The sequence below is a fragment of the Pezoporus wallicus genome, unplaced genomic scaffold (assembly GCF_028554395.1).
Source record: "Pezoporus wallicus isolate ANWC-B61680 ecotype Strahan unplaced genomic scaffold, APGP_CSIRO_Pwel_v1 scaffold_13239, whole genome shotgun sequence".
Lineage (NCBI taxonomy): Eukaryota > Metazoa > Chordata > Aves > Psittaciformes > Psittacidae > Pezoporus > Pezoporus wallicus.
Genome location: NW_026642052.1, coordinates 314,550 through 458,728, shown reverse-complemented (window position 1 = coordinate 458,728; position 144,179 = coordinate 314,550). Strand labels below are relative to the sequence as shown.

Sequence of the window (144,179 nt, the reverse complement as noted above, 5' to 3'; positions counted from 1 at the left end):
GGGTGTCAGGGTGTTAGAAGCTCCTCGCAAAAAAACAGGCATGTGAACCAAAGATTGGCTCTGTACACGTACAGTTCTTAAACTATGCTAGATTTGCATGATCCATCCAACACCTGGATGCTGGGAAGCAGGGCAATCTGCCAGACTGACTTCACAGATAAGCGATGTGTGAGGGGGGCCTATTCACAACCCCCTTTGGTTTGACCTCCATCACTACAAGCCTCCACAGTGTTGCTGGGTGGTTTTCTCTCCTTCAGTGAAGGAGGAATAAGTATGGAAAACCAACCTTTTTGAATGGTTTGCTCCATGTAAGTGGCAGGCTGGTTTCTACATATCAACCAATTACCTCACATTTTGGATAACCATCTGCCAAGAGTATGTATTTCATAGAATCACAGAATCATTTAGGTTGGAAAAGAATTTTAAGACATTTGAGTCCAACCGTTCACCCAGCACTAAAGTATGTCCCTAAGAGTCACATCCCCGTGTCTTTTAAATACCTCCAGGGATGGTGACTCCACCACTTCCCTGGGCAGGCTGTTCCAGTGCTTGACAGCCCTTTGGGTGAAGAAATTTTTCCTAATATCCAATCTAAACCCCCCCGGCACAACTTGCGTCAAACACAAGTGGTGCTGGTATTTCCATCTGCTTCCATACCAGTTGCTACATGCACACATCTTCCCATCTTATCTTCTAAAGGATCAAATAACACCATATTACTTTCAAAACAGTGATGCACATGCTGGGAAAACGAAGTACATGTCTCACACAAGTCTGAAATCAAGTACCATAAATGGCAGACATTTATTCAAATTACTCATCATCACCCTTCTGAAGTAACAGTAATAATACACTTTTGCTACTCCCCATCACATTCAGCATGCTACACTTTGAGAAAGGCATCACTTCCCCATTCTACCACTTTGCTCCACTACATCTCACAATGTATCCAGTATAAACCTATCCAGTCTATGAAGAAGCCAAATGGGCATAGCCTGACACCCTCAGAGGGCTGGGAAGAATTGTGGACTTTATCCATTTGCACACATGGGGAAGCTTTGGTATGCAAGGATAGGAGTGGAGTGATTTGGATAGGCTGGCAGAGCCCTTTCTCACTACCTGCCCTCATGAATCCTGAAGACTCCATGTTTCCTTGTAAGACTAAGGCCATAGCAAGAGAGATACGGACTAAATAAGCATCAAGCTGACTTCTCTGGCAAGGGTCACAGCATTTGTGCACTAGTGAGGAACAGCTCACAAAATTCCAGGCAGTCCTGGCAGCACCCCAGGACAGACCAGCTCCATTCTGAAACAGCGGCATCAGGTTCACAAGCTGCACAAGCGGGGACAGCACTTCACTGCTCTGTGCGAAAGCATCTCCTTTCCAATGGGGAACCTGAAAAAGCAGAAGACTCTCACACTGCTCCCACACAGAGCAGCCAGGAAAGCCCTTTCATCGTAGTGGTTCTCATACAGTGCACTGGAAGGTCATTTTCTCAATTCCATTTGCCTCTGCTCAAGCTTACTAGATCCCTCTTCTGCAATTCCACCTGCAGGGTGCTGCAGGAATAAATACATAGGGATAACCCTGGGGATAATAGCACTTTGAACGCTATGTGCTCTGTCAGAAGAGCCCACAGAACAGCATTGATGTTGCAGGTACCATGGCTCCCTTATGGCAAAACCATCCTGTAGCTGTTATGGAGATATGCTGGTAAATTTTGAAGGTGGTGCTCTCGCAGAGACCAGTTCTATTTGGCTTATATTGCTCTGCAGACTGTTAGAAACGTTAATGAAGATGGGAAAAGGGAGGCTGGGAAATATCTGTCAAGTGTAAACTTCTGGTATAGATTAACATTAATCCATGAGTGAACCTGTGAAGGAAACAAATTTTGTTTTCTGACTATTCTAAACACCATTTTTACCATTAACAGTAGTAATAGCTGAAGTCTATTATTAACAGACACTACATCTATAAAATTGCCTGTGTATTTGTACTCTTTTCCAAAGCCTTTTCAGTGTTTTGTACCTCGAGCATTTTATGCTTCTTCTTCTCATAGTCTTGCTGTTATATGTGACTTTGAACAAACCTCTTGACATCTGCTTCAGGTTTCCTCATTCCAAAATTGAGAAAAAAAATCCCTGCCTGCTTCTATTAAATGAAAATTGCGAGAGCCATGCAAGTGCTACACACTATTGGTGTCCTCCCTAACCTCTTTTTTGGAGTAGCTTTGCCACTTCTTTTACTGAGTCTCGTCGGGATGGAGCTGATTTTCTTCACAGCAACCCATATGCTGCTGCATTTTAGTGGTGGTCTTGGCAGTCTTGGGGTAATGGTTGGACTTGATGATCTTAAAGGTCTTTTCCAACCTAGTTGATCCTGTGATTTTAAATCTGTGACCACACAGTGCTGATAACACAAGTGTTTTAGCTGTTGCTAAACCAGTGCTTGCCAAGGCCTTCTCTGCTTCTAATTCTGTCCCCCAAGGAGAGGCTGGGGTGGGCAGGAGACTGGGAGGCAACACAGCCATGACAGCTGACCCAAAGAGATATTCTATGCTACAGAAGATCATGCTCAGCAATACAGCTGCAGGTGGGTGGTGTGTCAGAAGTAGCTATTGCTCAGTGGATGGCTGGTCATCGGTCTGCTGGTGGTGAGTGATTGCCTTTGTATCACTTGTTTGGTTTATGTGCCTTTTTTACTTTTCCCTTATTAAACTGCTCCAGTCAGGGTCAACCCACCACACTCCTCTTGTAACTCTGAAAATCAGTAATGCCAAAGCACAGTCTTCTCCTCAGCTGAGAGTCAATCATTTTGCTACTCTCATTATCATGCAAGTGAAGAACTTCACTTCCTTTAAGTTTACAAGAAACCTATAATTTTGCCCGCAGGAAAGAACCATGAACCAAGAGTTGGATTCACTGTCTGGCAAATTCATAGCTTTTCTTTCATTCTGAGACACTTCCTGGAGAGCTCACAGGAAATAAGAGATGGGGAGATTATGTTTCAGTTTTCAGAGCTCCAGGGTCAGCTAATGGCCATCACCACCATTTCAGAAATCAGATTAAAAAAACCTCTACTACAAGCTGTTGTTTTATCTAGAAGTCATAGTAGTGATGGTGCAAATGTGATGGTCTACAGATATAATAGGAACAGTGATTGTGTGGAGAGACAGACCAAGTAATCTGAGGAAGCAGATGGTCTCAAAAGGTTTTTTGTTTTCTAGCTATATCAGAGGATCTAAAACCTCCACTCTTTCTCCCTCCAAGCCATAACATCATTGTAACATCATCTTTAAGCTTGTTAAAAAGGTGTAATTCCAGTAAATACAAGGTTCTGACAATATTTCAATCAACTCTCAGAGAAACAGGAGTATTTCCCAAGTCGGTTACATGAAAACCATGACTCTGGTGGAAATCCTTAAATTTCCACCAAAGTCCCGTATTCAAAAAGCCAGTATTTTTGAAACTAGTCCCTTTAAAAGTGTTCATGTACCTGCACTCACCTGAACTGGAATGTCACAACTGTTCAGAGTATGACTTACGAAGACTAGCTCCCAAAGAAGCCGGTACGTAGAGTGTTCCAGTGTTGAGATCATTTAGTATTTTGTTTATGGGAGGCCTAGCACAATTAATTTTCTTACAGCTGTCTTCTAAGCACTTCAGTCATAAGCAGGCAAGTGTAGCGATAAAGAAGTCATAATGGGTCAGACACTGATGTCATCCAGTTAACCAATTTTAAGTCAAAACTTTGAGATTTTGCCTAAAACTTAAGTGAAAACTGAGCATGAGCTGCCTTTCATGGATCAAATGTTTAATATTCTTCACCTTTTTTTCTTTAAACCATCTGCAACAATAAGCCACTATTATCATTACTGCAAGGTTCAAACAGCAAAGCAAATGAAGATGTTATAAGGCTTGCTGCAAGAAATAGCTGCAATGGCTTCTTTCAGGAGTTATCACTTTCAAGAAAGATGTTCTTTTTTCCTCACATTTCCAGATTTCATTTTCTATAATTCACACTATCTGCATGTCCACACTGGACTCATTTATTGTGCTAAGGACGAATGGATACCATATGCAGACTCCTTGGAAATACAACCTTTTCATGTTCCATGAATTCTGTTTGAGAGCAGTGTCCAAATGCTTGCCTACTTCAGCTGATGGACAACTCTTCTACAATTAAGAATATACCTACTCTTGCTTATAACAAAAATATAATCAAACAAGAGCTGAAGTTTTCAGCAGTTGGTATCTATATGGGCTTATTTATTTGCTTCACTCTACAACAGACTATACTGATGACTTGAATTTAAAACTGCTGAAAACTGCTCTTTCCTGTCCTGCCAGAATGATACATGGATTTTCTGCATTGAAGATGGAGCTCCAGAGGAACATTACCATGGCCTTCCTTGCATCTCAACTGGACAATGATCAGAATTTTGGGAAATGTTGCTATTTAGTGTGCGGTGTTCCTGCCCATGGCAGGGGGGTTGGAACTGGATGATCTTAAGGTTCTTTCCTACCCTAACTATTCTATGATTCTACATGGAAAAGGCATGGTGTGTAGGAGGGGAGTGAATGGTGTGGCAAGGACATTTCCACTTTCTTGTTCTATTTACTTAATTCCTCCCAACCCCTCTTCAGCATTCTAGTTCTGATAAATATTTCACCATCTACTACCAAGGTCATGCTAAGAAGCCTCCAGTATTTCTTTTTTTCTTGAGACATGTATAGAATTTCTACTCAACTGGGACCTCTTCTAAAGTTACTGATAGTCTTAGGAAATCACCTTTCCCAACCGTCCCTTTAAAACAAATATTTAAAGTAAACCATTTAAATCAAACATTTCTCTAATCAAACTCTAAAGGTTGTTTGCCTCTAGGTCAGAAAAGCTAAGGATCAGAAATGTGTAAATTGACTTTGCTCTAGTTAGATTGGGTGGTCTGGATTAGAGATACCAATGGAACCTGCGTTAGGAAGCTCCATTACACAACATTAATGTATAAAACAAATCCACAAACAATTAGGTTTTCACCTGCAACCTTTTGTTTCCAGTCTTGCAACTGAATGCCTGGCATTTAGTCATACTTCATAATTCCCCCTCTCCCCTCCCCTCCAACTTAGCTCTAAAACTGCCTGCCCTTTGAGGAAAGGTGAATAACACACACCTGAAAACTAACAGTACTCTGCTTTCAAAGCAGAAAATTCAATCAGTATATATAGAATATTCCCTAAAGAGTCTGTAACATGGAATCATAGAATCATAGAATAGTTAGGGCTGAAAAGGACCTTAAGATCATCCACTTCCAACCCCCCTGCTGTGGGCAGGGACACCTCACACTAAACCATGTCACCCAAGGTTCTGTTCAACTTTGGCCTTGAACACTGCCAGGGATGGAGCATTCACAGCGTCCCTGGGCAACCCATTCCAGTGCCTCACCACCCTTGCAGTAAAGAATTTCTTCCTTATATCCAATCTAAACTTCCCCTGTTTAAGTTTTAACCCGTTACCCCTTGTCCTATCACTACAGTCCCTAATGAAGAGTCCATCCCCAGCATCCCTATAGGGCCCCTTCAGATACTGGAAGGCTGCTATGAGGTCTCCACGCAGCCTTCTCTTCTCCAGGCTGAACAGCCCCAACTTTCTCAGCCTATCTTCATATGGGAATCATATGTTAAGAATGTCAAAGTTGGGGAGGGTTTCCTTCAACTCAAAAAAAAAGGTTTGTTTGGAGTGTTTCAAAGCATCATTTTTTTCTAGGAAAACATGTCCTAGGACAAATACGAGCCAGTGCATCCTGCATTCCTCAGCAGGAATAAATAGGTATGGGCAAACCCAAAGTATTTTAAAGTACAAGCTCAAAGAAGTGATTTGCTTCCCAGTAGGCATGGTAGCTGTAGTAGTTCAAGTCAGTATGAAAAATGTCCCCAGTTGCTGGTAACCTGTGTTCAACAGAGAGCTTTTCACATTCCCATAAATAAAATTACAGCTCAAAATTGGTCATGTCCTGATGGAGTTTTCTAAAGGACCAAGCACACTGCTTAAACTTCTCAGATTGAGAGACAGCATCAGCAACAGACAAAAATCCAGTTTGCCAGGACAAACCCTGTGAACTGGTATTATTGTGTCATGGATAAACAGAAACTGCAAAGAGCAAAATATCCAGAAGAAACTGAAGCAGGGCATGAAACAGCTAGACAGCTGGGAGGAAATACCCAATACAGAACTGGTAAGCTGGACACAAGGTGAATTGCAGCTAAGATCTAAAGCATTAAAGAGTAACAAGGCAGAATAGAAACCTGTTGCCTGGACACAGACCTGAAATGTGTAACATGTAAGTGTACATCCTGTATCTACCAACACCTATAAACATGCGATTTAAGCATCTTAGTCAAACGAATGCAAAACAAATGTAAAAGAAACACTTCCTAGAGAGAAGCAAGAGGACTGCTTTGGATCTGACCAATGTCATGGCTCTCCATTCAGGTTATTTCAGACTTGCTAGGATTTAGAACACAAGTTCTGAGACTCACTCTGCCCTAAATATCAAAGCATTTTTCATTTTGACAACCTCCAAAGTTCAAACTGTGCAATAATAAAACGTGGGGAAAAACTTACATTAGAAATAAATAAGCACCATTCTATTTCTCCTAACAACACTAAATATTTTTATGTGTATAAACAGAAAACTAGTCTGAAAACAGAACGCTGTGATCCGCATCAGAACCACGATGCAGAGATGGCTATATACATGTGCCATAGCAGTGAGCTCACCCAGTTTCAGGAATCCCAAATGCCCTCGAGCTAACCTCTCGAGCTTGCCATTTCAACTGTAAAATACATAGAACATGAAATTATCAGAACATCCAGTATAGTAATGTATATAAAGGATGTTTACCCTTCTCATGCAAGAAACGTAAACGTGATTGCAGCTTCTAATTACTGTTAATCCATGAGTCACAGAAGCATCAACATTCTATTTGCTCAGCATGAAAATCGGATTCTCGGGCACGTAGAGCTCAAAGGCAGGCAACGTTTGTAGCAGTGAGCTCATCAGATGATTTCACTGGGGACAATAAACTGTTACGCACTCTCATTCTCTTCCGTACTGCACAATCAGCAGCAGAGGAAATGTAACTGCTATTGATTTTTCAGCCTACAGCAGCAAGAGGAACACTTCCTACAGCTCTGCTTAGGTAAATCAGCTCAAGGCAACAGGACATTTCATAAGTGTGATTAGGTCACAACCTACCCTCCAGGACAATTAGCGGTGACTTCAGACAAGGGGAAAAACACAGCTTGAGCAGCTGAACAAGGTCTGGAGATCACAAGTTAAAAAATGCAGTTTCTTGCAAATTGAGCATATATCATTATTTGGAAAATGACAGACACCACCCCCCCAAATATATTTTATAACCTTGTCCACACAGAATTATACTTTTAAATATAGAGACTCATGTGATCTGCACTAATGTCACAGAGATGAAACTACTCCGTGCAGAGGAGTTATTCTTACCAGCTCTATAAATAATTCACGTTTTAAAATGAATTTTTAACTATATGCATGTCTACGCACACTCAATCTAACCTGACTGTACTGTTCACCTTTCTTCCTGGTTTCCTAAGATATGCTTCATCTCCTTTTTATTTCTAGGTAGTATCTAATCACTTTTGTTCATACACTGCCTGACACTTCTCACGTATTATAACAGATGGTTGTGACATGCACAGAATTACTTATTCAAAATAACTTTGTTAAGATTTCTTTAACAAAATCTAATTCAAGATTAAATTTTTCTCACATGGCTTTAATATCTTGTTACATCCTACACCGAGAAAGAGTTGAAATGAAATTCACCTTGTATTTCAAGTTGAGACCTGTAATGTATGGAAGATAAAGTCTTTTCCTTATACAAAGCAGTGCAAAGCACAGCTGTTATTCATACATTTCCTGACCAGAATTACTGTATTTAATAAGCCTTAATTTGATTGTATAACCCCCCAAAAGGACAAACATGCCACTCCACAGACTAGCTGCTTTATCAGCCAATCTGATGAACAACGCACGAGAGGCAATCCAGGAAAAGCCAGGTACACTAAGAAACACGTAAGATATGATTCATTCTTTGGCACCAGCTTCTTTTTCTGAATTCCCAGGAATTCCTTTGTGTTTCAGAAATTAAAAAAGGAAACAGTCATCTAAGGGCATTCCCAAGAACATATGGGATCCATTTCTTACTCAAGACTTACGCAGGACAAATTTCCCTTAACTCAGTGGTGTTTTCCTCAGGGGAGTGCTGGCTTTATCTGAAGGGCTCTTAATAGCAAACTTTCAGTAATCAGATGCAATGCTTGGTTTTATTATACTGATACAATACTACAAATACAGCAAATACTACAAATATCAAACAAAGTATTCTGTTTGATAGCTAACCCAATTCCCCAGTGTTTGGTCCAAGGGCATCTCTGCCGCATCTGCAGACACAGGATGTCTGAATTTCTTTGCAGTCTGCTATTTGAACTGGCAGGAAACCAGATTTCTCCATTGCCAGGGCTTCATCATACGTTTCTACAAAGTATTTTGACAGCCAGCAAAAGCAATCTTGCTCCAGATTTTTTTTTCCACTGGGCTCTGCCTGTACCACAATGATGCTGAGAATATAAAATGAAATCTATGTGGTTTTTTCACTTTTCCTGCTAATGTATATGAAAACTATAAAGTGCATGTATTTCAAAGCAGGAACTTTACTTTCTTCACAGCAAAACCAGTGTCTTGAAGGATGTTACTCTGTACAGATAAAAAGCCAAAAATTGTATTCCTTCAGCTTCCACAGAGTTTTCACTGTCCGTACTCATGAGGTATTTACATTATTTATAGGATGAAATGGCAAATACACCATAGATGTGTACCTTAGATGGTACCTTAGGCAAATGCTCTATCATTTTCTGTCGCACAGGATCTTCTATGCACATAAAATTCAGCTACATTTTTAGAAGTAGCTGAGCTAATGGACCATTTTGGATGTGTTACTCTTAATCTTTTGGGTAGCCCTTTTTTGCATAATTAAGGTGACAAAATAATGACACTGCACCTTGAAAAAGCTGAATTTAATCTCAGAATAACTCATGTGGGTAGAGACTTCAGGAGGTCTCTGGCCCAAACTCCTGCTCAAAGCACTTCCGATGTTCGATTACCCTTGTAGGGAAATGGTTTTCATTATATTCAATTGCACCCTCTCTTGTCTGAACTTACATCCGTTGCCTTCATTGAAATGTCATATATTGCATTTCACACTCACTGGTATTGTGAGTGAGGCTTACAATCCATCACCAGTGGAACTGAGCATCTCAACTTTGAAGTTCAGTATCTCCTTTCATCATATCATAGAATCATAGACTGATCTGGGTTGGAAGGAACCTTAAAGATCATCTAGTTCCAAGCCCCCTGCCCCTCGCAGGGACACCATCATGTTCCAAGTCCTGCACATTCTTCCACGTAGATTCTTCACTGTTGTGCCTTTTCACCCTGACACCTGCAAGTAGCTCAGGTGCTATTACAGGAGGCTGCTCTATCACACTGACTGAAATCTTCTCTTTTTACCCCTCTGCCACTTGCATTCAGCAATTTTCACTTGCACGGTACTTGGATAGCTGTGCTTTTTTGGTCTAGAAGCATGTGTGATTGTGCTGAACCTAGTGCCATTAGGCTGCGTGTACGTATAGAGCTCTGTGTGCTCTACATTATTATATAAACACAGACACATGATAAACGTTATTACAAATAATAATCAAATGTAACCTAGGCTTTATTTTTGTACTGGTTTAAGGTGTTTTCCTTCTAAATGGTTCTACCACTATAACGACATGGACATAACTAAACCAATCTAAAAAATACTTCAACATCAGTCCAGCTCACCATACTTCTCTCCTATAAGAAACAGTACACCAGCATGAGCTCTCCAATAGCTGTATCCTTGGTTAACAAGTTCTATCTTTATGCTGCTAATAACGAAATCATCTGTCAGATAAACGGCCAGTAGGTACCGTTTATTGCAGCTGAGTTTACTCTTAACAACTCGTATCTATAACACTGGCCGATATGAATTCCGATGACTGGCACACCTTGGACTCTCCAAGGTCCTTTCTAGTCAACCTTCTCCTCAAACACTCGCAGAAACAAGCAGCCTTGGAGAGGAGATGTGCTGCTCTGCCCGGGTTCAAAGCCTTCCCGCTGCACCGAGGCAGACCAACACACCACACGTCCTGGACGCTTCTTCACTGTTGGAGCCGGCAGAGCCAGAGCCGGGCCCTGCTGCTGCCGCTGCTCGCCCCGCGGGGCCCGGCTCAGGGTAAGGTCGGTGTCAGGGCGGCGGGCAGAGCACTCACACACCGGCCCGAGCCCCTCTGTGGGTCGCGGCCCGCGGCGGGCGGCTCGGCCCGGCCTCGGGGGTCGCCGCCGGCGGGGAAAGTCCCGTTCCGGGCCGGGAAGTTCCGGCAGCGGCTCCTGCTGGGACGCGGCGCTGCGAGCGGGGCTTTCGCAACGCGGGGGGAACCGCGTCCCGCAGCCGCTGGAGGGACCCCGCTGCGTCGGGCCCCCCTCTCCTCCTCCGCGGCCTCCTGCATTCGCCACAGCCCCCTCCTCCCCGAGCGGCTGCCGCTCCCCCTCTTTCCGCCCGGAGCCCCCTCAGCGGCCCCTCCTCAGCATCTCCCCGCGCATTCCGCTCAGCCGCCTTCCCCTCATCCCGCCCGCTCGCCCCAGCCTTCGGCCCTCTCCTGGCTCAGGCCCCCCTCGCCCTCCTCTCCCCTTTCCCCTCCCTGGGGTTCCCCGGCCTGCCTTGCCCCCGGGACTGCTCCCCCACCGCGGGGTTCCCCGTCCGCAGGGGCGGAGCGCGGTCCGGCCCGCGCCGTAGGAAAGCGGTGGGGAAGAGCAGCAGGCGGGTCCTGCGAGCCCTTAAAGGAGGGCGGCCATCCTCCTCCCCCGGCGGGAAGGCGGAAGGGCGAAGCAGCAGCGACAAGAGGCAGCCACCCCAGCGCTGCCTGGCTCCTCTCCGGGTTTATATGCACCTGGCCGGATTACTGCTCGCCTTGCAGAAGGGAGAGAAGGGGCAGCAGCAGGAGCGCGGCTCACCCTCCCCGGCCATGTGCTCGGTAAGCGACGGCAGCAGCACGGACCCCTTGGCGGCCCGCTTCAAGCAGGTGGAGGAGACGCTGGAGAAGCTGCACCGGGAGAACAAGAGCTTGAAGAATAAAGTGCCTCGGTACAACGCGCTCTGCACCTTGTACCACGAGTCCGCTCAGCAGCTGAAGCACCTCCAGCTGCAGCTGGCTGCCAAGGAGGCCACGATCCAGGACCTGCGGAGCAGCCTGGCCCGGCGGCAGCAGCAGCAGCAGCCGGCGGCGGGCGGCGAGGCGGGGCCTGCGGGCGCGGAGCCGGCGCTGTCGCTGGTGGAGAGCCTGCTGGAGCAGCTGGGCCAGGCCCGGGAGCAGCTCCAGGACAGCGAGCGGCTCTCGGCGCAGAGAGTGGAAGCCTTGAGCCAGGTAAACGGCGGAGATGCGTTTGAGCGCTCCTCTCTAGACAAAAATGAGTAATTTAGGCTTAGTGTGTCCTGCAGTGGTTGTCTTGAACGGAGGATGTGGGCCTTTCGCATGCAGACTCGCGTTCATGGAAACAGACCAGGGTGCCGACAACTTAGAATCAATCATAGAATCATGTAATACCAGCCAGAAGGGAACTCCGGGATCATCTGGTCCAACCTTTCCAGGCTAGACTAGATGTCCCAACACCCTGACCAGCCGAATCTGGAAAGTGTCCAACGTTGGGGAATCCACCACTTCCCTGGGGAGATTATTCCAACGGCTGATTGTTATTGTGAGAACTTTCCTGTGGTGTCCAGTCGGAATTTCCCCACTTGGTTTGAGTGTGCCAGGGCAGGAGAGTGAATGTTCTGCCCACTGCAATGCAGTTTGACAGACCTTGGTCTGACAAGTTTTTGCTGTGTGCCCAGAGTCAGACTGAAAAGCAGCTCAGCCATCTGTATCCAACAGTAGTGTCCGCTGCATTAAGTTCAAGAAGATAAACTATAACATCCGAACCCAAAAACTTAGAGTGGTATTATACATCTTCATGCAATTATTCTCACAAGTAGATGGAAATACAGCAAAACCCCCTAATTTCAAAGTTACATATTACTTACTGAAGATTCTCCTCTTTATCAGACGCAACAGTTTTGTTCTGTAAGATAAACAACTGATGCCACCACTTTTTCTATTACAGTGTTGTTTTCTTGTGATTTTTAAGTGCACTTAAAAATGGATTTTTGTATTGACGTTAAAGCAGCACTTTTCTACTTGGAGAAGTACTTGGCAAGTCTGGATTGTGAGGAGATAAATGAGGGAAAATTGGTATCTTTTATGACAAGATAAAGTCTCAACATTGCATTCCCTTCCATCTTCCCCAAGTGCTGGTTTTGTTACTGTCATTGAGACTTTCCCATGTTCAACCTGAAATGCTTAAAGAATTGTAAAGCATTTCTTCCTATATGAAGGTACATAATTTCCAAACTGACAAGCAATGCTTAAAATTGAAACAAGTATTTTTGTCATAAGAAATCTCCTGACCTAATGCTTATACAAAACAATTTCCATATATGACACTCACCTAAAATACATTTAAGTAAGTTCATGTGTGGAAATTTGTAGTAAGAGATGATCTTCCTGACACTTTGCAGATAGATGACAAACCTGTGGGATCTGAATATATTTTGAAGTCAGAATGTCTTTATGGCAAAGGGAAAATTTAGCATTTAGCATGATGCTAAAGAACTTGCACATCAGCAATAAGAGCAAGTGCTGTCTCTTTAAGTTAGATATTAATTTTATTCATTTTTAGAAAAAAACATTTTATGCCCAATTAGAAACACTGAAATAAATCACTGTCAGTAAAAATAACAACAGCGGCTATTTTGTGGAAGTCAGAGGCCTGCATGCTGGGAGAGTGCTCCTGATTGGTTACAGCTCCATTAGCACTCCTGAAGAACTGGAAGGGTAGAATCAAGCTTGTACCTGCCTCATGGTCTGCGATGGCATCCAGGGCATCATTGATTCTGGAGGAGCAGTGCTGCAGGTTTCTGTTTCCAGCACCTGCTGCTTTTGAGGATATCAGACCTGGGACTGGTGTACTTTGGATGCATGGAATCACCTGGGTTAACCCAGTTGGCAAGCAAACCTCTTCCTTCTCAAAACACCTGCGGATATATAACTCAATGCAGTGTGGATGATCCCACAAAGCGTCCAAATCAGTAAGAACATGCAGCAACAAGATACACAGTTGTTCCCTAAGAGCATGTTGAAGCTCCTTGGACATGTGCCTTGGACAGTCAGCTATGGCCAAAACAGAGTCACTGCTCGCACTGGGATTTCATTTACAGTTTGCTTGTCCTTAGCACTCATCCTTTCCCAGATGGGAAACTTGCTCTGTATGCTCACTCTGCTTTGTCTTCTGACAGTTCCAGGCAATGAATACACCTCGCTGGTTTTGATAAGATGACTTTCCAGCTCCCCTTTTTCCTAAAGCAAATCTCTACCATCTGGTAACTTAGAAAGCAGGACCAGTAAGCATTTCTCAGGCTCCATAGTTACTCCTTTTAAACTACTTTGTTTCTTGTAAGTTCTGTTGTTATTTTGTTGTTGCTGCTGCTTATCTTACCATAAAATCATCCTGAATTTTTGCTGCATTCTACTGACTAGGAACTGCTTGTATAGCTGTCTGAGCAGTTCCTGATTTTGATTGATCTGTCAGTTCCAAGGTCAAGTGATCATAAATGAGTTGGACTTTACTTTTTAAGTACTTTGCAGTGAGTGATATGGAGTTATGGCAATATGGAATTCAGTCTTAGACATGTTTTGGCTTTTTAGTTCACCTTACTTTTCAGTAACTTCCCTTTATGTTTAGGAAGTACAGAAGTTGAACAAGCAACTAGAGGAGAAAAATGGAGAGATACAGCAGATGATAAACCAGCCTCCATATGAAAAGGAGAGAGAAATCTTGCGACTTCAGAAGAGCTTGGCAGAGAGAGAGAAGGCTCAGGCCACCAGTGATGTTTTGTGCCGTTCACTCACTGATGAAATGCATCAACTTCAACGTAAATTAGCTTCCACAGCTGAAATGTGTCAACATCTGGCAAAATGTCTAGAAGAGAAGCAAAGAAAAGAGAAGGGGAGTTCAGATGACCAGATACCCAGTGAAAGACCTAACCAGGTATTTTTACTGCTACTGTATTTCTTTAAAGTCTTACTACCTTCCAAGGTGTTAATTACAATGTGATAGTTGTAATTGGGGAATGGTGAGAAATATCCCCTTATATAATTTCATGTAGGGTGAAAAGGCTATCATGGCAAGATGTAAATAATTCTGAGTACCAACTATTTAGGATGGAAGCAGTTGTCAGTGCCTTGCATTTTGGCCGTCTCACCACCAGAGGCTTTATTTTGAGAGGAGAATCCTGAGAGGTCCCTTCCAACCTCAGCAATTCCATGATTACAATTCTTCCCTGTATAAACAGGAGACAGCGTCTTCTTTATACCACAGCATGCTTCTGTGCATCACTAGATGGTGCTGCACTTAAGAAGGTGGTATCTCCTCATTTTTGTTTTAGCATCTAAATAACCACAAAACAGAGATATTTTAAAGTAGTATTGATATTAAGAACACTCTAGCAGATGCTCAGGTCATGATTTGGCTTTGTACACATAGTACAGACCTACAGAAAGCTGGTTAGGGAAGAAGTCAAGGTGTCTTACCTTTGTTTCTTTGCTCTGGGGTTTCCCCCCAGCCTCCCAGTACAGGGCAATGTTTCTCTCCAGGAGGGAGGTTTAGATAGGAAGGTGGCAGAAATGCTACTGAGGGGCACAAAGAAACACCTGGATTTCGGTGTACTTAATGGCTGTGTGTTTTTGCTGCATCTTCACCTTAGCTGAAGCTTTCCAATGTAGGGTAGAGGTAGATCCTGGTCTGTTGTTCCAGAAGACATAATGGTTTGGAGTCATTAGGTAATTCATAATACCATAAGGAAATAATATTAGAGGTGCTGCCTCCAGTAACAGTTTAGAGTATTGAGTAGGATGCTACAGCTAGTTCTCACAAGAAAGAGTAATTGTCTCATGTTCTTACGGCTTTGTAGCAGTAATGCCATGTTTCACATGACCACTTATCTATGCTTTTATGATAAACTCCATATGCGTGCACTTATGCATCATAAAATAACCCAGGAGCATTTCCACAGAACTTATGCACATCACTTACCTGTAAGAAATAGTTAGAGGTTGACTAGATCTAAGAAAAAAGGACTTTTTAAGAAACTCAAAGCATTTAGTATTATCATATTTTACATGTAATTGATAGACAGGAAACCTGATTGACTTCGATACGTGTAATAAGTAGCTAACCTTATACAGTGGGGACTTCCCTGTTGAAGAAGAGAAATTTCAGATGCAATTACTAGCTGATTCTAGGGAATTTTGTACAAAAGTGTTCTATATTACTCATGTACATCGGGGCTTTTTTAAGCAGATGTCACAACTGTAAAAAAAAGGTATCATTTTAGTTAATTATTTAGCAAGCAGGGTTGTTGCTTTTTTTTTCCCCTCAGTAATTTCTTCCTAGTAGTGGCCAAAATTGACAGTAACAACAAAGCAAGATGAAGGCACATCTGTGTCTTTGTCATGCGTTCCTCCACTCCAAACAAGTAGTTTCCAAGGAGTTTGTGAAAAATGTCATCATCAGACCCTCATGCACGTAAAATGTGGGGTATTTTTCTTGTAACCTTCAGTAGGCTCAGAATTTGGTAAGGCAGATATGTTTTTATGACACAGCAGAGATCTACTTTAAAAAGCAAGACCAAGGTGGCAAAAATCTGGATACCTTTTTGCTTTATTAGTAATAAAAGTTGTAGGCTATACTATTAGTATTTAGAAATATACTATAAAGAGATAGACCTAGATGTGTTTGTTTCACTGATAGCAAACACTTTAGAGGAACTTAGAAAAGATTAACAGCATAGCTAAGTAGCATTTGAGATTTTTATGTTAAAGTAACACTTCCTTTTTCTAAAAAATTACAGCTGTTAGGCAATGAAACTTCACTTCAAGCTCTTATCTGCAGCCTACAAGATGAAAACAGGATGTTAAAACAAAAAGTAGCTCACGTGAGTACTTTCATTTTGTACAAGATTAAGATTTGATAAAGTATTTTGAATTACAGTACATTTGGAATAGGTAAAGTCTGGTAATCTAATTAAATGGCAGTTTAATGCAAGTCCAGACTTCTTTTCAACATGGCAAACAGTCTTTGTTCCTTAGCTGAGAACGACTGATTACATTATTTTTTAAGATACTGGGGGTTTTGTTGTTAAAAATACACTGCAGAAGAAAAATTTCTTGTTCCTTCCATGCATCAGCATTCCACCCCAGGAGAACAGCACTACGCCAGGGCCACCTCCACCTTCTAAAGAATTTTGGTCCTGCACACATAAGCACTCTGTGAAAGCTTGTAAGTTTATGTCTTCATGTTTGTGTCTTCATGTTCTTCATGACTCTCTTGGGTAATATTTCAGGTGGAAGACTTAAATGCCAAATGGCAGAAATATGATGCGAGTAGGGATGAGTATGTGAAGCGACTCCATTTGCAGCTAAAAGAGATGAAGACACAACTGGAGCAGCAGCACAGCCTAGCTTCAGCACCGATGAATTCTGACCTGATGCGCAAGGAGATACTCCGGTTAAACAAGCTTCTGGAAGAAAAAATGAATGAATGCATAAAAACAAAGAGAGAATTAGAAGATGTGAAGAAAGCTAGTGAAGGAGATAATGAGCGCATACAAATGCTGGAGCAACAGGTCATTAAGTTTCTTTTTCCTAGAGGCAGGAATTCTTAGTTTCTCTCCAGACCACTGAAGTCTAAGGGGGGAAAATGAAATTATTTCCTTTGATGTTTGCCACTTGGCTTGCCACATTTGGCTATAGAGATACTTAACAGATTTAAAGAAAACCCACTACTTGCAGATCTGCATGCAGTTCTGCTGGCTTTAATACAAAATATGGAAGATCTGAAGAAGAAATATAAATACTTTTGAAGTATAGATATGATAGAGAAGATATTGAGATTATGGGAGTAAGTGTTTACAAACAAAGGAGTCGCAACCTCAGTGTTTTGATCTAACCTGCCAGCATTCTAATTCCTAAATATTAACACAAGAATTCTGTTTTCCAGGTCCTAGTTTATAAAGATGATTTCACATCTGAGAGATCAGACAGAGAACGAGCACAGACCAAAATACAAGAGCTTCAGGCAGAAATTGCATGCCTGCAACACCAGCTAGCAAGAAGACAGGTAAGGAAGCAACATGCTACTTTTTCAATTAAAGCACATCAACAGGATTCAGGACTAAAATATACTTTTAAGTATACTTAAAAATAATTCAGTACTTCTAAACCCATTTCATCTCAGTGCAGCTATCAAAAACTTACATTATACCAGTCAGTTTTAGTGGAGATGCTTCCCAATACACACATAATACCCCTTCCCAGTCCATTTTCCTTCTATTTTGGATCAGCATATCAAGGCTGATTTCTTGGAAGGAAGAGAAGGATGGCTATGACTCTTATAACAGTGGCATAGTGGCTCTATTCTGTGTTTCCTACAAGTCATCTTTACAACTTTATTAATGAAATTACAAAAATGGATGCATATTTTAATTACAGATCTTCTGATCAAACCATGAGCAGTGTTCAGGTAAAAGTGATAAAATAATCTATTGAAGAATATCTTTTTAGTGTATCTTTTTCAATGGCTGTTGTTTTCTCTTTCTAGGACTCAAGAGACACAAACAGTCGTTTCAGAGTTCACATAGGTAACCAAAACCATATGTATGTGCAGACGAATGTTGAACATCTACGAGGCAACAGCCCAGGCCAAACAGGCACGAGAAGGACATCTTCACAGTCTGAACAAGCTTCTCCTCCTGCGGACAGTGGAGACTCAGAACTCGAGGGCAGGGCACAGGGTGAACTTAGATGCCCTCATTGTATGAGGTTTTTCAGTGACGAACTCAGTGATGAATTCCTGAAGCATGTTGCTGAATGTTGCCAGTGACCACGCGGTGTGAGGCGTGTTAAGTCGATCACTACTCTATAGACAGCAAAACCTTGCTCTGGACATATCTCCTTCAGTCCTAAGCCAGAGTGATTCAGCTCTTAGGAAACAGGAGGATGAGCAGTATCTACCTCTGACTTGATTTCACCTTCTCTTGGACTGTATGAAAGGCTTCAAGATAAAGCAAAGTGTTTTTATGAAGAACTATTTTTGACAACTACAAGGAATGCAAGCTTAATGCAAATCCTGCTACAGATTAAACTGAAACATACAGTGGTAGTTAGCTTCAGAGCGCAGCTTGAGTTGTGTTTGAGTCTAACTCTTTACAGCACTTGGAAGGCTTGGGAAAAACAAATGACTGAACTTGAGATTTTCCTCCCCTTCCAAAAATGTAAGCTGAAGAACAGGGGAGGAGTTCTTTGGCAGAAGACAGTAAAAATCTTGTGCTGTATCTGGATTAAAAGTGAAAGTATTGTCTATTGAGGCTGAACTTTCAGACATCACATCAGAAAATCCTTGTGTTCAGCTGAAATCAGGAGAAGTGAAGAAACCATAAAAGGGCTGGTTATTGACTAAGACCAGCCTGTCTTTTTTGCACAGAAAGAGTGTAGAGGGATATTTATTTTTTCTGTGCCTTAACTACCTGTTTACACATTTGTAAATGTGTATTTGTGTAACTATTGACTGTATTCCTATTTTACCCAAGGATTATTTTTATAATAAAAGTGATTGTGCAGTTGCTTTACTACATTAGTAAAGTGGTCAAAAATCTTTCAGTGTAAGTATTTAAAGGTGAAACTGTCCCTTGAACTGCACTAAGGGCTAACTAAATGTCATGGTTTCAGATACAAGTTGTTTCGTTACCTCAGTCTCAGACTATTTTCAAATATGTTGACAAACCACTCCTCATTTATGCAAGGAAGAATGACCTTTAAGATGCACAAGAACATGTTTAACGCCCTACCCTGCCACACATCTGTGACTGTGCCAGTGCTAGCTTATATTTCTTCTTATCCTCTCTGCAATGGTGATAACTTCAATGAGTAGCAGGGGCCTGTTTTGAGAAGTATCAGAAGCTGAAGTGTACAGATATAACAAGGCCACAGGGGTTTTCAGCCTTGGCTTCAGATATTTCTCACTGTGTCAGCTCTAGAGTTAAAGATAGGATGCAGAGTAAAGAAAGTAGAGGCTGAGTGCAACCATAACCTTTCATAATTAAATAAAACTGCTTTGTGTAATGACACTCCTGCCCTGCTTCCTTCCAAGTACTACACTTCAGGAAGATTGTGGCCATTTTCCTTGATACTTCCTTTTCAGAATGCTGTTACAGCCTTAAAGGAAGATAATGGTTGATGCCAATGTTGCCTTAGGTGGGATACTACCAAAAAAGATGCCCAGGCCATTGTATGCAGGTGCAATAGTTCTTGCCAATCTAATCTTGAACTGATTGCAAACCTGTGATTGATTACTAGCTTGGTTTTCCCAACACAACATGCACAAACAAGCAGAGATGTTTTTCTTTTTTTTTAGTGACCATTTTAGACATTGCCTTTTAAGGCCTCAGAGATCAGATGCAGCCCACAGAAATCAGGCTGAGAAACAGATGATTAAACTTCCTGTGGCATAAACTAATCTGACTTTTCCTGGCTGTTCTCATTAGACAAGCCTTGTTTACAGCTTCAGTGTACATCAATACTACACTGACAGTGACTGATACAGCACAAGACAGACTTTTTTTCCCAGTAATTGACATTACAAGACAGTTAGAAATGCAGTAATACAGTAAGTTAGGTTCTGGCAGCACCTTTTTTTTATTGCACTGAGATGATCGCTACTTTAATGTACGTCAGAAGCTCAAGTCTGCTATTGTTTTCTACTTATGTTAGCCCCAGGGGGTTATAGTCGGACAGACTGACCTACAACTATTAGATGCAAGAATTAGATGTGAGAATCTGCAGTCTGCAGTACACAAATAAATTGTACCTGTCCTTGTAGATTTAAGACCCATGAATTAGTCCCAAGTCAAAGCAGAGAGAGACTGGCATGAATTATGAGAAAGGAGGGCGCTCCAGTGATGGACAGCAAGATGTACCTGCAGTGTGGACCACACTGGACCAAATACATGAAGTTCTAGATCAAGCACAGATTCCAGCTACTACCTAAAGCTGTGCAGTAAGTGATGACTGAAATTTGGATGCCTGTGGCAAAAATCTAGGACAGACCTGCTTGTTTCAGTATAAAAATGCCTTGTTTCAGAGCTATTTTACTTTACCATTTCCTACTGAGTTTTTTGGGGGCTGCTAAAAAGCCTTACTTACTTTTTTTCTTGTTTTGGCTTAACCAAGAACCCAGTTACACACACTGCGAAGAACTACGGGCGTCTTACAGGCAAATTTTTGTTTAAGATTATAGGGCATAACCTATCTTCCTATGAAAACTTGTCTATTACCCAGTGCTTTGACTTTTACACTGAAGTCACTGGTAGATCTCTTGGGTAAACACTAGAAAATCTTTACTTGCCCTCTCCTCACCACACAAAGCACACACATCAGGGCATCCCCCAAGCAAGCATAACCACCTACATTCACAATCCACAGCTTGCAGAGCAGAATGCATAAAACCTGTCAGCTCCACTGCCCCATTACTGAAGTGAGAGCAGCCACAAGTTCCCAGCATTTTTTGAACCCTTTAGATTAAGGAAAGCTCCTTCTGGCCTCCCACTGGTCTTCTTTGCCACTTGAATGGCTATCCAAGTAGTGCATGTGTTGTTTGGTTAAGTGGAAACAGCAACCCATCTTCTTTCCTAAAATAAAGCAATAAAAACATGCAAATGAGAAAGTAACTGCACAAAATGAAAGGAACTTCAATAGCATAAACTTTATGAACTTTCATTATCCATTTGTACAACGCTAGTTCACTGAAACACACATCACCTGGAGAACTGCAGCAACAAGGGCTCACACAAGAGCCTCCTGAAACCGTACAGAAAAGTGATGTGACTGTACGGCATTCAGTTCCTTATTTGCTGTATTGGCGACAAAAGGCATCCAAGATAAATGAACCCCATTATCAGGCAAAGTAAACCCCTGCTTGGGCTTCAGTAAATCTCTAGTTGCTGATGTTCTGGAGAGGCATGCCAATACTAGAAGACAGACAGAGGTACCACTGTAGGTCCAAGGAGGCTGGGAGGTAGAAGCAAGGTAACTGTCTCTTCTGGGTCTTGCAGGAATGTGCCTTTGCGTATTAACAGCTGCCAAGATGTATTTGTCCAGTTACCTTCATGATTAGTCCATCCCTTCTGAAATACCTCCCTCACTAAGTGAGCATCCTTCAGGTTTGCTCTCCAAACCAGCCCGAGTTCAGACCCTGGACAAGCTCAGAGCTCCTAAGCAGCTGTCTCACCACCAACGAGGAGTTCAGACCATCTATCCTCTAACTGCTGGTTCTCATTACTCCTGGACTTAATTAGAATGTAGGCCCTTAGCACACTATCACAGCAGCAGCTGTAGGCAAGACTGACTCGCTGCATCTCAGAAAATACAACTGGGAGAAGCCTCAGAAGTTGGTCCCTACCCCAAAAAGCCCCAGGAGAGATCAACAATAATGCTGTCTTCTGCAGCATGGGCAGCATAAGGCCAAAAAAGCTTCTCAGGTCTTCTGCAACCTTTCAGGCCATGCCTGCTTCTTCCTCCGGTGATTTAGGACATCACATCTTTCAAGAAGCAGCCTTAAATGACACTGCGAGGTTAACGGCTCACTAATAATAAAACTGACTACAAGAATAAAACTTGTTCAAGAGCAGATACCTATGCTCTATGGTATTTTTTTAAAACTTCCATTTCCTGTGGCTTTGCTGCATGTGTATATATAGAAAGCAAGGGAAATTCCAAACAAGATGCCACACAGTTGTACACACAACGACAGTGTTCTCATTCTAAAAAAGGGAACTCTTTTTCTACAAAATCTATGTGAATTCAAAGTATGCTTTACTAGTATTTCCTAGTACTGTGCTCCAGTAGCTGTCAGCTGCAGGGAGGAGGGGAGCATCAGCTAAAAACCTAAAGCATAAGAAGCACTTACAAGGCACTCAGTCAACTCAGCAGGACCTCAGCAGAGGGTCAGGGTATCAGATAAGCCCTCCTGCCTGCTCATCTGATGCCTCAATTCACTTGCTAAGGGCCGAGCACCAGCCCAGCAGCCACACTGAAGTATCCCCTGCTGCAGACTGTCCTAGCTGGGGGACAGAGCTCCTGCAAGGTCTGGTGGGGATGCAGAAGGTGCTGCAGTAACTGCTTACACAGGGGTTGCTGAAAGACACCAACCACCCCAAGCAGCACAGCACTTGTGTGTCTCCATTCCCACTGCTGCCCAGTGCAACCTTCCCCTTTCTCTTTAGTACATCCACTTTTTCCTCCTCTTTTTATATTTACTGGTAAGAAGCTGTCGGTGCAGGAACGCTTCACAGCATGTACTGAATGTATGGTGTTGATAATGGCTGATAGCCTTCCTTTCATAGCACATGGTGCTCTGCTGTGGATAACACTGAACCAGATGGTGGGTTATGAGACTGCTTATTTCTAGAAGGCACAAAAACCCCACATTTGAAGTGTGTACTTGGCTTAACTACACTTGGTTCCTCACCATCCTTCCCTGGGCCATCCCTCCAGCACTACAGCCTTCTGCATGATGGATGGGCTGAGCACCCATGAGCAGGGCAGATCTGGTTGCTGGTGCTGACATCTGTTTCCTTGGTGTCATGGACTCACCTTGCCCAAGGCTTTCATGCTCTAATTTCTCAAGGAGAATATTAGCACTCACCCAATCTCTCTGTCAAATCTGCTTCATAAAAAAAAAGCATTCGTGCTGGTTTGTTGGGTTATTTAACTGCCAATAGGCACCTTCTTGGTTATACACAAATGTCACAGGCGGTTTTTACAGGAGGGACACACACATTACCAGGCAAGCCTGGTGTCTGCCCTGTCAGTTCTTTGACCAGCCCTAGCACGCTCCCATGCCTTGCTGAGCTGCTTGGTTCTCGCTGCAGCCAGACCTCCTCCAGCCACATCCCAAACTTCCCCTGCACAGCCCCAGGTGGCATGGCCAAAAGTGACAGAGGGTTTCACAGCTTCATGTCCTGCTCCGCTGCAGTCTGGGCTTCTCTGGACCTTCTTTGCTAAGGCAGGAGCCTGCACCAAGGGAACAGTACGTTGCTGGTGCAGAGGACAAGGTGCCAAGCTGTTGTCCCCTCCAGCTGTGCCCCTGCCAGTCTCAGTGGACCTGGCCAGCTGTAGTGTGTGTGAACCAGCCACCTGCACCCACCATCTGGGCCCCATACCAGCTCATTCGAGGGGGAAAGGAGTCAAGAAAGGAGCTCAGACACCCACACAGGATCCAGCCCTCATGCTGGCCATGACCACCACATCTCAGAGAAGCTCAAGCATCCAGGGAGGCATGCAAAGGTCCACAGACACCCGAGGAACAACGTTATGAAGAGAAAGGGGGACTGGTGGGATGTAAAGCGACTCATGCTCACCACAGCTAAGTGCAGTCTAAAAGGGCATCCTTCTCCTTCCCACCATCTGAACTTGCCCTCAGTGATGAAAATCTAATCTAGTGGTTCTCAGCTCCTCTTCTGACCTCAGCATTAAGCACCTGCTCCACCTTCTGCGAGTTCTATTCTCACCTTCCCAAGGACGAAGGACGGAGCTTTCTCTTGTGCCAACCCCAGCAATAGCTAGCAGATCAGAACCAGACAACTCCAGAGGAAAAGGGATCTCCTTTTGATCTTGGCTGCTGTGGTAAGGGGCCTCTCTGCCCTCCATTAAAACCAGTCCTCATCTGAGCACTAAACTAGTGGTTGATCCCTATCAGCACAAACTCATCACCGTCACCCAAAGAATGGGCAACAACTTACTTTGTGAACTGTTCTGAGGCTTGGTTTTGTTGCACCTACACACACCGGTCACACGGCATTGCGCCCCCTCCTATGAAACATTCAAGCCTTCAACTGCTGACAATAACCCCTGGGGGGTTAGAACAGTGTGTGCTGAGAAGCGTAGCTCCTGTGCAGTGCAGACTGCACTGTTCTTGCCTTGCTCCTCAAATCAGGGTCTGCGCTCACCTTGTCCTAACCTTCATCCTGGTGGCAACTTCAACAGGCAGTGTTGAATATGAATTTGTACCTCTGTGGTTTCCAGGTGACGCCTCAGAGAAAGTTTACTGGAGCTTTAACCTTCCTTAAATGGCAGCAAAACTCAATAACAACTTCCTCTTAGCACAGCTGAAGAACTCTAATGTGCAGTGTTGCAAAACAGCATGAGGACACTCTCCCCTCTGCTGTACTCTCTTGCATGCTTTACTATGAAGTTGTTACACACACTGGGCAGTAACAAGGTTGAGAAATACTTGGGCAATAAAAGCCACTCTTGCAGCCTGGAAAGGCAGGAGAGTGCCACCTTCTACTCTCCTCTGGAGTCAGGTTGTGCCTTTGTGTTTCCAGCAGCTGTAAACCACCTGCAGTCACCAAAATGCATAGTTGGACCTCTTTTAGAATCTTGAGTAACTGAATGATTTTGAGTCAAGCCCCAAAAGGATGCCTGTGCTATATATATGAGAGATGCCTGCACTACATATATAAAAGAGAAATACTTGCAAGTATTTGTTTTGCTGCAATAGTGCAAAAACAAATAGTGAGAACAGATAATAACTTGTAAGAGATTTTCATAAAATTAATCTGTTTCCTTAACCAGAGGGCCACACAATATCCCCAGCATCTACAGAAAAGGACCCCAATATCTGTAAGTAAGAAGCTCGGCTTGTGTACTTAAGTGATTCTTCTGAACCTTTGAGCAGTTTGCCTACAAGCTGATGTTAATATTGTTATAAGGCTTAAAGTAGCTGATGTTTGAGTGGACTTCAAAAGTCAATCTCCAGTCTCCTCCATGCAGCTTTCAGCTTGAGGAAGACAGACAGCTGTGACTCACTTAAGCTTTTGTGACACCCTGCACAATACAGGGTCATCCCTGCAGTTCTTCTAGAGATGATGCTAACACAAACCAGAGCGAACTTTGTGTGAACAGTGCAACTGCTTTGACATCATTTCAATAGGACAAACCTGTGATTGCCTCTGCCTGAGTTGTCTCAGCTGTTTTATGCAAGGGCTAGAGGTTGCATTAACCCACACCTGTAGGTAGTCATCAATTTGACATGCCCAGGTCAAAGAGGCTAACTCTGAGACCTGATGCACTGCTGTAGTTTAAGGCTGTGTCCACATTTGGGGGTTATGTACTTAAATGATTACAAACAATCATGCACGTTTTAAGTGCATTAAAAAAGTGAACAACGCATCAAAAGGTATATTAACTAAAAATCCCAGCTATAGAACAATGAGCAAGTCTCCAGCACCCCCAACCCCACTTGTAGTAGCAACACAACCTGAAGCAGTCTTTCAGCTCTTCAGTGCACCAAACCAGTACAACCTGTAGCTACACAGTTGTTTATACTGGTGCAATTACTCCAACTACTGATGCAATTGCTCAGCAGTCAAGATGAGTCTGATCTACACAAGAGGCTGACAGCTGAGGCAGGTAATGAACTCAGACCCCAGTGTAAGCACTGCAGGATCCTTCACATTTGGAAGGTTTGAATCTCTTTGAAGCAAGAGCTGTAGACTACAGGTTCAGAAAATGTCAACTTGTGTTTGTGTGTCTGGCATTTGGAGTTTCCACTCCAGATCTTTGCAAGTGGGAGGTCAAATATGAAAGCGGATAATATAAACACATCAAAAGGCTATAAAAGGTTACTGATTGGGAAGCCAAGACTGACCATGAAGGAAGAGATTTTAAGGACATAAACAGTGGAACAGCATTTAGGCATCCATTAAATCAATACTGGAAATTTCTGTATGCGTGCAAGACAGGAATTAAATGTCACAGAAAGGGACACGGGCATGGAGCCAGGACCTAAAGGAAACACAAGAAGAAACATACCGGAACTTGTGAATGAAGACAGCAGGTCTAGGCATGAATTATTTAACTAAATAAAATTTATGACTCTCATAATCAATGGCAACTTTATGAAAACAACTGAATAGTTCAGCTTGGGGAGAGGAAGGTCTGAAGATCATCTAGTCCAACCTGCCCCTCCTCAAAGCAGGGTCAGCTACAGCAGGCTGCCTGGGGCTGTGGCCAGTCAGGCTTTGACCATCTCCAAGGATGAAGAGTCCACAAGCTCTCTATGCAACTTCCTCCTGGGTTCAGCAACCTCACAATAGAGAAGTTTTTGCTTATGTTTAAATGGAATTTCATGCATTTCGGCTTGTGCCCATTGCCTCTCATCCTGTCACTGGACACCACTGAGAAAAGTCTGGATCCATCTTCTGTACTGCCCTACATCAGGTATTTATACACACTGGGAAGGTCCCCATGAGCCTTCTCTTCTCCAGCCCCAGCTGTCACCTCTCCTTGTTTGACAGATGCTCCAAGGCCTGAATCATCCTTGTGGCCCTTTGCTGGACTCTCTCCTTTATATCCATGTCTCTTGTACTGGAGAGAACCAGATGTGTCCCACCAGTGCTGAGGAGAGGGGAATGATCACCTCCCTCAACCTACTGGCAATGCTCTGCCTATGGAGGAGACACCTAAAACCTCAACTGAAACACCAGACAGACAGGAACCAGTGCTGAATGTTCAGAAAAACAGCACACTGGCATGGCTTCCAAAACAAACACTTCTTGAAGTGTTTATAAGAAAGCCAACACAGTCCATTGCTGGCAGGGTTGAAGGTGAAGAGAAAGGAAAGAGATCTTCCACATTTTTGGCAGACTAGAAATTCCTCAATTCAAATGCACAGGCTTGTTTTCAAAACTCAGCTAACAGACTGGTAGAACGTGAGAGCGCCTTGAAAACCTGGAAGGACGAGTACAGGTACCTGTTTTATAAATAGGCCCACTAAATCACAGCAAGTTAAAATCCTGATGGCTGGTATCACTATGCATACATTAGACCCTCTCCTGGCTGGATACTGATCAGAGTTATCTCTTCTTCCCTGAGTTCACAGCCCATGACATGAATTGTTTTGTAGCTAGTTTTACGGTTAGCGTGGGGTACATCAGCTGTTTCCATTCTTTTGTTATGTCTGATTTCTTCATGGCTCAATTAGATGAGATTTCCAAATCGCTGTCTTTGTAACAGTGCTCCCATTTTGGGAATATGATGAATCATACCAGACCATGTGCAAAACAGTGGGCAATAACATAAAAGTCCCTCACACTTATTGTCAGTACCTGTGGTATTCCCTCCTCTGTATTACAATGCTGATGTGGCTCCATTGCTCATAAAGGTGAGGAAACAGTGGGGTTGACTAAACTAAGCAGTTGTTCTGGAAACTCTCCCATGAGCTTGTGAGTGCATTACGAACGTGACCTGCAACCTCTGCACTTTCCTAGGCTGCGTGAAGGTGGCCTGAGATGTTGACTTACATCTACTGAGGAACTTGTGCAAAACCAAGCAAACACCACTTTGGTTGCTTTGTAAGCCAGAATCTGAATTGCTGGTACTGCAGTGAGAAAAAAGCATTACTCACTACTGATGTTATTGAATTTCTGATCTTTGTGAATATACACACAATTATACCAAACTTCAGCATGTCCTTCTGAATCTCACCTGTGTGCACACCACATTTAGGACCCTGGTATTAAACTGAAAGAGGAAGACAAAGGAAGGAGTTGGACTCTAACTGAGAAAAAAGGCCTGAAATCTGTCATGACACAAGCCAGCTGTAACAGAGCGGTTAACCCAACACAAGCCATAACATAGGAGCGTGAACTTAAACATGGGATTTCTTGGGATAAACTTTTTCAAAGTGACTGTGCTGATGCTGATCATCACAAAGTTTATAACTAAAACAATCAGCTGAAGTTTTTGAATTCCCAGACCCTCAATCTCTTCTGGATGAAACTCCAGAAGCCCAGAAAGGACAAACGTCTTTAAAATAAAACCAAATTCAATCCCCCCTTGAAGGAAGAAGCAGATGATTTATAAGTGCCTACCTGACAGCAAGGAGGCGATTTATTCTAGACAAACCCACGCTGACCGCTACTCGTGGTCATACTGATTGTTTCCTTCTTTTTCAGGGTAGCAGCTCTTGCGTACAGAAAAAAAAACAGTAGATACCGTGAGAGAGTTCCAATGCCATTTTCACATGACATTTCAATAAGCAAACTATGAAAAAACATCATCTCAAGGGGTACAAAAAATCAGTCTGGGAGAATGTGCCAGCAAAAAGATTAGTCTTGGACCTAACAAGCAGGTATTTCTATTACTACCTGGGGGACAGGACAGTGAACATGTATTAAACACACATGCAGATCCCCAAATGAAAAGAAGGTGCCAGCACATTGGTGAAAGGACTCAGAGTGGTTCTGGCAAACTGGAATGGTAGTTTGGAAAACACTGGCAATTCAGCAAGGACAAATGCAAAGTTACACAGCTTGAGGACAATGAACTGCACAAATACGTGATGAGGAATCACTAACAGAACAATTCCTCAAAAAGGTTCAGCGGCTGCATTGAGTCACAGGCTGCTGCGAATAAGCCAGACCCAAAGTGCAGAGGATAAACAGGAGAGAGCTGTCAGCTGGATGTGAAGAAATCCCCCTGCTCCATGTGGTGTCAATAAAGCACAGCTGAAGAACTGCACCTTGCTTTGAAACTGTACATCAATAGAAACAGAAGAAAAAGAAATCAGACAAAATATCACAGAAGTTTAACAAAAGATTATAAAATACGACTACAGAGCAGAAGATTGAGGGGAGTTAGGCTACATCCTTGCACAAGGCAAGGAAACCACGTAGCTTGCCTTCCAGTCTTTCAGTCCAGCAAATTTCAGTTTCCCTGATCAGAAAACTCCATGCAGTATCTGCTTGGTCCCTACAAAAAGTTTACCTGCTTTTTCTGCCACAGTGCTCTGTATTTCCCTCCTACAAGGAGCCTTTGCAGCCTTCAGAGCCTGCTGCAGCCTCTCTGCCAGCTGGCAGCACTAACCTGCTCTGTGGGAGCATCTCTAGGCCCAGCAGAGGCATTCCTAGGGATGGAGCAATTCCTCCCTCCCTCCCTCCCTCAGCAGCACTTAACTTGACCCTGAGGACCACATGCACTAGCAGCCAGCTCCTGCCATCCTGCCCTTTTCATACATGATGTGCATCATGCAGCACTTGTGCAACAAATTGCAGAGAAACGATGCTGTGTACCTCCTCCCATGGCTGTTCACTACACTGCCTACAAAGAATCTCCAAAATCCATGTATGCATATAGCAGAAGAGTGTATATTTGATTAAATCATGCTCATACGTCCATCTGCACCTGTGGTAGAGCAGGAACCTTTCCTGTAGCGGGGCAATGCTCTAAGTGACAGGTTGTTCAGGGATGTCTCTTACATTCTATCTGGATGAAGTTTTTCCATAGGCAGACGCTGACAGGGGCTCAGGCAGACTGCCCTGATGGAAACCTGACCATGACTCTTCAGACCTGCAAATCAGCCACTTTTCACCTCAGTTTTCTGGTTCACAGGGGCTCTTTCTTTCTGCATCTCCCCTGGAAGAGTCAACAGTTAAGCTGTGGTTAACTTGCAATAAAAGTTTTGGTTCTGTCAAATTAGCTTTCTCCAACACCAAAACCAGCTTTTCAAAACCTCCCAAGTATCTTTAAGCCCTGCTATTTTCAATTCTCTCACCTCATCCTGTTTTTTCTAATTCTTCCAACACAGCAATTTGGAAATGCCTTGGTTTCATGTTCTGCAAAGTGTATGTCTGGGAGCTGCATCATCTGCACACTTCTTCCAAGGAATGCAAGGAGATCAAATACAGACAAAAATTCTGCATCCACATGTCATTAGTCAGGACTAGAGAAATTATAAAAGAGATTTTGTTTTTCCAGCCTCTAAAAACCTTCAGCTACACAGATCCAAGTCGTGTTTTCATGAAGCTGTATGTTTACAAGAAGCTGAATCCCCTTTGCCAGCTCTTCAGTTCCTCTTTGCACCCACCTCTTCCCTTCTCTACCCTTCCAAGCTTAACCTTTCGTTCATTTTTCTTGGCTCCTGCACACGCCTTTCCACTAACCACCACCTCCTTTGGGGTAACTGGCATACAGACACTATTGTGCAGGTAGGGTCAGACTCAGTGATTGCATCTGTCTATCAGCTTATACCTTCCTGTTCCTTGACACAGTGGTAATGGAGTCACCTTAATAGATTTCATCAGGGATGGGCTTTAATCAGCACCAGTGACTAATGCAAAACAATTGGAGACTAGGAGGGGGAGAAACAAACCAAAACAAACCCAGAAGAGTACACTCCCTGTATTACCCACATCTGTAACACAAAAAATCCCTGATCCCAGTGAACAGAGCTCCTGGATTTTTAAGTGCCTGGATCTAGCTTCTCAGGCTATTCTTTCTAGGTCTCAGCCTTACAGAAGCAGGATAGTCCTGCTCTTAGCAGAGACTTGTAAGGGTTTAAGCTCCTACAGTTGCCTTAGAACACTCCTGAGACTGGAGTGACTTAACACCCAAGTATGACTCCAAGAAGCTTCCACTGCTCAGTGCCTGCAATGGGTGGGAAGGGCACAGAGCAGGAGTCTGCTGCAGCCTCCAGCAGAGCAGTGATGGGGCTTCACCACCCATGGTGTGGGTGAAGCAGGACAGCACGCAGTGGGATGCAGGCAGGTCTACAACAGCAGAACAAGACTGCAGGCTGGCTAGAGAGCTTCCCAGTAACCCTGACTTGTCCAGTTTGGTGTGCTAAAGGAGTGTCCAGCATTGCTGCAGAAAAGGACAGCATAAAAAACCAGTGAATTTATGGAACAGATGATGATGAATGGAAGTGCTGATGAAATGCTGAGAAAGCAATCCTGTCTTCTGCACTGCAGGTGAGAACTGCAGGTCTGACTGCACCTACTGCTTCCTGACACAGATGGAAGGTGGCTGTTGGAGCAGGGCAGAGGCAGGGGGCTGCATTCAATACTGCTATAGCTACTTCTCAGCTAAGGGGAGGTCTCTCTGGCTACAGCTGAGTGCTCTGTCTTTTTTATAGAATGGTTAGGGTTGGAAAGGACCCCAAGATCATCCACTTCCCACCCCCATGCCATGGGCAGTGACACCTCACACTAAACCATGTCACCCAAGGCTCTGTCCAACCTGGCCTTGAACATCCCCAGGGATGGAGCATTCACAGCTTCTTTGGGCAACCCATTCCAGTGCCTCACCACCCTTACAGTAAAGAACTTCTTTCTTATAATCAATCTAAACTTCCCCTGTTTAAGTTTTAACCCGTTACCCCTTGTCCTGTCACTACAGTCCCTAATGAAGAGTCCCTCTCCAGCATCCCTATAGGCCCCCTTCAGACACTGGAAGGCTGCTATGAGGTCTCCACGCAGCCTTCTCTTCTCCAGCCTGAACAGCCCCAACTTCCTCAGCCTGTCTTCACACGGGAGGTGCTCCAGTCCCCTGATCATCCTCATGGCCCTTCTCTGGACTTGTTCCAGCAGTTCCATGTCCTTTTTATGTTGAGGACACCAGAACTGCACACAATACTCCAGGTGAGGTCTCACGAGAGCAGAGTAGAGGGGCAGGATCACCTCCTTCGACCTGCTGGTCATGCTCCTTTTGATGCAGCCCAGGATACGCTTGGCTTTCTGGGCTGTGAGCGCACACTGAAGCTGGCTCATGTTCATTTTCTCATCAACCAACACCCCCAAGTCCTTCTCTGCAGGGCAGCTCTGAATCTCTTCTCTGCCCAACCTGTGGCTGTGCCTGGGATTGCTCCGACCCAGGTGCAGGACCTTGCAGGACCTTTTTAAGCAGAGCTGTCTCTTCTGCTATAAAGGATAACACTTGCTAGGGCTTAGAAAAGTAAATAAAAGAGCCTGGGGATCAAAATAAAAGGCAGAGAGAAGAAAAGGGGATTTTGTCTGATAATGAGAAGAGGAATGCCAGGCAAAATCATCCAGGAAAAGTATAAAAATCAAGTGGATCAGAAGGAAACAAAACAGGATGCATATTTAATGCTGGCTTTGCATCCCAGTCCAAATACAATACAACTCCACACAAACACACAGCAGAAGGGCTGGAAGGTAACAGTCCTGGAAAAACAGAAGTTAAACACTAGACAAAGGTCTGATATCATCTTTGATGTGCCTGTAATTTCAGGATAAAGGTTTGTAGAAAGACGGTGTCCTTCACTAGACCAACTAGTACCTTGGATAAAGCAGCTAACTCTCTACCCCAGTTTGGTATGAAATAGCATTTCATCCTTTTCATAATAAATGCAGCTTGTCCCATCTCCCTGGGGCAGCAGGACCCCAGGATTGGACTTACTTGTAAAGCTGAAAAATTAGTTACATTTTTCCTCCAGTTTTTCCAGAAAGATAACAGTTGCAAAGAAAGTGTCTCTCGGGACTCATTAATAGTGTTTAAAAAGCTCATTAAAAGCTTCAACAATAGTACTGCAGTAATTTTCCCACATTACCTCTCAGGGCTTTCCTGAACAGCTACATTTCTTAAGACACATTTGGACCTTTCCAGTACACTTGATTATATAGAAGAGACTTGATGCCTAAAGCTTTTGTACGATCAATGATGTATCTATACATATCACTGACATTTAAAGTTTCTTCATGCTTCTACTCTCCCCACAAAACTAAAAGTTCTTCAAACCATGAAAACCAGTGACAAAATTCCTCAGTTTCTGCAAAACCACTGCACCTTCCATCCCTTAAGTCTGAGTTTAGGAAGACTTTTGAAATCCAATTCCTCACATGCAGTACAGATCAAACTGCTGGGATCAGCTTCCTGTTTTCTTCTGAGCTCCTGTTCTTATAATCAAAAGAAGAAAGGGATTGGATTTGTTTCTGTAATCCTGAGAATTGTTGGTATTCTGAAGCATAGTTTATGTGCTTTCCTTCAGAATCAGAAAAGGTACCAAAACAGTTTTAGGAAAGATTTTCCTTTCCATTTCTGAGAGCTGTGTCATCTGGGAGGGGAGGAGAGCAATGGAGGAAAACAAGTACGGAACTTGGAGAGGACCAATGACTACTAACAACTAAAGCCACCTTCTCTCCTCTAGCAAGCCAGCTTTTGTAAAAATCACAAATACATGTTTTAACTGATGTCTATTGGCCCATCCTTCCACAGAAGGACTGAATGAGTGCTTATAGGCAGCATATCTTTTGAGAGTCATTCAGGAAACATGGAAACATTACATCCTTTGCTATTTCAAGGTTAGTTTTAAGTTCACTGAACATGGCAGGACAGGGATGAGGTGCCAAGACAAAGTCAAAAAAGAGCTGTGAATTAGAGAGAGAAACCAAGGGCACTGTGGTAACAGAAATCTATTTCTCATCACCACTGTACAGCTTGGGTCATCTTCTAATAAATATGAGATGCAGAAAACATACAAAATATACAGAAGGTGAACCAGATAGATACAGAAAGGCTTCTCATAATGAAATATTAAATAAGCTCAAACTTCTGAAATAGGAAGAGAGATGACTTATGTCTGAGGTTTATAAAATCATGAACAAATAATGTGGTGAATGGAGGATTAGTACTTGCTGGTTTTCATAATGCAAGTATTCAGTATCAAGTGGAAAAAACCAAACCCCAAACCAAAAAGTTACTGCATAAAAAAAAAGTATCAGATTCAGGAACTCACTGTCATGGGATGTTTTGGATGGCAAAAGGATAAATGGTTTCAAAAATGATCAGATGAACTAAAGGAAGAAAGGTCTCTTAGCTTTTAAGCAAGTGTGGATGCAGCATCTGACTCAGGAAGTCCCTAAATCACTAGCTGATGAAAGCCAGTAGGGAAACCTCAGGGAAGTAAGATTAGAAAAAAAGCAAATATACAGTCATCACTATATTACTGGCCTCTGTCAGAGGCTGATCCTAGACTATCAAGGACTGCAGTTTTCATATTCTTGTACTAACATGTATAGAGAAGGAACAAAGCTCTGTACCTCTTCTTGTTTCTGCGAGATTCCTACAGAAAGTCCATCTTGGTCAGAGGGTTTGTATAATAATTTTAGTCCTGTTCATTCTAGCTGTCTCTGAATATCTGGAAAACTAACATATCATAGATAATAAATCAGGTGAGCAGATGATGCAATTAATTTTAATGACTGTAAATTACCTGCTGGTGCACATGTAACACCAGTACAGCATAAGTACTTGAAGGACATACTGAAATTACTAGGCGTCAGGTATTGTGTAATGCTCTTCAGGATCCAGATACCTCTTTATCCAACTTATTTCTTTAAAACATACCAAAAAGGGCAAGTCCAGGGAGCAATCCAACTGAAAGGACAGACATCCCTATGGTACAAAGCAAGAAGAAACAGGCCACCTTCAGCTAGTCTGTTCAGCAGAACAAACAACATTTTGCTTAGTGTTTGCCACCCAGTAAGAATACTCAGTAAGTGTTTTCTGGTAATATCAGCACAAAGCAAGGAATCAAAAACCTCTCATTTCCTATTGCTGCTTTTAAAAGGGACCTTTCTGAGAAATCCATTTTAATGGCCTTACTATAAAAGCATCATCTGATGAAGGCACTTGGAAATACACATCTTGATACCATTAACAAAAGACAGGAGAGCTCTTAAAGGTATCTGTGGCATGACATATCCCTCTTCACCAACCCAACAGATCGGTTACAGAGTCTCTGAATGGACTAGAGGAACCTAAACTTGAAATTTTTACTCTATTCCCCCACACCCTCCACCCCCAGGATTTTTTCTTTGAATGCCCACTAAATAACCTGGAGGAAGGCACACGTATTGTGGTTTCCCATCTCCGCAGCAAAGTGAAATTCCCTTTGGTTAACCACCTGCTAGCTGCGTAATATGGCATTTGCTTCAGTTACCTTTAACCAGAAGCACACAGACACCATGGCTGTGTTAGGTTGACAAAACTCCACCCCTGGAGCTTTTTACTTTTGAAAATCCAGGGATTTTGCATCTATCTGCTTGACAAAAGGTGTCACTTCCTGCAGTTCTTTGAACATGCTCCCTCTCCCCCCCCCCCCCCCAGTTTTACTCGGGTACTTTTGACCGTGACCACATAGGAGGACAGAACGTTCACTTCCTCCTCCGGCTCACTGAAATTCCCTGATTTCACCACTCACAGCACTCACTGCTGTGCCCCAGGACACGGCACAGGAAGCAGAGAAGCTCACTTCTGAGAGCCAGGACAGCACAGCTGCCTGGGAAAGTGTAACAGACACTTCACTTTAATTTATCCAACCAAGTTTTGCAAGCAGCCATGACCGGGGCAAGTGCATACACATTGCAATGCACAGATTTATCATGAAACCTGGGGTGACAGCCAGAAAAGCATTTACTGCCACAGCTACAAACTGTTCCTAGTACACTGTTTTCAAACTTCCTATGCCACAAAAGCATGCTGCAATAGAAAACACCACGTCTAGCTAAGCTTCTATTTGACATGGGGTTTTAAAACTGTGCAGGGAATGAAACAGCAGCATTAGTCCCATTAGTCACTGCAATACCATAATGCCTTTATGTTAAAGAGGGACGTATTTTATACTTGTAATAAATAGGTTAAAAGTCCTCCTAGAAGTGGAGGACTTAAAGTAACTTAAAATTAGGTGACCTATCTCAGTACTGACGTGGTGAAACTGTGAAACTACTACTAACATCAGGAACTGAAATCCTAAAATTAGGGCTGAGGAAAACTACTATTTTTTGCCTCCCCCTTCATTTAACCAACTTCATACATATCTGCATAATGCATCAGAAGAGCAGGAGTCTTGAAGTTTTGACCTTTAAAGCAACCTACCAGCCACATGAACCTCATGCAGAAACGTCACCTGCTTGTGTTACTACCCTGCTACCTACTACTGGGCAGCTCTGCTCATGTCTGCTCAGAGCAATCGGGAGCAAAATCACAGCGGCACTACTGGGAACAGCAAACAGAGTCATACACAGCTCTTTGTTCCTGGAATATAAAGTCCATCTCTAGAAGTGCTCCAGAGAGCACCTCTAAACACATCAGGCAATGTGATGTTGCAGGCCCATCATCATTCATTCATTCATTTTCATTCAGAGAGCTAACTAAGCCCTTTCTTCACCCCAGCCTCCTCTGACCATACAGGAACAGGAGAGCATTGCTCATGTTTCCTGGACAGGAACATAGAAACATCACTCAAATCCACTCCTGAGATAGGACTGCTGATGTCCAAAATAAAATCCCTGCGCATTACAGACTGTTAGAAAACCATCAGCATCCAACTAACCCCAAAGGGCTGGCATTACTCTGCATAACTAAGAGGACCAGGAAGCAATGTGGAAATTCCATCCTTAAGTCATCGACTGCGACATCCTCCGGCAGTTTTCATCACTGGCACTTAACGTCAAAAGAAGTTAAAGAAATCTTTCATCTCACAGTGTGGCCTCTTTTGTAGCTGTTACTTGCAGTGTTATGTATGCCAGTTTTTTCTGGTTCAGTGTGCAGCCAGAGAGCCAAGGGCTTTCTTCTTTTTTCAAGCAGGTTTTAAAATTCTTCTGGGTTTTCCCCGTCTCCCCATCCAGTGACTGAATTATGTACCTGTGGTCAGAGCTGCCGTGTGCCATACGTTATCTCTCAGTCATGCAGCCAGTCTGCTGTATCACATGGCCACGGGGGTTGTGTCACCCCTCCTGAACAGGTTTCTGATGCTGCTTGTCCCTGCACCATGACCAGGGGACTGCTTGTCCAAAAATGCAGAACCATGCACAGCAGAGGTATGAACTGTTGAATGGGCTTCAGGTGTTACCATGAACAGGTTCATGGTGTATGAGCCACAAACCAAGAACAAGCTTCAGATCATCTTTCAGAAATCATCTTCAGATCATCTTTCTGAGCCCCAGCAACAGAGGTGTGAAGGCTTCAGTGCTGAAGCTTTGCATGGACAAAAGATGTATCCCAGCTGTTACATTCAGTACATCAAATAACCTTTGCCCCACACGAGTCTCTTCCTTCTCCTGCCCCGGGATGTTCTTTATACTTCTAAATTGTTTCCTTTTCGCTGTCATGAGCTGCAAGTCCAAGACAGATGGACATGGCAACAACCATCAACCGTGCAAAAATTCAAGGGGATGGATGAGGGAGATAAAAATAGGAAAGGTAATGTGTTATCTCTTCTTAAATGCATCATAGCACTTAGGCTTCTTTGCCCCCTAAGTGTTAAATCAAACTGGTTTTGGTCTTTTCCTTGCAAGCAGAAGAGAGGACATGACTTTGGAGCTTTGGAAGACGCTGATTGATAACTGTGGTGGAGACCACAGAGCAAGTGTGACACATGCATGATCTGCAGCAATGGTGAAACAAGGGAGAAGGGAGGTAGCACTCACTGTGTGTAGAAAAGGTCCATCTCCAAACCTGTCCTAGACCCCAAGATGTGAGGGCTGAGAAGGGCTCTCCAAGTCAGCAAGGTCTACTCATGGACTCACCACTTACTACTGCTCCGTACTGCCCTGTGAAGGCAAAGCAAATAACCACCTTGTCTGGGATTCTGCCTGTGACAAGCACCAGAAGGGCATGGGTAGGAAAGGCAGCCGTGCCATAACCATACAGCTTCTTTCCCATCTCCTGGAACAAGAGGAAAACAAGATGTGCTTCAAGGAAGGTCTGGACAAACACAGAGAAGATACTGGAGAAGAGGAAAAAACTCAAGCCCTTACTGCAAATATTATTTATCCAGCATGCTACAAGAACTGCAGTATAGAGATAAGAAAGGTATTATTTATTAAAGGAAATAAATACTAGTTTTAAAAGGCTAAAAGAAGTGATTTGTTATGTGGTCAGCCAACAACAGAAGCAGAATTTGGCCTTCCACTGACTTGTTACAAATCTTGAGAATAAAAGAGAGGTGAATTAGTCCAGCCAATGAGCTGTGAAAGTTTGATAAATGGGAGGAAAGCCGGAAAATTAAGATCAACTTGAGAATTCTGAGAAGACCAAATTAAACAAAAGGAACAGCACAGGAAGAGAGCTTCCAATGGATGAGCTGGAGAGTCCTGCAAAACCACACCTACTTTATCTAAAATGCCTTATTGTTTATCAGAAAAAAGTGATGTTATTGTTCTGTGAGGATGTTGTAATTTCTGTGTGAATACTCCTGGATGTGAGAGAGAAGCAGGAACACCTTCAGGTGTTCATTAATTCCTGGACAAAACAGGGTCAAGATTTTCAACATAAATTCCAAGTTCCAAGTATGACTTGGTGCTAACTTCCTAAGTTACCTCTTTGGGGTTAGAACCATAGAATCATAGAATAGTTAGGGTTGGAAAGGACCTTAAGATCATCTAGTTCCAACCCCCCTGCCTCGTCCAACCTGGCCTTGAACACTGCCAGGGATGGAGCATTCACAACCTCCCTCGGCAACCCATTCCAGTGCCTCACCACCCTAACAGGAAAGAATTTCCTTCTTATATACAGCCTAAACTTCCCCTGTTTAAGTTTTAACCCGTTACCCCTTGTCCTGTCACTACAGTGTCTAATGAAGAGTCCCTCCCCAGCATCCCTATAGGCCCCCTTCAGATACTGGAAGGCTTCTATGAGGTCTCCACGCAGCCTTCTCTTCTCCAGGCTGAACAGCAGGGTTCTGTTCAAATGATTCCTTGTACCATGAAATGAAGCTAATAAGTGATTACCATCCTTTAACAGCCTAGAAAAGTGATTGCTACAGCACAGGGAACACACAGAATTTTGTTTCTCCTGATTTCATGGAGAGTCATCATTTAACAGCAGTGATACATGTCTCTCTCAAAAAGTAGGATTTAAACCTAAAGAGTTCAATCAAATATGGAACTCACCGTTACCGAGAAGGAGATTTTCAGTGATCTTTTGTTTGTGCTTAGTACATTACTAGCCAATATAACAGCATTACCTAAAGTGAGACACAGCATGTTAAAAGAATGCCTGAAGGTAGCGTTACTTTTTAGCAGGAAAAAGCCACCCAAAAATAAAGTCTTGTGGAGGACAAAGATGAACAGAGAACACAACACTCCAAAACCAGGACATCACTAATGTAAGTGAAGGAGTCCCTGATTCTGTACTAACGCTAAGTGAGCTTACATCTTTGTTAAAAAGAAGAGCCACCAGGAAAGGATCATGATGGTAGGCAACAAATGACAATTTCAAAACGGTTCCAGACAGGCCTGAATTTTCACCCACTCTATTCAGGATCCAGCATGATCTCGACATGTGACCTCTCCAGCACATACACAACTGATAAACTCCTGCTGTTCTGAAATTCACTCTGATGAGGGTGGTGTTCCTCCTCCTCACTCCAGCAAAAAACCCACTCCAAAACCCCAAGAGGTATTGGTATGCACCTAATGAGAGCTGGCCCTTTCAGGCGGAGACAGCGGAACATCCTGGGATTTCCTACCCAGTGTGTGCATTCCTACTGCAAAGCAGTAAAATTCTTAGAGCTGTGAAACTGCTACCTGTGTGATCTTCCAGACAGTTTTGGGGAGGGGGTATATATGCTAATTCTGTTGCTGTGGTTTGGCTAGTTTCCTGTCAGGCTGGGCCTCACAGGAAAAAAAGGACTCACAAGCAAGACAGATGCAAGGTTAGACTCTCCAGGAAACCACAAAATAACCCCTCTGAAGGCTGCAGAAAGTGCAATTTCTGTGCCTCTGTCATCTTTTAAGGAGATGAGAATGGAGGTGGAAGGGCTAGAAAAGAAAGCTGAGTGTGAAACCAGAGCTGAACACATGCTGAATGTAGGCATGAAGGAAAGAACAGCTGAGGAATGCCAAACCCTACTAAAGTCAACAGGAATTTTACAGCAGCTTCATGGAGCTGGGGCTCAACACACAGATGAAAATCCTTCTAGACAGGAACAAAGACAGACACCCACTGTCAGCATGGAGCCATGCCTGGGAATACCCCTGTTGAGATGAGCAAACTACACATGAATGGTGCGCTGGAATTACCAAGCTGGCTAGAGCCAAGGTTAACTCACCACAACCAGACTGTGGTTGAGGGATGCTGGTATTTTAAGCTTGTCTTCTGCATAGCAGGGAAGACAAATGAGGTGTGGAAATTGTTAGTGGGATACCATTTATGCATCATTAGCTGTACTAGCCTTCACCACAAAGGTTTGGAAACCTCATGGTCAAGAACAGGGTTAGCCTCAGGGCTGCCTGTCCCGGAGGTGCTCTGTATTTGTTTTGGTTCAAAAGCTGTAATTGAGAAACACATGGCTTGCAGAAGTAACGCAGGAGTATGGTTCACCTGCATCATTTGGTTTTGACACTTAAACCCCAGCAACATTTCTAAAAGACATCAGCTAGAAGAAGGGAAGCATTTTTATCAGATTAATGATTCTTAAATGACAATGAACTGATCTTCCTCTCCACCATGCCTCATGGCTCAAATTCATCTTCTAGCACTGAAAAACACACAGAATGCTGTATTCATTAGGCTGAATTCCAGCTTTACATTACACTTGCACTGCTGGCAAACACAGGCACCTAAGAAGCTTCAAATGCTGCTTGCTCTAAGAACCAGAACAGCAGAATCAAACACTAAATAGCGAAAGACCTTCATCTGATCAAGACAAAACAGTGCTTTGCAGGAAATCATGAGAAAGCTTTTCTCCATACTATCATACTCCATACTATAAAGGTAGCAAGGTAAAGTTTGCTTTAAAAAAAAAAAAATCTTTTTTTTTTAAAAAGATTTGAAATAAAACTAAGGGGGGAAAGGAGGAAAAGTGCCTTTTCATGACAGGAAACCCTTTCTTAGGAAGAGTGATTAGCCCATACTAACACACATTGACGCCATTAGCTTGATGCATGAGCAACTTTCTGTGCTTCACCAATGTTACAAAATTATTTACTCCATATTTAAATGGGTCTTTGGTTTGAGGACAAAAAGGATCCCATGGATGAGAATGGGATGCTCCATGCTCTAACAGTGATGTACTGTATTGCTTTCAGCAAGTCATTTAACTTGGCAGTTTACCCTCCTGTTGACCTTACAGATGTCACTCAGCATGCATGTGTATAAGAAAAGTGCAAAATAATGTTACCAGAGTGCTTTTTTGGTTTCAGGTACTTGCTTACTATCATGAACTACAGTGAAATATCATTAGGACTGCAAGTGAATACACACTTGAAGTTAAGAAATTACTCTCTCTGGCAAAACATTAGTTCAGCTCCTTTGCACACATGCTATAGCTGTATATGTGTAACTGTAGGATCACCAGGAGACTCTTGTTTCACTGGACCTAGCTGGAGACATAGGTACCAGCATTCTATATATGGAGGGAGGCATGCTGCAAAGAAATAAGAAATCTTAAGAAAAATTCTTCTTCCTTTGCTGGTACACTTTCCTTTTCTTCTCAAGAAGAGGAGCTCTGTATTTGCTTCTGTTGAGATGAATCAAGGCTGAGGCTTGGGTATATTGTGCCTGCAGCAGAGAGGCCATCTGGATTTGGGCTGCCTCTCGATTCCTCCAGCCTCCCACTGTGGCTCAGGTCTACTTTCCATGGCACAGATAATGCCCTGGCAGCTGTTTCCTTCCCCCAAAGTGGGGTCATAAGACAGGACAATGTAGAAGTCTCAGAGATGTAAAGACCTTCCTTTGTGTGGTCTCTGCAGAGACTGTGTGCCAGGAGTGGAGACATGCATCTGATGCACTGGGACTCAGCACAGGGTAGCTGGGAGGGTGAAGCTGGCTTGACAGTGAAGAGGGATGAAGCTTAACAGCAGGTGTAGAAGGGGACGTGTGCACATGAGACTGGATAGAGCCAGAGCTCTAAATGCCAAGGTCTGTCAAAGTAAGTTACTTTCGACCAAGTACTCTGTTACTGAAATACAGTAATGTACATGATGAACTGTCAGATTATGTTTTAAGGAGCCTACAAGTGGGAAGAAGCCAGAAGACTGATAAAACATGGAAAAGCATTCATCAAAAAAAAGGAAACAATTGTTTGTATGTAAAATCTCAGTGCCCATAGTGAACATGGGACAAGCAGACAGGGGCAGAGTGGTCATTACACCACAGATCAGAAAATGAAGTTACCCAAAACACTATTCTAGTAATCTTTAACAAGAGAAACAAGAGAAACACATTACTATGATTTTATGAAAACATGCATGCCCTCAGATAAGTGATAAGCTGAGGAAGTTATGGTAAGATATACTTGTACTCCTCCTTGAAAAGGATTCTGCTAATAACAGGCTGTTTCCATCTTCACATCTGCCCAGTGACAGGCTGCATGCAATGAAATGGCACTTCATCCCAGGGTTTTACAGCTGCCATCAGTGTCTGGTCTACTTTATTGCAATGTTTTCACCACAAACAAGCCCTGCAAGACACTTTCTTGGCAATAGACAGGTAAAGGATAGCTTAAAACTGAGCAATCTGGTCACAGCAGCTGTATAGTGCAGGCAACAAAGGGCAGCTACAGGTGTGACAAAGTAGACAATTACTGTGCTATCGAAGCACAGAGTTCAAAATATGTTACAGAACACGGAGGCATCTCTTGATTTTTGATCAGCCTAAGAGAAAAATCCATCTGACAGTGGACAGACTTTTCTGGGGGGGGATGGATGGACAAACTCCTCAATGACTGGCTAATTTCTCTTTTGAAGGAGTCTCTCAAACTATGTACAGCAGAACCTCCTCAAAGAGAAAGGCCAAAGAGAAGTTACTAAGATACTACAGCCATTGAGCACATCGTCATTTCCACAGCTATGGAGAAGTGCTGAGGGGAAGTGTGCATTGAGCTCCTAGCAATTGTTGTAGGACAGTTCCTCTTCAGATAGTCAGGGCACAGTTTAGGAGCTACCACAGCCTGGGTGGAATTCACCTGAAGAACCCTAGACATGAAAAAAAAAAATTACTTCTAATCATCAATAGTTGCACACATCTGAGTAGAGATGAGGATGTGAGAGGAAGGAACTGCAGTCTTCCAGCTTCTGAGAAGAGGAAGTACAGGACCAACAGTAGCTGATTCTGCTCCCTTACAGTGGAGAGAGGAAGAAGTTTTTCTCTGTCTTCCTTACTGAGGACTCATTCTCAAATCCACTGTTGGACTGCCAAAGTCCACCACACTGAAGAAAAGCAAAATCTGCTTGAAGAAAGCTGAACAGAAGTTATCACAGAGACAGAATACCTATGTGTTTGTACAAGTGGGTTAAATAGGTGACAGAATGTATTAAAGTAAATCATCTGGGATCTAGCATATTTGCAAACTGTCTTAGTGAACAATCCCTAAGAGGCAGACCAGCATCTTTCTACATGTACACAAACCCACCCTGTGTCATAGAAATTGCATATAGAAAAGAGCCAGATAAGAAATGCCTGTATGTGTGTGCTCGCTCCCTCAGACTTAGGGGTTATGAAAGGTCTTTTCCCAGGATATAGCTGTACTCCGAACAGCAGCCCTGATATTTCATGTACACATGGAGCGGCTCCTTTGCTTCACAAAAAGATTAAACACTGTGACACCAGAACCAGATGCATGAAAAAGGAAAATTAAGGAACAACTGGTAGCCAGTATCCCTAATCTTTTCTCAACTCTCCCCTTTCCCTTCTCAGCCTGTATCACACAGGGCATCTCTGAAGGGCCTGCAGACAACCAGTTGCTGCAAACCAAGAAATTGGAAGTCCATGTGTAGATGCAAACCTATGATGTCTCTAGGAGTAGAGATGTGGTGGGACAGTTTACATAATTGGGGTGCTCTGAGGGATGGATGATGGCTCTTCAGGAGAAAAAAGTAAGAGAAAACAGAGAACTTGAGTTGTGCTCCATGCAAAGAAATGACCTGAGTTTGCAGAGCTCTGCAAAGCAATAGGTGACACACTGGTCAAAAGTTAAGGGTCAGGATGAGAGAGGAGGCCAAGGAGTGTAATTGTGTGGTGGGTATCTGCTACAGGCCACCAAACCCAAGAAAAAGTGGATGAAATCAGCCATAATCACCTGGGAAAAGCCTTTTGATAGCAGGCCCTGTGTCTCCCTGGGGGTTTTCACCACCCCAGTATCTGCTGGGAGGGCAACAAGCAAGGGGACAAGCAAATCAGGAGAACAATCATGGACCACAGCTGCTGAAAAAGGTGGCAGACAAGTCAATTAGGAGAGGCACTGCTCAATCTGTTACTTGTTAATCAACTAGTTAAAGCTGTTAAATGCTCATCACTACCCTAGCAGCAGCCATTGTAGGATGGTGATACAAGGATCCTGAAAGAAGTGAGGTAAGCAGGTAGCACAATAGAGATATTGAACTTCGGAAGAGTAGATCTAGCCTTGTTCAGGGAACTGGCAGGCAGGATGCCACTGGAGGCTGAGGCAAAGTTGTGTACCGGCTGACCTCCAAGAACAACCACTCAAAGTGGAACAGCCTGTTCTAATGTGCAGGAAGTCAAGCAAGCATGGCAGGAGGCCAGCTCTGCCCAAGGGGGAACTCCAGACTGCACTCAAACACTAAAAGGAAGCGCACAGGAGGTGGAAGTGGAGACAGGCTATTTAGAAGGAATATGGAGGTGATGCCTGAGCACATAGGAGGACAGGAAAGTAAAAGCTTGGCTGGAGTAAGAACATGGAAGGGGAGCAGAAGGCAACAAGGAGTATTTCAGTAGCAAGGAAATGTTGGCCCTTGGACAAAGGCCACAATAAAAGGCCATGGTATAAACCAAGTACCTGTCTGGGAAGGTCTCCTGTCAGACCTCCCTAAAGGTATTGGTAGAGTCTGTAAGTGAAGCATGACCCAGAGTAGAGAAAGAGCGGATTAGTGGCCAATTTGGCAAATTAGGTATCACAAAACATAAGATGGCTGGACTAGATGACCTACAAAAGTTCCTTTTAACCTTAGTCATGATTATGGTTTCCCAGGGATCACTATAAATTCTTTTGCTATATAAAGAAAAATCAAGGTAGAAGTGTCAGTGTGTCATCTTAACCACAGCTGTGCCAAAGCTAGAGAGATAGAGGATGTAACAATGTATATGAGAAATGGCCATGTAAAGTTCATTAACAGTTCTTATTTGTATACATGACACCATCGGATACTGATACCAGTAGAGTTATGCTTTCAGACACCAGTTCCTCAGGTGAGAATAAGATGGGGCCAAACATAGTGCTGCCCCCTAAGCCGTATCAGAAAAGCTGTTAACATCATCACTTCCCCCTGTTACCAAGGGATTTACATTATCAATTTGGATACTGAATCCTATAATACTCTAATATTAAAAAGCCCCCAAAGTCCTTAGACCAAGCACATCCATTGCTTCAGCAGTAAACTCAATTAGGATGGAGAAGGCAGTAACTTCATGTGGAAGACACCCCATCCTACTGTTTGTGTTAGCTAACTTCTCCAAGCGTATCTGAGCTCCTTTTAAGTCCGGTCTGTAGGATGCAATTGCTGATGTATTAAGAAACTTTTCCCAGAGGTCATCAGTATCCTACTGCATTGTCAAGTGGCATTATTTTGATGTAATGGCAAAGCAACCATTAGAACAAAACAGGGAAAGAAGTCCCTACAGAGCCACTATCCAGAACTATTTGGATCACAGTTATAACCAGTTTGAAGGAGCTAGTCTGCAAATACAGACAGGTATATTAGCCCTGTGAAGGGAAAAAGACAGACAAATATTAGGAAAATGAGTAGTCCTGGTGCTGCAGGAGGAGGGAGCTGAGCTGTAACAGCCTGTACGTTCAGACACTGTAAGCTTTTAAATTTCAAGCCTTTTTCAGACCCTTCTTAGAGGCTGAAACCTTCTCAGCCGAGTATATACTCTTGTAGACGCTCTCTTTAATGAACTGAAAGTGTCAGCTTCCCACTGATGTGTCAGATGGACTTTTTCTCAAGCAGTGGAAACAGTTGTCTAGGCAGCAGTTGCGTGGGGCTGCTAAAGTACCTTTTATTATAAGACTGAAACTATGAGGAGAAGCCATTCATTCTTTACCTCTGAATCAGGAAGTCCACTCATTCAAGCAATCATCAGCTCGTGCAGCAAAACACATAACATTCACACCATCCCCACCACTCCTCCTCCAAACATTAACTCACAAAAAGTCACCCAGAGGCTTCCTCAAGCCCACCAGGAAAATCAGCTGGGGCTTTTTGAATATGTAGTTTATGGTAGTCTAAGGTCAACAGCTAATTTCAGCCAGGGAAAGCCCACTGCCATTTATTTATAATTTCCTTAATGTAACTTAACCAGAGTAAGTTAAAAAGGGAAAGGCCCGAGAGAACCATGATACAGCCAAAATGAAACAAGACTCCTCATCAACAAAGGCAGCCTGAGAGTATTACCAAACATATCACACCACATGCTAGGTTTAATATGCTAGTCACCACTAACAAACACCTTCACTGCAATTATCACACCATTAATGTCACATACTGGAACAACCTGCTGCAAGAACATGACGTTTTACCTCTAAAGGCTGATATAAACCAGGTGCTTCACATTTCATGGTTTAACATTCAACATTTCAAATACATTACATGAATGCAAATTGTCATGAAGAGCTTCTTACTGCAGTACCTAGAAACGGGAGATGTGGATCCTGTACTTATCTCACTGCCTCTATCCTTCAGTTCCCTGGGAACTGAGGTAATACCTAGCTTACTAGATGAAACATCAAATGGTCTGAAACAGTGAAGGTACTACAAAGTTCCTAGCAGCAGACAAGATACATGGAAAATAGTCCTTCCTCCTCTACCATTATCACAGGTGTGGGTGGGAACCATATAAGGAGAAAGAAGTGGGAAAAGATGGGCGGTTTCAAACAAAGGGAGAGAACATGCTTAAAGAATATAGGAAATTTGGAATGACAATGCTGCTTCAAATTCTTGATATGCATGGGTTAATCCCCATTCTTTCCCCAGAACTTGCTTAGAAGCCATGAGATTGCTTTTATCAATACAGACAGAAAGCTGAGAGACATAAAAGATGAGCCTAAAGGCTAGAAAGTAAATGAACAATAAATAAAATGCTGATTTATTACAACCAATAAATCAATGGACAGATTGCCCACAAGTTGCACTTTCTATCCTAAAAAGGTTTTCAAGGCCAAACTGGATAAAGACCCAAGTAACCCAATCTGATCTCAAAGCTGACTCTGCTTAATGCAGGAGGTTGGACTGGAGACTTTCACAAGTCCCTTCTGATGTGGATTATCCTATCCTGCATTCCCATTCTGCAGTCTTCAGGGGTTCAGCCTCTGCCTGAAGAGGCTCTCAAACTCTTTAATCTTGGCAATACAGGCATGTTCATGGGAAAACTTCAGAACTGAAATTCCCCTTGGAGGCTTTTCAGCCCCACAATATTAAAGTAAGGAAGTCAGTATCCCTCTTGCCCAACAAAAAGGAGCCATCAACTCCATGATCACCTATTACCAGGTAGTGCAGCAGCTTTTCAGTACACCAAAGAGCAGGGTGCAGCACAGGGAGGGTGCTAGCGAGCATCCAAAAGGATGCTCAGGCTGTAATGTGTATGTTAGACTTCACTACCCTGGCAGACTTTGGTGATCGCTAGAAATCACAATCACGGTGAAAAATCACAGCCCACACTTCATGTCTGCAACTGGGCAGGTGTATGAGGCAGGGTAGCAGGGAGATGGCATTTTGCAACATGCATGATCCGAACCCATCTCCCTGAAGTGTCGAACCAGACTGACTCATACAGAATTGAGTCAAGTTCAAAGTTTGAAAGGGAAGCCAAAACCCCTGCAAAATGCCCATTTCCTGATTATCTGTGGCCAGCCCTTCACTGGGTGCAGACTTTGTCCTAGTGCCACCTCGTGTCTCCCAAAAGCACTGTCAGCAGGGGCAGGATGCTGCACCTGCAGGAATCCTCTCCAGCGCATACCACCAGCCTTCCATGGTCTGTGCTAAACATTCAATTTCTTAATCAACAGTGTCATGGTTTAAATCCAGCCAGACAGCTCGTTCACTCACTCCCCCCCCCTTCTTGGCCTCCCTCTACTCCCAGAGGGACGGAGAGAATCGAAAAGAATGCAACTCCCACAGGTTGAGATAAGAACAGTTTAGTAACTAAGGTGTAACACAAATCACTACTGCTACCGCCACTAATAATAATAAAGGAAATAACAAGGGAAGAGAATACAACACCTCACCACCCGCCGACCGAAAACTCACCCCACCCCACCAGACTGAGTACCGACCAATTACCTCATCCAGCCCTGCAGTCTTAGCCTTTCCAGGTAACTCTCCATTACATCCTGGGCATGACGTGCTGTGGTATGGAATACCTCTTTGGTCAGTTTGGGTCAGGTGTCCTGTCTCTGCTTCCTCTTGGCTTCCCCTCCTCCCTGGCAGAGCATGAGGCTCACAAAGTCCTTGGTCAAACCAAAACATTTGAGTGGTAACTAAAACATCAGTGCTATCTGCACTGTTCCCAGGCTGAAAGTCAAAAACACAGCACTGCACCAGCTACTAAGAAGGAGAAAAAAATGACTGCTACTGCTGAAGCCAGGACACACGGGGAGAACTGCAATTAAGATTCCAGCCAAACTTGTAAAATGAATCTCTCATCTGTTTTTCTCATCTTTTCCTGGCTAGCAACACCCCGGGCCAACTGCCTGAAGGAACGAGATACGATTTCTAGCACTTTTTCTGATGCTGTGTTGGTTGTCCCATTTATTTTGGAAGGAACAGCATGAGACTGCATTTGCAGCTTTATGGTTACTTGAAAATACATCACTTTTTTTTCCTCATGGAGGGTGCAGCTGCTAAGTTCTCACAGAATTCACCTGTCCTTTAAGCTATGCACACATGGGGTAACAAGGACAAAGAACTGGAAACTATTACGAATTTAGATGAAATTTAAGACATTCCTGATGCTGACCCCTAAGCATGAAAAAGCATCTAGTGCTGGCAGTAGAAAACAGCAGGGGAAGACGAAAGTCAACATAAAAAGGAAGCTCACTTGGCCATGAAGCACAAGAACTTCTGTACTGGCCACACCACTCTCACTATGGCCAAATTACTTCCTCTCCTGGCAAACTTCAACAAGGGGCTGCCAAAACAGCACTTTAAAAGGGAGAAGTATTTCAGCAATTCATCCTAGAGGAGAAGCAGGACATAACCTCCGCACTCCAAAAGGACAGGATCCACACAAACTATTTTGGTGTTTCTGAACAGTGAAATTCACATACACTGTTTTGAAACCCAAGTTTCCGATGTAACCAAGCTTCTGCCTTGATTATGCAGACAAAAGGCAAACCAAATTGCACCTAAGTGAATTTGGGGTTGGACTAGATGATCTTCAAAGGTCTCTTCCAACACTGGGGATTCTGTGAACACTGTGAAGGCACTTTTAACCTTTCCAGTTAACATTTAGGTCTCATCACTGTTTAAAAAGTTACAGCTTTTGCAACCCTGGCAAATCCACTTTGGACAAAACACAGCAACTGATGCATTTTAATCTTCTGCACAGATTATGGAAGCTCTTAAGTGATCTACAAGCATTGCAGACTCCTTACAGAAATCCAGCATTCAGTATCCTGTCTCACTGGTCAAAGGGAAGATTATTTTCTCACTTGAAGACCAAGGCATTGGAAAACATTTTTTTTTTAAATCAAGTGTCAAATTTCATTGTGAATTCTCAATAAAAAGCTTTAAAAGGCAACTTTTCATTCCACTGGAATAAACCTAGCCCATCAGACCACCATGCTCAAACACACTTGGCCAAGCTCTTTGCTTGGTCTTCTTCCCTTGCTTTTGCACAGCAGCAGATGCTTTCAACTCCCTCTATGCTTCTTGGCAGGAAACAGCAGATTTAGTAGCTGAAATAGATGAACCCATTCTGAGCCGATCATTGGAAATTAGCTAACTCCCATGCAAATGAGTACATATGCTATGAGACAAGGATCTTCACTCAATGCAAAACTTGCTGCTGCTCATGAAAGCTCTCAGTTCCTTTCTGTTATTACAAGTAAGGTGAACAAAAGTCATGTGCTTTCCTGGAAATTCTTTTGAGTTGGTAGAAACCACTGCCACAGTAGACAATCACTGCTGGAGATCACATTTATACCATAGCTGAACTACATGAGGTCCTGTATCTTTACAGTTTCTTAAGCATTAAGCAAGTAAGCCAGCTGATTTACTTCCTCATAGATAGGATGGGAATACTGCACTAGGTAGCCAGTCCATGAAATACTGATCTCATCATGTAACCTACACCATTAATTAGTATTTAATACTCCCATCACCTAATTGTTGCTGCTAAACTTTTGTATGACACCTTTCAGATGAAAATTACCTCCTTATGCCTGTTCCATGTTCTGAAGACCAAGAACTCTTCAGGGGTATGAAAGAAGTATTTAATAACAACGATGTTATCTTTCAGAAGTACGAAAGTGATACTTGGTTTTAAGGTCACTTCACAGCTCCTATTCCCACAAGGAAATGTGGTCAGAAGTGATGGAAAATAGCAACCAGATTAACCTGATACCCTGACTAACACGGTGAAACAAAGACAAATGTACTAAAGCCAGGAGCAAGAGGTGAAACTGACCCATAGAAAACTGAGCATTAAGTCTGGATTGCAGTCTGGCCACAGCTGTGGGGTACACTTCCCGATTTATGAGAATTTACCAAAACAGATTACAACAGACTAGGAAATCCACAGCTCCTATCCATCCCAGCAACTGCCTGCTCCAGCACAGGACATGTTGTTACTGTGCCAGGAATGAATGAGCTAACAAAGAAACACCAGACCCCTCCCTCCCTCTTTCTCTCATCCAATGCTGTTCAGAGAACAGCTAGGAGTTTTACTTCTTTCTGACCCCACCAAACTTCCTTGCAGAACAGCCTGACTACAGGACAGGGCACTCTGTCTGGTTTTGGCCACACAGGGTAAGAACCACTACAGTGTGATGGTGGCATTTCAGGCCTTCATGAGGTAACAATTTAACTGAACAAACTAAAATCCATAGTATTAATTCCTAAGTTTTGCTGTCCAAAACCCTCATGAGCACTTTAGCACTTACACAACCCAATTGCTCCACAGGTATTTCCAGGGGACTTCAGTCACACAGCCTGTAGGAGCAAGAAGGACCGATGAGATGGTCTGGGAGGTGGTCTGAGTAAACAGATGAGCAGGAGAACATTCAGTGCAAAAATTATCATGAAGCAAAGAGCAAATGCTTCACAGTGCTGCTCCTCTTTCTTTATCCAGTAACAGTTCTTTTATAAATCCTCATGACACATGACAGACTTGAAATTCAGCCACAGACTTGAGTCTCTTATTAACTGGGTTCAGTTTCCAACTCTGTTTCCAGACTTGCACTGTAGCTGGGGCAAAAGTGCTTCATCTCTGTGCTGATGATTCTCTGTAAGGTGAAGTCATAGTTGCCTCAGCCTCATTTATTCCATTTGTACACCAGCGTGGGAAACCAGTGTCAGCTTGAAAACATCTTTACCACAGTTCACATATTCATGAATAATCCTCCTAAGGAAAGACCAATTCCCAGTGCATAAGGCAAAAGCTATTTAAGAAAGTAAATGGATTAAATCAGAAAAATCAGAACCAAAACAAAAGTAACACATTTCCAAAGAACTGTAGGACACAAAAACTTGCATTAAAGATTGTCATGGTTTAAACCCAGCCAGACAGCTCGTTCACTCACTCCCAGTGAGTGGTGCCCGGCTGGAAGCAGTCGAGGCCTGTGTGTCCGTCCGTCGTCCACCCCCGGGGGCTCTCCTCTTCCCTGTTCCTGGAGCAATGGGGAGGAGAATCAAAAGAATGCAACTCCCATGGGTTGAGACAAGAACAGTCCAACAAACAATGTACAACACAAATCACCACCGCTACTACCAACAACAACAATAAGAGAAAATAACAAGGGAACAGAATACGATACCACCCACCGAAAAACGAGTCTGACCCAGAAGACCCCGTGTCCTTCCGGGTAACCCTCAGTTATCTCCCGGGCATGACATGCTGTGGTATGGAATACCTCTTTGGTCAGTTTGGGTCAGGTGTCCTGTCTCTGCTTCCTCCTGGCTTCCCCTCCTCCCTGGCAGGGCACGAGGCTCACAAAGTCCTTGGCTAAACCAAAATATCATTGTTATCAGCTCTGTTCCCAGGCTGAAAGTCAAAACACAGCACTGCACAGCCTACCAAGGAGAAAAATGACTGCTACTGCTGAACCCAGGACAAAGATTTACAACAACCTTTTTGCACACTTTATAAATCAAGTTAAAATGCAAAAAGGAATTGCTAAGCAACTTATTTTTCTCTTCATTTACCCACAGGTACCTAATTTTGTTATCATATAAGATACAATGCATGAAGTTCTGTAGAGCACAGCACTTGCTCAGCATAGCCATGAAATCACACCTTATAAAGTTTAAGCCTATAAAAAAATGTTACTAAAACCAGAAAAAAAATAATAAAAAGGAAGTAGGATTTTCAGAAGTAGCCTCTGTGCAATGTTTAATCCTTAAACATCTAAAATAACATTACCTTTAAGACCAATACCATATTAAACCATTACATGTTAAAACAGAGCATCCGTATTTACACACGTAACTGAAGCCATTAACATGCTTGTTTTTCATATTTATGCTGCATTATCTCCTGCAAAATAACACACATAATGCATTCCATGCTGTACCCCCTCAATTAGGCTTTGTTGTTTTTTATTTCTCCCAGTCATTTCAAAACTCTATCACTTCCACAATTTCTCAACCAGCTGCGCAGTTTCTTCACTGAGCTAACTTTTGTTTGGGTGATTTTGTATTGCAGCAACACTCAAGATTGCTTAAGTTGCCAATGGCTAAACATTACATAGTGTCAACTGATTTCAAAGCCCAATCAAGAGTATAAATTATAGTCCCCTAGTTTCAATACATAAGTGGTTTTGGTTGGGGTTTTTGTTTTGTATTTTTAGTTGTTGCTTCTTTTGGGTTTGTTTTGTGTTACAAAGAAACTGGTCAATGAGCAAAATCAGCCAGCCAGCCTGGAGACTGTGATCTACAACTGTATTTGGGTTTTTAATACATGCTCCTCCCACAACATCATACCATGTCACATTGACATACTGCTGGTATGAAAAAAGGGAACTGGCAGCAGGTCATGCCAGAGCTTATCTGTCCCTACGCCACATCATTTAAAGGATTCCAACCCCAGGACAAACATACCTTTCTTTGCACAGTTATTGACTTCAACATTTTAAGATTTCTCTTCCATGTTTAGTCTACTTGCTTGCATCACAGATTATCATGTCCTAGTTCAAGGCATTGCCAAAATCTATGTCTCTGCCAAAGCCTAATTCATTCAAGTCCTTGACTCCTACGCCTAGTATGTTCAAGGCATGTAGAGATGATGCTCCTATTGCACAAATGTAGATTAGCATCCAGAAGAGGCATCTGCATAAAGAGAAAAGTAATCAGGCTTTTGCCTTACAACTCTGTTCTTACCCACCCAGTTTATCCTCAGTGACATTATGCCAACTCCTCCTAAAATCACACTTGAAGACCATAGGCAGTCCCAACTATTATTACTGTTATTTCTTTCTTTAATAAAAAAAAAAAGTCAATACACAATTTCATGGCTCTTGACTCATGATACAGAAAGAATGGGATTTTCTGCAAGGCAGCCTTCAGCAAGTTTCTCCTCCTGGTGAAATACATAAAGTATGACCAATGTAAATGACACGAAGGCTCAGAGGCAGCTGGAGAGAATGAATGACAAAATTTCACCATAAACCACAAAACAGCTTAGGCAAGTGACACGCACCACAAGTTATATTACTTAAAAGGTTCATGAATTCTTTAAATTGACTATTCAGACACACAGTCTTAGTCTAGGAATGAAAGAGACGTTATCTTTTAAAGTTTGTAAGGTAGATTGATGGCACAGAAAGGAGTAAGTAGAAGATCCTTACAGGATAAATGGTAGCAAACAGCATTTTCATTCTTTTCAAATGGAAAAGTTTATTTGTTAACTAGAAGACAAAGACTTTATCTGCAGATTGTTATAGAAAGCAAGAGTACACTCAATTAAGAAATCTAAGAGGTGACCTTGTAGGAAAGGATAAAGGCAACAGTATTGTTGCTATGTTAAGAGACTAGTGTAATAAGGCACTCTCTCTTCCCCTCCCATTCTCAAGGAAACCAATCACATCTTTCACAGTCAGCAAGAGTGCACAACTGTTTCTGCTTTCAGGCATGAGAATTCACTCACTACAGCAAACTGCTCATACCATAAATAGAACATATGTAAGTGAAGAGAATTAGGTAGTACTGTTTAGAACTTGCCTTTCCCTGTTAAGATTGTTCCCAAGAGGGCCTCTCTTATGAACCGGCTAGTTCTAATTTGCCCTCAACTTAATAGAAAACAAATCAATCAAAAAAGCCCCCATGTCCTGGTTTCAGCTGGGATAGAATTTTCTTCCTAGCAGCTGGTGGAGTGCTGTGTATTGGCTTTAGTCTGAGAACAGTGCTGATAAATACACTGATGTTTTAGTTGCTGCTGAGTAGTACCTACCCCAATGAAGGACTTTACAGTCTCCCATGCTCTGCCAGTGAGGAGGGGCACAAGCTGGGAGGAAACAGAAACAGGACACCTGACCCAAACTAGCCAAAGGGGTATTCCATATCACAGGACAGCATACCCAGTATATAACTCAGGGGAGCCATGCAGAAGGTACCGATCACTGCTCAGGTAGGGCTGGGTATCGGTCAGCAGTTGATGAGCAATTGTATTGTGTATCACTGCAGCTGGTTGTCATTACTATTTATTATTTTTAATATATTTTTATTATTTTCCTTTTTTTTACATTAATTATTAAACTCCCCATCCCACTGCTGGGGGGGGTGAGTGAGTGGTACTGTTTGATACATAGTTGCCAGCCAGGGTTACACCACAATCACCTGAAAACCTCAACTTAACTGCCCTTAGTAATACTGCAGATTCCATTTAATGGTCAAACAACAGATGGACAAAAACTTGTACAAGGTCTTGAAGACACAGTACATGAGACAAGGTATACACATTCAAATATGTGACTTCAAGTGACTCAATTCTTGCTTTTGTTCCCTTTCAGAAGGCTTAGGCTTCACTGATTATGTATTTCCAGTAAATATGGAACAACCTTCCCATGAGCTGATGCGGGTAAACAGCTTGCAGCATGAAGTCTGTTGAAGCAACACCAGGCAGCACTAGTCATCTGGTCTGATGAGTTCAGCATTCCAGCTTTTGTACTCCAGCACCCTGGATTCAAATCTTGTATCTTTGTTACAAGTAAAACAATCGTAGACAACAGCTTGCTGCTTGCATGCAATCTCCCCCAGCCAGCACAAGCTACTGTACTAACTTGATTTAACAGCCTGTTTCAAAGAAATCAGAATGGGAAAACAAGTCTAGACATCTTTCCCTCAGAAAAGTCAGACTTGCATCAGCTGATCAACTGACACACTTCATATGGAATGCATGCTACTTTATGCAATGTGACATAATTTGTGAGTACGTCAGTGTAGATTTTTATTTATTCTTCCATGTAATAGTAGGCGCTGCTGCTTCTTTAGATATTACATCTCCCCACTGCCTCCTCTCTTCATAAATGGCAAGCTGGGCTTAAGTATTATTTGTAGCACAAAATAAATTACTTTCTCAGATGTTCGTTGTCAGTTAACAAATCTGAAATTGTCAGGTGATGGTTATTACGGTATTGTCAAAGAGATGCTGGTTTTACTTTTCTGTTCAACTTCCAGAAAAACTGGTGAAGAAAATGGAGGTTAACAGTTGATATGAGATTCCTAAATGTGCATCACTGGAGGTTGTTTGTCTTTTGGGAGGTATCTAGAAAAAAAAAACAAACCATCCAGAAGATCCCTCTTGACAAACTGCATCCATGCAGATACTTGCATTGCTGTATTTCTGCAACACAGACATTCTGGAAGGAAAATTTAGGTTAAGCAAACATCCAAACTATGCACAGTCCGCTCTCCTGGTAACTCTGCCTGAAGAGCTGCTGATGACACAGTAAAACCACATATTTCTGATTAACAATACCTGCTGAAACAGCAATGTCAAAGGCTACGGACCCGTGACTAAAGTGTGAAAACATGCGTCAAGCCATCTTAAGACATTCAAACTAGTAGGTTTAAAAAAAAAAACACCACCAAACACACACTGAGAAAAACCTATCAGAGAAGACACAATCAATATATACCTTCTCCCCCTTTTTCTACAGAGATACAAATTGGACACCACCCATTTTACAATCCCATTTGTACCTATCATCTTTATAAGCAAACCAGTAAAATCCATAAGTAGTTACAGGAAAACACAGGTTTACCTGGCATGTCTTTCAACTGTTTTATGTAGATCCAGAGCGCACCACCAAGTAGTTTCTTCCATGTCTCTAAGTACTGAGCTGGGAGAGGCCCAACTATACAACTAAAAGCAGCAGCAAAGTAAACACACAGACCTGTGAAAACAGAAATGAGGCCCAAAGGTTTGGTATTGTTATTTCTTTGTACAGTGGGGAAAACAGAAGAGCAGAGACAAACATTCTCCTTTCAAGAACTTCACTTACATCAGCTGCCTGTAGTAACAGTACAAAATACAACATTTTAATGTTTGTTTAACATCTTCAGTTAATGACGAATGGGATAACACAAGACACAAGTTGCTGGCAATTAAGGAGCCATTTAAAATTTGGAAAACTGGAAATTTTTTGGAAAGTTCTTTCTGATGGAAAGGAGTAGGAAGGGAGACATCCTGAATCAAAGCTTCTGTGACTTCACTTCAGAGAACTCCCCTATCAAAGGTTTCAGTCTTCAGATTTCCCAAATGTTTAAATACAGAGAAAGAGCCAAAGACAACAAGGATAGTACACACCTAATCTTGTTCAGATGGATGTTACAACATAGCAGACTTGTTTGTTTTTAGAATAGGTTCTACAATTACAAGTCACACACCTTCATTTGTACTGTGAGATGTGTGAAATTGTATTAGTGTAAATATTTACTCTAGTAACCATTAATTTCTCCATCGTGATACAACAGGTTCCATACTAAAGGCGAACCAACCTTCCCTGAAACACAAAGAAACTTTGCAAAGCCTGAGCTGCAGTGAGCACGCTGAACACCTAGGCACTCAACAGTCACTACATGAATTAATTTTTAACACATTATCTTCTCAGGCTGTGGCGAGGTTTGCGTTACCGGCATGCTGAACCTCAGCTACACAGTTTTAAGTGCCAATAATGCCACACCACAGAAGTGTGCTGAAGACTTTTTAACTCTCACTTACATTCCCTCAGTAAGCAGCAATAGTGAATGCCAAGCAGAGATGAGACATCTCTGTGTAAGGGCTGCCTTACAGCACCCAATATCAACACTGTTCAAGATACAAACACTTCGTGCAATTATGCCCTCTTCCATTACAGAAATGCCTGAAGAAGTACCACACCCTCAGATTCAGCTGCACTGATACCAACAGGCAGATATGCCACCAGTCACCTGCAGAGCTTAGATATTAATCTTTCATACAGGTCAGGATGAGTGAGGAGGACAAGTTACACTAGTTAAAGTAGCCCACACAAAAAGCTATCATTTCCCCCCTTCCAACTCTCATGAAGAACTCAAATTTACTCAGTCATGATGTATTATTTCTAGAAGTGTACTCTACTCAAAGTTACCTCTGAATGTATATTACTTGCCTTGAACACATTTGAATGACAAATACCAGTGTAGAACATCTGTCCTTCCAACAGGACGTTATAATGCCATACCTAAACAGACTCCACATTGACTTATTTAGGCATTAAGAATCATGCTCATAATTCAGCAAATCCTTAATAAAACCATTTCATTAATGTAGTAAGAGTAACTAACTTGTTTGCCCAAGGCCACAAAAATGGTAGAACTGAAGCCAGTACTTTCAAATCTCCTGGCTCCCAGACTAGTCCATGCTTATCTTCACTTTGTTATGAATTCAGAAAAACACAACTTGCCTGTAAGTTCTCATCAGAGTGCAACAACTGCAGATCCATGGAAACTCATTCTTCATGTTTTCTGAGTAGCACATGGAATCATGTCAGTTGTACTAATAGACCACGGTGAAGCACAAGGCAAGTATCTTTGAAGGATATTAAACACACATATACATATATTCCTCAAAAGGGTTTCTGCTGTCTTAACCCAGGATAAAAAGGAGCAGTCATATTTATGTATCACTCTTTGAACGGCTTCGCTAGTAAGGAATAAAAGCATCTTTCTTCTCCATTTACTAGTGAAAACAAATACTATGAAATGAGTTTTCTAGCACCATTATAAATCTTGGTACTTTCAAAGCTTTCCTGCTCTAGAAACGCTGCACCAATATTTGCCCATGTGACATCAACTAGTTTTTCCACCCCATGCCTCAATTTGTTGAGATCACTGATGCAGAAATCACCAATGCAGTGATGACATCCACTGCCACCTTGTGTTACAGTTTAGAACTGAAGTCTGAGAGGTTGTATTTCACACAAACATCCAGCTTCAGCTGTTCTAACAGCATTTTTCCCCCCAGAGCCACTCTCCCACGAGAAGCCTCACTACTTTTATGTAACTAAAATATAACTCAGGCTGCAATAGCTGCAAGCCTCCATGATCCCAAAGTTCATTCTTCTTCACTAAGTGATGGAGGTACTTTTAACAGTACATAGTTTTGCAGACAGTTGGCTCTAAGTGGCATAGGTATTACCTTCGAGATGCTATTCCTCCAGCACAAGCAAATAAATATACAGGCTACAATACTGCACTGACAAAGAAAGCAAGGCTAAGCTATTATTCCTTCCTCAACCTCAATCTGAAGACAATTAATAGAAGGTGACCCCTTTACATCCTTGAACTGTATTTTGAGAACAGATACTGTCATTCCCTCCTCTGCAAGAGGAGGCTGAGGGCTCATTTACCTGCAATGGCTGGGTATAAGATGAGCAACTATATTCTGTACCAGCAGCACACTGGGATAGGAGCTCCAGGACCAGTAAGAGGGATATGAAGTTGTAGATACCTCAAGAGGTCTGTAAGCATCTATCTGGGCCTCATGGGGAACATGGAAGCAAACCTTCCCAAGTCCAAACCTGAGTGTAATTACACTGTGTCTTGCAAAGCAGTCCCAAGCTCAGTGGGTATATCACAGAAAAATGTGTGTTAGCAAGAAGAAAGACAAATGTGGAATGGTTCTGGGAAAGGACATTAGTGAACTTTGAAGCTGTACTGTCCTTTTGAGTATGAGCTGAGTGGAAGTACCCGGTCATTCGGCAGTAAGAAGAAAGCTTCTCTTGCCTCTTCTGAATAAACAGTGTAATATCAGAAAAAATTCTACAAGTGCAGTATCTTTACAGAAATCAAAATCCTGTATTACCAATTTTCTTCCACACTGGGTAATACCATGCAACCTGTAAAACTTTACTATATTGTTAGCTATTTACATTATAGTAGCATTGAGCCTACCTACTTCACTTCTGCACTGACATCAAATTGGAAATTTTTGTATTACCGTGTTTCTCACACATTATCTCCTGAAACAGAAGTATTACATTAATTCACAGAATTCACAAACTTAATTCCAGCATTCAGCAGGAGTTTTCTGGCTCTAACAGATAGCAGTTTTTCCCATCAGGTAAGCTGTCAAACAAGGAAAATGCTTAAGTTAAGTAGCATTCACTGACTGACTTTGACACAAGATGAAACTTAGCTCAGAATACCACTTTCTTCTTCCCTTTCCCCACCCGAGCAGAAAAAAAGCAAGACACAAGTCTTCTGCCATACTAATGTATTCCATCTTTCAAAAAGAAAGACATGATTTTAATATTACTTAACAATATGTTAAAAAAGTAGCCAGTTAGGCTTCAGTGTTAATACAATTATACACTCTATAACAGATTTGATAGTGTGAGTACTGTTCTTTTTTAAATTTTCTCATTCTGCAAGTATTCTTACACAAGCTGGCTACAAGTCAGGGAAAAAATCAAAACACAAATAGCGTAACTTGTACACTCTTAAACAGTAGATTGTGAAAGAACTGAGGAAATACTCGTCCCATAAGAGCCTCTTTTTTCATGAAGTCATGTCAGGAGAATTCTGGAGCAGGTGAAAGCACAACTGACTAGGTCCATTCCTTTGTCAGGAGTCAGAATGACAAAACATAGCTAGATGCAGAAGTGACAGGAGCCACTGCAGATGATGCAAACTAGTATTTTGGCCTCCACCCAAGCCTAAGCAATTTAAAGTCTCTGAGGCCAAGGCATTCAGAAGGAGATGGAAAAGAGCTATTGTTCCAACTCCAATGGCATACAGCTACAATCAAGTAAGTCTCACTCACAGACTACAAGCACACAAGCTAACAAATTCAGGTAGAAAGTGGCAATTTTTCAGTCCGCAAGAATTATCAGGCCAAAGGGTTCAGTGCAGATCCACACAGCACTGGGGACAAGGCAAGGCAGCACTGGCTCAAGACCAGATAAGCTCTCAGCACAGCAGGACAGATAAGTGGAGCTGTCGTTCATTGATTCCTGCAGGGCTCCCTCCCCATTTCAATGTGCAGCAAACGTGGTTTTTTTCAAGCTAAAATTGGACCAGTTGATGGAAAGTCTCTGCCTTGTCTGTCTGGCAGAATCCAAGCAGAATCTGAAAAGATAAAAGTGATAAAGTGAAATTAATATACTTAAAATCAAACCACAAGTGTCATCCCTCTTTTGAAGAGCAGCTCTCCCTCAGAATGACAAAACCTCTTAAAAAAATTATACCTAAAAAAAATAAGGAAAAAAAATCACTTGTCCATCTCTGAAAATGCATCATAAACCAGTTAAACAAAGCTGCAATGGCAAGAGTAAGTGAATGAAGAAGCAAAGAAAACTGCGTATTTAGCAGCAGAGAAGCTAGCTGTTAATTAGAAACAGATATATTTACCTAAACCTTCTAACAGTGAGAGTGAATGCTGATACTACTTAAGCAGAAGTACCACTGGCATGGGACACTGCTTCTTGTTTTCTGAATATAGTGAATTTATGTAGGAGACAAAGACCTAAGGAGGTTTGTTTATAATACAGCAGGCAAGTAGCTCACATGCCTGGGAAAAAGCACCTTCAGAACACAAACACCCTTATTTGCTTTCACTGAATTCCAATTTACGCAAGAACTTCAGAAAAAAGTTGGCACCTGCAGGCATTTCAGTGACAATTAATGCTGAAGAACTTTATCGAAGTAAGGTGTAGCTTGTTTAAGCTAAAGGCTGCATGACAGCATCAAGGCAGAGCATATCCCTCTCTGTAAGGCTATACTGCTTCTGTAGCAACTAAAAGCCAAAAAAGCGGATAGTAAAGCTACAGTGGGAGATTAGCAGAACTAGACTTATTTTGTTCTTTCTATACTAAATTTAGAAGTAGCTTGCAAGATTAATTCCGAAGTCTGGGTGTAAAGTTGTCCATCTATTACACCACTAGGAAGCAAGAAAAGATGACGAATTAACAAACTATCAGCAAAAAGTCTGAATCCAGTAGCCCTGTGCAGCTCATCAGCATGAAGAATTACTAAAACAAGCACTGTTGCCAGCCTGTTAATTATAATGTTGGAAATTATCAAGTGACAGAAAACATAACCTTTAACAGTGCCTTCACAGCACTGAGTAGTTGTTTTTCTCTCCTTGAACAGTGTTTATGAGGGCTTTTCAAAACACCTCTTCTGAACAGGTACACACAAAGAAGTTGGACAGTTACACACATTTCCTAACAGATGACAGTGAAGAGTAGATTAAACCAATTACTAATTACAAACCAGTACATTCAGAAGTGTTAAATCTTCCATTAGGAAACACATTTGACAAGTTAATCTCCAAACTTCAGCTGCACTTGTACAAATATAAGACACTGCTTCAGTCATCCTATTGAGAACAGAGAATTGATGAACTTATTAGCAAATGAAAAGATTTAATTTTCTTGTTACAGATACAGCAAACTTGAACGAAGCCAAGAACACTCCATGAAGTCCTTGGGTAATGGTTCTTTTCCAACCTAGCTGATTCTGTGACTCTATGAAACCCATGAAGGGCTGAGCACCAACACTAGCAGCCTAATATATGCCACCTTTCACTTATAAAACCTACATTTCGACTTAAAAAAAAAACCCAAAAAATCCTTTAATTGGCACCACTCAGGAAAATAAATTTTAAGAACAGAGAAAGTGCACTTTTGAAAATTTCCTCAGGTAGTACATTGTAACTCCATAAATAATCAGACATAGGCATTTTGTATAGTAATAACGAGCAGCACAGAGAAGCAGTTATATTGTCCTTTGTAAAACTCAGACACAGACTGCATCCCAGACACAGAGACAATGAAAACTATAAGAATTCAGAGAAGAACTTGAAATCCATACCGAAAGCCCTCTCTTAAAAAAACTCCATCCTTTCAACAAATGTCTTTGGTAGTTCTGTGAAATGCTATGTTGATTCCTAAATGGTTAAACTGCAGAAAACAATTTATTTGTAACATTTCAGATTTGGCTCTCATGACAAAAGGCTTATTACATTAGATTAATGGGAAATCAGCACACCCAGCCACCATTAACCACCACAAATTTGAGGAGATTTCAGTATTATGGAAGAACACAGAATTACAGAATGTGTCAAGTTGGGAAGGATCCATAATGACAGAATCCAGCTCCCCGCACCTTGCAGGACTACCAAAAACTAAACTGTAGGCGCTACATTATTTAAACATGAGCTGTCTGCTCATATTTGAGGAATTTAAAGGTGACATGATGTGTAAACCCCCAAAGCAACCAAAACACACAGAAGGAAAAAGTTTCACAAGCACAGGTTCATATTATCCTTCTACACTACCTTTACCATATTCTTCACTGCTGTAGCATATGCATCCCTTCTTTATGACTGGCATAAGCTAATATCTAAGTTGTACCATCTCTATTTCATGTGCAGTATAAAATTCCAAACTAATACCTCCTATAAACAAGGAAGAGAATATCATGAATAAACCTTTCTGAAATAGCTGCTCTGAAATGTAAAACAACATCTTACTTGTTCAACACTTCGTCTTTTCCCTTTTTTTTTTAACACTAGTCAGTATGAATAATAAAAGGGATATTCATGCAAACTTTGCTTATAGAAAATAATGGTAACTGAGAATATTCTGAGAGCCTTGATGAGAACCTGGGGGACAGACACATGGTTGATTCTGGCACTCATTCCTGTGTTTGTTCTACTCAGCTACAATCTGTTGATCTACAGCTTCAGTGACTTATATTCAGTATTCAGAATGTCAGCTGTAAGAAGATTTGTTGTGTTACAACATAGTACAACACAGGCTTTTCTGCTAGGAGTTAGTAACTTAGTTGTGGGTTGGTTTTCTGTTGTTGGGTTAGTTGGTTGGTTTGTCTGTTTTAAAGTCACAGCATGGGAAGAAGCACAACAGCTTTACGTATAGGGATTACAGCACTTTACCTTTTAAAATACTCCACTTCTCTCTCTGTTTCATCCATTTCCACACTGTCTAGATCAATGTCTTTGGGTAGAAACACATCATCTACAAAGGAAAAAGGACGATACTATGTTAGGTTCTATGGGGAGGGGGAAAGGAGAGAAGAAGGAACTTGAAGAAACTGCATTAAAGATGTTTCTGGAGAACAGTCTCAACTTTGTAAACTATTGATTATTCATGTTTAGGCTGAATTAATACAAGCTTATAATTAAAAAGACGCTTCTTAAAATATACTAATACCCCTGCCCAGCCTTTAAGGAGTTACACTGAGAAAAAGTAAGAGATGAATCAACAGTAAATTCACTGACTGAACGGGTTGCAAAAGATGCCATAAACCTGGAATACACATGAGAATGGTCAAATTAAACAAAGGGCTTGAAGAATCAGATAGATAATGAATAGTGTTCAACTGGCTGAAATTTGTTGGCCTTAATAATAAAGGCAGTTTTAGAAACATTTTTAAAATGGTATTTATATAACAAAAATAGTTCCAAGAATTTGGGGATTGTAGAGCTGCTGCTGTACTCCTTCTGGGACATGATCATTGGGCTGTGTCTGCAAGTGTCTAGGTCAGGCTACTTACAACTAGGAATTTTGCTAAGCATTTTTTAACATATTTTAATATGGCCTGAATCTAGGCCCCAGCTACAGAAACAAAGTTTCTTAAAAACCTGTTGATATACTGTACAGCATTGTACTAAAAAAAAAAGCTTCAGAAAGCATAAATTTTTGTAGAAAGCAATTTGAACATTTTCTTCTTGCAGTATCTCTTATTACATACATACTCCAATTTAACTTCTGAAGCAGCTTCACAACATATTCTAAAAAGGGTGAGACTAACTGAAAACACCTAGTACACATCAGGACTCTCTAGAACCCTCGAGATTATGAGAGCAAGCAACTCATTTCTAAAGGCATTCCTGGTAGTTTAAAAGTTGCACATCTTTGCTATGCAACTTACTTCTGAAGAAGCAGAAAGTCTTATAAACACAGGGCTTCCCTGTATAGTTTTCTTCAGCCTCTTCATAACAAGCAGTTGAAATAATCCACCAGAATATATTTCTTTAGGAAACGGATCACACCAAAAGTAATAATGCTCACTGCCTTAACACTTCATTTTAAAACTCAATTTACTCCCTCCCCCTGTTACCCTCTTTCCATGAGTTTTTTTTTCAATTACCCTACTTCTAATTATAACCTTTTTTCTTAGTTCATTTTTTGTGTCTTCACTAACATGGGTCATGGGCGCTGTGTCTTTAAGAAATTTCAACTAAATTATAATTGTTTATCTCAGTACCTTTCTTGTAAGTCAGAACTACCCATAGTGTGATTCAGTTCTGATTCTTCAAAGAGCAACACAGTTACATCTTCATAAATTCAGAAACCTGTCCCTATGTTTTTTTCACATTTAAGTATTAGTTTTCAGAAACTGCAACTATACTTGATTTAAGCAGCAGAAAACAATGGTGAGGGGCAGAGAGGAGGAAAAGATGCAGGGAGCTACCTGCATTCTCCTGCAGTAAACACCACCTACTATCCCGACCCCTCCCCTTCAATACTTTTTCCTTCCAATGTCTCCAATCTTCCTTTTCTGCACGTAATTATAGAGTTTTCTCTTGCTTCAATGACTGGAGTACATTCTTCTCAGTAAATTAATAAAACAAAACCCAAACAACACCCCAGCATAGTATGCACAAGAATAAGATATCAGAGAAAATGGTTCAGTTGCTGTATCGCTGACTGACATGGAACTGAAATACTGCACGTCAAAAGAGTTAGAAATAAAGACTGGAGGGCTGACTCAACCCGACCATGAAACCACTAAGCTGGGCTCTACATCTAGCACTTGCAACAACCAGGAATCTGGTATACATTTTTGTAACAAAACTTAAGAAAGGCAAGTAATCTGAAATACTGGCAGAGACTGCCAACGGATTAAGTTCTTGCACCTTGATGTGCTTACCAGACAGAACAGCAGTGAGAACTGCAATGTTATTAAGTCCTCCTGGTAAATGGACATTTACTTTATCCACCACTATCATTCAGCTACCAGGTGATCCCAGAGGAATGACCAGGTGCTCTGAGCACGCAGATGTCCATACTGCAAAACTGCCATCCCAACTGGCAGTACCAGTAGGGACCAAACATGTGCAAGAATGAACTGGTGCCCAACAATGGCAGCTTGATTATCATGCTGACAAAGCCAACCAGCCAGCACTTGCAAGTGTTTCTCAGTTCTGGTATTTAGCTCTTAGATGTTTTCAGGAAAACAAAAAAAAATGCATTGGGAAGAAAATTCTGCAAGTGCAATTTGCCTGAGTCAAGTCAGTCTTCCATGGTTTATTTTTTCTATCAGATAAATAAAAAAATCTGTTTACTAGCAAAAACTAATATTCATATGGAGAAAACACTCAATATAATTAACTAATTGACATCCCACTGTAAGTTTTCACTTTGGCAAAAATTAAGTTTTTGTACTTACTCACCTGTTAATACAATTAATATAGGAAAAGAATTATTTTAACTGAAAGAATACCTATTTATACATGAATGACTATTCTTTGGCTGCAGGATCCCCTTATTTTCCCTGCTCAAAGAGCAAGATCAACTTTGGACTACACTGTTACTGCTGCATGAGAAACAACCTTGCTTTTGAAGTAGTTGAAAACGGGTATCAGCATAGTATTGCATTATTTTAAGTACTTATTTTAAGCAAGACAGGCTTTACAGAACAGACTTTCTTCACTGCCAAGGCCCCCATACACACCCAGCAGTATATGCTAGTTTATTCATTCTTTAAAGCATCCTACACCTCTTTAATAAAACTATATGCATCTCCTAATGGCTATAATTACAATGACTTGAATTTTCCTGACACCAGTTTTTCTGTTTCTCTAGTTTATATTGGCAGGGATGACTGAAGACAAACATTTCAAGCTTCTGGACTTAAATGGTAACAACAAAAAACAATCCAAGTTCTTTGACTTTCTTATACACTTACCAATTGAATTGTTGACTTTGTCCCCTTTTTTCTTCTTGCTTTTCTTGTTCTTGCCTTTTGGCTGAGGAGAATCGGCAAGTATTAGCTTATTATTTTGCTGCTGCTCACTTGGTGAAGGGGATTCACTTGTTACAGTTGCTTTCTCTTCCTTTACATGGTTCAACTGTTTTTTGTTGTTATTGTTTAATTTCTTCTCCTCTTTTTTAGGTTCTGCAAGTGTTGGGAGCTCTGCTGCTTTTGCTTTGGATTCTATTTGGTTTCTGGTTTTAGTCTGGATCTCAGCTGCTTTGGGGGATTCAACAGGCTTTTTCACTTGTTCAGTACACGGCTTGTTTATCTGCTTGAGTTTCTGTTTGCTGTTTCCTTCTTTATGTTGATGCATAATATCAAGCAGAAAAGAGAGGGGCTCATGCTGCTTTACGTTCCCTTCTTTCTGATAAAGCAGCTTTGAGTCTCTAGTGTTTACAGGATTGGATAGTTCACAGCCTGTCTCTGAAACTGGCCTCTGTTCTGTATGATTCACATGTCTTGACAGTGAACTGGAGGAGTTTTCTATCTTTTCTGATTGCTCAAGTGTACCATTCTGAATGTCTTCAGGTGTGTTTGGGACAGATTCCTTCACTGTCTGGCAGTTTCGAGTAAGCATGTCCACCTTCTGACAGTCTTTACCTGTTCGTTCTTTTTTCTTTTTCTTTACAGCCCGCAACTGTTGAAGTTCTTGAAGCCGCTGTAATTCTTGTTTCAGCCTCTCTTCTTCCTCTTCCTCACGCCGCCTCTGTTCTTCAAGCAACTGATGGTGCTCCCTCTCCCTGGCTTCAGCTTCAAGTCGAGCTTTTTCTTCAAGCTACAGAATAACAGTAAGTTTAGTGGAAGTGAGAAGTATTTTGGAAATTAAAATTTGAGGGACTATTACGACTTATCTTGATGAATCTCAGGACATTAACATATGAACATACTTAATCCACAAGTCTGTACAGCAAGCAAATAACTATTTATACAAAGGCTGGCCTTTAAAGTACATTAAAATCCTTTCTATATTTTCTACATTTCTGTAATATATTTTATTATATTCTACGTTTCTGTTCTTAATCCCAGATGTTGATCTTCTCTTTGCTACAGCTAAGCCTGACTTCATATCAAAGTTTTCTACAACCTCAAAAACCTGCTGAAAACTCATCACTCAACTTTGTTCTCAACAACGGTGTGTATTACTAAAGAAACTCAGCATTGCATCATGTTGCATGGATTACCTGCTCTCTTGGTATGGTATCAGAGTTGCTCTGTTTCAGTGTTCATGACCATTACAAAAAGCAATCATTAAAACATTTTACAGTAAAATACTAAACACATTAAAGTTACATTAAAAGTTGTAAAGTTGTAAAAAGTAACAGGGTTAAGTTTTCTGTTGTCAGCCCTGTTGTTCATTAGCCACATGAAACAGACACAACAGATTTTTTTTCCAGTCATTACTGTGAATGCCTAAAACTTTGCTGTGCAGCACTCATCCTATATCATGAGCAAAATGAAAAAGTCATACACTGAGAATGATCACATCCATTTATTTCCTTCCACATTTAGAAGTGCCTGTATGGGATTACTTTTTGACAGTTACAGAAGTAGGCAAAAAACCCTGTGATAATCTTCCACTCCTTATGCCTGTACTGCATTGCAAGAGCAAAGTGAATTTTATTTATAAATAACTCACTAAGGCCCTCGGTGCTAAACAGTACTACACCATGAAAATAAGAATATAACTTGTGAACATCGGAAGTTCCAAAGCTGTGGAAGCATTTAAATACAGAATTAGGCTAGGAAACAAATGCACAAACAAGAAACATTAATGGTGCAGTAACACAAAATGTGTACCAGAATTCAAAACCATTCAGCAACCAATGTCACTGCGCCTTGAACTTTATGCGAAAGGCTGATACTTGAACTGCAGTAAGAAAAAGTAATTTCCTGCTTGTTCAACTTAAATAAATCAACAAATATTCCCTCTATTAACTCAGCAAATAACTGTTTTCAAAAAATAATTTCACTATTACACATGTGAGGATTTTTTTTTGAAAAATCTGTCTGCCCATTTCCATTTGAAAGCAACTTGTACTTTTTCCTTCCCTGCTCACACTCTGCAGCTTGCCCCTTCATTCAGGCTTGGTATACATTCGTGTCAACATGTGGCACAGCAATTAACTTCTTTCAGTCAGGACAGCAAGGTGCCCAATGCAATCACTCTAAAACCAACAAATCTTGACTTTTCCTCTCTCATATAAGCACTGACCTTATGTTGCCTGGCTTCCTACAGGGATACTTTATCAGTCAGGTGAAGTTCCCAAAGACTGGAAAAAGGGAAATATAACCCCCATTTTCAAGAAGGGGAAAATGGAAGACCTGGGAAACTACAGTCCAGTCAGTCTCATTTCTGTGCCTGGCAGGATCATGGAGCAGATTCTCCTGGAAACCGTGCTAGGACACATGAAAAACAACGATACGGTTGGTGACAGCCAACACAGCTTCACTAAGGGCAAATCACACCTGACCAATTTGGTGGCCTTCTATGATGGGGCCACAGAAATGATGGACAGGGGCAGAGCAGGTGATGTAGTCTACCTGGACTTCTGCAAAGCATTCAGCTCTGTCCTGTACAGCATCCTTGTTGCTAAACTGGAGAGACATGAATTTGATGGATGGGCCAACCGGTGAATAAAGAACTGGCTGGATGGCCACATGCAGAGAGTTGCGGTCAACAGCTCAATGTCCACCTGGAGACAGGTAAGGAGTGGTGTCCCTTAGGGGCCACCTCGGTCGGCAACATGGACAGTAGGATTGAGTGCGCCCTCAGCAAGTTTGCCGATGACACCAAGCTGCGTGGCTCAGTTGGTACGCTGGAGGGAAGGAATGCCATCCAGAGGGACCTTGACATGCATTACAGGTGGGTCTATGCTAACCTCATGAAGTTCAACAAAGCAAAGTGTAATGTTCTACACCTGGGTCAGGGCAATCCCAGGCACAGCTAGAGGCTGGGGAAAGAAGAGATTCAGAGCAGCCCTGCAGAGAAAGACTTGGGGGTGTTGGCTGATGAAAAACTGTACATGAGCAGGCTTCAGTGTGCACTCACAGCCCAGAAAGCCAACCGTATCCTGGGCTGCATCAAAAGAAGTGTGACCAGCAGGTCGAAGGAGGTGATCCTGCCCCTCTACTCTGCTCTCCTGAGACTTGAGAGTACTGTATACAGTTCTGGTGTCCTCAACATAAAAAGGACATGGAACTGCTGGAACAAGACCAGAGGAGGACACAAGGATGATCAGGAGCACTGAAGCACTTCCAGTACGAAGACAGGCTGAGAAAGTTGGGGCTGTTCAGCCTGGAGAAGAGAAGGCTGCGTGGAGGCCTCAGAGCAACCTTTCATTACCTGAAGAGAGCTTATAAGGATGCTGGGGAGGGACTCTTCATTAGGGACTGTAGTGATAAGACAAGGGGTAATGGGTTAAAACTTAAACAGGGAAGTTTAGATTAGATACAAGGAAGAAGTTCTTTATTGTGAGGGTAGTGAGGCACTGAAACAGGCTGCCCAAAACAGGGGTGAATGTTCCATCCCTGGCAGTATTCAAGACAAGGTTGGCCATGGCATGGGGTTGGAACTAGTTAATCTTAGGGTCCTTTCCAACCCTAACCATTCTATGATTCCATGATTCTGTAACTATTTTCCCAGTACAGAAACACTAGTTTTTTAACTCCCCCCACTTTTAAATGTTAACTCTACAAAACGATCAAATTCTTAACATTTCTAACACTTAGAAATAGCTTTCTAAACTGCATTCATGTTGGATGCACAAAATTCCAACATAAAGCTGACTTGCAACAAAAAACATGACAATTGCACTGTGAGGAATCCTGCCAGTCTACTACAAAACTTCTTAGGTAGCATCAGAAGAGCAAGGCTAGCTGTGTAGATAGAAACAAAACCACACAGAAAAAAAACATTCCACTAATATGAAGTCAGTGTACACTGGTATACTTACAGATACATATATATAAGAAGTATATATATATTATACACACACACACACACATATATATATATATATTTAAAACAGTGCACAGTTTCAAAAACATGAGGTCTAGGATGAACATACTTTCAGGTCTTACCTTTCTTTGCTTATGTCTGGCTCGCTTGGCTGCCCGAGAACTGCTTACTGGTTTGGTTTCAGAGCTGTTTATAAACTGTAGCAAGTCTTCCACCTTTCGATGGTCAACAACACTTTCCCTTTCAGAGATCTGATCTGGTTTCTTCGGCTGTTCCTCTTTCCTTTTCGTTAGGCGTAAACGAAGCTTTTCTCGCATCTCTGCATAATTTCTACTGGTTGGTGCAGCTGGAGGCTGAAGGACACGAGACAAAAAAATTAGTGACAAAATATAGAATTTCACTGATCTAATTAATTTTTAGTTTTTTTTATAGACCTTTAAATAGCTTGGAAGCTCCAAACCTCAATATCAAACTCCTTATTGTTTGCTTGTGTACCTAGAAGTGCATTTAGCAGGCAACAGACCTGTCAGATTTGGTGCTAGCTTGTGAACTGTATTTTCTAACCAAAAGAACTGATCTTGCAGACAAATGCACAAATAGAAAGACAAAAATAACTTTAAAAGGTGATGAGTATACCACATTAAAAATCTGAAAGGAGTAGACATGCGCTGCTGTTCCCATTTTCTATGAAGTCTGTTTCAGAGTTTGGGCTACATGGCCCTCTGAGCTGTAACTGCGTAGGCTTGACTACCCTGCTCTGAAACGTGCCAGCACACACTCCAGCAGTCACACATCAATAACTTGTTAACACTGCTGCAAGTTGAATCCTTGCATCATGTTTCATATCTGTTTTCCTGTCCACTGCTCCTGCCTCTCAACTCCCCATTCCTCCTTGCCTCCTGCACCAGATCTGGTGCCCATCTGTTTGGAGCTACATTACAACTCATTAAACCAGCACAACAAAGCCTATTAAAAATCCTGTAGCGTTCTGTCACTTCAGCAGAATGAGTAACAACATGCAGATGACTATCAAAGATCAATAACAGACATGGTGGGAACATACAATAAGAAACAGGATGCGCTCCTTGATGCTTTCAGCCAAAGGACAAGGACTCTGGAGTCACTTCAAGCCCTAGGCTTAAACTGTATCTGATCAAATGCATGGCAAATAAACTGAGCTTTTACTTCAAATATGAAAAAAGTGCCAGAGACTCAAATCCTACTGGTTAACTCATTATTAAAACAGACTATATGTAGATTTATAAATGAAGCCAGCAGGAAAATGAAATTTTAAGTTAAGAAAAAGTTTCATGGGGCAACTTAATTTTAGCATTTCATTTGTGCAAATGAAAAGATATGATTACAAGAATTCACTAGACATACTACTGGTATGAAGCTAACTTAAGGATGTTTCAAATGAGGTGTTAAGTATTAAAATACAGAACATAAGGGAAAATATGTTACATAACCTGAATGCTTTAGAACATTGTGATTTTTTAAAAACACTCTTTAAATAAAAGTCAGTGCCTATCAAAATGCACCACTAAAGAGAATTGTTTGTAATACTGAAAACAGGGAAAAATGCAGTCTGGGTTTTCCTTTGATAAAAGTATAATTTAAATTTACATCACCTAAGGTCTAGGTAAGAGGACTTTCTCTTTCCCTTTCGTTTTTGTTTTCTTTTTTCTAAATCAAGTTAGTGAATTAGTGAACACTTTGAGAATTGCTATTTTTACAGATGGGAAAATGACTCATATATTGCACAAACACTAAAAAAAGTATCCTATATTAAGTGTACTTTTACCCAAACTCATTGTATTATTTATAATTACACTACTACATATGAATGCCTGAATGGTTCAATGCTCCTGTTTGCAGTTTCAGTCAAACATGGTATCTATTATTGAAGTCAGCTGCTTCCTAAATATTTGTCATTTTTATTGCTCTTGAACTGATTTCATCTGGAAAATTTGCTTCAATTCTACATTTCAAAGAGGAAAATTACATTCTAACCATGCTTCTTTTACAACTTCTCTTGAGTCAGCCCCAATGCCACCTCCTTAGTTGCAGTCTGAGAAATCACACACATTCAATGAAAAGTTAGTGACAAAAAAAACCCAAATAAATTAAAATCCAGCAACTTACTCCTCCATGGCCGAAGAACTCACAGTAACAGCAGTCACAGTATTTTCCTTCCTTCTGATTTGTGGATGTTGAGGTACTGGAGCTATGCTCTGAACAGCTGTCTTCATCTTGGCTCTCCTCTCCATCATACTGTTGATGATCATAGGTGTTACTGTTCTCACAGCGATGGCCCTCACAATCAGGATCACTATGTTAAATTAAGAAAAAGATTATAAAAACTCTAGACTATAATAAATAAGGTATCTGAAAAACAACCAACCAAAAAAAACCCACAAACAACCCATATAAGGTTGTATGTACATCTACCAGGAACAATGAGTCTCAAACTGCGCTATCCTGCCACCAGTAGTGCATCAAATCCTAAAACCTTCATCCAGTAGATTGCAAATGGAGATGCTAAAAACAAAGCAGCAAGGAAAGATGATACATGGGGAAGTGCTTTGTAATAACTCATTTAGTGACTCACTGAATGTGCAGCCTTGAGAATAAGTTTTGGAACTGTTCTTCCTGCCTTTAAAAAGGTAAAATAGTTTCAGAAGTAGTGATTCTAGCTTTTTTAAATGGAATGGTTTTGAAACTGCTGCCTATCTCATCACTTGTGGACTGAAGAGAGCTATGCAGTTACAAAGCACTCAACTCATTTCTGAAATCCTCTGGGTTTAGGTAGATTTTCAAGCTCTTCAATAAAAAGTTTAAGGTCAGCTAAACCCAAAATATTCCCATTACCCTGTTTGCACCTTTATTTTCAAGGGGAAATGCTAGCGTATCTCGTCAATAAGCAAATACGTAGAACATTCTTCCAGACTACAACTAGTGTGCAAATGGTGGGTCTGATAGCTAAGAAGTCTTAAGTGTAGTCAGGAAAGTGTGCTGCAGGCTTCAAGACCATGTATGACCTTTTTATAGTCCCAGCTAGATTTTTCTACATAGACTCCTCCAATTTTCATAGCTTTTTATTCCAGCTTGTCATGTAATACCAAAATGACAGAAAATAGACGCATTATACAACAGGTTTGTGTCTCAGCAGCAGCAATCACTACTGGCAATGACAGTAAGAAAGAGTAGAGCTTGACTTAATTATCCCATGTAACATTTCTGAAAGCGAGCAAACATTTGTTTTTAAGCCTCTGAACTGGGTAAATAGATTCTGCAATGGAAATTATATTTGTAAAGTCTCGCACCAAATAACATACAAAGCATCTAAACTTGGTCTCATTTGCTGAGCGCACAGACAGCTCTTCTTTTACACTACAACCAGTGGCAAAGGAGAAGAGGTATCTGCATTTAAATTCCCCTTCTATCATAAAAAAAGAACAAGAAACTCACCTGCAGACACTTGGTGGGGCACTTACAGAGCTGTCTGTGGTTGAAGTAGGAGGTGCAACTGTAGTAGGACAAAGACCTGAATGAGGATCCACAAATCCAGGGGCTGTTGCAGCAGTTTTGGGGAAAGAAGGAGCAGCAAGATTTGGAAGATGTGGTGTAGAGGCTGGAGACAGTGCAGCAGGAGACAGGGAAGGAAGGGATGCTAAACTGGTAGGACTATTTCGGGGTGCAACTGGTGCAGAATGTCTATGGTCCTCTTTATTAATATTGTGAAACACTTCACCTAAATTGGGGAAAAAAATGCTTACAATTAAAAATACTTAAAAGTCTCCATTAATTGTCCAAACAATCATGCAGATTGCTGGATGTTCTCAGCTACTCTAAAAATCAGCAGTATTTCAACACTTTTCTATTGCCAGTTCCATATGCTGACATCAAGGTCTTTTGCAAAGTTCTTTGATCCAGGAGTACAGAGACTAACTCAAGAGTGAGAACAGCAATTAACAAAAATCATTAAGAGACATGATATTACTAAAACAAACATATATAAATCTTCATAGTTAGCTAGATGTACTTGAGTCAGTTACTAAGCTGTACGTGAAATCCTTACCTATGGATGAAGGTCTCTTGGATGATACTTTGAACTGGTTGCTGCTTGACTGCACTGTAGTTGCTGTGCAGGAGACAGAAGAAGTGGCAGAAGAGGTTGCCATGACAACTTTATTAGCTTCCATAAAGGCATCCTGGAAATTGTACAGACATTTCTTCTTTGCAGCATTTTTCTTCTCTTTGCTGTCAGTAACTGCTGTAGCTTCATTGCTAGATGTAGTAGGAAGTGCTTCGGGTCTTATTTCCGAGAGTGCTGGTGCTAAAATATCACTCCCTTCAATTGAAACACATGTAGTAATTAGGAATCACAGAATTACAGAATTGGCATTTAGAATTAAACATTCAATAATTTAGATGCAGACCAGAAAGGATCTATTGCTAATGCTGACCTGGCAAGATTAGTGAACTGATAGTCCTTACTCCCTCCCTACCCCAAGTAAGACAGCTGTAACAAAAAGTGCTATGAAGTCTCAGCAGAAGTCACAAACCTTAAAGTTAAAAACATAACAACACTACTAAATGTGTGTTAACAAAGATGCTACAGGACCTTTATGCATTTATAATTTTAAAATTGGACACCATTTTAAATGTAAGTATATAAACTTCAATATCTGAAGTCCAAGTTAGCAATTACTATTACAAGCAGGAATGACATATCCTTCTACCAATGTAATGACATAACTCTTATCCTCCCTTATTTGAAATTCCAGCTAACTACAGTAACATCTTTGTGACAGACCTTCCACACAACCTTGCCACTAACCATCTGTTGGAACAGCTCCCCATAACCACACATTTGTAAATGGCTGATCTATCCTACCAAGCAAGTTTTCTGGATGTTTTTAATGACATTCATTTTAAAATATCACTGTGGTAGCTTGACACAAGTTAGCAGCAGATCAGTCTGAGAAAAGCCAACACACAAACCCAAACTTCCTTTTTTATACAAGTCAAAATAAAAAAGGCATTTCAGTATTTCATATGATGGGAATGGAAAAATATATATGTATAGGGTTGTGTGTGTGTGTGTGTGTGTATATATATATATATATATATGTTATTTTTGCTCTATTCGCATTCAGTTTAACCATTAGTATTTCCAATAGCTTCCCGGTTTAAGTTAATCTTTTGCTTGATTTATGCCTCTGTCTTTTTGAATGACAATGCGGTTATGCCTGCTATGATGAGTAGGAGGATGTAGTACTGTGTTACCAGTGCTCTTGTGACCCTGTAGAAAAAAAGCAGGTCTTTGTGGCAGAAGACCAAGTTATTTAAGTTTCCCCTTAATTCCCGTTTCTCTGCAATCCTAAGCTTCTGAAAAGAAAAATACCTCTACAATGACCATAGGTGAAAGAGAACGTGCTATTCTTTTGCTTTTAGCATCCTCGCCCCAATATGTAAGAATTGATTTTTCAATTTTCTGTTCCCATTGGAAGAGAAATTACAGCGTATCTCTGCCAGAATCCTGTCTTATAAACCCATGAGGATGAAACCTACCATTCCTGGAAAAAAGTGCCTCATTCCATTTCAAAGCATAAGGCTTTTAACCAGTCAGTGCAAAGTAGCAACAAAACCTCACCAGGAATTGTATCAGGCAAAAATGTAGCAGGATTCCAGTTCTTGTCATTCATCATCTCTGATCCCCAAAGACTTATAAATTTAGAGCTATTCCAATCTGGAGTGCTCCCAAAACAGCTTGGATAAATATGATCTTGGAGAGATGCGTTGAATACTTGATGCTTGTTTGTATGATTCTGAACTGGAGCTGGCGGTAATGCCTACAAAAATAAAGAGTATTTTCCTCATTCATATTCTGTTTGCTTACACAGTCACCCCAACGGCAATATTCAGATCAGTGTTTCAATTCAGTGTGTAATAAACAGTACTTCCCAGAATGATAAAATACTGGTTTGTTGATTTTTAATGCAGGTAATACATAACACACATTGTATGTACATGTATATATTCGATAATCACAAACACTGCTTTTTGATTCAGTTAACTGATGAATAAAAAAAAAGCGATCTTCAAAAAAACTTGGGTTAATATGTATTGGTAGGCCCTCATTTTTAATTAAAACCAGTACCTGTATGAACATAGAACTTGTTAGGTATAATTACCTTTCAAAGCCCAAGCTGCCAAAACCAATCCTCTGTGACATGATAATCATTACCACATAAGACAATTGTGATAAAGGGATTACAGACACTTCAGGATTGAAAACAAGGGCAGCAGAAAAAGAAATAAAACACTTATTATTTGAAAACATAATTTTAAGGGGTTTTTTTTAAATTTTTTTCTTCCCCAGTTATTAACTTAAAACTTAACAGCCAAGGAATACACCTTTTTATTTTTAGAAGCAATTGAGGAAAAAAAGGGAATACTCTTGTTTTACAGGGGCAAGTTGTTCTGGCTTATCCCACTTCTTCTGGCTGAAATTGTTTATTCATATTCTAAAATGTAACTTTCTCCCAAAGCCCTTGTGCAATGCAAGCATTATATTCAATTACTGTCAACTTTAAAAGAAGCCAAGGAAAAGCAAGTTTGCTCTATTTTTTCATTATATTTGATTTAATGAAAAAATATACGGCGGTAGATACAGTTATTATCAGCTGAGTCAATGACATATCAGACATGAAAGTCTAAATGCTCATGGCCAAGCAAACTTTATATATACTCAGTCTCCTTTCCCTACACAGAAGGATTTTTGTCATCTAAGGGTAAAGATAGGAGGGGCTGGAATGCCCTGCATTAAAGAAAATGGGTACACTTGGCTACAACGAAACACTTCACAGGGCAGAACAGCCTATCCATGATGAACCAAGCCTGATCCAACAGGGCTAATTAGCTCACTCGCTACCATCTCTGCTGAATTCAGATGGCTCTTCAAAAGCAAAACCTCCCTAAAGCTTCAGCATTCACATATGCCTTTCCAGCTCCAGCACAACATAAATACATGGAGCCCAGCTGGTTTAGGTGCTGTGCCAGAGCTAATAGACCTGGCCTGCATTATACCACCACTCAGTGCTAGCAGCCTGCTACTCTGCATGGGGCTTCTGGTGCAGCCATGACAGTGCGCTGCAGGTATTCTGCTACACAAAGGTCTCCTGGAAGGAAAGACAGCTGAGGCCAGGGATGGGAGCTTGAGTAGATGGATCAAAGCTTGAACAGACTTCTTAATGGATGTAAAAAGAGGTCTAGAAGGATGGCAGAAGGTGGGATACAACAATTACGGGTTTCAGAAGAATGGCAGTGGGCTGTTGAGAAATAGGTTGGTACACAGCAGTACAGAACTGGTGCACTGCAACAGAGATAAGGGACACTGATAAGATAAGAAAAAACACAGTGTATGTTCAGAAGGGCTGTGAGACTATGTAATAGTCATCTGATTGAACTAATCTACTCTCCTTTACAACCACAGGATCAATGGACTGAACAAGAGGGAGACAACAGGAGTATGTACCTAATGACAAAAGCTTTGCACCTGTCAGCAGCATCCACAGTTCAACAGATTTAAACAATACATGGAACAACAGTAATTCCTGCTTTTGACTGATACTGCTGAAAAGCTGTCACGTGGTCCCCACATCTGTCTTATTACTTACAAGTTTTGGGTGAAAGGAACTTTGCAGAACCTGCAAAAAAGGCAAGTACTCTCAAAGCACAAAACCTCCTTAGAAATAGAATTCTGTGCTTCAATTTAAAAAAGAAATCATATTTTGAACTAGAAACTTCAGGATAGTATTGCCAAAATGGAATATTAATTTTTGACCTTCAATATACATGAAATGAACATTTAATTAGTTGTACTGCACAGTGAAGTCTCATCACTGTTTCCACCATCATTCAAGACTCTTGACTCCACATGCTTTCTGATCACAGTAAGGAAATTACCAGTCTGCTGCTGATACCCTTTGCCCTCCTGTATGAACCTCCCACCAGATCCGAAGGCGTCCTACTCCCTACCCCTCACTATTCCCTTCAAAAGGGCTACTATAAACAGACCACAATTTAAAGCACCTTTCATGGTTTCACTGACACACAGTCACGCTGGTTTATAAGGTGTACAGCATTTTTCCTGGGATGAGGATGCATCCCATCTCCTTCATCAGGCTTACCTTATTGTGTGTAAAGGGAGAAGCTGTATACAAGGTGGGATGGATAAGTGGACGAGGAAGATGAGGAATTGTATGCAATGGTATATGTCCATGGATGTGAGGATAAAGATGAAGTGCAGGATGTGCAGGTTTTTCGGGATTCATAAACTGATGGCCAGCAGGCAAGCGTCCAGTTGCAAGTGCAGAGGCTGTTAGACCTGAGGCTTCTTGTTTGCAAACGTGACATTCACAAGCATTTGGACCTTGGTCAGCCTATAAGAAAAAAGAGAGTATTTTTTTTCAATCTACTCAAAAGACAGTAAAATCAGTGATTTGTTCCATCCTTTTTTCTCAGCAATCACTTTGTATACAGCAATTAATATTTTCAGAGCATCCACAGAATCCTTTCATCGCATAGCAGTGGAAGAACCTTGTAAAAGGACTGGTGGAGGATCTTTATCTTAGTTAAGCAAAGAATGTCCTACAAATTGACAACATTTCATACTTTACAGACATTAAATATCCACTACCAGTGAGAACAAGCAAGACACTGTTACAAATAATCCAGAACAGACAGGAATAGGAACCTTGACAGCATTTGATCATTATTCTGCAATCAATTACCCCATTGTAAACAAAAATAACCAGATGATTATTTTCCACAATTTTCTAAACAAATGGAAAAACAGTATGTGTAGAAACTAGTAACAAAGGTTAATTAGCTGATAAAGCTGGAAGCAGTCCTAAGCTGCCTTAGGCAGAGCATTGCCAGCATGTCAAGGGAGGTAATCTTTCCACTCCGCTCAGCACTAGTGAGACACTTCTGGAATGCTAGCTCCAGTTGTAGGCTTCCCAGTCCAAGAGAGACATGGACCTACTGCAGTAACTCCAGTGAGGGACCACAAAGATGATTTAGGCCTTGGAGCATCTGTCATACAAGGAAAGGCTGAGAGAGCCAGGACTGTTCAGCCTCAAGTCAGAAGATTCAGGGGGATCTTACTAGCGTGCATCAGGTAAAAGGAGAGGAAAGAGGACAGAGCCAGACTCCTCTCAGTGGTATCCCATGAAAGGACCAGAGGAAATGGGTACAGACTGAAATACAGGGAATTTCACTCGAGCTTAAAGTGTTTATTTATGAAAGTGGTTGAACATTGGAATGCGTTACCTGCAGCAGTTCTGGAGCCTCCATCCTTGGTGATACTCAAAACCCAACTCAGAACTGCTGACCAACCTTCTCTAGATGACCTTGCTTTGAGCAGGTGGGCTGAAACAGACCATCTGCAGATGTCCCTTCCAAACTTAACCCTTCTGTGATAGTGTGAAGCTGATATTTCTAATGAAAAATTTCATAATAGCATCAACTGTGAGAAATCCTTGGCCTATTAGAACCTTTTACTGATCTCAAAGTATCATTAACTTCTATCAAAAGACTTCAAGCTTTTGAACAAAAGGAGCCCAGGAAGGAGGGGCTCCATTTCCTTCTCTCAGCTCAGTACTTTTTCCTGCCGCTGTCATCTTACATTTCAGTGGGAGGTAAGTTTACCAGAAGCAATACCGGGAACACTTCCAATTGCTACTTTTCCTAGTACGTTTTTCCAAAAAGCAACATTAGCTAACTTAGCTTTCAGAAAAGGTAGTGATCTTCTTAAATATGCCTTCCTCTCAGACACAACTAACTCTTCATTATCACTTAAAAGCATTCCAGCCTTTGAAACAAGGTATATCTGAGCAACCAAATATTTCATAAACAAGATAACAATGATGAAATTAATCAGTTGTACATAGAGGAAAACATAACTTGCTCATAAAAAACTGTACTATCAAGAAACCAGTAATAGTCTACTAGCAAAGGAAAACAGAAAAGAGATGTCAAACAGTATGGTGAGATTCAAAATCCAATTCTGACAAATCTTTGGGTACTGACCATGAGAAGGAATTCAAAGAGAAATAAAGATATGGACTAAATGAGCAACCTCAAGAGATAACACCAAAAATTTCAAATGCAATGACGTGTACTAGTGAAATCACTTGAATGCAGCCATTACAGGATATTCAGCTCTGATTAGAAAATCAGACTAAAAAAAGAATGTCATTAAGACTTCCTCAGAATAATTATAAGAAAATTCTTTTTCTCAAAGAAAACAGAGGAAGGTTAAATCTGCCTTTCTATCTTGCATCTTAGTTTGCTTCCCTAAGGCAAGTAGACTTGCATAATCCTCATATGATTTTCCACAACAAATGCTCAATCTGTTTACCAGTTTCAAACTAGTTTGACAGAGGTCTCAGCCCATGTAAGTATTATGCCATTGGTCAGCCATCCACAGAAAAAGATCTCAACATACTCACTGAAAGTAGCTTAATACGCTTAACAAATGAGAAAATGCTTCTTAGCGGAAGGCCTTACAAACATCCGAATCACGTGGGAACATGTAATGGGAGTTTCCACCTGACTGTTGTCTAACCTCTCAAAGGTACCTCCTCTGATGTAGATTCTTTTGTCCAGCAAGCAATAAAAGTGACTGGTATGCTCCCTCTCAAAGCAGCAAGCCTGTGTTGTAGCTGCAGGGTAACTCAGATTAAAATGTACTATCAATTCAACACCCACATTTAAAAAATTAATTTACTAGAAGGGTTGCTTTTAGATTACTATACCTGCTGACTGGGATAAGAAGGTGGTGGACTATCCATTTTTGCTTCATCTTTCCTTAATGTCCTTTTTCCTAGAGACATTTCCTCCTTTTGAGTCCCCGGTGGTTCACCACTGCTCTCCCCATCTGCTTCTTCATCATCTGCTTCTGAGGAGCTGCTGCTAGTACTGCTCACCTGCGGAGACTGGACAACATTAACTCATTAACACACAGGTGGAGGACTGGCCTTTCTCCATCAAGCACATCCAACTGCTAGAAGAAGATACAACATCATAAATGCTGTACCTCATCTTTCAGTGCCATGTTTTCACCTCCGCCATTTAGCTCACTGTGGATTCCATTCATGTTGGCTACAACCTCTGCATCATCGTAATTATTCAGTGGGTAGATATCAGCAAATTTTGCTGATAATGGTGCAACATCTTCATCATCGCTACCACTGAGGGGAAAAGAGGCTTAAATAAATCACAGTGCACAGTGACCTCAGTTATTATGAAAACAAGTAGAACACCAAAATGAAATAAAGTTGTAGGAATGTTTTCATTAGGAGTCAAAGGATTGTCTTCCAGCTTGTTTCACTGAACTTAATTTTTCAAGCAAGAAGATAAAGAAACCTGCCATATCATCCAACTGAATATAATAGTTGCATGCCTGAACCTGGACTGAAAATAAGCTTCTCTGCTATTTCTATGAAAAATATTTTTCCAACATTGTTTTCTAACCAAGAATCTATGTAACTAATAAAGGCAGGTTACGTATGATCTTTAATTTTACTAAAAATACCGAAACCAAAACGGAAGCCTTATGCCAATGTCTTCTTTTACAGAAAGTGTCACGTGGAAAAAAAAAATAGTTTTTCCATACATCAAATGTCAAACCAATATCATTAAATAGGGAACACTGAACACATCACAGTAGCTCTTAAATGTCTCGATAGCAATTAGCTCCCGGATGACCCCAAAACTACGTGGTTTTCAGAATCTGCTCTAAAATGCTTAATGGAAATTTTTTCCATACAGACAGCTAGTAAAAGAACATGCATGAACAGGGAGGTGTTGCTAAGATTGGTTACTTCATGTTTCTACAGCAATCCAGAGCTCTTAAACTGTGCACTTTATCGTTTTGCATTCCGTGAGATACAGCACCAAAATTTAATTACATGATGGCACCGACAGGCATATTTCAAATGTGCAATGAGGAAATAAAACACAGTTGATATTATGAGACATAAAATGGCCCTTCCCCAAGGAGCAGTGGTATTTCCCTAAAAATAGGCTTTTTACAGTAAATAACACTTGGATTCAACTGAACTAACATCTGAAGAGACAAACTGAACTATTTTGGACAGCTCAGCACCAAAACTAACAAGAGTTTACAGAAACTGCAAACCATACATTTAAGAATATGTAGCTAAACGTACCACCATGTATTCTGTTTTCAAGTGGTCCCCAAATTGGCTCAGAAACTAAGGCCCTGTTATGGAAGATTAAGCCATTTATGGCAGATGCAATGGTAAAGGAAATGGAACTCAGTGAAGTGATATTCATCAGAAATATCCCACATCTGCACTGTCATTGTTCATCACACCATATTAACACAGAATGCTAATGCCAATTTCCTTAACTGTAGTGACAACAGTGCCTTTAGAATATCACAACAGAGGAGACTGCTGGTTAGCTGTATCCTAACCATGTACAGAAGCCAGCCTACCAAGCACTTTTAACCCATCAGAATTATGAAAGGGGCAGAAGTCTACCATTAGACTAATGCCTCAAATCTGATGGTCATTGTGATACAAACAGAAGAAAGAGGGAGACAAACTTCTGATAGGGACAATAATTTTTGATGCAAGACTTGAGTTAGCACAACTTCACTAATCCTAATAAAAGCTATTTGGAAATAAAATTAATCATATTAAATTACCATCCCTTAAAGAAACATCACCTGTTCCCTTCAACGTCTAAGAAAATGTGACATTTTAAAACAATGCTCTGAAGTAGATCAATATCTGACATCCTTGCAACTGCAAAGCAGGAAAGTACATACGATGCACACTTCAAGCAATACTGCTAAGTCAATGTCTTCAGAAGCTTTTAAGAAGTTTACAGGATTTTTGTTTTTACTTTATGTTTGCACAACATACAGCACTGGAGTTGTGGTCTGCTAATATAGGACCATCATTACACGATTATGAGGCAAAACTAGCATTACATAATGCTTAGTCAGCCAATGCAACTTGTCTGCTTAAATTCATTTCACCACGAAGATTTAAAACAGAAAAACCCACTTACAAAGTTGGTGCAGAACCATTATCTGCAAGGATCAGTCTGGGATGTTGCTGAATTGTAATGGGCGAGCTGGAACCTGATCCTGAACTTGCTGAAGACATACTGGGTGGGCGAATTTCAGAGAGATAGTCCGGAGCAGAATCAATTTGTAGTGGTAACTGGTTAATGTGGATATCATCCGTTATAGGAGAATCCATGATGCCACACGTTAAAATGTGTGAAAGACTGCAGTCATCACAAGTACATCTGTTCAAGAATTAAGATTACAGATTTTTATGACCTTGTTTAAGTATCATTCATTTAAAACAATCACACTCTTTGTTCCAATAATGTATTTCCTTTTTCCCTGCACAAGAAATTAATGATTTATTATGATTTCATATTAAAAACATCAGCTCACCTTCTTCTATAATTACAGTTCGGACAGTCAGGCATGCTCAAACGTGATGACAGCATGTGTCTCATTGTGTCTGTGAAGTTGTTCTCCCCAGCTAGTGCTTTCTTGTTATTAAGCTGAAGTAAATTATAAAGGCAGTGTTTTAGTAGGGCAAGACTCTCCATTAACAATTCCATGTCACATCATGATTAACACATTACATAATCAAAAAGGGTTCTTTGGGCAAAATATTTTAAAAGCAGAATAATTCAGGATAATCTCATGAAGGTGGTGTTTTGATCGTGAGTGAAAAAAGGAAGAAGTTCAAAGCTAGAAACAACAAACATATGGCACTGAAACTCTTCAAAGAAAATATGTTTCTACTACGAACTAGTGAAGTGGCTAAGTCTCTCTCCTTAACTAATTTGTATGTGAATGTTGCATGGTACTTCCACTGATGCACTCTGAACAGTTCTTGTCTTGTTTTATGGCAAGGACAAAAGGACACTGCTAACAAACGGAGAATGCAAATTCACCCTTAGCTTGCAAAAAAGAGTTAGGATTAATTCTGTGGACACAATGGATAGATGCAAAGAACAAAGTAGCTGGCCAAAACAGGACTTGACTGTGTTAGTGAAGAAATACAATCCAAACAATGACCACCTGGCAGAGGCCTAATCCTAAAAGCACCTGATTTCATTAGATACCTACAAACCTTAGGTTAAACAAGGATGTGCCTAAGCTTCCACTTCCATAGATGCACAGACCTGATCCTTACCTAAGAAGCCATGGGCTTACAGTTCACTTAAGGCCAATTAGGATCAAGGAAAAAGAGGATTCTTCTTCAAGTCCTCTGAGCAGCCCTGTATACCAGATATTCTAAAGATGTGGCTAACACAGGCTTATGTTCCTTATTTGAAAAAGTACATACTGATGATTGCTTTGAGACATTGCCAATTTAAGCTTAAGCTTAAGTTTATTAAAATGTACTTTCTCTTTCCCCGGCTCACAACTATCATTTCCTTCTGTGCAGTGGTACAGACATGGAGAGATTCCCCATTCTGACTTGACTCTAGCAGAGTCACACTGTACCTTTACAGAAAGCATGATACATACTTGAATACTTCCAGGCTACAGAAGAGGGTTCTGAGTCTTAAACAGCAGATATAATTTTATAATAAAGGTAGGAACTCCCACCAGTCCCTCTCTGGCTACAGCTTAAAAAAGGCAGATAGCTCTGCTCAGCCTTTTCCCCAGAAAAAAGGATGTAAGAGCCATCCTACAGATAAACATCCTCAGCAGTAACAGGTATAATCACCTGCCCTGCTACTGTGACTCGCACTCTCTAGCTCTATACACATAAGGAAATTTGTCAAACTCTTGGACACAATATTCTCTATCATGTTCATCAAGGCAGCTCCATGCTCTATGTATTGGCTGTTTTGGATCGCACTCTAAGGCATCAAAAATTCCTCCGTTATTGTATAAAGAATTTTAATACCTGGTATTCCATCAGAAGACTACGGTGCTTGCATTTTTTTCATTTACCTAATTAATAATGAGATCTACCTCTTTAAGGAATATAACAAATTGCTTCATAAAGCTCTGTTAATTAGCTGAAGTCCAGTAGGTTACTTCACTAGCAATTGAGATTATATACGATTACATACTCTTCTTGGATCTTGCTTTTATGTATTATAACTGACCAAATTTCATGCCTGGCATAGCTGCAGATCACACAGAACTAGTACAATATACTACACTCACATGTTTGCGTCTCACAAGTACACATGAAGCACTTAGTGTAACTTAATAAGGTATAAAAAAAAAATAAAAATCCTACCTGCTCTTCAATAAAACGCCTCTGTTTAAAAAATTCCCAGTCTTCCTTTAGCATGCGTTGTTTTGTTTTCATTGCCATCTAAAACAGAATTTAAGGAAAACTCATTGATTTGATGACAGAAAACCTACACTGTTGTCTATTAGTTTCATTAAACCCAGCTTGTCTGTATTATTTTAAAAGCAGTTACATACTTAGTCAATACAAAATGTATTTTATTTGCTAATCATTTGAGTCACTTTAAATTTTATATGCTTACACAATTTTTCAGTCAGATTTTCTCAAGTTATTCCTTATGTTAACATTTATTTTCATGAAATATTTTCATAGCATTTTCAGTAAAATGCAACTGGCTTTAGATCCTCAACATCTCAGACCCACTAACATCCATTAACATCTAAAGCTACAAGATTTTCAGCAAGGCTTCAGCACAGACTCAAGTGCAAATTCTGATGCACCATGTGTGGAACTAACCACCCAATCCAAGAGTCAAAAAAATTAGAAGTAGTCACCTAGACTAACACTATTTATACCACTTTTCTCCCTTGATGTATTTCATGCTCATAATTTACCTAAGGATGGAGAATAGCGCCTGTAATTTTTTGTACACAAATTCTACTTTTCTGATTTAGTAAATAAATTGACTTTAACGCAACACAAAAGCTTCCATGAATTTTAATACAGCAAAAAGCAAGAACAAAGCTTCTCCTGTTGTACTTTTCAACAACATTTTAAGAGCACTACTTCATTAGTGAGGAAACCCAACTATCGCTGTTACCTTTTACAGTTCTTTTTTTCATTTACTTTATAAATAAAGAGGTCTACCTCCTTACAAAACAAACTGCTTCATAAAAATGTTAGTGAGCCAAACTCCAGGAGGTTATACGACCAGCAATCTTAATTTTTCCCCTCCTTCAAAAGCATGCCTCCAGAAATTCATTTGATCAAGAGTTTAAAGTTTTACTTTTAACCTAAGTGTATTATTGCTATTATCATTATTTAACTTGGGAAAATGAAATTCAAATGTGGGGATTTGAAACAGTATTAAGTGGTAAAATTTTGCTTAATGAATTCCTGAAACAATCAGCAGCATGTATTTCTAATTAATATTGTGGATTTTCATCTTCCTTGTTCCAGTGAGGTCACATTAACACGAAAGAAAAAAAGAGTTTATCATCTGCATGTGTGTTTTTTTAAAACACAGCATGAATGAAATATTCTTGAACCACTGGTACAATTTCTTAGACACACTAAAAAGTACTGCAGAGCCTGCAGCCAAAAGCATCAGAAATTTCATCCTGGCTGTACTACCAGCTTCTGAAAACCTTTGAGCTACATTTACACACAGCAACACTCACTGGTTTAGGTGCCCTGGCACCTCGCCGAATCCTCACCATCAATGACAGGCACGTACATTTACTATGCATTAGAAGAGAAGACTTTAATGCCAAAGAACGATGCTTAAAACAGCCAGTGCATTAACTGGGAGCTGCCTACTCAAGCCTGCCAAGAAACTGTCAAATTGAACAGCATGATTTAAGTATTGGTACTCCTGAGTATTAATGGACACAGGGGCTGAAGCTAAACTTTTCCTACTTTCAAATTCACATCCTTTTCAATACCCCATGTCTGCAAATATCTTATTACTTCCATAAATAATTGAAAATCACTGTCCCCTCTTTCTGTTCCCCAATGAGTATTTCAGCAGGGCAAAGTAGCTGCAATACGAACCAAATGATTTGTGCCCAAGAATTCTCCTAGGGAGCAGGATAAAAATTCAAATGCCATCAAAAGGAAAAATTTACACTTCAGTCTTGCACATCTGCACTGAATACGCTACCACCGCTGCCCAAAAGAGAAAACAAGTCCATTACCACTTTCTTTCTTCCTCCCTATTTGAGGCTAGAAACTGTTCGAGATACATGAGACAGGACATGGTAAATTGAGACAGGCAGGTGAACAAGATTTTTTTCCATTCTGAAATTGATTCAACCTTTAAACAAAGCCAGCAGTTTGGTCAGAACTGATGTACCACTAGATCACCTGTGAGAACTCTGATGTGCATACAGACATCACAGGATGCTTGATGCTTCCAAACTTTGAAGTCTGTATCAAATGTGAATAGCACATTTGAGCATCTGAAAATTCCACTTGTGAATTAGATCTATTTTCCTAGTCTCTTTCACTAGAAATAATAATTCCACTTGTCACAAACTCTCAGCACTGAAAAAGTGTTTCAATTATTTATACAGTCACCATGAAGAGAAAAAGGAAAAAAACAACCAAACAAAAAACAACTGTGCCTGTACAATTTTTTCTTACTAACCTGACCAGGACTGTAAAAAGAAAATCACACATGAAGAGAAAAGCAAAAAGCTCTCCCTTGGCTCTTGTGGAGCTGGGCAAAGACATTCCTGTATGCCTTTCTTCAGTGGGTGTCATTGTAAAAACGAAAAGGAAACACTTTCACACCAAGTACATATGACTACCTTACATGCTTCAGACATTACTTTTCAAAATGATCGAGATATATTTAGTATCTTCTAAGTTAAATGTAGTTAAAATTTGGTAGTGATCTGGAGGTACATGCTGCACACATTTAAATTCTTCTATATTCCAGATACCCTAAACATTTTCTGTGATGAATACAAGTGCTGACAGGAACAAATCCTTATTCTGCATTTTATCGCAGTGTGTACACTTGATGCTGCAGTGTATTAAGTTACAGCTGTGTCATGCACAGACATGGTTTACACAGTGTTTAAAAAAAAAAAAAAAAGAAAGTACTATTTGCATTGCTTGCAAAAGATACTCACTTTCCCCCCCCCCTCAAGAACAAGTAACATGGCATGTTACACGATTGCAGTGGAGAGTCCATTAAACTGTCTCTGCTGATGCCTTATCCGAAATTTGGAGTATAGTTCTACAGTAGATATATGAGGACCATTCTTAACTTTTAATCTGTGATGATCTGTGTTCTAACCTTTGATAAACTAGCAATAAAACCTCAGTTTTCTTAAGTTAAGAGTCAGCAAGTACTGAACATGCATTCACTATTAAGATCCACAGCAGCCAGGCTTTCTGATTTCTACCTCATTGACAAAAAAAATCACTGCAAATTTGCATAAGATGGTCATACTGAGTGATGTATTTTTGATCAATGGAGTATAACCATGTTATCACCAACACAGGGTTTAAGGCAAAACTGTGAAAATGTTTTTTCTATGTATAAATACCAATAAAATACCAACACCTCCTTTAAAATTTGATGCTTTAAAAGTGTTTCCCCTACAAACCCCCTCACAGGGCTTTTTTCGGTCATTAAAAAAAAAAAAAAAATCATCAAGGAAGAGCTGATTTTGCAGATCGACCAGTCAGAAGCCTGATCTCAATGTGACTACAGAAGTTCTATCTTTTGAAAAATAAGTGTTTATGATGAGAAGTGGACTGGGCTCCCTTTGTTACTGGAAAGACAGTATCAGACAGACACAGTACCCTGACACCATGAGGAAAGTGCCTTCTAGTACCACAAAATGTGAGATGATGAAATTTTACAGAGCTATAATCAAATACTTAGATCCACAAAAGCAGCCAGACTAGGAGAAAACTTTGTAACTGATACCTCACAGATGCACACCCCAAATATAGAACAATCTCTAAAAATAAAATTAGTTATGCCCCGTCTCCACCTTGAAGGTACCGGAATTAATGGCAGAAGCTCACTTAAATCTTCATCACAGGAATAGTTTCTGAAGGACATGTACAATGTACTGTAAGACTTTAAAATGTGTTTGTTATCTATAGGAGTAAAATAGCATTACTAAATCTCAAGTCGGAGTTCCATAAAACTTAAAAATACAAGAAAAGCTTTATAAAATTCTGTATTTTCACTTACTTCAAGGCATATTCTTTCTTCCAGCAAACTAAACAGTATTCAAAAACTTATCTTGAGGTGTTTTAAAGAAAATAAATTTAAGTTCTTTGAATATGAGCAATTTCGGAAGAGTAAACAACCACTTGCAAAATAAACACCTATTTTTCAAAATATTAAGCTCTTGACAATGTAGGAGTTGGCACAATGTGATTATTTTCTAAGACTTAGCACAAACTCAGAAGAATCAGCTACCAGAACATACACTTAATTAAAAAAGGATAACTTCAGAGAGCTCAAATATTCATGTAGAAACTGGAGTTCTGATTTTGACAGCTGTACAAAACATTACCATCATACTACACAACATGCAATAGTTTTTTAAAGCAACCTCTTCCTCTGAATTTCATATAATGCAATTATTATTTTGGAAATTTAGAAGTTTTTGTGGGTGGGGTGGTTTTGTTTCTTTTCCTTTTCCTAATGATATTTACAGAAGAATTTCACATTATTGTGCTACAGTTATTACAGGCTAAAGTAATTAAAATACATTCAAAGACCATCTCTAAACAATGGCACAACAACAGTCTTCAACAATTTTGAGGTTTAATTTCTGTATAATCGCCACTGCTATATTAGTGGTCTTTTCTACTCTGAAAGACTGACATCAATGAGAAAGGTTCCATATTGCTGCTTCAAAGCTCTGGATAAAAATACCTCACCGGAGGCGCAGGCTGCGCCCTGCATAATCATCTCAAGACTGTTTACATGATGCTTACCTGTTCATCAACATAATCATCTATTCTTTTCTGGCATTCAAGCCATGCTTCAGCAACTTGACCCATTTCCTGTTCCAGCTGATGATACCTTTGTAGCAAGGTACTATACATATCTTCACTACAGGAATCGTGCGTTGTTCCAAGCCTGAAGGTTCAAATACCACTTGTTAGAGAAGACACATTTCACTGGAAAAATCACATTTTTTATGTTCTGCCAGCCAAAATAGTGTTGTTAGAGTGCAGTTACTGTCACACCTAGGCCCAGAGCTGCTTGTGTCCCAGAACTGAGTATTTTTAGGTGTTCTTCATAAAATACCCAACAATTGCTTATTCCAATGTTCTGTAACCAACAATAACAAGAAAGTGGGACGTGCAACATTTCCAGAGCCTCTTTCCCACATGCAACCAGATGTCAAACCTACTGAGCCATATTTATTCCAATTTTGTAGCTTGATATATTTATCTTTCCAAATTTTATGAGCTAAATATATGTTGACTATTTACTGAAGAGCTATGTACTAAAATAAAGCCAGAAGCTTGTTAATCAGAACTCACATGATCAGTGTTAAAAAGACTACTAGACAAGTTGGAGTTCCAGCTGGGAAAAGTGCTGTAGAATGAGGAAACAATTTGGCTGCATGCAGTTATCTACTATCACTTGAGCAGCATCACATTCGAAAACGTGGTTACGCCTTTCACTGATGACTGTCTCTGTAAGGAGCCACAGAAACTGGAGACAGATTTACCTCCCTTTCTACTACTACACTGCTGTACATCAAATTCCTTTAAAGAAATAGCCATTAGAAAGCATGAGCACAACAATTAAGTAAATAAGCAAACTTCCAAGATCCTGACTTCAGAAATAAATAGACAAAATTCTATTTGATAATGTGTGTTTAAAGCACATTGAATGGTAATGACCTGTAAATTAACACAAATAAACTGAAATTTTTCAACACCTCTTCAGTAATGAAGAGGAAACTAGTATGTAGTTAATGAGGCACAGAGGCTGTGTGGCGAGTCAAAGCCAGTCCCCAGAAAAATAAACACAAGCATCTCAACACTTAATATTTAAGACCAATTCCAGCATTTCAGGGAGGTCTGTTACAGATTTCCATTGCAACAGGATATTAATTCAATCTAAGAACTACACAGTACTGCCTATCAGCTGGCAAAGAACTAAACCCTTAATTTTAATATGGCAATTAAGTATAATGAAGAGCTGAGCAAACAAGACAGCTCAGTAAGCATTAAATTACAGCTGTTAGCATGACTTCACCAATGAATTCAAGTTTTATTTCGTTGTTTTTGCCAGGAATCTGCAACACAATCACTTTAAAATGGTGCATAGGCAATTTTGCACATTCAAAACTTGGGAACTCTATGCTTACTAGAGTACAAAAAGCAGTTTAAAGGGATATGGTGACTTTAGGGTATACCTCTTCCTCACAATCAGTGCAAACATTGTCAATTCCTGTTACTAGACCACAATTTAGTACTTTTTTTATGCCTGTGTTTCTGGTATTTTGCCATTATGTGAAACTGTGATTCCTACTGCATAGAAGTTAACAATTTGTTCTCGTAACTGCTGCTGAGCAGTACCATTCTTTCAAACCACAAGTTGTGCACAAAATCTTTTTTAAAAGTTAGAAGAAAACCTTCTTTAAAAAAAAAAATTACATTAGCAATGCAAGAGCATTTACATTTTCAATTTTTATTGTGCCTCTTGTGTAAAGGTTAACATGCTACCAGTCAATACACTTTCACCCCTTGATGCAAGTATAAAGCAACAATCTAGGTAATATTTCAGTCCTGTAAACAGAGGTGGAACATATTCCTGGGCTGCTGTAAAAAATAGGTAATAAAAAGCATCACATACATAAAACTTAGTAAGAATTGCTTATTTTATATTAACTGAATCTTTGAAGGCATAACTGTTGACATAGATCCTACTGTATGCCTGCGTATCTTGATCAGGAACACAGAATTTTTTGGCCAACAGCATTTAACTAAACCTTTGCATTTACCCTTAATGCTGTCTCACACCATACAGGGAAAGCAAAGAGGCCAGAAAAGCTCCAGGTATCAGTCAGGTCATTACCAAACCCCGGTAAAGCAGTCCATTGAATGCAGGACGTGTATCAGTGGTTGCATGTAATCAAAACCATCTTAACCAAAGAAAGATATTTAACCTCTAAGAAATCTTTCATACAGCCAGCTTCATAAGGAAGTACCAGTCATTCAGCTATGAAGGACTAGATTTCCTTAAATACTATGATTTGATTATAAAAACACAGCCTTATGAAATGCTGTGCCTGAAACAGAAGCTCTGCTGATTATTTAACTCTTGATAAGCATATGGACACTCTTACAGCTGGTCTGCAGACTGCATAACTGAGTATGCCTCCTAAACAAACCAGAGGTGTTGACTAGGTAGCAGAACAAGATACAAAACATTAAGACTGGCATTTCACCCTGAGTGGATGACCAGTCCTGTGAAATACTGACACAGCTTATCACATATCAACTAGTAACCTTCATTCCCACAAGACTGCTATGTTTAAATCTCCCTAAAAGAACATCTTTTCTAGCCTGACATCTGATAAGCATCCTTGTGACTTGGGACAGCACACCAGCTATATATTTTGAAAAAGCCAAATATAGACAAAAGATTCAGTGATGAGAGAAAGGGTGAACACAAAAAAATCTAAGTGAAGCTGAGATGCCAAAATGCCATTTCACATTTCTTCTTCAGGAAGAGAAAACAATGAGGCCAATGCTCTTTTGAGAAGGAACTCTTGCAATACCTTCTCTACTGATCGAGGGACTAGGCTCATGTGATGCATCTCTGATGGAATTTTCCTCTACCAATTCCCAATGGAAGGCAGATTATCCTCCAGAAAAAAGAAAAAAAAACAACTAAGGAAAGGCTACCTAATTCTCTTACTTCAAGACCCACAGAACTCAGCAGTAAAACAAGACACACTATATGAACTGGAAACCACAGAATGGGAAGCTTGTGCTGAACCTCTTCTTTTGAAAACACTCATGCGAATCTACCTGGGCAAAACCACAGTTTATACAAAACACCCTTAAAACCATCTAGAGTACACAGATGCATTGGAAAAGAAATTCCTGCAAGAAGATTCTGACTTCATCATATTTAACCCTTGCAGGTAGCTGTCACCACAGTGATGCTCTGCAGGGAAACACCTCCTGTTGCTCCAATTTTCATTGCAGTAGCACTTGAGAACAACAAGTAAATGAAAACAGTCCAATACTTCTGTTAAGAAATGACTGTAAGCTTCACTAAGAGGCCTTCATCTGCAGAGCTGATGAACACAAACAGTCCTGATACAGCCAGGACTGCTGGAGTAACAGATGCAGAAAGGCCTTGTCAGAAAGCACGGAGATGACTGGGGAATAAAGTGTCAGGGACAGTGGTACTGGGAATCACTAGGAAAATATGCAATTGAACAACATGCTACTGAACACAGAAACAGAATTATCTGTCCAGAGATAAAGAAAAACAAAACAAAACATAAAAACCCAAGGAGAACGGGCTTTCAGTACAAACCCAGTGTCATGTAAAACAATTAGACAAGATATTCTGAAGGACCTTCAGACTTCTTGCTGAGCACAGCAACAATTAAGCTATCTTGCCTTTTCTTGCTTTCCTTTCTAGTACCTACCAGATACTAGAGCAAAAGGAGAACTCAGAAATTTCTTTATTCACTGTGAACATCTCTTGTGACAGCCTTAATCAAACTGCTCTTGTACCATGGAAAAATACCTGAGACAATACCTTTAAAACACATGTACACCAAGCATGAATATCTTCATCAGGAACTAGATTGAGAAGTCAACGCAAACCTATCCCTGACTGCACTTTAAAAATGTTCAGACATAGGACAAAGAAACGCATTTATAAGAATTAATACATCTTCCCTGGAGAACCCACTTTGCCAGTACGCAAATTACAAGCAAAGCAACCTTGCCAATAAAATACACATTCTAAACACCCAGGAAACAATAAGCCACAAGGCCTACAAGCATATTGCAAGGGACATTGTTTCTTTTGCTTTCTCCAACGAAAAGATTGGTTAAAGCTCCAAATTAAGTTACTTGTGAACTGTGGGAACCATGAAAGCATTGAGGCTTTAATTTGCTTGTGGAGCTACAGAGACAGCAGTAATGCCTGATGACAAGTGAAAAAAGTACTATTCAGTCATACCACCAGCATTTTCATTGGATGCTGTCATTTTACTAGGTAACTGACAAGTAAGTAGATTAGGGTTGTAATTCTTCTGACAAGCAAGTTATGACAGCAGCCTGCTCAATCAACAATACTGTTTTCAAGACAGGTCAACAAGGATTTTTACCTATTAAACTGTAGAAGCAGCAGAGATTACTTTTTTTTAAACACTAAGTTGCAAATAGAGGTTATCACTTCTTCAAATTACAAAAAAAGTTAAACTCTACCTTAGCTGTGACACCAACGTTGGTAAGCTATTCTGTAAGAGTGGCTCAGAAAATACCAGGTTTTCAAACAGATGCTTATTGTGCAATTCCCACGTCACCTGAAATTTCTTCAAATGTTCATTTTCCTATTAAAATAAAAAACAAAAAACCAAACAGGGTTAGGGAAAAAAAATATCTTTTAAAACAAAAAGATCTTGCCTCAGACAATCTGATTTTCAACCTACGGCCTCTATCAGCCAACTCAGATCTTTTGCAGTTTTAATACTCAGTTTTAGTACTCAGAATTTAAGTAATTCTTTAATAATGTGTATAACCATAGCTTTATTCACTGTTTTTCTAAATTGTCATGGATTAGAAAAAATGAAGAATCACACTGTTGTTGAAAGCTGCCATTCACTTCTGCACTGAAAGATGGATTTTACGATCTGAACCAGTTATTCTCAGGTTTGCTTGTAAAAAAATTGTTTGATTATCTTTCAGTTCTTTGAACTTACCTAGGAACAGACATATATAATGGCAAGCTGTAACTTCAAAACTGACGTAAGTCAAGTAAACGGTTCACTCCAAATACAGCTTAAACCCAAGGTTTCCTAACTAGAAAAGAGACCAACAGCTTACTTGTCTAGTAAGCAAAATGTTTTTCTATTTGACGTTATTTAATACATAACTGTATTTAATTTCAAGGCCTAACCTTAAATCTATTATTATCAAAACATACAAATCAAAGACAGGTATGATATATTTTCCAGTTTTCCCACATATAGCTTGCAGCATGCAGGGTTTTTTTATACAAGCCCCTTATGCTCCCAAGCAAAATTAAGTGCAAGCATTCTGACTATCAGATCAGCAAGGCATCCCCATGCACCATAACCTTGAATAGCCAGAAATATCAGAATACTCTGGAACTTTGAAGTTTTGTTAAACATAGTGGGTTAAAAATGAAATACATATTTATACCGGACCTAAACATGAGACTCTCAGTATTACAAAAAAAAAGTCTGGAGATTCATTATTATTTAAGAAGGGTGGGTGTTCCCCCCCCGATTTCACAAAACACTTACACTTTCACTTTGAATACTGTCTTCAAAATATTTAAAATTTCTAAAAACTGTCAATAATTTCTCAAGGGTTAACACTGAGGTAGATTTCCTAAGCAATTTTCATACTATGCTGTGAACACACCAGTCAACACCTGCATGCAAAATCTTGTATGTCGGATTGCGCAGATTATGGTATTTCTCACAAAGAAATACCAGGTAAATTCTCCCTTCTAGTCTGCTGTACTGTGTACTCTAGGGCTCTTCTGTACTGACCATAGTTGTGGGCACAAGGCTTTAGTTCCTGCTCTTGAGCTTTAATAGTTAGCTGGATGCCTTTGAAAGGAAGAACTGTTCATGATTTCACTAACAAGTAAGTTTCTCCTCAAGGTATTATATGCCTTTGTACAGCATGCTACATGCAAAGATTTTACCTTTACAAGAGGGCTGCACCGAGTTTAAAGATCTTGACTGCCTCTTACATGTTTCAACTGGAAAGATTTCTTTTTCCATAGCATACCCAAACATTGAGAAAGAACAACCACACACATAGGAAGGGCTAGTAACTGTACTACCTGTAATGAAGGCTGTGACATACTGCTCTATTTAATAAAAAGAGTTAATAAAGTTTAGAAATGTATGATAAGATACGGTAACCTACATTCTCACATTTCAGTTTCTGAATGTCACAGCTCAATAGGAAGAGGTTTTCAGTACTTACTGGGATGCAGAAGCAAAAGGACAAGAAAAGTCTGGGGTATTTTGTGTTCTCTTACGCTTTATTTTTTTTAAAGAACAGGAATTTTATTTTACTTTGAATTCTGTCATAAAAGGGTAGATTCAGGGAGTTCAAGCACCTTCTGTCTCTGCATGGCCATTATCTCAATCCCTCATGCCTGCTAACTTCACAATAACAAGCAGGGGAAAAATAATAAAAGATTCTTTTCTGATCAGCTATATAATTCTCGTATTAATTGGTTCATTACTGGCAGATCTACTTTGAGAAAGCTAACATTTGTACTGTAATCCATCCGCTTTTCAGCTGAACAATTTCCAAGTTCCAGAACAAATCAACCCAAAGAGCAATCTACTCTCAAGCACCTTGTTTGAGACTCAAGGACTATTAAAAGCAGCCAGTAAACTGGAGATGGCAGTGACCTCACATCTCTATCTAAGTGATAAAGCTGGGGAAGACAGTACAGACAACAGCAAATAGAGAGCACTGACAACAGAAAAAGGCATCAGATATGCTCGTTTCTCCACAGAAACAGCTTCCTGCTTTGCCAGTTCCATTTTACGGACAGTCATACCTCAGTTAATGACACTCCATTTCCCCTCCATTTTATATCCTTCTCACCCTTGGCCATTGTAGACTTGTTACTGCCTGTTCTTTTCCTCTTTATATACCTAGACAGTCACTTTCAGCTAACTGGCAATAAACTCCAAATTTACCAGTTTATCCTCCTTTTAGTTTTCGTTTTGCTTACGCAAACTTTACACAAGAAAAGGAATGAACACGATACGGACATTAACAAAGGATGCACAGGAAAGGATTATTAACAGAACAGGATTAATAACCTTGTCAGCCCTTAAACAAATAGAATTACAGAATTTGTTTACTATATTACTCACTCATGATGACAGTTACTCAAGAAAAAAATTGCTTATTTTCTACCTGACAATATAATCCCAAGTCTAACATCACAACCAGTTGACAAAAAAAAAAAAAAAAACCAAACACCAAAACCAACAAGCATTTAAGAAAAAACAAGAACTTTAGAAATAAGTATCATGGCAGATTAATTCTGAGGCAAGAGATCATCTTTTCACTTAGCCATCTTGCTTGTAAGTGAAAAATAAAATCGAACATTGAAACAAGCTAAGCTAGTGGTGCATGTAAAAAATTGTGTCTTTCAAATGTGGTTGTCAAGAGACCATTAAAGATTAACTGAAAATGTGGGAAACACTTATCTAAGGCATTATCTAAAAATTGTAGACCTGTTCAAAGGTTAGTTTCAGAATAAGAGCCACAAACAGCATTCTCTGACCTTTTTCTTCAGTAAGAAGAGAGAGGATTTCATCAATTCACTGTAAGAGATGCCTGATCTACATTTCTGAAGAATTAAATTTGCATTTTCTGACCCTCCCTATCTCCAAGCATGCACACACAAAACCCCTTATACTTTACAAACCACAGAAGACACCTGAAAGAGTCTAGAACAGCTCTGCTAGCATTACCCCTAGCAAATAGAAGCATACAGGTTATTTTTTCAGTCTTACCAGAGTAACTAGGAAGGCGCTGATTGTACATGCTGCCTGACAGAGTGCACTGTATTCTTCAAGTAGGAGTGAGATGAACTGATGTGCCTGTGGTGGCCCTTGTATTGCTAATGTTGATGCAACTTTAGATCCCAGTGACAAGTGCCTGAGCAGACGAACCTTCATTTCAAGCACATATTCTCTAGCTTGCTGTTCCAACCGCTGGTAAAGCTGATATGGATCTCTTTCACAAAGCCTGTATTTTTAGAATATTTATGACAAAAAACAAATAAAAAATAATGCATGTTATTAACAATTTTCACTTACCTAAAAATATTTACCAGTTACCATGATAGTCATCAAAATGAAATAATGGCTAAGGTTTACATAACTACCTGAAATCTGGGAGAACACAGTCCAGTTTCCTATTTTTACACTGCAGGACTGAGCTCTTGTGTAGCTTTAGGACTAAGAGGCTTGCACACCTGAGGAACAAATGAATTTAGGACCTCAGTATTTCACTTCAACTTGTGAACTAAAAAAAGCCCTTCACTCAATTTGCATACAGCCTTACAGACACCTAGACTCTTCAGACAAGCTTCTTTGGAACTTCTCTGTGTTCTTGCATGCATGCCTACTGAATGTTCCACCTGGAACAGCAAGATCCAGGCCTGATTAATATCCTGTAGAAGGACAAGCATTCACTTCAAGCCACTGAGGGAGCTTGATCTGATAGGCAGCCAGAGCATGCCTAAATACATACTAGCCAAACTGTACTTGTCGACTGCTCTGGAGGACCCTTCTGTTGTTCAGCTGCACTGAAAGACATTTTGTGTACCAGGCTCATAAGACACTCATAAAACTCATTCTCACCTCCAGTTTCTTACCCTTTCTGTACAAGGACATTTTTTTCACCTTTGTTACAGCTGCTGCTTTAATAAGGCATGGGATTCACAGGGCCACAAAGAACATCCTTCAAAGGAACATAACTTAGGGCACTCTCCTGTGCCTAACTGCAGTCATTACAAATGACTGGTGCCATTTTTTTATATATTTTTTTTTAAGTCCAGGATAGGGACCAGAATTTGGGACTCATTCGTCTCAGGGAAGCACACTAATACTGAAGCTTCAGAACCATACTGCCCTCCATGCACTCTATTCCACCACTCAATACCTTCAAAGACTGTAAGATACAGCTTCAAAGGGGGTGAGGGCTTCCTGCTAAGGACAGCATACAGCTGGCTAGGTCTGATACTCTCCTGGAAGTGAGACAAGGGCTTGAACCACCTAACACAGGAGAAAACTGAACACAATGGCCACTTTCGAGTACTTCAGAGTAAAACTGTACTATTTGAAGTCCTGCACATGAGTTTAAGCACTTGCCTTCTGTTTTTTATAGTGCAGGGAGGTGAGGAAGAACAGGATTACATAAGTACTTAAGAGTTACATGAATAAATGCCTGCTGCTATCTAGTCCTTGCTCTTCCCTTGTCACTCACAAAATAGAATACTATCACATTGCCATAAAGTGTGCCAAGATCCAATAGGGACAACACTTGGCATCACTAATTATTCTCAAATAAGATGACCAGACAGTCCATTTCTTGCCAGCTGTGTCCAACAGAGCTAAGCATGGAATCAGGAATTTCTGCCTTTTAAACATTTACTTGGCCACAGCATGATCTTGGCATGATACCTACATGGTTCACGTGGGGGTTTTTCTTTGGTTGGTTTATTTTTACACTTTGAATAACTACATGGACTAGGTTTCTTTGATTTTATGACATTAGCACCATGGACTGGACACTGGTGTCCGCTCAAACACAGAATCCTCATTTTATTTCATACTCTGCAGACCATAAAGAACTCAAGTGAAAAATAATCACACTGACATTTAAGGTTTCCCTGTCTGAAAGCCTGTTTCTGCCTTTGTTTTCAATAATCTCTTTCAAGGGTGAAAAACAGTTCTAGAGAAATCAAAGCTCCCAAGCACATAAGAAAGGTACACAGTATGTGTTCCAATTTCCAAAATTTTTCATTAAAGAGAAGCTGCATAAAAATCAGCAATCATTTTAGCTGTGATTCAGTTTTAAGTACCTACACACTAAGCATCTTTGATTTCAAAACCTATGTTGCACATTTTGATCACTTAAATAAATAAAGCATGACTAACAGGGAGGCATATTACTCTACTTTTACACAACTCATGCTCAAAACCAAACAGTTTTTATGTAACAGAAGTGCAGTAATATCAATTATCTATTAAGGCTGATTCAGGAGTATAGTCATACAAAGAGCAATGGTAGATGACTATAATCTTTCAAAAGTTTTACCTTACCAGAATTTTGCTTCAACTAGAAACTCCATATGACAACTACAACTTGTCAGACCTCAGTGTGTTACGTACATACAGAACCAAGGAGAGCAGCTATTCCTTGACCACACATTCAGTTAGACAGAAACTGAGTAACCTTCCAGAACACTTTTAGGACAGCCACACAATTCTCAAAAGAAAAAAAACCAACACAACTGCAGATCTCATTAAGCACATCTTCAACTTCACACCTAGAAAAGCTACAATTTCAACTTCTAAAGTGAGAGAGAACATCACAGTATCTTCCTCATCTAGTATTCAAAGCCTCTTCTAGCTGTTTCAATTACACTAGGATACAAACACTATTTTAACTCAGGTTAGTTCAACAAGGTAAGATTTTTCATGTAGGGCAATTCAAACTAAACAGTATCTTACTATAATAATAATCATATCAAGGTCTTTTGAAGAATAAGATTTTGGGACTCTTCCGTAATAATATATTAATACTCCTACTGCAAACAGCATAGGAACTTAATAGCTACACATGCATTCAATCCAGCACTTAGAAATCCTGCATGATACAGAACTGACTGTTCTAATGGTGAGGCAACCATTCCAAGCAACCAGACTTACAGATGGTAAATAACATTGTATTAAAAAGCAATATTCCAAACTACTTAAAAGCTAACTTTAAAAATGCTCTTGGCAATTACTAGATATTTTTCAAAGTGCTATACCTATCCACCAGATCTTTCATTCCTTCTTTATCTGGTACCAAAGATTGGTCTTGGTCATCTGCCAAAGGGGTCCCAGCTTGGCGATATATACATCGAACCATGTATCTTACTTCTGACCAGTAATTTTGGAGCTGCTGAGGTTCACGTTCAGGCTCTGCTGAATTTTCTCTGCAAATAATGACACAAGTAATTACTTAGTATCTGTATACTGCATAGGTTTACTGATTCCTGCTGTTTTGAGGATGCTCTTCAGAAAAAAACAACGTACATCTAAAAATGCCTAAAATAAAGTATAAAACTGGCTAAAAGCTGCCATCTGTAAGTTACTGTTATTGTCAGACAGCCTGTTTAAAGAGTTTAAGCACACACCAACAGATAAGCTACAGCACTGCCAACAGTCTGACTAGAGGCAGCATGATGTTGAGTTTGATCAGTTCTTACCTGCGCTCATTACAGGCCTCACAGTTGCATGCTATGTCTGAAGGAGAGGAATTGCTAAGATCCGCAGCAGGCACTGTCTGTGCACCAACGGTTATTCTTCCCCCTCCTACAGACTCCTGCTGCGATCCACTGTTTCCAAGAGGCATGTGCAAAAGGAAATCTTGGCTCTGAAAGGGGGGGGGAAAAAACCCAGGTAGCCTTCAGTTTGTAAGGTAGAAGCCTGAAATGTTAATTGGTAGGCAAATATTCATGCAGTAGTTCTTAGTGGTGAATATATTTTGGGAGGACACTCAACCAGGCACAAAGAATCTACCTTCAAACAGCTTAATAAATGCAAGAGGTGACCTGAGAAAAACAATGATATAAATATAGTTCCGTTTCTAATAACCAAAGTATGCTGGTTATAATTATTATCTTTAAGTACTCCAGTATAAACAATGAACTAGGCTAAAGGAAGGCTTGCATCATCTATCATTAACCATAAACTAGTAATATTTCTTCAGTTTCTATCTGACAATGTGTTTGACTTTGGTAGTTTAACAATCCCTTCTACCAAAAAGCATGAAATTTTCTTGCTTACAACAGCCAGATATACTACTTCACAGTAATGGATGCTAGAAAGCTGCTGTCATTGGGAATGGATGCTATCTCCTGGGTACAGTGCTGCTCATTACTAGCAGATAATGCAAACCTCTGTCCCAAGGCTGCTGGTATTCTGGTCTCCAGTTTCTCTCCCTCCTTTGTGCTTGCAGCCCTAGTACAGACACGTTTCCCTCCTGCAGCCTCCCCTGGCTGACACCAGCTTTCTGTGGCACTAGGCAGAGACCTCTCCCACATTCGAGAATGACTGAAAGAGGATCCCAGATCCTGAAGCAGGATGAAGACACAGGTCAAAACAAAGCTGTATGCATTTGCTGCCAACAGCAAGATCAGCTACTGGGGAAGGTGCGGAGGAAAACCAAGGCAGGTAATGAGAGCACCAACAACCTGAACATAGTAGCATCTATAGCACACCACTTGCACTCTGCCTTGTAATGACTGATAATAAGAGGGGTTTTTAGCACTGTCCCCTTCCTCCAACCAGCTTCTCTAATTTGACTAGCCACCTAATCATTACCCGCTTTAAATCAAGCTTCCTAACTTGCAAAATCCTTCTGTTTGCTTCTAAAAATTCCTCTTTAAATAAGAAAACAGTTGCCAATTTAAAAAAAAAGTACTGTAAATCTTTATTTTACCTGGAGTATGTGTAACAACCCATTTAAGAAGCTGCCTTCCTTATACTTGTAGAACACTTCTTTACTAGTTCATTCAACAGAGCTTAAATATGTCAAAAATTTTGACTCAGATGAACAATAATGTGCTTCTCTCTTGCTGTGCTTTGAACTCTCTAGGATGTGTTTACCATCAAACTACACATATAACTCCCTTAGATGTAATGTCGTTGTAATGTCTTTTGATTAATTTTACTAACCCTTGTTACTTGCAAGAATATCAGAAAACACTTGCTGTGTAACAAGTGATATACCCTAAATTTTCCTTACAAAAGAGCTGTTAACTGCTTTTAACATAAGTTTAACAACATATGCTATACAAAGACAATCTTGCCTCTCACTGATTTGTTTAAAAAAACCTGTATGTGCATATGGGTGTGTGGCACAGTCTGTTAGCTCTCTACAGGGAGACATTAGCTAGAATCTCTAATACTTCCAATTATCAAAGCGCGTAGCTTCCCAGATCAGTTGTGAAGATTTGGGTCTTCAGTAAAGCATAGTTTACTTCTGATCGGGTTTTCCTGGACCTGTCAGTGAACTTCTTGTATGCTTTTGCTACACTGAGCACAGCTCTTACGTGAGATTGAATTCTCATGAGAATATATTTTAAAAATTTAGAAAGTAATCACAACTTGAAGTATTAACACCATATATTACATGAGTGTTTGCAATGATACAACAAAGAATAAGAAATCGTTATATGCATATAATGTGCTGTGTTTCTTTATCAAAAAAATACAGGAAAGAAAAGATGACAAAACTCAGAGACATGCAGGAAGGTGGCAGTGCAGGTGCAGTGACTCAAGAACATTTCTGAAAGAGCACGGAACTTCACATCACAAAAGGGGCGAAAGACACAAGAAACACAGAAAAAATGTAAAGATTAAAGCTGCATTGGTAAGAGTAGAAGAAACAGAATTTAAGTAAGCAGGAAAAGGGCAAAGCGTAAGATCCAGTAACATAAAAGGGAAAAAAAAACAACCCCAACTAGAAACATCCAAGCCTTGCTCTACTCAAAAATCCAAAACTGAATCAGAACTCGTAATTTTTGGAATAACTTGCCTGTTCAGTTTAGCTCACAGAAAAAAACAACTCAGAATCTCCTAAAATACTTCCTATGCACTTACAGTTTAAGTGATTCCAAAGCACAAAGTAGCATTCGGTCCATAACAATGTCTTCTTAGTCTACTGAGGTACTTACCACAAGAGATTGCTCTATTGTAGCATGCCTCTCCTCCTTTTCAACTGTTCTTCGACAGTCTGGACACACCCACAGTGGAAGATGCAGCATATTGTTTGTTTTTGGAGATGTGGAAAGTGCTGTTTTGCTAGAGTTTTTTATTCCGCTCTCTGAAAGCGAGGTATCTTTTCGTTCACTTCTACAAAGAAGACAATGCTCACCAGTTGTATACGGTGCCTTTTGGCCCAAGCCAAAGGTAAAGGGTGTCTACAAAAAAATTTTTAGATAGATAACTGGTTATTCATGGAATATAGACTGGAAAAAAACTATTTTGAGATTAAACCACCCCCCTCTCCCCCCCATTTCAACAGCCATCATTAAATGGTGAATGTTTGGAGTATCCCAAGATCAAACATCAGTTTTTAATATCTATGTGGCAAACAATTACTCTGATTATGAATACATTCGCATTTAAAACAGTAATGTTTTCAGGGAACATGGACAGCAGCTTTACCCTCTGGAACAATTCAGCCTTGATGCAAAAAATTTAGTAAGTAAAACTAAAAAAGGATAGTACAATTTCTTTTAGTGTTATTTTTAACAGATAAAAAGGAAAATAACTGCTCTTTGAAGTCTTGTCACCTTTTTTTAGTATTAACAGAAATAAAGATACACTTTCAGCTAAGCTTGTTACAAAATAAAAGCTTAACTCAGTTTTAACAAAACTAATCAGCAGGGTCTTAAAATCCACTATCAGCTCTTGAATAAACTAAACTTGGTAACTTATGAGGGCAGAAGCAGTTCAAAACCTAATTTCTCTTCCAAGATGGTACTGTGCATGAAATTATGGTTCAGCCATGAAATGCTTATTATTCACCAGGACTGATACTCAAAAACATGTCAGGCTGCACAAGCCAAAGAGACCCAGCTTTGTAAGACATAAGCAAAGTTGTAACAAATGGAACAAAACCACCTTGTCACGGCAGAATCATAGCTCTGTCTGATTACATTTACAGCTACTAACTCTGCCTTAATTAGCAAAATCTTATATGTAAGCCTCAAAACAGCTCAATTCTTTCTCAAAGGCAAAATTTAAATATATCATTCAAACATCCTTCTAGATACTGCTCCAACCACAACACTAACAAAAATACTGCTTTAAAGATCTTGCAGGGCTGAACTGCACAAGCACAGGTGAAAAGTTCTTTAGGGCAAAGGACTAGTTCAAGCTATAAAGGTTCATTAACTCTCTTCTAGTCTTCCCAGTAGCAACAGATCAATTCCCTATTGCCGACATCTAAAGAAAACCATCATTTCGAAGTCTGGTTTTTGTGTTCTTTGCATTTATAAAACTGACAGACTCAGCAATATGGAAAGGAAAAACCGAGAATTCTAGACATCGAAAATAAAAAGACTGAATTCATCTCCACAAATATCTTCTTATCTTTCAAGAGTTCATGAGAAATGTAAGTTAATAGGCTAAGTAAGAACAGCTGATCTCTTTAGTCATTGATGACTCTTGAAGAATTCATACCTAAGAATTAAAGCAAGAAAAATAACACAATTTCTACAGGCCTCTACTGCAGGTTTTTAGAAAACACTTGTTCAGGGGAGCCTTGCCCTGCCTTCCGAAAGGCTGTGACCAACCATCCCCTCACTGGCTCTACAAGCACAAAAACATCTCTCACATTAGACATTCTTCTTGGCTGACCTATGCTCAGCTGCTAGATCTTAACGCCTAAAAACCCTGCATGCAGGAGGGCATGGCTGCTTATCCACTTAGCCCTGAAAGTTTCCTTGTTAAAACGAATTTTTCTGAAGCCAGATTATGCCTCCATTGGAATAACAATGACATCTTAATAGCTATTGCAGACAGATCCTTATGAACATCATCTGTTCCTAATGACATCTTCCACCACATAGGAAAGTGAGAGGACAAAAATGTAAAAGTTCAGAAATTAAGACAATCTGACACTTACTCTTTTGTAAAGGTAAGGGGTCACAGCAAACATATCCAGCTGCTGCAAGGACTTCTAGAATTACAACTTACGCATGTAAAGTTGCACTAAAAAAGCTACTGAATATACAGCAGGAACGAGCAGCTTAATTATAGCCAACTCATGGTTCAGGAAAACCTGACAGTCTCCTAACTGGGCCTGTATATACAACAGATTTGAAGTCAAAATGAAAGCACCTGGTTCCTACAGCATAATATAAATCAACTGCTATGAATAAAAATTTCTAAGCAGTTTATTTCCAAGAAAACAGACAGTTAGAACCTTGACAAAAATCTGTACCATAAGCATCTCAGATTCCCATTATGGCTCTGTTACACTAAAATGAGGCTATGAACTGCAGTTTCTTATTTCTTTAAAAGATAACGGATACAGTAAGTATTCATGTGACCATTTCAACAGCAGCAGTAAACTCTTCCTGGATTAGATGAGAGCTTGGAATTAGGTCACATACACATTTGTATGCACCTTCACTGTAATCAGAGTAAAGTACACATTTCGAGAAAAGCAAGATTTTTCCACTAGTCAAGCTTCAAAAAAATATGTGATGCATTTCTGCAAGAAAGCACCCAGTCTCACTTTCTCTCTGAAACATGTTCAGATATAACATTCATAAATGAAAGCTGGAAGTAGGACAAGCCAGAACAGAAATAACTGCGTATCTACCATGTATTTAGATTTATTTCCAAAAATAACTTTATTACCATAAAACTGCATAGCTTTATTTTTACATCTCTGTCCAGTTTCAAGCTTATTATAACAATAAAATTTTACCTTAGAAACAGTAGCTTTCACAGCTTTTTAAAGCTTGAATAGTGAAGTAATCAGAAACTGACTTCAGCTAGCAAAGTCCCAGTCTCAAATTTATATCTCTTTGGAGAGTTCCCCAGTACATTTAATACTTTCTACCATTAGTAAAGAATTTTTCTATCATATAACACCCCCAAACTGTGGCTGCACATACCTGAGAAACACCTGTGAACTCTGATCCAACTGAACTGTCTGTAAACTGTGTACCATTTAACAAGACCTGGAAAAAATTGATAGTCCATTGGTTATAGAAGTTCAGTTTAATGCTGAAAGAGCATTAAAAATATCAAACAACAAAACCTTTCCCAGCATCTGAGGGCTGATAAAACAGCTTTTGAAATCTGAATGATCGTTTGACTGCAGAGATGGAAAGCCCTTTTTCTTTTGTACTAAGTGTTCTACAGATGTGAAAGTTTACAATTTATATATTTTAAACTTCTGCAGTATAGTTTTTTATTACAACTCTGAGATGAAATAACTGATACAGAAAAAAAAGAAGAGTCATAAGCAAAATGCCATTTTTCCTTCTGTATTTGATTGTGTTTAGCTTTTAAACTTCTATTGTCAATCGAGACAATTACCAAAGATTCTCGCCTTTTGAAAGCTGAATACAATACTGTTTAGAAAAATATGCAGTGTTAACCAGGAAGACTCTTCCACAGCAAGCCTCCAAATGGCATTCAGCTATTCCACTGAGGCGGCCATCCTCCTGGCCCAGGTTATAATCCATACAGAAACCTCCCAGACATCTCTTCTATGCATTGTTTCTCCACAAGCGTTACAGAGACTACACCAGATATCATGAGATGCCTTTCATGAGCCCCAAGTGTTTTCATACAGCATTATTTGAGGACAATAAAACAAGAGTAAAGTTAAAACAGTATACAAATTCAAGTCAGTTACAATGAAGAGCCCTCAATCACACTGACTTGAAGAAAATGCATTTAACAAGAAAAAATAATCAGAGACAAAATAATAATAGGAAAATAAAATCAACTATTTTTTTATTTTCCCTCTTCTTGAGCACTGTTTTATCTCCTGAATTTCAGCTATAATTTACCTCATGCCTCTGTTCCACCTTTCACGTGTTTTTGCTAACCATTTTCACTCTCCAGTTTACCACCTACTGTTGCCTGACATATTTCTAGGACTACTCTATAGACCACAATAAAACCCAGCCTGTTTAACATAGGAATCCCCACATCTTTTGCGTTGGATTTACAAAGTTCAGAAAATATTTTTACCCTGCTGCCAAACTAGAAACTCAAACTGGAGCCTCCTCCAGTACAAAGGAGCATCCTTCAATTTCACACATCCCCAGGATTACTGACTGCTCAGTTTACAGAACCAGACAGATTATCACAGAGCCCTTGTCTTCAGATGGATTTTTTTTTCAAAGGCTGAGCAGAGAATAAAACAATCTTCCAAGTCACTGCTTGAAAAGATACAAATAAGAAACCACACAACTCCACTTACACACCCTATACTAACTCTGAAGAGCAGGCATTTGAGAGAAAAACCTTATATGCAAGTCAAGCATTTCAGATCTGAACTCATGGGAGCAAAAATGCTGATGTGGAGCAAGTTCCCTATTTTAACTCAGCCCCTTCCCAAAAAATGGGGAAAAAAAAATAATTAAATAAATCTTTGGAATTAAAGGAAGTTGTCTTCATCAAGGAAAGAAATCCTCTAGTACTGGAGTTCCACTGGTTATTGGCATGCACATACATTTAAGAACAAAGAAATGAGTAAGGAAGTTTATAATGAAATTGTTATCTGAATGTCACCAAAAAAACAGATTTTTGGGGGTGAGAAATTTAAAAAAAAAAAGTCAAGTTTATTCAAAACCATTACCTATTCATTAAGGGAGTACATTTGCCTTCTTTATATTCAAGACAGTGAAAAAGAGAAATGCATGAGTCATCACATTTATACATGCAGACCTTGAGTGACCAAGCTGAAAGCACTCAGAAACAAAAGCAAAGACAAACAGTAGAAGGTTTCTGTTATCCACTAAATGTCACAGGATGCCAAGACAAAACAGTGAGCATCAGGGACTGCCTCATGGAACAAGTTGTCATGCTACTGACAAAAGAAAAGGCATCTCTTGATCCTAAGCACTGCAGAGAATTTGGTTCAAATTATTAGTGTAATACCCCCAGGGTTTAGCAGCAACCTGAGTATCTGTATGAGGAACAAACCACCAAGGAATTAGAGGGGTAAGGGGGAACCTAGAAAGAAACATCAAAAATTAAGCATCTGTAGGCAATGAGATTTAAGACATTGTATGTGAGGCTTAGAGCAAATTTAGGAAAAAAGAAGAAAGGCACAGAAAGGACTTAAGTGGGGGTGAATAATGACATGACAGGCAAGGGACCAAGATGGCTAAAAAGCATATTAGAGAAAAAATTAGAAGAATCTAGTAGAAGTTGTCCAAATGGGGCCCAAACAATAGCAAGCTAAAAAAAGACAGAGAAAAAAAAATGAGACAGTGGCACAAATAATTTAAGGAAGTTAGAGGGGAAAAAAAAAAAACATATAAACTACAAGTAAATTCTTTTTCAAGGCACATGAGGAGCAAGAAGCAGTAGGTAGCCTGACAGGATCATATGGCTAAAGTAAGTGAACACAGATATATTACAAAAATGCTTGAACAAGCTACATGGTCATGGCAGAAACACCAGATTTTTCTCATCTACATGTTCACTATGGAGGAGTTTAAAGATACTCTCCCAGTGAAAGGCTTTCTTATGGAAGATGCATTAGAAGATCTGTTTTGAAGCACGGCACTGTTAGGAGAGAAGTATGGAGCAAACTGAACTAAAAAAAATGATCAAACCACCAAGAGTGGATGACACTGAGCCAAGAGTCTTAAGGAAGCTCAAGAATGTTACAGTTGCACTAATAATTTCAGTATGTTAATGACTGGTTTATACTTCAGCAGTACCAGAAGTGCGGAAGATCATTTTTTAAAGTATTTATTAATTAAGCTTTCAAAGGACATCCAGGAAACTGCAGTTACCCAAAGTCTGCAGCAAGAAAGTGCTTGAGATGACAAAGTTAACTAATAGCACTAAATTCTTCATGCTACTGAAGAATGGCAGAAGGACCTCACAAGATCTAGTTATCAGGCCATATGTTAATAGCTAGAATTCTGTGTGCAGAGATTTAAAGTAGAAGTGACAAGCTAGACAGCTATCACTTCTGGACAGCACTAACTTACTTTTATTTACAGAAAACTTATTTTTACAGTTTCTACGCAGTCCTTTACAGTACCCTTCTTAATGATTTTAAAGCTTTATGTTTTAAAAACCTATTTAATGCAGATAAGTGCCAGAAGAAAGGCTGACATGGATCAGGAACATAGGAATCTCTGCTTGCACTCTTCAACATAATGGCAACGTGTAGAGGGGAATCTTTCTGGCCTTTCTATGAATGTTACTTACAATGGAAAAGATACATGGAAATATTTTCTTGCAAGCTGCTGTCACACTAACTCACCCTCCCTAAAATGTGTCTTTTCTGGAGAATAAGGAATACACCATCTTGGCACAGTATAATTCATACCAGAAAGTATGAAGACAGTGAGAATCACAGCTTCAAAACCACTCCTCGATTTCATCTGAATGACCTTGAAGAACCAGTTGAACAAATAAAATAAAAGCACTCAACGACTGCCATAATTTGCTCTAATAGCCTGTCACTACCAAAATCAGCCCTTCAGTGGGTTGAGCGACATATTACCAGACAACACATCCTCATCTTTCTCCCAGCTGAAGTCTGATGAAGTCACACAAACATCACGAAAGGGAGAGGGATGCAATGTCTTGGAGAGCTCAGGAGAAGAAAAGCGCAGGAAGATAATTTAGACTTGACTGAACTCCAAATACTTCTACAGGTATGTGATGCTCAAAAAAAATAAATGCAGGACTTAAGCAAATTTCTCATGGGGGAAAACAAGTAGAAAATATTGCACTGATTTTCTCAGGCACTTTAGGAAAGGCACAGACATGAAAAAAATAAAACAAAGAAAAGCCACTGTTACCAAAACACAATTAAAGCTACACTTCATTCTAGAAGGTCCTAATAACACAAAGGTATTCCATACCACTTGAATTAACTCCCTTAATTTTTATACAGGGAGGTGAAAAATTGAGTTTGTTGAAACATCTGAGACTACGTATTTTCTGTGTCTGAGTAACACTAAAAGACAGTTACTGCACTTAACCCTGGCTACCCCCAAAAACCCCATCAAGATGTCTTATGTATGCTCTCCTGCTTACACTTTTTAAGCCAAAACCCATTTGCCACAGCTGTTCAGAGCTCGGCCTTCTCCCAGGCTCTTCCAGCCAGCGAGCACACTACAGCACTGCTCTACAGCTTCACGCAGAAGCTCTGCCTTGCTTTCCATGCTGCCACCCAACACCATTTGGGTGGCAGCAGTCTCAAGTCACACTCAGTGGTGAAGACCTCCCTCCCCACAGCCTGAGCGAAGCTCTGACTTGGGTGCTCTCCAGTCACAGGCTGAGCTGTTCCTCTTCTCTCCCAGGCATAGCTAAATTGGTCACAGAACTGCTTCTGGCAGATGAGTGATGCTTACAAAATCCTAAGTGATTTTCAGACATGAAGATATATTTCTTTATGCCTTCAGGTCAAAGGATAAGAAACTATCTGATTTTACTAACTAAAAATTAAGGATCCTTTCTCCCTAACTCCAACTGATTTAAGGATAAGCTATTGTGGAAGTCAAATGCATGGATGAGGGAAAGAATAATGATAAATGCACAAGAGAGCAGTATTTCACAAACAGAATCTGACAGAGGACATCTCTGGACTGGAAAGACCTGGAAAGGTACATGGGAAGAGGGTTATTCCACACATGCAATGTAGTTCTCCATTCATCTAGTACCAAGCACTGTCAGACAGGACAGCATGCTGGCCAGACCAATATCATGACAAGGTCTGGGGTTTTTCTTGCTTTAAACATTGCTCCTGAACATTGTCAATAGTGACTGTAGTCTCTGCCATAACAACAGCCTCTGCAGAAGGTATATTACAGCACTGAAGAGATATTACAATGTAAAAAACAGCAGTAAACTATTACCCCTTATCCCTTCCTTAGGCCTTTTTTAAGTCCATATTACACCCTGTTTAACAGCTGGTATAGCCCAGTTTTTCACAGGAAGAGCAAACTGAAGCAGATAACTTGGCAATATCCTCACTCACAACACATTTCCAGGTTCACTGGCACAGCAACACTCAAACTGAAGCAGCTGTCAGAGTCTGTTACTGTTGCTTTAGACAAAAAAAAAAAAAAAGAAAAAAGAAAAAGAATACTCTTTTCACGTAAGTTATACAAAATTTAATCTCAAAGAGCTTTTAAGCAGTAGCTTGCAAATGCGGAAATGTTTGATTTGCAACAGTGGAAAGTGTGGAGATTCCTACTTCTAAATATGCCTTTGGGGTGGGAGGAGGACACAGTGTGTAGATGAATAAAGACTAATAAATAGTTTTGTTACCTGTAACAATAAAAGATGAACAAGCTACTGTAGTACCCCTCCTTTATTTAGAAGCAGGAGTGTTTTGTTTAAGAAATCAACATTATAAACATCTAAATTTTTCATGTGATAATCACACATCTCTAGTGAGACTAAACAGAATGCAGTTTTACGTACTAACACACACTTGTTTGCCAGGGAGTCTCAGTATTATATATAGGAGAAACACTGACAGAAAGTGATTATTGATGAGCTGTAAATGTCACCAAAACGGAAAGTTGTGAAGGTTTCCTATGCAAAAAAGATCCTTGTTTTTACTCAGGATGCTGAAGTACCAAACAGAAACTGGAGAACGCAAAGACAGGGTGATGATAATTAAAATTCAAATATCTGTATTAAGGCAGCCAATACTTGATCTTGCCAACTGATTAATTTTGCAAACTATCATTCCATTTTATCAATCATGCTATTCTGAGATTAATATTCACACACAAGTTATCTTTTTCCACCCCATCTTGCATTATTCTGGTGTAGTTCACACTCTTTGAGATTAGAAAATTTTTCAGTGAAGAAAATCATATCCATAAACAAGTCAGTGATGCAACAAGTCAGTCCCTTGGTACTCCTACAAAAAGCTTCTGTACTACATGCAACTTCAGAGAACCTTTAAATCTTTATGTCAGTTACCAGGGATATAGAAAAGTGAAGGCTGCAGAAGAACAAGCATTCCAAGGAGTATCACAAGGCATTTGTGACCCTCTTGATACCCAAAATTTTAAATACAAAATCTGAATATTACTCTCAAATATAGCTAAGCTACCATTTAGTTCTGAAATAATTAAGTAGCAGGAGTAAGAGAAGCTGCCAGAAGTTGAACGACAGCTGAGAGTAAAGTGTTGGTGGGAAACATGGCAGCGGCTTCAGATGGCAGAAACCACTGCACATCAGTACAGCTAATGTGTTGACTCAACTCTTACTTACGTTAGTGTCTAATACACAGCACATTTATGTTCAACAGCTATTATACTTCAACAGACATCGTACCAGAGAGCTCAGCCAAATATATAACCATATCACACTGTTCTGAAATAGAAATAAGCCAAAACTCCACTCAAAAGTCAAGGAGTTAAGCACACTGTGGCTGCATATCCCACTCCTGGTCACAGAGGATGTTTGTGGAAACAGATCTGCTGCAGAGCACCAAGTTAGCCGTGAGATATATCAACTAGCTATGATAACCAACACCGTGTTACTAAAACTGATTTATGTACGATCTTGTCTATATGTACATTTCGATAGAGAAGGTTAGAAATCTTGTGACTGTAAGGCACAAGAGCCCATTGTGTCATACTTAGCCAGAGGGAATTACGTACTCAAGGGCTAATCACAGCACATAGCCTATGAAGGAGGAAGAAGGAATAGAAACAATGCTGGCACTAGGAAAAGATCATTCATCTACCTTGAGAATTCACATACATTTTGTTCATAAAGACAAGCAAAAGGTAAGAAAATGCCAAACAGTACCAATGTTGCACTCAATTACAAACTCAAATAATTGTTCAAGGAGCTAACAAGGCTGTTGTCAAGTAGGTCACACATTTAGCCCTCCAAAAGGTGAGGTATGATATTACTTCATATTAGGAACAACATATTAAGATAAATCTTTTAAAAGTTAATATATGTTTTGCAACAGATTATTATTATTATATTAATTCAATATTAGGTCCTTGCTATGCAAGCATCTCCACAGAAAATTCTTATGAGCAAAATAGTTTCTATCCCTTCTGACTTGTGCTACTGCTAAAATACGGTTTGTGAGATCCTAGGTAAGTGTCAGTATTAGACAATGAAACAAGTAGTTTTCCTGTTTTCAATTTTCCTCATTATTCATATAAAATCAACAGCATGAGACTTCAATCATTTCAGTGACACTTCTATTGCTATCTTTTTAATGTAGCAACATTGACTTCTCGCCTTTTCTTTATTGAGTAAAATCACACCACTACAGGATTTGACTAACCTGCAAGACAGGTCCTCTGTAGGCTTCCCTTATCCAGCAAGTAATGTTATTAAAACTTATCACTTGGATTTAAGTAAACACAACACTGTATTTCCATAGCTTAATAAAAGCTAGTCTTAAAACAAACTGCTGATGTCAAACAAGATGACAAGCTGAGGGTGGGGAGGCTTAATCTAGAAAGCTTAATCTACATTGTGTATAGATAATAAAGCAAGTTTACTATGAATGACTCAACCCCCCCCAACAAAATTATTCCTCTCCCACACCCCCAAGATCCAAAACCTGGTTTGCTCCTTTTCCAGCAGTAAATCCCTTAGGTTCTTCGATATGAAGTCAAAATGTCAAAAGAATTTCCAACAGAAACAAAAATTATGTCAAAGGAAATACTTTTCCCAGCTGAAGCCTTTCCTCTTATAGATGTTCAACACAGGGAGAGAAATCATAATAAGTACAAGCAGGAGGCATACACTAGACTTGTTCAAAATGACCAAAAATTTTAGGCTTATAGCAAAAGTTATGAGGGAAGTTGGGAGTTGGTGAGGAGGCTGTCTCCATCTCGCCTATTTTGGGAGATAGCCTAAAAAAGACCCAAGATGACAGGTCTCAACTACCTCCTCCTAAAAAGTCAAGGCTAAGTAACCTGGCCAACAAGTTACTTAGTGCCTAGTGCCAAAAAATCTTTTAATAAGATACAATTATTTACAGGCTTATCATACAGTTGGGGGACAAGTGGGGTAAGTCACCCGTACACAGCCCTGGTTTTCAGCATAAAGCATAAAATCAGTAGCTGCAGAAAGTTAAAGGCATTCTCAACTCCCTCTCCCCCCACCTTTGTAAAAGTGGTGGTCATGCATTTAGCATGTGCTGGATCAAATAAATAGATAACCAAAAAAAACAACAAATCAGTGCAAAAATTCAATGTAATCAAGGTTTTGCTTTCAGTATGACCAGACACGCACACACAAAAGCCTCAAAAATAGAGCAGGGAGGAAGGAAATCAGACAGCTCTGAAAAATGCAGAATAGGAAGAAAAATGGTCTTATTTTTACTTCTAGCTCTTTAAGGGCTCAACTGATTATTTACCTGCTGCATCTTTTCTCCTGCGGGTGCTCAGAGCCAAGATACAACAATTCTGCTGCAGCACAATAATCAGAACAGACTGAAGTCTGAAGACCTACTTAAATTCACAAACCCACCAAACCCTCACTGACAAAAGGCTATAGTCGGAAACACAGTCAGATTAAATGACATAAGCTGAAAACTCATGCCTGAAACTATCCCGGGAAGGTTTTTTTCAGTAGTACCTCAAAGACAACTTTGAAGTGGTACTTTTAAAAGAACACTGATATTATTCTGTAATGAGTTTTAAGGGAGCAACATCTATACTATGCGCGCTTCCTCCCACACATTCTTCAATAGCACACTCAGTTTTACTTTTAGCTGAATCAATCTAAAGTACATCCTTCAGGAAATGAGCACCTGTTAGGAAATAAGGAGTTCACAGGTTATAGTGGCACAATATGAAACTGTCAGCACACACACAAAAAAGCTCTGATCTCTAGAGGAACTAGGAAGCATTCATTAGCCAAAATTTAAAAAATGAAACTCCAATCTGTATCCCATTATAAGACAATGATCTACAAACGCTTTTTAACTGGAAGTTAAAGCAAAGTTATACTCAAGAGGTTCTCATCTATTTTATTAAACAAGGACAAATTACTTCCTTGGATGTCTGAATGAAGCAGACTTAAACTATTCATTCCATTAAATTTACAGATAGGTATATTCATTCCTACCTCAATCACTGCAATACCCCCCCCCCCTTCTTTTTAAGTCTGAGGTGACGAGTAATCACTATCAAATAGTACCCCAAGAAAAAAATAAAAAATACAAAATACACAGTTACTTTGTAGAATGAAGTGTCCAGACCCTACCAGAAGTCCAGCTGTGCCCTGCAGACACTCCAAGTTGAATTCCACAATTAAAACCAAACCTACATAAACTGTACTTAAGAAAAATATCTCAGCACTGCCTGGCACATGATCTCATGAAATTTGTGTTAACAAAGGCAAAAGACCTTCCTGAATTAATTCCTGTTTGGGTGCTTTTTCCAGATGATATAACCCACTGTAATCCCTATTTAAAAGATTTCAAGTAGCAAATCATATGAACCTGGGCTCAGAATTGATTAGCAAATTTCACTATTTTTGTTTACTCTCCATCATCATTTTTCTTCTGTTCTGTATTCAGATGCCTCAATCTGAGGAGCCATTTATTCCTACCTTCTGAGAAACTGGAGTTAAAAAATAGCCCTAGGAAGTCAGGACACAATTATCATGGTCCTTCCTACTAGGAAGTCACGAGAACTGGTATCCAAAAGAAATCCCTGCTGGATGCCAAATAACCTCCCTAACTCCTCCATCTGATACCACTGTGAAGATTCAAAGACCAGACTAGTCTTTTTTTAATACACAGAATATCACAGAATATCAATGGAATACCACAGCTAGGTACAGGCCATACGCACAGCCAACCCAAAGGTCAACCTATCTAGGTAAGTCACATGAAATTTGGCAACACTTGCATCAATACTGTTTGTTTGTGGCACACGAACAAACACTGACTTTCCTCAGTCAGCTGAGAACTCTTATCCTTCTAGAAGTTATTATGTCCTCTGGAAGCTTTATCAATTAAATTTCACATATTCTTCCAAGCCAGCATTGTCACAATTCCCTGTAACCCACTAGCAATACAGCCAGTTGCAATCAGTAACTGAAAGTTTTCCAAGCTACCACCAGCCATCCCTGTGGCCCTGCACATTCATTCTCAAGGAAGACGCACAGTTCCAAGGAACGGTTATCAACGCCATAGTGAACTTGTGCTGACTGAAGTCTCTGGTAGTTAATAGTTAATTGCCTTCCAGCAGAGACAGACCGCTACAGGAGAAAGCAACAGATTCCTGAAGCCATGCAAAGCGTCTATGCTTGCAAGTCCCATCTTGTCATATGAACTTCCTTTAAACCTAAACCCATCTGTCTCATCTTACAGAAAACTTAAAAGTATCTGAATCACAATTTACACCATACTTAAATCCATAAACACGTATTAGAAAAATATATATCATCTATCACACTGAAATTCACACTCTATGCAGTAAATGAAAGATACTGCCCTTGGGTGGCAGGGAATAGAAGCATAAATCTGTACTTGCATCCAACTGTCGAACTTCGGTTTGTTAACTACAACATCACTATTTGTACATGTGGGCAGCCTCAGCTAGTGAGCCATTGCCTCACAGCATCATAAATAGACAAAAAAATAACTTCCAAAATAAAACTTTTAATTTTTGCATTAAAAATCATGTTTAAAAATATATCTATATTTAAGCTTAATGGAAGGAGTAAATTAGAATGGAATTTAGCATAGAAATATTACAGCTTTGATAGTGTACTGAAGCAATGACACTTCAGCAAAGAAATGGTGAAGATGGGAAGAATCAAAGCCCTATGTTTTGAAGTAAAAATGAAATACAAACCAGAAAGCTGCAAACCATGACATCAGCTTGTGCTCACCTGTTTGGTTTTTTTTTTGTAATTATACCTTCATTATTCTCAAAGAAATCTGTTTCTAAACAGAACAAAACCCAAACTACACTAAGTATGAAGCTCTCAGCTCTTAAACTGTGTGCAACCAAGAAACTACAGCATGCCTATTCTTGTGCAACCAACTGCTTGGCTAAATAAGACCAGCTATTCAGATTAAAGCCAGCACTGATTAATATCCCCATCTTCATTTATACATTGGCATTGCACTGACCTGAGGTACTGCATGTAAACTGAAAAACGTTATTATAAATCAGGTATTTTTAAAAAGTACCACTGTTCACATGCATATTTAATGATCTCTACTGATAATTCTGTAACTTCTTCCCTTTCATCTTATTCAAATAATTATTCATACTTTACATTTCCAACTGTCAGAATTTTTGAATTCCTAGCTCCAAATCCAGCAATTTCGTATCTTAAGGGAACATTTAAAAAAATAATAATAATCAGAGCTACTGACAAGTGTCTCGTGCTGTATTTGCCAGCAAATTTCCTTTCTGAGATTAATTCTCTATGAAGATTTGGAAGTAAATGGGGAGGAAGGATTTGGTTATACCAATGGCTTATTCTCATCCCTAAGACTGTGAAAAGGAAACATGATTCCAAGATGAATCCCACTGATTTCAAGAGACACTTGAAAGTATTAGTGCTGCCTCACAGCCCTCTGGAGGAGACCTCATTTGGTCAACCACCTTCAAGAAACAACTAAATGGAATAGACAAGGTGACAGCTAAACAGGGCTGTCAGCAAGAGGCTTGTGTAGTTTAGTGAAGCAATGAAGTTCCCTCCTGAATGCACTGGGCATGGGTGGAAGACAACAAAACTGAGAACCGGGAAAGCAAAGTAAGGTGTCCTGGGATTCATTCAGACTGAAGTAAAATACTATCAGTCACAGCACAAAAGACGTGAAGCAGAACTGAAGATAGAGAGAGTGAAGATGTATTTCAAGTGAAGTTTAATCAGCTAATGAAAGACATTTTATGGTATTTCTACAAATAAGCAGTACCAAAAAACCTGCCCAGATTCCTTCACATTTTTATTACCATTCACATGAAAAGCTTTGCAGTTGCCCAAATACATTAGCAACCCAGGTGTAATGTATGAACTGCCTTTGTCTTCTGGGTGTTTTTCTTCACAGCAAGGGAGATGAAGGGAAATTTGCCTACCGCAGTTTTGATAAGGTTCTTATATATCTTTTAACACTGCATTTAAGAAGCAGGAGGGAAAAAAAAAATAGTATTTTAAGTTTTGTGTACAGGTATGAACAATTTGCAAGATAAAGCAAACTTGAAAACCTGAAACCAAATTAAAATAAAATTTAATATTAAACCATAAGGGGAGGAGGAAATCATGTCTTTTACTGGCTGAATTATAGTAATTAATTGTATTTAAAGAGTTTTCTGCATGGCATTAAATGCTATTCCCTAGTTGACAAGTGAAATGGCAGAAGGAATACAAAACAGAACTAATTCACGCATGTACAAGCTTAGACTTGAGTGAAAAAAAAGACTTAAGTCTGTAATACCCAGAGGTGCAGTCACCAAGAACCCAGGCTCTCCAGGGGAAAAGGGAGGGAAGGAGGTTTTGTTTTTATTACACACATCACAAATTCTTTAGAAGCACATATTTCAAATGCAATACTTCTCTTCTTTGTAGCTAAATATGACACAGCAGAACTGAGCCAATCCACCTCCTACCAGGATTCTGCCTTTCCTGTACAAAAAAAAAAAAATTCAACATTTTTCCAGCAATTATGCAGCCACATGTGCTTAAAAAAAATAATAAATCAAAAGCTAATAATGAAGACAATTCAAGCATTTCTTTTCCCCAGTACAATGGCCAAAAGTATTCTGAGCAGGTAGTTAGAACGCCCCTGAAATTCTCTCAACTAGCCCTAACAGGTAATAACCATGCTTATACACCTTTTTCCCAGTAGAGAGTTGCTAGAGATTTAATCTGTTGTTTATACTTTAATCCTGAACAGAAATACGTAAAATGAATACGAATATGCAAAACAAAAAAACCTAAAACATGCCAGCACTTTCCCTATGAACAGTAAGGAACATTCATCCAAAGGCAAGTTTAAGATGCCTTTAGATGAATTAATTCCTAACATTTAGGAATTAATTACTTGACTATGTAGCTTCAATGACACAACTGTATATGCTCTATTCCAGAAATGATGTTACAAGAAAATTACCTCTCCTGGTATCTGGTAAAGGGTTAAACATACTCACTCATGACAGCAAAATCTCCTAAAATATTAAGTAAAGCCATTAATAGGAGCGTACATTTTCAGAAGGATCCATCAACTATAATTTCTAAAGCTAGCCATGTTTTTCCCATAACAGAGAAACAGAAATGTCAGGCAAATTGCATACATTATACTCACACGACACAGACAATACACCGCAGAGAAATAATTCTCCAGTTACAAGCCCTTTTAATTCTGCAAAAACCAGCATCAATATGAAGCAAAGTCCTAGTTTAACAGCTAGACTTAAGAGCAGTCAGTAAAACTATGGGAGAAGACACAGTTCTGATGTTAAAGCTTACTTGCTGCATCCAAAGGTTATGTTACTAACAGTTCACTACAAACTTAATAAAACCACATACTACATTAATGGCCACAGCAGATTACCTCAGTCTTTGCGCTTCATTATCCCAGCTCTACATGTCCACGGGACACAAATACATCACATGATGTATTAAATTTCTTATGCCTACATGAAATGCACTGCTTAAATGTAACACAGGGTGTGCTTCAACCACCACTATGGAAGAGATCAGAAATTTACTGAATTAACTGAGGAGAGATGTAAATCTTGGAAGTCCTCTGACCCAAGCATCTGATTTACTGCTGCAATTTAAGAAGCAGAGATGAGAGAGTTCAGGGGAATCTCCTCACCAAAAGGCAGCGGTTATCACAGCAGAAAGCCAACCATGACCCCAACATTCATAACCAGAATAAAAAAAAAGTGTCATCTTCAAAACTCTCATCTCAAATATTTCCTGACTCAAAGATACAAGGACTATATCGAGAGAGTGAGCCAAACCTAAGTCCTAGACTGGATTTGTAGGAACACTTGCTTATATTTCCTATACTGAAGAGCATGACAAGGAAAACAACCAGTGCAGTAAATCCTTCATTATAGATTGTCTTTGAAAGTGGTTTTGGGGGTTTGGGGCACTAAGGAGAAGCAGGAGGCAGCTGAGCTGAGACATTTGTGATCGTAAGGCCTTTAGGGTGATCTATGAAGAGACAGTCAAAGACAAAGGCAGCTAAACAGCTGTATCACAGAAAGAGCCATGGAGAGCAAGCTGTATGATGGCCCTACCCAGGGATACTGCTCCAGTCATTCAGACCCCAGAAAACAAAAGTGCTTGTACAAAGCAACTTTAGTTAGAGGAGCAGAAATCACATATATCAGGTCTAACCAACAGGAAGATGAGCACCATATTTTAGGTGACACAGAAAGCTGTTCGATTTTCATTCATCACTGTCCACATGGGTACTGGTTACACTGTGAGTACCCATCAAGAATGACTAAGCAGCTCCTAGTCAGCCCTCCATATACTAACAGTGTCAGGAACAAACTTATCCTGCAGACAGCCCTGTGTGTTTGAAAATGTGATCAGAGGATAACTTTGGCTTCCCTGATCATGTAATGAAGTTCCACTTGCTGGTAGGTGAGAATGGAAGACTTCAAAGGATTAACACACATAAGAAGCTCTTTCTGCTTGTTAACTTGAATGAAGAATGTTTTATAACTGGATCACAAGCAAAATATCAAGAGTCCAAAGATGATATACCAGGGCAACCTGAACAAGAGCCGAAAAGTAAGAACAAGTAATTATTCACACAAAGTTCGTAAGAAATAAGCAACTAATCCCTTGGTCTTAGAGGTGTGCATACTAATGCATGAAGCATGAGGAAAGGAGCTAGAATTCTCTGAATGTGATCAAGACTATGATCTTCTCTGTAAAAGTCTATCCCCGGCTGGAATACTAAAAGAAAGAGAATACAGACAGTTCATAAAAACCCAAAACAAAACTAAACAACACAAAACCAAACCATCAAGGCAAAACAAATTCAAGTGCCCACGAGTGTCATGCCCTTAATCTAAAGGGCATAAACATCACAAATACAGGGAGAAGTATCTTGGAAGTCTGCAAATAATATAAGGAGGTAAAGCATGTAAGTGCTATCTAGCTGCAAGCTTACTGCAAACCATCAAAAATTGTGGACAGAGAGATGATGACTTTTCTGAGCAGGCAGAAAAGTAAAGAAAAGCACAGGACTTTTTGTTACATGGAGATACTAAGAACCTAGGCACCTACTGAGAACTGAACGTAGAACTCCAGCAAGGGTTCAAGGAACTTACTTTTTTAAAACATAGAAAGCAACCACAGACTCTTCCTTTAGCTGCAGCCAGCAAGAAAGAAGTGTTTGACAGTAAACAATGAGACACAGTTTCACTGGAAGTGAACCATCAAATCAATGGTTACTTAAGACAGAAAAGAAGGAAGAACAGCAAGAGACAGATTTAACATCATTAAATAAGAGCTCACAGAAGGCAAGATTAAGGCAAGGAAAAGCTAATTCTCAAATGACACAGTAGAAACAAGTTCAAGAAAACCAAGCACAGCAAGAGATTCAAAAACATAGCAAGAGAACGACGACTCAGAAAACACACATAGAAAGGGATTAACAAGTATAACAATAGCAAGAGAATCAATGGAAAAGGCTACAGGGAAAAAAATGAAGTAATTTGCACAAAACAGCTTGAGACAGCTAAGAAATCATCCTATCAGTACACTACTACTACTAAGAGAACTTATTCATTACTGAAGAGGGCAAACAGATTAAAGAACAAGTTCATTTCTTGTTCTTCATTAATTTGCCCAAACGAAGAACAAGTCCTCACTAAAGAGATCAACCGCAAGCAGGTGACTAGCAAACTAAGCACAAATAAATGGGTAAAAACACCAACGCAGGCTCAGCCTATTTTTGGAAATAGCCATAATTATATTTTTTTCCAAGTTGGCTGGATCTGATAACATTCAGCCAAATTGCTCAGGAAATCCTCTGAGCTGTCTCAAAACCAATAATCCTATCTTTGAAACTCATGGAGCATACCTGAGATCAGCTTAGAAAAACGCAAACCATATAAGCTTTCTTAAAGCAAATACACAACCTCACCCCTCGAAACAAAATGAAAAAAAAACAAAACTGAGGGAGAGAAAAGGGACAATGAAGGGAAGAAACACCTGAGGAATAATACTGGCTTGTCTTCAGTTCCCAGAGAAGTTAATCAAATATATTCAAACAAGTCTTTTTAAGCACTTAGATGATATGGAGATGAGGAACAGCCACCCTGGATTTGTCAAAAATGAGCCATGTCAAACCACTACAACTTTCTTCCATGACAGTTAAACAGGGGAGAAAGAATAAATGTCACGATTTATTTGATTAACATTTGTGACAATCTTAATTACTGAGATTTTCTCATAGCCAAACTAAAAAGAAAGATTTTACTAGAACTACCGAGTATTTCCAAATAGACATAGGTGACTATATGCAAAAGAGGAGTCAACAAGGTCAAGACAGCTGGAAAAAAGCTAATGCTACCTTGGGATGTATAGCTTATGTGACACATGACATAATCCTTCCACCTAATACTGCTCCAGTAAGTCTCAGAGGAACAACTGCAAATCATTCTGAACACAGGTCTTCAAACCAGACAGGAACAGTTGGAGAAAAGCCACAGGAGAACAACTACCAGATGTAGCCAGTATTACCTGCCAGGAAAGGCTGGAAGACCTGGGGACACCAAGCTTACAGATACACAGCTTACAGATACAAAGAGAGGCAGAGTCAGTCCTCTGTATCCCCAGCAAAGATAACAAGCAAAAAAGTGCAGCAAGTGAGATTTCTCTGTGCAATAGAAAAATAACAGCAAAGTTTTAAGGACAAAGATAGACTGCTTGGTGAGGCTGCGGAGCCTCCATCATCAAGGTCATTCTAAGAGCAGGTCAGACAAACAAGTGACAAAAGTATCATCAGCGCTGTCTCCATCTCCACTGGCCAGAAGAAGGGCAAATGAACGTGATAAAAAAAAAAAAAAAAAAAAGGAATGAAACTTCAAGTCAAGATTTTACAGCACTTATAAGAGATTCTGGAATATTACATTTAGCTCTGCTATTGAACTTAAGAGAGTTTTGAAAGTGCAGAAGAAACCAAAGAACTACCAGAGACCCAGCATACATGCCAAGAATAATTGAGTCTAATGAGTTTTGATTATTAAAAAAGCAGTTGTTGCAGTAAACAGGTACCTTCACAAGAATAAAACATCAGGTTCTAATGGGCTCTTTAACAACAAAAATCCCCAAGAACTATGACCTGTTCAACAAGGATACATGAAATTAAAGACAGGTGTTTCAGCAAGATTGTAGCAGAGCATTTTTGCAGAGAGTAAGCAGCTATCAGAGTAGCTGCAAGCCTGGCTACTTGGCTAGCGTGAGATTTAAGTGAGGTAAAGCAAGCACAGTTAAATGAGCATGGTTATGAGCAGAGCTCTGAAAGATGATAGGCTGGATTTGTCTCTGCTTCCCTGAGTGTAACTACAAAATAATTAAAAAGAAAAAAATAAAAACCCAAAACAGTATTAAAGAAAATTAATTGTAGTTTTCACACAAATCATACAACAGTTTGAGTTGGAAATGTCCTTCAGATCACCCAGTTCCAACCCCCTGCCATAGGCAGGAATGCCTCACACTAGACCATGTCACCCAAGGATCTGTCCACCCTGGCCTTGAACAGTGCCAGGGATGGAGCATTCACTACTTCTTTGGGTAACCAGTGTCGGTGTCTCGCATCAAGGTAGATGCTGGTCAATACTGTTGTCCATTACTATTTTAAATGAAGATAAAAAGCTCTATAATCAGTGGAGTCTTCCCAAGGCATTTCACAAAAGGGAAAAAAAAAACAACAAACATGCCACAAAGCAAAACTTCCCTGGTAGCTACCCAGCTCCAACACACCTCTGTGCTCAGACCACTGGCCTGCTCAGCGCCTCCTCACCAGTTACCCAAGTGCATGCTCTCCCTCATGAATGTACAAGTGTGATTAGGAAGGTGGGAAAAAAAGCCCAATGAGAAGGAGAAATCCACCCAGCAGCGGCAGAACACAACAGCCATTCTTTACGCCTTTGCCACCAGGGTCACAGTGAACTTGAAAGGAAATTACATTGGATAGGCTTACAAGTAGGCCAACTAGATCAGGATGTCTGGCTTGCCAGAATGAGGAGCTACCAACATCCTCCCTGTTCACTGACGTTGATCAAATTTTGCTTCAGAGGAAAGGAAGGATTGCCATGTAATGGAGGGTCAGACACAACAGGTGCCAGAAGACATCTTCTTCCAGCGATCCTCCCATGGTTTAACGAAAGGGATTCGTGCTCCACTAAACCCCAGTAAACCCCACTAAGCAGAGACGCCTACAAAAGAAATAATCACCAGATGTAATTCCTCCCTCTACTAACACTTATTAATAGATTATTCCTTTATTTATGCAAACTCTCTCATGTCACAGACAGCCCCCTTACAAAATATCCAGTTTGGTGAAAAAGATGAAGACAAGGACACTAAAAATTTACTAGTCATAACTACAAAGCCTTGAAAGCATTGATAAAGGTAGAGCCCATTGCACCGACTTCTTTAGCCAAGTTAATACAAACACTAAAAATCCCCTTTGCATGTAGCTTCAGAAAGTTAAATTATTCAAGCAAACTATACAAAAGAATGGATTTGCAGCAGAAGTGGCACATTTAGGACAATGGAAGCAAAATAAAACAGTGAAGACTGACTTCCTGCTACAAGAAGAAGGAAATACACGAGTCAAACCACAGAAAATCTTTTCTCTTCTGAAGAATTCCTCCTTAACGTGGGAAAACAATTAAAATGTAAAAATACAATTATTTGGGAATGATTTTTTAATATTAGGGCAATCAGATCAGTATCCTCATATTACATAACGTTGCATACTATGTATCAGCCATTTCACCAAGCCTTCACAGAAAAAGCTAATGATGCGGATGTTGACTTTCAAGATAATCATAAATATTAACAGAAGTGGGAATAACTTTAAAAGATATTTCTAGTCTCTTCAATATAAGGCAGGTCTAGCACTGCTTAGGATCTGATAGGCTTTAAGAGAAAACAGATACGGACTACTACAAACTTTCACTGCTGAGTTGTCAAATCGTCAGAAGTACTTATTGACTGTGAGGCTGAGGCAACCTCACTAACAGGTAACATCATTAGGTGCAACCTGCTGACTCCAGTTTGTTTCAGAACTGCCTTCAAACTTACATTTCTGTGTCCTTAGTCACAAGCCAAGCACTCATTCCGGCTCCTACTGAAAGCTCTTCTTGCACTTAAGGAATAAATTCCCATAGGCCATTACTAGCAATGTTTTAACACATTCCTGGGGATCAGAACAATCCCTATACCTCACCCTATCACTAGACTTTTCACCTGATTAAAAATGAAAGTATAGCCTCAAAATTACTTTACATATTGACAAAACATATTCCTCTTGATTCTTCTTATGAAGACATAAGATACAGCCATGAAGTTTAACAAACATGCAACAAGCAGTCTAAATAATATTCAAAGCATGTGTGATTAAGTGTCATGATTTCCCCATGGTTCTAAAAAGCAGAAAGCTGGGTTGCCAATGACAGCACTTCTGAAAACATTAAATAATAATTAATATTTAACTTAATTACTACGCAATGTTCCTCAGTACAAAGTTCCTCCTCCTCCTATGTAAGGTTTCAAATTTATAGCTAAGTGGCGGATACTGTACAAGTATAGTAGCCTGTTTTCAGGAGAGAAAAAAAATCTTTTTTTTTTCCACTGAATTACTAATAATCTTTTACTTAAGCAATATATACCTGAAAATTACGGAAGTTTAATTTTGTCCACATTTAACCACATGGTTCAGACTCTAAGCCAGTTATGACACTAACAAAAAACAAACAAACAAAAAAAATACCCCAAATAAACCCTTCCAAACCACTCTGCTTTAGTCTGCTACTGCCTCAAATCACAGCAGACACCACTACAATTCCCTACAGACTCCCTGAAAAGAAGCACAGAATGACAGTCTAGTAGAGATGAATCTTGGGAGTAACCAGGAGAAAGCAGTCAAGATAAAACTGCAAAGTTTCTTCTGACAGTAAAGGAGTGTTATATCTTTTGCTGAGTGACAAAATAAAACCTTAATTCATCTGAAGCCCATTCCAGTGAAGATTTGGTTTCAACTACACATTATCTATGGCCATATAGATAACTTACGGCCATTAACATAAAGTGGTGAAAAACTTCTAGTGAACCCCAGCTAAACCACTAACTTGCCATCTGTTGTGGCAGCAGCTTATTGAAGATAAGCAGCCTGGAAGCATTATGGCAATTAAGAAATCTTTTGGTCGTTAACTCCAGCACCAATTAAACACTAAAGTCTGACAGAACTGTCCTGTGCCTCAGAATTGCCTTTTAAAACAAACTCTGCTGTTCCCAATGACTAGGTTCACTGCAAGACCCAGTGTGGTGAAGAACCTTTAAACATTTACTCAGTTACTTTTGTCCAAGAGCTTCAACACATATGTACCTGTTCTCCTAATCCAAACAAAATGTACGTCCACACATACGAAGTATTTACTTCATGCCTACACTTACATAACAACCTCATTAATCCACATTCAAAAATGCCATGTTTTCAAAAGCTTGGATACATGCACACACATGTTCTCAGTCACGCATCTGTCCATGACAGCGTCTCTGGGCTTGCGCCAGTCAACATCAGTGTTATCCAAATTCAGAGCCTCATATCCATCTCTGTGAAACACTCCCTACAACAAGTTTGAAACAGTCAACTATTGAGCTTTATATGGTTATAGAGCTTGAAAGAGGTGCAGTAACCTTTTGTAATATTCACAAACTAACCAAAGTCTCTCTATGAAAACATGTTAACTCAAGGTATTGTTAAATCTCACTTTGGTTTGTTGCACCAACAACCAATGGAAAAAAAAAACCACTTAATATTAGAAAACAGCTGAAATACCCTTGCGACAGTTCAGTGGTAGCACTTCCTTCTCAGCTGTGGATGAGGTCTCCTCTGCAAGCTATAGCCCCTATTTCTGTACACAGAAAAACACCATCACTATAATCCCCCAAAACCAAACCAAACCAACCAGAAAAACAAAAAAACCCCACAAACACACAGAGCACCATCTTAGTTTAAAAGCAAAATTACTTTAGTCCCAGGCTTAGAAAGCTGGGGCTGTTCAGCCTGGAGAAGTGAAGGCTGCGTGGAGACCTCATAGCAGCCTTCCAGTATCTGAATGGGGCCTACAGGGATGCTGGGGAGGGACTCTTCATTAGGGACTGTAGTGACAGGACAAGGGGTAATAGGTTAAAACTTAAACAGGGTAAGTTTAGACTGGATATTGCCAATGACACCAAGCTGTGTGGTTCGGTTGATACCCTGGAGGGAAGGAATGCCATTCAGAGGGACCTTGACATGCTTGTGAGGTGGGCTGATGCCAGCCTCATGAAGTTTAACCATGCCAAGTGCAAGGTCCTACACCTGGGTCAGAGCAATCCCAGGCACAGCTACAGGTTGGGCAGAGAAGAGATTCAGAGCAGCCCTGCAGAGAAGGACTTGGGGGTGTTGGTCGACGAGAAAATGAACGTGAGCTGGCTTCAGTGTGCGCTTGCAGACCAGAAAGCCAACCCTATCCTGGGCTGCATCAAAAGGAGCGTGACCAGCAGGTCGAAGGAGGTGATCCTGCCCCTCTACTCTGCTCTTCTGAGACCTCACCTGGAGTATTGTGTGCAGTTCTGGTGTCCTCAACATAAAAAGGACATGGAACTGTTGGAACAAGGCCAGAGAAGGACCATGAGGATGATCAGGGGACTGGAGCACCTCCTGTATGAAGACAGGCTGAGGAAGTTGGGGCTGTTCAGCCTGGAGGAGAGAAGGCTGCGTGGAGACCTCATAGCAGCCTTCCAGTATCTGAAGGGGGCCTATAGGGATGCTGGGAGGGACTCTTCATTAGAGACTGCAGTGACAGGACAAGGGGTAACGGGTTAAAACTTAAACAGGGGAAGTTTAGACTGGATATAAGGAGGAAATTCTTTCCTGTTAGGGTGGTGAGGCACTGGAATGGGTTGCCCAGGGAGGTTGTGAATGCTCCATCCCTGGCAGTGTTCAAGACCAGGTTGGACGAGGCCTTGGGTGATACGGTTTAGCATGAGGTGTCCCTGCCCATGGCAGGGGGGTTGGAACTGGATGATGTTAAGGTCCTTTCCAACCCTAACTATTCTATGATTCTGTGATATAAGGAGGAAATTCTTTCCTGTCAGGGTGGTGAGGCACTGGAATAGGTTGCCCAGGGAGGTTGTGAATGCTCCATCCCTGGCACTCTTCAAGGCCAGGCTGGACGAAGCCTTAGGTGACATGGTTTAGCGTGAGGTGTCCCTGCCCATGGCAGGGGGTTTGGAACTAGATGATCTTAAGGTCCTTTCCAACCCTAATTATTCTATGATTCTAAAATCAATCCCAAATTTTGAGTGCCCACAATTAGTGTACTGGCTCCAATCACATCAACATACAGCTGTTTGCACTAGTTCTCTCTCTGTGAGAAAAACCTCTAAGTGGGTGGCAGAGAGCACTCAAGTCAGGCACCCCTGCCTAAAGCCACTTCTTTTGTTTGTAATGAGCTGTCATTGATGCAGTCTGACAGCACAAAGCTTAGAGCAGAACAGGAGTCAAGGTAGATCCTTACAGCACTTTGAAGAACATTATGTGTACATTACATTTAATAGTTTCCAACAAATTTCAGCACTACTCACAATGGGATAGGCCATAATAAAGAAATACATAGATTTTAAAGTGCCATGGCTTGCATTAATAGACAAGATTCAACTGACAGCCTTCTTTTCTTTCCCTCACCTTACGATGCTGATGTAATTAAGTTTGGTTTAGATGTCACTAATGACAGACACCGAAAACTTATGAAGGACATGACCAAAACTTATTAGTCAAGTTAAAAAAAAAAAAAATTACATAATGTCATGCTCAGTTAGTTTGTTAAAGTGCCTGTCTTTCATTAACTTACTTTTCCATTTCAAAAGGCTAAGCATGTTTCCTTAACACCAATAATGGTCTTTTACAACTTTTTCTCCCCTCATCCACATTAACTCATCTCCTATATCCTCCAAGAAAAAAGAAAAAGGCATTTTAGTCTTGTTCTATTCCTCTGAAGACCCCATCCTTATTTGCGGACCACAGACTTCTCTTAAATCAGTAACTGCCACCTGTTTCTTCTGACAGATGGAGAGAATGTAAGTAGACCAAAGACAAGCAGTCCATGAGAAAGCAGTACTTGGCTGCATACAAAGTATATCCAGGTGCTGTTTCAGGGCCTTGCTCAGATATTGGTCCAGTTGGTAAACACCCAGGTTTGTAACTCCTAAGTAGTTGGTGGTGGTACAGGAAGAACATTTGATGGACATGGCTGAACCCTAATTCCGAGTTATTATGCACCAGCTCTGGCTGAAGCAAGACAGCCATGCCTGCACACACCCATGTTAAGTCCACCATGAATCCAGGTATATTAGCTTAAATGACCAATCTTAGAAGAAAGCTGGCTCAGAAGATGGATGATCCTAACACAACATGCCATATGCATTTGCCCCTCTTCCCAACAGCTTCTGAGTGCTGTAACTAAATGAGTTTCTCATTACTATAAACCTCCTTTAGCTTCTGATGCTGTAGAGGAACATGCCTATCTCTACCCTTCACTGAACAACACCCTCTTTTGGGAATAAGTTCAGCAGTTAGTGCTGCTATGCTTCCAGATTTCCTAAACAAGACCTTAAGGGGGAGGTAAAAGGGCAACTACACAAAAACTCAATTATTTCACTGCTGTCCACAGAAGTCTAAATACTTAAAAGCCTTGGCATAGAATTCACTTGCCAGTGTTTACATTCCTAACTCGGAAAACTACAGACAGTTATGAGCCCACAGAGCCCTTTAGATTTTTACAGGTCAAGTACTGTTTTTACTCACTATAGCTAACATATTAACCATATAATATTTAATATCAGTCACTACAGCTCTATATGATAGTGATGCATATATTTTTGCACAATCTTTGGAAAGCTTACCTCTTCAGCATATTCACAGATTTGGGACCTAAACCAACCACTGCCCAGCTCTCTACAGTGTTTGGTTTTAAGCAGAAAAGCTGTTACTTCCAAAAAGAGCAACAACTGACTTACAGATCAAAGTGAGCAAAGCCGACACTGAAATGCAAACTATGACTAAACTAACACTTCTGATACCTAGGCATAATTAGTAGCTAGAAGAATAAAGATGGACATGTGAAAATTTAGATCTAGTACAGTGAAGTCCCCTAGGCTGTCAGCTAGACAACTCTATCCTGCCTGCTAACTTTTCCTGGAGAAGACAAGGAACAGCTATTTAGAGCAGCAAACACTGCCCCAACAGCTGATCACATCCTCCATCTGTTCACAGCCCAACACAGATCACTGAACTGATGCCAAAGCAGTTAAAAAAATAAAATTAAATCCCCAGCTTTTTCTAAGAGCAATTGCCAGCCATGGACACTCCCTGACATTAGTCCTTGCTGTCTACTGCAGCACAGGACTCCTGCCTCTGCCTTGCCACACCTCCCACAGCCATCGTCTAAAACAAGTAGAAGATGAGACCATAAGAGAATCCCTAAAACCCTGATACTGTGGCTGACAAGTCTGCTCCAGATCAAGGCGCTACAACTCGGGACTTCAAAATACTGACTTCTGCAACACTCTAAAAACTTAATTATTTATCTGGATGACTGTGGTCTCATGTTTTTGAAGCTGCCTTCAGAAGCAAACACTTGACAAAGCTACTTCAAACCAGTTCAATAGATCAGTGTGTTAAAGGATGACTTCTGTGAAGAGCTACTGCTCATGAGACCTTACGTTTGTGACATTTTACCTAAGTAACACTACAGAGGCATTTGTAGAGTATTCCATTTGATTTCTCTAGGCCTGAGAAGAGACACTATGTCACAGTATTTTATGGAAATACCCAGAGCTTTTCTTCTGAGAAATGCACAATGGAGTCAATCTTTCATTTCCTCCCTATAAATGAGCAAAGTTAATCTTCGAGTTTCAAGAAATGACACAGGGGGCCACTCCTCTCAACCCTTCCAAGCTTAAGCTTTGGGCTGGTTTCTTTATTATTAAAGGGAAGAAGCCACAACTGAATAGGCAAGTAGAAGCTAAGCATGGCCTCATACAGAAATTTTTAGTACTATCCAACTCCGGGCACCCAGCTTGTACAAAAAAATTCAGAACTTCATTTTATGAAGAGTGGAGAGATATGACCACTCTACAGAGTAGCAGAACAGGAGTGCCTCCCTCTCAGATGTCTGAGTGTCTTCTATCATCACCAAGAATTTTGAGATGGAGAGAACTACATCTGCAGCTTGTGCAACACATGGTAAATTGATTATTTAAGAACATGGTTAAAGTTCACACTCAAAAAAGTTTCTCTCCAGCACTATCGCTGGTCCAACTTGAACAACTTCAGTTCAACAGCCTCAAACAAGCTCACAAGCAGCCCTGCTGTTTTTTTCCCTAAAATCCACTTCATAAACCAGTGCTCAGACTAACTTCCGCACCACTAAAGCTGTACATTCTGTGATTAAAAAAAAAACAGGAAGAAAATATATACTTCAAGAAAATTACCATGTTGCTCAGACCTATCTTTAATATCATTCCTAGTGTTTCCTCACATGGGTAGGAGGTAAAGGTCATAAAGTCATAGGCTGCCTTGAATTTTTACAATATAAAATTAAGTAACTCTCATGTCAAAAGAGTAATGGCATATTTATTTTACTGCATTCTCAGACAAGTCTCAGTTTGGACAGTTCCCATAATAACATTAAGAGCAGCATCATAAATGTCATGTCCCAGCTGAACTCATTTGCAGCACAAGAAATCCTGAACTTGTAGATAAGTTCTCTTTCTCTGCTCATATCCTCAACTGCAGCATTCTTCCATCCATTCAACTTAATTTGTTCCTCTTGTTTAATTATGCTAGGAAAATTTCACACATCGAGTACTCTTTTTCAAAACAAAGCAGTCCAAAGCTATCTCAGTCGCTATTAAAATAGAAGTTATGTTAAGAAAAGGAAATGTAGGAACTGTTTCCATTACCTTAATAAAATGGGGTATATGACCTCCTTTCCCACCAGGGAAGGAGCACAAACAAATATTAAATCTTCTTTGATTACCCAGATCCATACAAACCTGAAACACTGCCTAGCACATCCATGAAGTCCTTCACATGCTAAGCAAAGCAAGTTCAGTTCCCAGTTACCTCTCCTAATAACTTCTCCACAACATATCTTCAGCAGACCTGTATTTGTTAAGGAGCACACTCACTACACATACATAAGGGACTAAACATTAGTCTTGTAGGCATCAAACACCAGCAAATCGAATTTCCACATCCACTCATCATTCCTTGCCAGACATGGGGAAGAGAACAAGCCTGGATTCCTTCCTGACACAGGCTGTGTCAGAAAGGATCTGAGGGCTCCCCTCAAGGTGGGATATGACTAGAAAGGATAAATGCCAAATACCACCAAATGTCAAATATCACCAAAATACAGGGATATTAAATTAAATATCAGATGAAGCTTCAAGTATTCCTTTGCGATCAAAAGGATGCAGGATAAGAACTATACAAGAAGCCTGAACATTCTTATCAATGTGAGAATTTTAACACATTTCACATGTTTCAGAACTGTCTTTACATATTAATCTAGTTCCAAATCAACAGGGTTTCGTCTTCACAGTCAGGAAACAGAAGTGTTGAGAGGAAGGGAGTCACAGTGTTTTCTGGAGCAAAATATTTATCTCTCTCATTCTCTCTCAACAATTTTGCAACCAATACAGCAAGGGGAAAAAAAAAAAACAAACACCAATCAAACAAAACAAATCCTTTGCCTTCACACTGAATTGAATATTTCATGGCAAAGCCGTAAGAGGATACTTCGCTAGTGCAGCTTAGACACTGCTGAACCAAATGCCATTTTTTTGAATGCATTTTTCACATGTTTCATTTAACAATTCACAAACAATTATTCTCATTATCAATTGACCATGGTACAGCAGGTGCAGGAGGTGGGGAGAAATGGAGCACTCAGGGACTGGATATACGTCAAGGTCATGAGTACACAAAGGCACACACTTCCCAGGAGCAGTATTACAAGATCTGAAGGTACCACTAACACAGTGCCTGTGGTCTCAACTCCATTAGCTGAAAAATACCTTAACTGATCACGGGAAGAAGCCAAGAAAGAGCTATTAATGTGAATGTTATGCAACTATTAAGCTTGGTTTAAAGTTTGAAATGTTCTAGGTAGATTCATTTAAATCACAATAGATTCTCTTCCTAAATTAGTGAATTAACTCAACCATACCACCTAAACCCAGTCCTAATAGCTTCAGCCCATTCTGTTACATCTCCTGTTATTAAAAAGCCAAGCAGAGCATAAGTTCTTCAGGGAAGGGACTGTATGTCTGTTTAAAAACAAGAAAGACTGAATTGCATTTAGTAAGAGGAATACATGTGTTACTGTCAAAAAGATTTCTTTTTCACCACGTGTTTAGACATACCTGCTTCCTCAGCCTGAACAGTAGAAGTTTAAAAAGTTTTTAAGTATTGGAATTTATCTAGTTTACCTAAGCCTTGACAAAAATTGGCTGAAGTTTGCTTTTGAGGAGGAGGAAGCCCTATAAAAGTACTACAGAAGTACAAAAGCTAGCTGTTTGCTGACATTCTGAGCTCCTGACAAAGCTCTGCTTTTGTACACTCTTTCTTTTGGATATTTGAATCATGGAGGGGGAAGAGAGGAAAGGGAAAATCTTATACAACAAATCAAGCACAGATATCAGTAAAATGTAACAAACTACAAAGTTGCTGAAAAAATTGGTCTACAAGGTAGCAATGTATGGTCTGCTGTGTATAGAATCTCTGTTTAGAAAGGAATATCTCATAATAAATAATCCAGTGAAATACTTTATGACAATTCTGAAACATACATTTCTCAACTGTAAGGAGAGTTAATACATAAGTACACTTGACAGACAATACTTTGAAAAAAACAAGTGAGAGAATTGTAAAATGGCTACTAAATTATTCCCCTTAATAACACAAGACCAGTCAGGCCTGTAACAAAAACTGCTACTGTAGCTGATCAGCCACTGACAGACAACTCTTCCCTCCAAAGTGCCTGAACATGTTAAGCAACAGCCAATTTTACTACAGTATACGAGTTATGCAGTGATTGATAATCAAATGCATCTCACAGCATCAATAAGACAATTATCAGTCAAAAAGTGATGGGATCAAGTTATGAAGGCCTGATGCAATGCATCGATTAAAGAAACAAAAAAGAAAAACCTAAAAGCAAAAAACCACACAACACAAAATCCCCAAAACAAACAAACAAAAAAAAACCACAAAAACCCCAAAACACCACACAGAAAGCAAGACCTATTTGTTTAAATATATACATTAAACTTCAAAATATTTATTTTATTTTATTGTTACAAATGGCTTATTTAAAGGATACTTGACTCTTCATAACATTGCTATGAACAGTTCTGTAAAGAAAAAAATAAAACTAGGGAAGTCCTGCAGTAACACCACACAACTAAATTAATTAGTTTCCAATTCCAGTTAAAGTTGAAGCAGTTACAGGTTTCCAAAACAGAGATATTCCCTTGCACTGAAACACTGCCAAAGCATCCTTAATTTCACTATCATTCTAAAACATCTGACAGTGCTAGAGAGGATGAATCTGGATGCTATAAAGCATGTGCATGGGGCAATATAGATAGCTTCCAGGAAGATTCCATTAGGAGTTGCCCACTTGCATCCCAGAACAAGACTCAACATGTACTCTGATGCAGAACTTAGCCTAAAGTCTTAAAAAACCTCCAGATAAGATATATAAAATCCACAAAGTATATTTGTTAGCTCTAAGAGGCTTAGCTAGAACTTCAATACTGGCAGGTGTGCTTTTAGTTTCAACCATAAATACAGCCATTTTATAACTCTGTTCAATCTGTTGTTTAAAGCATGTTAAAAGTATACCTGATGCTGGGCAATTACTGACACACAAGAATGCAAAGTGCAAACAGTATTATTCCTTAAACATCTCCTTTCATTCTATTTTAGACAAGTTTTGGAAAAGTATCTAATAGAATATTAGTAGAAGAAGGATGTGACCACTACATCCAGAGTGGATGCCCTAAAACCGGGGAAGTGACAAAAGCTGGAAACAGACAGCTTGGTAACAATTAGAAAACATTGTGCTGTGCCGCAAATATTAAATTCATGGGGGCTTTATATTTTGTATTTTCAGAGATTAAAAATACAAATTTGTCCAGCAGAGAACTGGCTGATGAGTTCTCCTACCCACTAACAGGAACTTTACAATATTCTGTGTAAGATTAAAGTAAAGCAACTCTGGTTACTACTTTACAGCTACTAATGCGTTGCTTACTCTCCATCCAGCCAAAATAAATACTGCACCTAATTTAGAAGTGATCAGCCATGTAAAATACATAGTTTTCTTTCTCAAGTTCATCCAGAAATAACTCTTTGAGTCTTTCACTCAAAGAAAGAAGTCTTTTTTGACCACGTACCCTTAACTAGCAAATTATTAACCATTAAGGAGATCCCATTTTCATGTAAGTAACAGTCCTGTAATGATGCTTTAAGATTTCACCTTTGCTTTCATCTTTGAAACAAGATTATCAGTTAACTTTTAAGCACTGGCAACTTTCATATGTCAACAGTGCTGGAAAATTTTCATTTTCAATGAAAATGTCACTGAAACCAGTATGGAGAAAGTAACATCAACTTTAAAGGAGTATTACAGAGTATAAGCATTTACTTTTCAGAAACTGAGCACAGGGATTTATCTATCCTCAAAATCTAATTCTAACATGTTTATCATTTGATTAAATAACTTGGAGGTTTATTCCACCTTAACTAACTTCTTAATTCTCCATTTCTCCATCAGTCTTCAGAATCACTTGTACCACACTCAAGTGAAATGGAAACATTTGACAAATCGCAAACACATTAAGAGTACAAGCAAAAAAGATCAATTAAGACAAAGTTACAAATGTATTCAAAATAATATATTGTGCATGCTTATGAGAGTAGGAATAATATACCAGTACATGTAATTTCCCAGAAATTTGGTACTGTAATACTGTATTTAATTTTGGAGACATGACTTATGCTTTCTAAGTGCAGACTTGTGAAGACTGAGAAATTTTGTTAGGCTCTACCTAGTGTGAAAGAAAGAAGAAACACAAAATAAGGAGACAAGCAGTGATGCTGCCCTTCAAAGATGAATTTCTGACAGTGTCATCAGGTCAGAACTAAAGTCCTAGGCTACACCTAACCACAAGATACAAACATCAAAATATAAAAATAGTGGAGACTTCACTATTTCAATCATATCAATGTCCCATTCTGCATATCACTCCACTGCTTGTCTTACTTCCCTTAGCATTATCATGTTTATCCCAACAATACCAAGGAACTTGGTCCTGGAAAAGCTTGCAGGCTAAGATGTAAAACAAGATCCATCTTCCTGCAAAAGGTTTAACCAGGAGACAGTTTAGTGATGACTTGAAAAGTTACAAATAAAAACTTGCACACCTCTTCACTATTATGCACATTGTTCTTCTGGACATGTGAATCACGTAAGGGCTACTGTCCCAAAAGGAAATTATGCCTGAAGTAAGTGTCAGATTAGACAGACATTACACCAGAAATGGTTAATCTGTGGCACTGTGGATTTTGGGTAACCAAGTATGAGACAGTAGAAAGACAAGTTGTAAAGAGCAGGGGAAACAAAAAAAAAATCTACAATCATCAAATTGCTTGCTGACCTATCAAAATAGGCACAAAATTACATGGAGAACAAAAAAAAAACCCCAACCATTTTTTACATCATATTTCAGACACTTTACAACACAAAAGCCATTTCTTCTATTTCCCCCTCAAATGCACAAGCTTCTGAGAGCGTGAGAGGAAACAGAGCAGGCTGTATGACATACACGTGGAAGTCTGAAGATGCTGTCAGCAGGAAATGCTTTTGTAAATATGACGCCTAAACGCAAGCCCTGCACAGATAACAAAAAAAACTGAGGTAACCTTTGTGAGAGAAAGGAACATAAACTTATTTACTCTTCTGTCACTGGAGCCAGCAGGATACCTGTCTAAAGGCCTAATCCCTGAGCAATTTTTCATTAAGAAAAAGACCAAGTAAACCACACAATCTGCTCCCAATAAATTTCACCATATTATGAAAGAACGTAACAGATCTAAATTATTCTGAGGCACCGGAGTGCAAACCACAGCCCGAGCTATAATGAACCTCTCATGTTTAATGAAGTTGTCTAGTGCAAAAAGGGCTCAATATTAACGGAAACGGGGGGGGGGGGGGGGGGGGGGGGGGGGGGGGGGGGGGGGGGGGGGGGGGGGGGGGGGGGGGGGAGACGAGACATACAAAGCTGTATTTCTCCTTCTTCAAGGCCTGCCCACCTATTTGTTACACCTCCCTCACCAAGGTGGGGCCCGAGCCCTAAGACCCCCGGGGATGGGGACCCTGGAGCTGGCTCCTGCCGGGATTTCAGGAGAAGCCCCAGGAGGACACGGCCCCGAGTAGCCGGCGCTGCCCTTCCCCCACAAAGGGTGGGGAGCGGCGGACACTGCCCAGCCCCACCGCCCCGCCACACCGCGGCCCCCCGCCACTGCCGGGGCCCAGCACTCGTCTCCCCCGCCTCGCCGAGGCCCCGGGGTACGCACCCACCGATAAGGGCCGGGGGAGTGAGAGGATAGTGCGGCGGCAGCCCCCCACCCCCCTCCCGGCTACCTCCGCCGCCCGCGTGGGTGTGTGCCGGGCCCGCCGCAGCGGCATGTCACCGCCGCCCGCCCCGGCCCCGTCCCCCGCCTCACCTCACTGTGTCCCGCCGCGGCCCCGGCGCCGCCCAGGGCTCCGTTACCGGCGGTCGGCGGTGTCAGCAGGCCGCCCACCGCGCTCGGTGAGGCGGCGGCCGCCTGGGTCGCAGCCCTCAGAGGGGCCGCTCCCGCCGCCGCCCCGGCCTTGCCCAGGCCGCCAGCACCTCCGCCGCCGCTGGGGCCCGGCCCGCCGGTGCTGCTGAGGCCGCCGCCCCGCTTGTTCTTCCGGCGCTTGGCTCCGCGTTTGGCGTCGGCCGGACTCATCGTGCCTGACACCCGGGCAAGGGAGGAGGGAGCGGGGAGGGGAAGGAGGGGAAGGAGCGCGGGGCCGACGAGAGCGCCCGGGAGCGGAGGGGACGGGCAGGTCCGGGGCACGGTCCACCCCGGGCGTCTCGGAGCAGGGAGCACCGACTGTCACGGCAACGGGGACTCCTTCGGCCCCAGCGCCGCTGACCAGAGTTACCGTCCAATATGGCGGACAATCGTAGTCCCCTCCGGCGCCGTTACCCTCGCCGGCCGGCGTCGCCACCCCGGTCAAGGGACTACACCGTCGCCCGGGAGCCAGCGAGCACCACGTGATGCCCATCGCCGCACCTTAAAGGGGCCGCAGGTCTCATAGAGGGGTAAGGCAGCGGGAGCCGTGTTTCGTCAGAGCAGTGGGTGGGCTGCGGGCCCTTCGGCGGGGACAAGCCGCTCTGGCAGAGCACAGTCCTTCCATGTGGGGCTGCTTGGGTGTTGCTGCCTGCGACTGGCTTTGCCCCCCTGCCTTGCACGACGCCAGCTGGGCAAGGCAGGCTCAGAATGGGGTGTGACGCCCTTCAGGCTGGTGCCTGAGGTCGCTGAAGTGCCCTGAGGTCCTTGGATGCTCCTCATGGCCGGAGGAATGAGCTCCTCCAAAAAGAGGATCTCTTGTAGGTGAAGTGCCATAAAACAGAGCAGCCAGTCTGCTACTCCTCCCACCATTACCTGCTAGTGGGTTATGAATCACTTCTGCAATCATCAAGTCATAGAGTAGTTAGCATTGGGAAGGACCTTAAGATCATCTAGTTCCACCCCCCCTGCCATGGGCAGGGGCACCACACACTAAACCATGTCACCCAAGGCTCTCTCCAACCTGGCCTTGAACACCACCAGGGATGGAGCATTCACAACTTCCCTGGGCAACCCATTCCAGTGCCTCACCACCCTAACAGGAAAGAATTTCCTCCTTATATCCAATCTAAACTTCCCCTGTTTAAGTTTTAACCTGTTACCCCTTGTCCTATCACTACAGTCTCTAATGAAGAGTCCCTCCCCAGCATCCCTATAGGCCCCCTTCAGATACTGGAAGGCTGCTATGAGGTCTCCATGCAGCCTTCTCTTCTCCAGGCTGAACAGCCCCAACTTCCTCAGCCTGTCTTCATATGGGAGGTGCTCCAGTCCCCTGATCATCCTCGTGGCCCTTCTCTGGACTTGTTCCAGCAGTTCCATGTCCTTTTTATGTTGAGGACACCAGAACTGCACACAATACTCCAGGTGAGGTCTCACAAGAGCAGAGTAGAGGGGCAGGATCACCTCCTTCGACCTGCTGGTCACGCTCCTTTTGATGCAGCCCAGGATACAGTTGGCTTTCTGGTCTGCCAGCACACACTGAAGCCGGCTCACGTTCATTTTCTCGTCGACCAACACCCCCAAGTCCTTCTCTGCAGGGCTGCTCTGAATCTCTTCTCTGCCATAGTTTCCCCAGGTTGTTTTCCACAATGTACAATCACACATGTGGGCCCAGGAAAAATGCAATGAATAGCTTTAAACTGAAAGAGGGTAGATTTAGATTAGATATTAAGTAGAAGCTCTTCCCTGTGAGGGTGCTGAGGCGCTGGCACAGGGTGCCCAGAGAAGCTGTGGCTGCCCCATCCCTGGCAGTGTTCAACACCAGGTTGGATGGGGCTTGGAACAATCTCATCTAGTGGCAGGTGCCCCTGCCCATGGCAGGGGGGTGGAACCGCATGAGGTTTAAGGCCCCTTCAACCCAAACCATTCTGTGATTCTATGATGATTCTATCATTTGATGTGACTGGGTGGCGTGATGTAAAGTTATAGCTATGAGCATATTAAACACAGTGATAACTTCTAGCAAAATAAAATCTTATTGCAGTTTTAAAATTTTCTTGGCATTGCATGGTAACAGTGATGGGTGAGGGTGCAGTTCAGGAGCACCAGCATATTTGCCTTTCATTCACTGATGATCATACAGGCTTAGAAAGTCATGGAAAAGACAGCTCAGGAGTTTTGGGAGAGAGCAGGAAGAAGGAACTAATTTCAGTGTGTCCTGATGAGTGGTTAGCAGCTCCACTAGAAGCTACCATCCATGCTGAAGCTGTTCCAGGCTTTGCTTGCCTCAATACACATGGAGGAGCTTTGCATGTACACGCAGGCAGCTGTGAAACCAGGAGAACATGTTTGTTCATTCTGTGGTCTAGTCAATGGTGAGGGTTTTGGGGCAGGGCTTTAGTCTTCATAAATGTTCCCAGGGCTCAGCACAGATGGAGCTGCATAAACAGCAAATGACAGCGGCAGGAGTAGGGGCTATGCAAATCTCTTGCATTGTATGAAGACTTTTGGCACAAACAAATAAATTCTAGGCCTTGTAATATAAATTTGAAGTCGACTTCTTGTGACATCTCTTCTTAATATGTGGCATCGTTTTCAGAGCTAACATCTTTCGCTAGAAATGGTGACATGTCTTATTTCAGCCTTATATTGGGCCGTCTTTTTCTTCCTTTTGGAATTATATTTTCATTTGGCCCCTGTTTATTTAACAACATGCTTCTGAACGAAAGATTACAGCTCTGTCAGTCTCTCTATTCCCTATGTATTACAGATAAAAAGCATTATTACGATTAACTATTATAGTAAAATCACTCAGCTGTACAGGAGCTAAAGTAATGCTACTTAGTCTGACATCACAGCATTAAATTCCCATACTCTCATTATAGAAACATAAATGTTTTCCTTTTACACTTCAGAAAATAAGGACCATGAAGATGAGTTTTTCAATATTAAAGAAAATTCAGAGTGTGGGACCTGCAAGTAAATACTAGTGCTTAGGGAAATTAAGTACTTTTATGGTTTTGAACTGAACTCAGCTACCACACCTTGTTTTCAACTACAATTAGCTGCTGAGCCAGTAGGTTGTTTTAGAAATGAACTTGGCACTTTGGTGGTGGAGTTGAACGCTTGTATGAACTAGAGCAAAAGGGAGAGGAAGTTAATTTAACTGCTGTTAATACCTACAACTAAGTTTCTTGCCCTTGCTTGAATCGAATTACTTAAAATGTGCCACCTCATCCCTAAGAAAATAAACTCAGTCATTTGAACAAGCTAACTTTAATTTACCTCATTGTTAAAGCGTGGCATTGTACTTCAAAACCCTTTGGAGGGAAAAATTGTTTATACCCTGAAAAATTTACAGATTTTCTAGGAATTGCATTTATAAAACCTCACTGCATAAACAGCACAGTGCTTTACCATGCTCTTCCTTTGAACCAGCCCAGCTCCAGCAGCACTGCCTTTTCTCTGTGAGCCATAAAGTCAATAAAAGGGTGTATGGAGAGTTGTGCAGGTCACAGTTACCTTCCAGTTGTGCTTTCCAGATACAGAGGTGGCTGGGAAAACTCAGTATGGTTTTACCACCTCACTGGAGTGTTTGTGCTGGTCTCCCGTTGCACACACAGTGATGTAACAAATCTATACACTGAACTGTTATTGTAACTTCAATTAAAAAATAAGAGATGTGCTAATTGTTACTGTTCTTGAAATAATAGTCTCTGTGCCAGGGAGGTTAAAATTGATGGTTTCTTTTGCTTCATGGGGTTTGTAATTATGCATTTAGTTCCCAATTCTGCAAGTGCTACTTGGTGACTTCAGTAATAGACTGAAGTCAAAGAGCAACTTGCATGCAAGAGAGCCCCAGGAAGAGTTTAAAGCTGTCCTTCTTTCCCCACCATTGTGTAATTACCCCAATTCACAGAACTATTGCTGTATTGACATTTCCAAACCTTATTTTGAGGTCCTGGTTTTCTCTCCATTTTTTTTCCCTTTTTTTTTCCTGTATTGCTACAGTTTTACTGATGCTAACATTAAACAAGCAATTTGCCAGTGTAATTATTCTGCAACCAGCATTAATTTGTCTTTGCTGTCCAACAAGCTGACATTTTATTAGCATGTTCATTTTTCTAAAAGGCTTCTCTACAAGAGAGTGAGCATGCAAGTGTGTGGGCAGAGAGAGGGATGTGTTTACACTTAAGTAACACTTATGTGTATACATAAGTTACGCTTAGGAAATACAGAGCCCAGAGACTTCCTCTCACATGAGTGCTGGCAGGGGCTGTGTCACTGGAGGTCCATGTTGTTCACCTCCAGAGGCTGTTCTATCTTTCCCCCAGGTTGGGTTAAATGCAAGGCTAGAAGATCCCTATTTGGTCCTCCTGCAATGCTGTGGCAGGGTCCAGTACAGTAGTTCCTGTGGCAGTACAAGATTCTACTGTACTGGACCTTGCCACAGCATGGCAGGAGGACTAAATAGGGGTTTTCTAGCCTTGCATTTCCACTACTTTGATTTAAGGTCATCATAATGGTGAGGGACAACCTGCATGATACACGAACCAAAATCACATCCCACCACACTTTGG

The 144,179-nt window shown here is 40.5% G+C and overlaps 2 protein-coding genes and 1 long non-coding RNA gene across 5 annotated transcripts; 1 reads left to right on the top strand and 2 right to left on the bottom strand.

The window, feature by feature from the left end:
- The first annotated feature begins 10,998 nt into the window (after window positions 1–10,998).
- Window positions 10,999–18,897, top strand: TNIP2 (TNFAIP3 interacting protein 2). 2 transcript variants are annotated; one of them, XM_057426748.1, is made up of 6 exons: window positions 10,999–11,152; window positions 13,956–14,261; window positions 16,123–16,206; window positions 16,615–16,896; window positions 17,271–17,390; window positions 17,871–18,897. In XM_057426748.1, the coding sequence occupies exons 1-6, from the start codon at window positions 11,063–11,065 to the stop codon at window positions 18,150–18,152; spliced, it is 1,164 nt and encodes a 387-aa protein (XP_057282731.1). In that variant the 5' UTR covers window positions 10,999–11,062; the 3' UTR covers window positions 18,153–18,897. The 2 variants fall into 2 exon arrangements, with proteins under 2 accessions (XP_057282731.1, XP_057282730.1); XM_057426747.1 differs by having other exon boundaries at window positions 10,999–11,542.
- LOC130608654 (uncharacterized) lies at window positions 18,548–26,704 on the bottom strand. Its single transcript, XR_008974598.1, has 3 exons — window positions 26,563–26,704; window positions 20,735–20,955; window positions 18,548–18,678 (listed from the first exon to the last, which is right to left on the bottom strand). It is a non-coding gene; the product is annotated as an uncharacterized LOC130608654 (long non-coding RNA).
- Window positions 26,705–59,957: 33,253 nt separating this feature from the next.
- FAM193A (family with sequence similarity 193 member A) lies at window positions 59,958–139,984 on the bottom strand. Of its 2 annotated transcripts, XM_057426739.1 has the most exons (22): window positions 139,507–139,984; window positions 107,402–107,467; window positions 104,444–104,689; window positions 101,972–102,138; window positions 101,531–101,698; window positions 98,502–98,736; window positions 95,185–95,309; window positions 90,703–90,847; window positions 86,056–86,133; window positions 84,237–84,349; window positions 83,840–84,082; window positions 81,834–81,987; window positions 81,553–81,732; window positions 78,922–79,173; window positions 76,383–76,581; window positions 74,805–75,077; window positions 74,195–74,477; window positions 72,869–73,055; window positions 70,846–71,076; window positions 66,697–67,540; window positions 63,659–63,740; window positions 59,958–60,828 (listed from the first exon to the last, which is right to left on the bottom strand). In XM_057426739.1, exons 1-22 carry the CDS (start codon window positions 139,771–139,773, stop codon window positions 60,735–60,737), a joined length of 4,632 nt encoding a protein of 1,543 aa, XP_057282722.1. In that variant the 5' UTR covers window positions 139,774–139,984; the 3' UTR covers window positions 59,958–60,734. The 2 variants fall into 2 exon arrangements, with proteins under 2 accessions (XP_057282722.1, XP_057282724.1); XM_057426741.1 differs by lacking the exon at window positions 86,056–86,133.
- Window positions 139,985–144,179: the final 4,195 nt, after the last annotated feature.

Coding starts and splice junctions, on each gene's coding strand:
- TNIP2 (XM_057426747.1), top strand. CDS start 11,063: ATGCACCTGGCCGGATTACTGCTCGCCTTGCAGAAGGGAGAGAAGGGG. Junction 11,543..13,955: donor GAGTGGAAGCCTTGAGCCAG/GTAAACGGCGGA, acceptor CTTTATGTTTAG/GAAGTACAGAAGTTGAACAA. Junction 17,391..17,870: donor ACCAGCTAGCAAGAAGACAG/GTAAGGAAGCAA, acceptor TTCTCTTTCTAG/GACTCAAGAGACACAAACAG.
- FAM193A (XM_057426739.1), bottom strand. CDS start 139,773: ATGAGTCCGGCCGACGCCAAACGCGGAGCCAAGCGCCGGAAGAACAAG. Junction 104,690..107,401: donor AGTTCACAGGTGTTTCTCAG/GTATGTGCAGCC, acceptor ATTTTTTTGTAG/ACACCCTTTACCTTTGGCTT. Junction 74,478..74,804: donor CAAGAGACCTTCATCCATAG/GTAAGGATTTCA, acceptor TCCCCAATTTAG/GTGAAGTGTTTCACAATATT.